General features: G+C 34.7%; 1 long non-coding RNA gene across 1 annotated transcript; it reads left to right on the forward strand.

Moving 5' to 3' along the window:
* The first annotated feature begins 24,055 nt into the window (after positions 1-24,055).
* On the forward strand, positions 24,056-107,047 carry LOC123649880. Its single transcript, XR_006739173.1, has 8 exons — positions 24,056-24,177; positions 37,972-38,132; positions 39,735-39,846; positions 48,224-48,399; positions 88,829-88,890; positions 90,647-90,721; positions 104,021-104,126; positions 106,769-107,047. It is a non-coding gene; the product is annotated as an uncharacterized LOC123649880 (long non-coding RNA).
* Positions 107,048-144,179: the final 37,132 nt, after the last annotated feature.

Genomic DNA, 144,179 nt, shown 5'->3' on the forward strand with positions numbered 1-144,179 from the left:
AGAGGAATGGAATAAATTGCCTCCTTCACTGAGGACCTAAGGAATTATGATGTTTATGTCAGTACTTACCATGTATCACTAGGGTAAATATAAATTATTATAGCCTTATTTAAAATTCAGAAAGTTATTATTCTATCAAAATTTAAAAATGATACTAACATTTAACAGAAGAGTACCATTTCAGTGTGATTATTCCAAAGAGAAAAACATTATTGCAAAGATGTGTTAATTGGGAATATATTTTAGTAGGGGGAAAACTGGAAAAAAGTAAATGCCAATCACAATGTGAGTGATAAATACATTTCCTACTGCAAAATGTTCAGTAGCTATTCAAAAGAGCAAGGGACTTCCAGTTCCAGCAAAATGATGAACTAAGCTAGCACCAAACACTCTCACAGTAAACACACCTAGAAATACTGGAAAATGTATAATTCCTTCTCTACTTTTTAAAAATATTCATGGCTTAATGTACAAGAAAGAAAGAAATGCCCAGGTGTCAAATACAAAGTAAAAGCTCAAAGCAAAAGCAGTGAACAGGTGAGCTGATATTACAGCAACCTTGGAGATTAAGTTGAACCTTGTAATAGCTAAAGGTTTAGGTTAGGTTTTAACACCACACAAGGATAGGAGAAAAGGCTCTGCAACTACAAGTCCAATGAAAGAAAGACAAAAATCACTCTATCCATTGACTCAGAGAGATTACCAGAAAGTGATATATTTATACATGGACACCAACACAACAATTTCTATGGGGAGAAAATTCAACTATATCCTATGTGAGAATTTCATGGAGTAGAAAACTAATTTATGCTTAAAATGAATTTATAATTAAAATTATTAAATACCCAGAGAAACAAACCACTGTAAATGAGAGAAAGAAGATGCAAAGAACAGAAGACTTGACACACCCAAGAACTTAAGTTAACAACAACAAAAGCAACAGCAACATGAACAAAACTATAAAATAAAGATATTTAAACAACAAAAGATGGAATTTTTTTGAGCTGTTAAAAAGAAAAAAAAATATGAAGAATAAAAAACAATGAGATTTTAAACAACAGAGAACACTCCTATAAAAAAAAAAAAAACCTTTAAGTACAAACAGGAAATGTAAACTACAAGTAAATACAAAAATCAATGAACCCAAAGACAGAAAATTACATAAAATGCGGCATAGTTTATCAAATGGACTGAATATAAAAAAAGACATATTGAGAGATTTGAGACATCCAGGGAATAGATCCAATATACTTGAAAAACATGAGTTAAATCTATAACTCTTATCTTGGAGGGTTTTTCAAGATGTATTGGTAAACAAGAAGAAAGTAATTGAATATAATATATCCCATTTTGGTAAAATAAACAGCACCAAAGGTAAAAATAAACTGTGTGTGTGTAATACTATGTGATCATGGCAGGACTTATTGAAGAATACCTACTAGATTGCTAAAGCCACTGGATCAGAATGAGAACAGGAGAAAGGAAGAGAATAGAAGAGGAGGAAGGCAAAAAAAGAATAAAGTGTTATATATTTAAAGTAAAATTATTTTTAAATGTCTTTTATAAGCCTACTTATAAACAAGTATAAATGCGTATGCATTATGCCCATAAAATACATGAAGGGAAGATAATCCAAATAACAATGTCAGTTATCTCCAGGTGAATTCATGTCATTGTTATTTTCTCTCTTCAAAGCTTATATATAACTTTTTATTTTTTAAGGGAACATATATTCTTTGTATAATTAGGAAAAAAGCTATTTTCAATGTGGAAAATAACTTTTCTATCCTCATCTTTAACTTTAGTTCAACCATACCGAAGGCCATGAAATTTGTAATGTGGCGAGGGAAAAGGGCAATTGGACATATTTCTGTATTCAGGTTTGCTGCTGTGGGGCTCATGTAACAACCTTCATCCTAGTGTTTCAGTGTCTTCTCACTTGCTATTTAGCAGCAGCTCTTGTTAGCACTGAGGATGAACATCACCACATTGTGCTTGCTGCTCTCATTGCTTTGCATATAGTCTTACCCAAATGAAAAGGAGAATAAGTGATGACAACTCCCTACAAAAATATGCAATTTCAATTTTGAAATTATTCTAAATTTCAGAACTTTACATATCCCCTTTTCTGGTATTCTACATAGTTAAGAAAGCTAATCTCAGTATTTATCAGGTGACATCTATTATTTAAAATATTTTATTATCTAATTATTTTATATTTAATTTGATTAAAGCAAGATGAATTAATAAAGCAAATTTTGAAATATCACGATATTCAACTTTTGCAATTGTCTTTTTAAAGTAACACCCAAAGAAACGGTTTTCTGCAAACATACTCATCTGTCTTCAAAACCGATATACTTCTGTACTAAGTAGAATGAAATAAAATAGGCAGTCTTAAGGCAACAATCAATTCTAGAGTGTGAGTTTTGTAAAACCTCTCTCTTTATTGACTTTGACATTATTAGAAATTTTATACAATGATAAAATGTTATCTAAATCCTCAAATGATGTCTAAATCCTCAAACAAGATGTACATGGCATTTTAGTCCCCTCTGCCAGACCTCCAACATCAAAACGCAGACATATACACACACACACACACACACACACACACACACACACACACTCACACACTCACACACACTCACACAATTTTCTTCAGGCTTCACAATGAATAGTTGTAAAAAGCACTACTTTGTAAAGGGATCAGCATATTAAAGGTCAAGGTCTTCCCGTGTGTGTGTGTGTGTGTGTGTGTGTGTGTGTGTGTGTGTGTGTGTGTGTATCAAATACTGTGCCTGGAACTGTCTAGGAGAAACAAGGAAACATCTATCTCATGCCTTTGTGTATGCAATTAGCTTTTTTGTTCTTTCATTGTGAGGATGATTACCATGATTCTTAGGGAGTTGTGAGTGTCATTATTTGGATTTAATGCCAAAGTTAGACTTTTAGTGTCATTATTAATGAATCTGCATTCAATATTTTAATACTATTGAGAAAGATAATTAGTCACAGCTGAATCAAGCAGATACCAGCTGGAGATCTACTTCATTAACAGGATGCCAGCAGAACTTGTAAGGTTGTCTGAATGGAACTCTCCTACTATTCATATGAACATCTATTGAATCAATGCTTTTATTTAAGTATATGAGTCTGACTCAACTCTCTTAGAAGCTCAGCCAAATTCACGTTTGCTTCTGCAGATTAAAGAGCTACTTTGATTAAAAGAAACTTCCTTGCAATTATAAATTTTCTAAACTTACTTTTTTACTGATAAAATTTCCTCATCTGAGCAATTTTGCCAAAGTGTAGCTTCAGAAGTTATATAGACACAAGTGACTGAATGTAAAAACTATATAACATTGCAAAAAATTCTGAATACTTAGCAGCTTTTGATGATCATTTGCTTTGGTGTGCTTTACTATATAGAGGCTAACTTTGATATTCTTCTCCATATTTCAAGTCTTTTAAAGAACTCCTGTTCTCAAGAGTGACTACCATCACTATGTAAATTATGTTACATCCTTTTAAAACAATCCAACACATTGCACAAACAACCAAATGGAATAGAGGTGACTAAAGTATCTGGGTAAAGTATTAATAGCATTTACAATAGCTGCAAAAAATCAAATGATGAGGAATAAATTTAATGAAAGAGAGGTGGGAGATTTGTGCAGAGAAAATTATAAAATGTTACTGAAAGAAATTTTAGAAGTCCTAAATAAACAGAAACATATAAATATTTATATATTGAAAAACTCATTATTAAGATATCAATTCACCCCAAATTGATCTATTTATTCAAGACAATGCCAGTGTAAATTCTAGTAACATGTTTGCATAAATTAACAAGGAAATTTGTGTGAAAGTAAAAAAGAATAGCAAAACAAACCTGAACGAGAACAAAGTTGGAGAACATATAATACTCCATATGTCACCTGATTATCATAAAGTTTCAATTTGTTGGGCTAATGTCACATATTTTTTAGAATAGTTCTACACTTACAGAAAAATTAAACAGATCATACAAAGTGTTCCCATACATCTCATGCCCAATTTCTCATATTATTGACATCTTACATTAGTATAGTATGCTTGTTTCAATTAATGAGCGAATACCTAAAGACTAGGTTTTTTTATTGTTTATGAAGTAAGGACTGATCTGCTTTTAGTTACACTATCATTAAAAAAAAAAAAAAGGAAGAAACCCTCTCACTGCTTCTTTACCAGCTTAAACCCAAGATCCTCATGTCATTTTGTTCAATTTTAACCAAAAGCCTACAAATCTGATAGCTCTAGACAAGGCTTTGGAGAACCTGTCTCCATCTTTACAACTGTGTGTGTTACTGTGTCACTTTGTCAAAGTCAACCAAAACTTGAATCACATATAGAAAAATCCATTACCAAGTTGATATCCATTATAAAATATCAAGCCTCCTCAGTTACTGTCAAATAAGTTATCTGATAAGCATTGTTTTATTTTTTTCATACATTCTTTCTGGACCTGTACATAGTATCTATCCAGTAAATATTTGTTGAATGAATAAATAAATATAACATGGCTGATATAAATCCACTCTCTTATCCATTTAAAATTTATCTAAATATTTTAAAAATACACTATTTATTTTGAAACTTTAGTTTTAAACCTCATAAAGTAACACTAACTTCTGTAATAATTATAATTTGCATGTTTGATAAACAGTGGAAATACTTTTGTATTATTTAGAAACTAAATATATAATTAAGCCAATTTCCAGAGGATTAATTAACATTAGCCAGTTCATGGTAACTAAGTTACCATATGTATTAATATATTATATTTGCCTAGAAAGAAAAATAAGTGCATTGAACATTATTTCATTTTTTTGTGTGTGCTTTAATTTTCTGCTTCAGGTCAGGAAATTATTCAAAATTTCATAGTTAGATAAAATAGCTTAAATGATTTTAATTATTGAAAGATTTTGGACACATTGTGAATGTTCTTACTCCGTGTGAAATTTTGAAAACATAGAAATAGAATATGTTGCTGTTCATTACTGTTCAGTAATTCCAAATATATGCTATTTATAATGGCTTTGAAAAATAAGAAGATAACTTTCTAAAATAACTTTCATTCAACTTATATATTTTAAATATCTTCTGAAAGATACAGTCTAGGTGATACAAGTTCAACAGTAAACAGGAAAATGTTTTTGCTATTATGGTGCTTATATATCATTTAGACAGAATAAAGAACTTACCTAGCCCTTTTCATTTATATGTCTTCCGTACATGCTTGTTTTATTTGTTCAAGATTTCCAAAATGAAAATTTTGCTAGATTTTATAATGAATTATAACTGTAATAGATTTTAATTGAATTTTCTTAATTAAGAGCTGATTACTCTTTATATTTCATTTATGAGACCTGTGATTAATAAGGATTAACAAATGTAATTGATTTATAATTCAGCTCATGTACATTTTCATAATTCTGCTGGTATGATATCTATACACATTAATTTTATAAAGAAATATGCATAAAAAAGATTACTTTGATATTAAACTCATTTTCACAAAGACTAACAGTACATGTAGTATCAGTTCATTGTGATTTCAAATTATTTCTGACTCATTAAAGAGTCAAGAGGAATTTCTTTCTTAAATAGTTTGGCTTATTTTATCCCTTGTATTTTGAGATATTGTATTTTTATTCAGCTTTAATTTTTATTTACATTCAGCCACATAAATAGAGTCTTCATTAAATATTATGATACCCATATTGTAATACCTCAAATCATTTTATTTCTAACTCATTCCCAGTGAATTTTGCTCAGAGTAAGGAAGTGGTTTGTAATATGAAGAAATATCTGCTCAAGTGACAACAGCATAGTGATATATGTATGACTCCAAAACTAAAAATTATTAATAGTTGCTTTACCAATGTTTGTTCCTATTACACTAGAGTGCATTATGAAGTCTTGTTTGCTTATAGTTTCTCCCATTTTTGTTTTATTCATTTTATCTTTTAAGCCAAATAGCAGTAAGTACCATTACTGATTCAAAATTAAAGTGGCAATGCCTTCTCCAGCTACACTACTTGTACAAAATGCATTATGGACAGTATAGGGTACTACATTAATGCAACACGCAATTTACAGTAAAGACTAAAAATGTCTCTAAACATACTCCTTTTCTTTCTTTCTTTTTTTTTTCTGACAACAGATTCCAAACCATCAAGAGTAGCTAAAGGAAGGTATAAACAAATGATCCTTAGGGAGCAACACAGAAGGCATAAAATGTTATTACTCAAAACATTCATCATCATTTGACAGAGTGAACATATAGTTTCTTCAATTACCAACAATTTCTAACCTGGAGATATAGCCGAAAAATGCCAAAATCCATTTCATTCAAACCTCCAAGTTCCATGCCAGATTAGTTATATGGAGAAGATGCCGGGATCATTTCTTAAAAAGGAAAAAGAAAGTTAAATTCAGCTTTCCTTCAGTTAGTAATATTTTTATGTTAATTTCAAAATTATAATTTTGATAATGGATTATAGGTCTATTACAAATAAATTTCTCATTTAACTTAGAAGTGGAAACATTAAAATCTTTGAAATAGGTTTGTAAATCACCTATTTTAGAGTATGCAAGTTTACTAAGAAATATAAAAACAAGACTCTGAAAGAAAAATGAAAAGGTCATCTGAGCTGAAAAATAAGTCTGAAAATTCTGATCTGCTCAATAGTTATTTGAAGCATGTGACATCAAGATAAAGTTAAACTGTGCTAGAGAGAACAACGAAAGGAAAAAGTCATTATCTTTATGTATATAGAGAGTTTTGGTTTGGTTTGGTTTTTCTTTTTGTTTTGCTAAAATACTTATCTCCTAGTATTTTGTTGCTATCCTCCTATGATGCTGATTATAGGTAAAATATTTTTTCAAACATATAGAATTTGACTGCCACTTTCTCATCTTTTTCACTTAAAAGCATTTAGATTGAAGTTTGGGCAGTTTGAAAATGTCACTTTTAACTCAGCTTTAAGAAAGTTACTTAGTGAGGGATATATTTACTTGCATTATCACTGTGAATAAAAACTCTTAAGAAAATATTTATATTTTCTGTCACCCAAATACAACAAAAATAGACTTTAATACAATTTAAACACAATTATGTGTTTGTCTATGGATGTAGCCATTTGCTACTTCAAAGTATTCCATTATTAAAGATCATAAATTTTGGTTTAGAAGATCTACTTCTTAATTAAAAAAACAAAAATACAATTTTTACAGTGTATTATTGCTTACTTTTTTCTTTACCTGATATACAAGTAGAGTGATAATTAATACATGATCAAGATCATTATATAATACCCATGTAAATGGTGCCCATATTAATAATTACATATATTCACCATGTTATATATGTAGTTTTGAGACATGTGATTCTACATAATTGAGTCTTAAATGGAAACTGAGCTCACTAAATATTTTTGTCACTTTTTTGTTTTGTTTTGTTTTGTTTTGTTTTGTTTTACATTGACAAGTCTTACTTCATGTTGGAGCCCATAAAAATAGACTCACTATCACAGACATTCTGGTGAAACATTTTACTCTGCTGGTAGAAACAGGAATTTAAGTTTGCTAAGCTATAAAAAGGGCAAAGCTTATAAAAATTTCATTCCATATAGATGTGTATGTATCACAAAGTCAAAGACCCGCTTCCTCTTGATTTATAGCTACAAAATACTTGTAGCAGTATTTTATAAAATATAATGGCTTCCAAATATACTTAGAACATATTCTTTTCCTATGGATATATTTCTTTTCAATGGTGCCAATTATAGTCAGCAAAATAAGACATGCTCTACAACTGGCTTGGGAGAAAGCCATCATTCTGTTTCAGTGACAAATAGCTAAGCAAAATGGCTAAAGTCTTCCCACTTTAGCAATTCCTTCATCCAGATTGACATGGAACTAGTTTTGTGCCTCCCATATAATATGCTATTATATCCAAACTTTGAGGAGATAGAAGAGATAATCTAATAAGAACATATTATTCAAATAAAAACAATGAATACAGTTAATTCTATATGTTAGAAACATACCATAATAACTATATTAATAGACTTTTGTTGTCATTTTCAAATGGTATGCCTGCATTTTGAACTGGTGATGGGGTTAAGAACACACTACCCCAAAATGTGACACATTGGCATATTGAATATTTTAAGCTGAAGGAATTTGAGACATGGCAAGCGCAGGAAGGACTCTCCAGCTTTCTCCTTAAGCAGGTCATAAGATTCTCATGTGAGAGGTTCCTCCCTATATCTGGAAGAAAGGAGCATCCTTATCTCTGAAGATGAAGAGACAAGGAGAAGAATCTGAAGGAACAAGCTTTGCTAAATTTCCCCGTTTATTACTTTTAGCTCATACTTCTCTTATCCTATCACATTTTTCCATGACTTCACTCTTCACCAAACCTAGTACTAAATTACTCAGGTTTAACCTCTTCTGAGCCTTATGAAAACTCTCATGTCAGGTAGAACAATATATTAAATAGATTTGCATGCTTTTCCCTTGTTAATCTATCTTTTGTTACAGGGGCCCCAGCCAAGCACCTAGAAGAATAGAAAGAAAAGATTTTTTTCCTCTACTACAACTGGCTTAAGCAAAAACATTTTAATTATAATGAGGCTACAGTATCTTCATAACCCAAGACTAATAAGGAAGCTATGCCTCTACAAGGACCCAACACAAAAGGCAAAAACGTGGCTACTCTTTCTCCCTTCTACACCTCCTCTCTGTAAACCTGTTCTGCTTCTCTCTTCTTACCCCTCTCTCCTTGCAGGCCAGCCATCTCTGCTCCAATAAAATCACCCCCATCTCTTGGCAGACTTGAACTAATCTAAGTTCCAGACCTGAACTGGATCAATCAGTCCGAGACTTTGGAAAGTGAGACCCAGAAAGACAAAATTTGGGGGAACAAGACAATGTGTGATATGTAAAGTTGGGGAGATTTTCAGGTTCTAATATTCTCATTCAAAAGATATTTCTGATTCTCATCTTACTTAACTACTACTTCATTATTTAAAAACCTCTGTCCTTTAAAAAATAGTTGAACATAAATAGAATTTGTTTAAAGTGCTATATATCTATCTTAGCTTTCATGAACATTTAAATTAAGATTTTCAATAAAGCAGAAGATATAGGAGGCATTTTTAATTATCCTAATTGTTATATGTACTTTTATTTTGCAAATATGTAAAGAAATATAAAACTACTGAAGTCATGTGGTAAAATGGCACTCAAGCATATTTTAAAAAATGCACTTCCAATCCAAGACATAGTCAAGACTTGCAGAACATATCAGAAAAAAGAACAATTGCCTGCTGCTGCCCCAGTAATATATTGACAGAGTATATACACTTTTTCTTATTCTTCTCACAAACTACAGCTAAAACCCTGGGGATTGTATGTAAAACAAGCATAACTAGACTCTGAAAGATAGAAAGAAGAAGGAAGAAAAGCTAGAGAGTGCAAGATATGAGGAACAGCACCATAGTGAAGTCCCTGAGTTTCTTCTTGTCTTAAATAACCCAAATGGGGTATTGGAAAAGCTGCCAATCCAGAAATACCAATGCGTGCTATGGAGACAAAAGTGGCTCCATCTTGGATGGTAATCTGCCATGTTGGCTTCTGATTAACCCCAGTCCCATGAATGTCTCCTGATTTCTACTTTATTTACTGTCCCTAGTGTAAGAACATGTACTCTGCTTTGGATCAAAGCAGTCTTATAACACAAATTATAGGCTAAGACATACACAGCATTCTTGCCTGTTCTGGAGGACTGCCTTTAATTGACCTACACATTTTACATACATTCTTTCCCAGGTAAATAAATCCTGGGTCTGGGAAATAACAATCTAGAGATCCACCTGTCTTGCTGCCATTTAAGACCATGCTTCTGCATGTAAGTTCCCCAATAAATTGCCTTCTACTAACATATACAGCTTTTATTATTTTGAGATATGTTCCTTCTATGCCTAGTTTGTTAAGACTTTCAGTAATATCATGAAGTGGTGTTGCATTTTATCAAGTAATTTTTCTGCATGTATTCATATGATCACATGTTTGTGTGTTTGGTTTTTTTTTAATTCTGTTTATGTGGTGAACTACATTTATTGATTTGCATAGGTTGAACCATCCTTGCATCCCTGGGCTGGAACCCACTTGATCATGGTAAATTATTTTTTTGATGTGTAGTTGGATTCTCTTTGTAAGTATTTTATTGAGGATTTTTCCCTTTATGTTCATAAGGGGTTTTGATCTGTAGTTTTCATTTTTTGGTGTGTCCTTCCTGGCTTTGGTATGAGGGTGATATTGGCTTCATAGGATGACTTAGGGAGGATTCTCCTTGTCTCGGTGTTATGGAACCATTTCAGTAGGATAGGTGTCAGTTCTTCTTTGTAGGTCTGGTAGAATTTGGCTGTGAATCCATCTGGCCCTGGCATTTTTGTGTTGCGAGATTTTTACTTAGTGATTCAATCTCGCTACTTGATATTGCTCTTTTCAGGATTTTAATTTCTTCCTGATTCAAACATGGGAGGTTGTATATTTGCAAAAATTTGATCCATTTCCTCTAAATTTTCTAGTTTGTTGCATAGAGGTGTTTGTAGTAGTCTTAGATGATCTTTTGTTTTGAAACTTAATTGTCATGTAACAGTATTAAGAGGTGGTACTTTTAAGAGGTGATTAGGCCATGAAGTCTCAGCCCACTTGAATGGTTTAAACCTATTATTCTGGGAGTATGTCCCCACACTTACAAAAGGACAAGCTTGGCCCCCCTTTCTCTCTCTCATCCCTCTTTGCCTTTTTGTGATGGGATGACAAAGCAAGAAGTCTTTCACAAGATACTGGTACCTTGATATTGGACTTCCAAGCATCCAGAACTGTGAGCCAATCAATTTCTGCTCAATATAAATTACCTAGTCTTTGATATTCTGTTATAGCAACACAAAACAGACAAGACAGCCACTAATACAAGTGCAGACGATTTGGAGAGAAATGTTAGTTTAAAGTTTTTATCTATATATACCCAGATATCTCCTCCCAAGTCCTAGAGTTTCACCTCTTCTTTATCAGTACCCTGACTGTAGTATATATAACTTTCCTAGACTCGAATGCCATCTCTTAAACTATGCTATTTTTAAAATTAGTTCCCAGATCTAGTCTTCAGCATAATAATTAAGACCGGCTTCAGAAGATCAAGGTCTCTTTTACACCAGCAAGGCTAACCTATAACTCTCACACTTTGCTTTAAATTGGTGATTAATTATCCATGGCTTTTCATTTTCTGTCTACATAGATACATTGATGGTGCTTACCAATAGCCCCCCAACAATAACCACTCAATTCCACAGCACTTATAATTTATATTTCTTATATTAATATTTTTCAAATGTCAGAGACAATGCATAAGATAATGAATCAGCTTTTCCCTGTTCTACATGTCAGAAATCATCAATGCTCTACCTGTTACCAGTGATGGGGTCCTCATTACATTTTGAGTGGTGAATGATCCATGTCCAGGATCCTATAGTTAAAGAGTCTGTTTCCTAGGACCATTCTTGTTTCTCACTGTCTATACCTGGTGTGATAAGCAACATAATGCCCTCCAAAAGAGATCCAGATCCTAATCCTTAGAACCTTTGAATATGTTGTATTGCGTAGCAAAGGGGAAATAAGGTTGCAGATGAATTAAAATCACTAATCAGCTGACCTTAAAATAGGAAAATTACCCTGGATTATCCAGGTGGGCCCAATGTAATCACAAGGGGTTTTAAACATTGCAGGGGGAGGAAAAAGAAAAAGTCAGAGTGATGCAATGTGAGAAAGACTTTAGTCACCATTGCTGATGTTGAAGATGGAGGCCATGAACCAAGGAATGTGGGTGACCTGTAGAAGCTGGGAATGGCAAGGAAACACATTCTCCCCTGGAGCCACCAGAAAGAAATGCAAACCTACCAACACTTTGATTTGGGTCAAACTCTGTATCGGTTTTCTGGCATACAGAACCATAAGATAATAAATTTGTGTCATTTAAGCAACTTTTTGAAGTAATTTGTTACACCAGCAATAGGAAACTATTATTGTTAGCTGGCTTAGAAGTAACCTATAATATGGGGATCCACCAACATGTGAGTTATTAGGGTAGTGATCTCTGGAGAAACTTGCAAGGGAGTGAGGGAATCAGGAAAAGGCAATAGGAGAAGCTAGGTGCTTTCAGAGGTAAGGTCTCAGTTTGATCCCATGGGGAGCTTGGCAGAGTAAATTGTGCCAGTTTTGTTTTTTTTTTTCTCAGCGGCAAGGGGTAGGTTAAGCTGTTATATTACTGCATCTGTTAATCATTGGCTATAGCATTCTTCCGTGTAACGGGAGCAGGGTAAAACCTCCAGGAAACTTTCATCAAAGGCAATATTCTGCAAAGCCTTCTATAGAGCACTCCACTATTCATACATGTAGAAGGATGCAGGTGTGATTTCCTATCAGCCAATACTCACTGCACCTGGGAATTGAATGCACAGGCCCATTGCAATTTCACGGTTACAATTTCTGATATAGAATTTTGATTCTTCAAACATTTCAGTGGGTGACCTTGGTAAACCATTATGTCTCACTTTCTTAATCTGATAATATATATCAATCTCACTGGTGCATTATGAGGCTCAGACACACTCATTCACCACTGATATTTTCTTTCATATGAGTCAGTCAAGTGTTTGTAAATTTGCTATGGCTGAGAAAACATCAACGTAGTCTCCAAATTTCATTTCCTTTACCTCCCGAGTGACTATTTAAAGTTCCAAGCCTCCCCTGTAGTTTTATGAGGCCATTTGACTGTTCTCTCAGTGGAAATGGGGCCAACTTAATGTATTTCACTTCTCATTCAAACACCTAAAATCCTTCATGAACTCTTATTTTACTTCAGTAGCCAGCAAAAAACAAAACCCCACATATATATACTTAATAATATATATTTAATAATATATACATTAAAATATATTTTAAGCGGAGGCTGCAATGTCCTAGGGCAGCAGTCCCCAACCTTTTTGGCACCAAGGACCGTTTTCATGGAAGACAATTTTTCCACAGACTGGGGGTGGAGTGGTTTCAGGATGATTCAAGTGCATTATATTTATTATGTACTTTATTTCTATTATTATTACATTGTAATATATAATGAAATAATTATACAACTCACCATAATGCAGAATTAGTGGGAGCCCTGAGGTTGTTTTTCTGCAACTAATGCTGCTACTGATCTGACAGGAGGCCGAGCTCAGGTGGTGTTGCGAGCAACGGGCAGTGGCTGTAAACACAGATGAAGCTTCATTTGCTCACCTGCCGCTCACCTCCTGCTGCGTGGCTGGATTCCTAACAGTCTGGACCAGTACCCACCCGTCTGTGGGCTGGGAGTTGGGGACCACAGCTTTAGAGTAATCACACCATATCAGTGACATGCATCCAGATGTAAAGGTTGTTTATTTGCCTCCAAACACAACTGTATTCATTCAACCAATGGACCAAGGCGTAATGGCTGCGTTTAAAGCATATAATTTATGCCAAACATTTATGCATACTGCTGAAGCAACTGAATGTGGCCAAATGCTCTGAGAGCTTTGGAAAGGTTTTAACTTTTTAAATGCTCTCCACAACATCAGTGCAGCATGAGAAGTCACACAGCAGTACATGAACAGCATTTAGAAAGAAATTGTGAAGATACGTGAACACATTTAAAGGCTTTAACAAAAATTCTGTTGTTGATGAAATAAATAGCAATGTATTTGTGATTAGGCAATGGCTATAATTGGACCTTGATGAAGAGGACATTCACAAGTTTGTTGAAATTTAGGCTTAAAAGCTTTCCAATGAGGAGCTGACTGAACTGGAAGGAGAAAGAAGTAGAGAAGTTGAGGCACAGGAAGAAGTCATACCCAAGCCACCAAGAAATTTCACAATGAGGAAACTGGCTGAATCATTAGATACTATCAGCAGTGGCATAGGGATTTTAGAGGAAATGGATGTCAATTAGGAGAGATTCTCAAGAGCTAACAGGCAGATTCAGGGTGTTCTTGCTTGCTATAGAAAAATATAGCAAGAAATATAATGAAAAGAAGAAACAAACTGTACATTCAATACTTGGTATCTTTCTGAAGAACACTGTGCCTGCTAAACCATCAACAAATGTGGATGCCCCAGTGCTTCCTACTAGCTATTCTCAAGTCTCATGGGAAGACAGAAAATTTGATGACCCTAGCTGTAGCATTCCCATCATCAGCAATTAATTTTAGTTCAATGCTTCCAACGTTCTTCAGGACCAGTGTGCTTTCAGCTTTGTACCTTAATAGGTTAATGGTGAGTACCCATACAACCATTCTGCTTTTCAAATACAGTACAGTATTCAATAAATTATATGAGATATTCAACACTTTATTAAAAAATAGGCTTTGTGTTACATGATTTGCCCAACTGTAGACTCAGGTAAGTGTTCTGAACACATTTAGGGTAGGCTAGGTTAAGCTATGGTGTTTGTGAGGTTAGGTCTATTAAATACACTTAAATGCATTTCCACTTATGATATTTTCAACTTACAATTGGTTTATCAGGACATAACCCTTTTGTAAGTTGAGGAATATCTATCTGTACTTACGAGTAGGAAAAAAATCAGAGAAGAGAGAAGTCAAATTGGGTGAATAATTGTGAAGAACACATGTGTTTAGCTGTCCTGAAAGCACCTTTAGGCCAATCTAACAGACCAAATGTTGTAAATGTTTCCAAGATGTGTTTTTTATATAAGTTATTGAAGAAAATCACTCACTAGCAAAAAAGGAAAAAAGTAGTAATATTAATTTTATTACATTGCCAACTTCTGTGGAAGAAGAAAATTTGAAAATAAAAAAACAGACATTAGTAAAATTCAGTTATAAGGCAACATGCATTTTTCAATGTAATATTTTTAAATTATCCTTATCTTGGAGGAATAGGAGCTACTACTACCACCTGAACACCTGATAATTGAAAACAAGATCCTGTCAGAATGTTTTAAATAATTAACAAAGACATGGAAAAAATCCCAAGTAGACAGAACCATTATTGTCACAAGTCAGTTATTTTTATATCTTTGCTAATTACTTCTGAATGCTATCTGATCAATCAAGAAATTTTCATGAAAAAAAGAGTTACCATTTTTGGAGAAGTATTTATATGTGCAGCCTTCATACAGCATACTAGGTATTCTATTAGAAGTATTATGGTAAAATAAACTAAGCCAAATAAAGAACCAGATTTTCTAAGCAATAAAACAATGAGAAGAATGGTAGAGCATTTTTTCCTCCTTATTAAGACAAAATAGTTATTTTTAGAGATAATTATGCTAATTATGAATTCCATTTTTAAGTGTTGTTTGGCTAGAGCAAGAAAATTTCACAAATATACATTAAGGTCTATACTTCTTCCAAAGACCATCAGTTCTAAAACTTGGCACTTTATACTGTTCAGACAGTTTTAGATGAAGTGTAACAGCAGTAATTGTGTTTCTCTGAATCAACTTCATGGCAAATGGTGCATGAACCAATACATGATGAAATTTGTGCACCATTTATCTCTTTGCATGATCCACAATAAATTCAAATGCATAATTACATTATCCAAGCCTGTCAAGAGGATAGAATAACTAGAGCATGTTGCCCTAGAGAAAGGCAGAGAAAAATGGAAAAAGTACAGTTCAGTGTGTATAGCAAGGTGCTGATCTTGAATTGGAGCTTGAAAAAGAAGACATGGTCCTAGGGAAAAATATTTCTCCAGAAAGGACTGATAGCTTTATACATAAAAAATGTACTTAGGTCTTCTTAAATCTGTAAGTCTTTAGAAGGTATTCTACTGGAGACATTTTGTCTATGCTTAGGAGGCAGGAGAATAACTGAAAAATGCAGTTTACCCATTGGCAATGAGTGATTAGCATTCCTAAAACTTTGCTGAAGGCAATGACTTCTATGCTGATTTTTGAAGGAAGAGTAAGTCATTCAGGTGAAGTGATGGGTATAACGGTTCAATAAAGGAACAAGAAATGTAGTAAATCAAGGTTCTTACTATACTCTTATTCACCAAGCCAGAAAATGGGATCTTTGTCTCTTTGTGTCTCTAAATGTTTCAAAATCTCAAATGCAAGCTCCTGTTTTTACTGCTGGAACATAAGATCTGGGCTTAAAATCCTTTATATATCAAGTACACTGCCTGAGACAGAGTGGATGATCAATAAATATTTATTAAGAAATTACAGAAATAAATAGATGACAAGGGCTGCTCAATTGTATATATTGACATCATTTTCTGCATTGTCTATTGTAGTCAATTCCTAACTATAGTTACTGTCTCCTATCTCATTTATCGCTTCTAAATTATACATGAGAGTAGGGTAGTCTTCTATTTACAACACTTCAATGATTAAGATTCAATAACTCTGAAATGCTAGGACAATGTAACTTTGAATAACTATTTTGAAAAGTAATTTGGCATCATGGAGTAAGAGCTTGTTCCCAGTAATTCCATGCCTTGAAATCTGTCCTGAAAAGGAAATTAAAAAAAAGGATTTATGCTCAGAAATTGTTAGGCACAATCTAATTTATAATAACTGGAATTCATACAACGTAAATATATGAATATTATGGCTTCTTTACTGGATAGTATTTTCAATGTATTGATTACAAATAATTTGGAAATACTGTATAATAACTTAGGAATGTCATATCAGTCTAGGAAAATAAGAATTCAGAACATTAAATAATTTTGATAGTTATATATTCAAACATATACATAGTTTATAAAATAATTTAATGTATAGACTGTGGGGATGTGTGTGCATAGAAAACTAAACTGTTAAGAATGTTCACTTTTGAGGGGAGAAATTTGGGAAAGTGGGTAGATGTTTGATTCTTTCCATATTTAGAACTGTTTGGCTTATGTTAAATAATATGTATTACTTCTGTAATTAGAACCATTTTTACATGACTTATTCATATATTCTAGATTTAAGTCTTTTGTCAAAATATTGATTATGAAACTTTAATTTTTTATTTTTAATTTTTTATGAGTATACAATAATTGTATATATTTATAGGGTACATGTGATGTTTTGAGTCAGGAATACAATGGTGTAATAATCAAATCAGGGTAATTGGGGTATCCATCATTTCAAGCATTTATCATTTCTTTGTGTTAGGAACATTCTAATTCTACTCTTAGTTATTGAATCTTTTAGCCAATTCTTTGGCTTCACTATACATTTTTTCTATGGTATCTTTCCATAAAGAAATGTTTTTTATTATTAAGTCCATTTTATCATTGTTTGTCTTTAGTGTTTATGACTTTCTGAAACATTCTAAGAAATCTTTGCCTACACCATGTTATAGTTATGTTTTCTTCTAAAGTTTAAAATACATGATGTGAGGTAGGGGAAGATCAAGGTTCAACTTTTTTTCCATAGACATTTCCTTATGGATGTGTTATTCCAGCACCATTTGTTTAAAATATAATCCTTTCCCATTGAATTGCTTTGGCATTTTTGTTGAAAATCAATTGACCATAAAAGTATGAGTCTAGGTCCAAATTTGCTATTCAGGTACATTGACCTATCTGTCCAGATAATGCAATAATGCAAATACGAAATGGTCTTGTCTTAGCTTTATGTAAGTACATACATTTTATAGTTATTAATGACTCAATTAATTATTCAGAGAAACTACTCAGTAAATTGCAGTGTTTAAAAGAATCAGATTTTTATGGCCTAACAGAAGACATGTAATAGTAAACTTATAAATACCCCTAGAAAAGAATGTATATTATACATATTAAGTAATATACTAATGTACTATATTTGTCAATTAGATCAATTGGTTATAATTTTGGTAAGATCTTCTGTATTCTTACTCATTTTTGTCTAATATTTCCATCATTTACTGAAAAAAGGGTGTTGAAATCTCTAATTCAGGTAGTAGTTTGTCTTTTTAAAATTTCTCCTTTTGTTATGTTAGTTTTTACTTCATGTATTCTAATGCCCTATTATTAGTCACACTTATTTGTAATTGTTACCTTTGTGTTTCATTGACCCTTTTATTTTTATGAATTCTCTCTCTTTATCTCTTATAAAACTCATATTAAAGTGTATTTTGTTTGGCACTAAAATAGTCATTCCAAGTTTTTTTATTATTAGTGAATTAACGATCTTTTCATCCTTTTACTTTCAACTAATTTGTCTTTTATTTAAGGTATGCTTCTTGTAGACAGTTCATAGTTATTCCTTTTTTTCTCTACCAAATTCCTAGAATGTTTAGATTAGCATATTTATGTTATGTTTATTTAATGTAAAGATTAATAACTTTTTAAAGATCTGGCAATATTTTTTATTGGCTACCTGTCTCATTGTTTTTTGTTTGTTTGTTGTTCTTTTCTTTCAGCTGTGTGTATCATTTTGTGCTAATTAAATATATTTTATTTATGTCCTGGTGACTCATATATTGCCTCTCAGCTGTACTCTTCTCACAATATTTTTTTTGGTGGTTTCCTTAGAGACAAAATATGCACCTCTAATTTATCATAATCTACTTAGAGTTAATATGATAGTACTTCATTTAAAATATAAGAATCTTCCAATAGTATAATTTTATTTGTTTATTATATGCTATTTTTATATATTAGATTTACTATGAAGCTAATGAGGCTTAAGTTTCAAGCCTACTTTTTTGTATGGCCCCCTTCCAAGATGATGGAATATACCTTAGAAGTTGTCCATATGGTTATATATTTTTGTGTATTTTAAAATGTACTTTTTCTTAAATTGTAAAAGCTTCAGGTCTTATAAATCCTGTATTCGATTCTGCTATTCTTCCAACATTTTTTCAAAGGACATTATTCCAAGATTCCCTCACCATCCTGATCAATGTTCTCTGAAGCCATTTCAGTTTGTCAGTATCTCAGAACTAATTACAGTTATGGTAGTTTACACTATGTCTACCTAGATTAGATGGAGCTATGTTTCCTAGAATCTCCTTTCCTGTATCTCACCAGATTGGATTTAGCAAAAAGGGATAATTTGCTCAAGATTTGGAAAGAGAATTAAAGCAGCAATCATTGCTCTTTTCAGGTCATCATGTTAGAAACAGAATTGCCCCTGCACGTAGCAGCTAGGTTTGGCTCTCCTTCAGTTAATTTTCAGCAATTTTCTCACCTTCTGGCCTGATTAGCCAAAATTGATCCCAGGTCAACATCAAATGCAAAGTCAGCAGAGCTCAATAAACTTCTTTCACCAGCTTTCCTTCATCGTCACCCTGTGCAGCTGGTATGCCTGGCTTCAGGAAAGATGGTTAGTGATTGTTTTAACCTCCAGATCAGCAGTCTGAACCTTTATTTCCCCAGCTCATCTCCTAATTTTGTGAGTCTTATTTCTCTAATAGATTCCTATTCCGTAAGGTCCATAGTAGTTCTCGTTGTCTGGTTTTACCCTAACTGCTATAGGAAGCAATTGGTATCTGGAAGTGGGATGATGTCTTAATAAAAACATAAAATATGTGACATTAGCTATAGAGTCAGATGATAGTCACAAGCTGGAAGGACCCTGAGGAGACTGTTAGGGAAGGCTGGAAAGACAAGACGGAAATTGTTGTTGAAAACTAGACAAAAAGGTCTTCCACATTAAATAGTGGGAGAAATTTTGGTAGCAGTCACCTGTAGTGATAGGAAAAATATGAAATACATCTAAGAAACCAGTGGATTTGCTAAGGATAGTTCCAGACAGAATACTGAAAGTGGCAACTGGTTTCTTTTAGCTGTATATAATGATGTTAGAAGGTAAGAATAGGAATGAACTAATTTTTTAGGGAGTTTTTAAGCAGAACATAGAGGAAATATTACCAACCCAAGACCCAAAGAGTAGGAAAATGAAACTGTTTCTCATTTCTAGCTTCTCCAAGCAGCAATATACTCTGAAAGTCTTAGGACAAAGATAAATTCAAAATGTATCTCTGAGTCAAGATATAAATTATACAGGTGTAAGATCCTTTTAAGTCCTCAGAAATACGCAAGGATGTTCCTTTACAACTTCTAAGTGGGACAACATGGCTTATAATAATCTTAAGACTATGCATCTTAGATCATCTTTGCTAAATACAAGGACTTCTATAAATTCCACAGCATTTTGACTCTTAGATCAAGAGAGAGACAATCTTGTCTCAAGGAGATTTGAAGGTGTGGTATTTTCTCTAGTGGAGTGCATTATAATTTGAAGCAAGAAAGCCCAGAGAAATGTAAAGAAATTATACCAGTTTAAAGCAAAAGAAACAAAACCAGTTCAAAACGAAAAGGAGACTCTGGACCTTTAACCATCTACCGAGCAGAAGGTTAAAAAAGCTACTCAGTTGCAAAACCACAACATTTCTTATATAAATGATAAGCGGATTCCAAGAATAGAGCTAAGAGCTCAGATGGGGGAACCAACAGCCATAGTGAAACTGCCTACATGTAACCCTATTTTATTTCAGAACTGCTACAAACCAGTAAGTGCTCTGTGCTCCACAACTCCCACCCCAAGTTTTGTAACTGGAGACTGGAGTGTTTATTGCACTTCTGTCCTTATCTCACTATTTTAGGTTGAGAAGGTGGGATGCAGGTAACTTCAGTTCATAATGTCCAAATAGAGAGAAGTCACATGTGATGAGCTTCATATGCAACTGGACCTGATTACATTGAGGAACCCCTGAACTTTATGCCTGAAATGACGTCTAATAGATTGTGTTTGGGAGGCATTGGTAGAGGGAGGTTTGTGTATTTTGCATGTGGGAAATACTTATTAAGAGCCAGAGGAGAGAGTGTTTGTTAGTCTCCAAAGATAGCCCTTAATGAACCATGCCTGCTGGTAATCATGCCCAGATGTAGTCTCTTCCCGCAACTAATCTAGGCTGGCCCTGTAAATCTTTTTAACCAATAGAATAATAAAATATGCTATTTAAATCATAATTGAATTATCTAATTCAATTTAAATATTCTTTCCTTTTCCACATCTTATGTCTGACCAGAAATTACATAGACTTACAGGGAGAAAGGAGGCATGGTTTTTTCTTTTGCTTTTATTTTCCATCTCCTCCTTATTATCCTGCTTTTGAGATTAAAGTTTAGATAAGACCATATGTTAGCTAGTTCTAGAGGCATTAGCTAGTTAGTTTTAACTAAATAACTCTTTTTAGTTTTCTTTTAAATCTCTCTCCAGCTCTAGTTTGAGGTGATAATTGCTGTACCAAATTTGGTCAGTTCTCAACATGTTTTTAGGGATGCACCTACCACCACACTTTAAAATTTGATTTTCACTGGCTTTGGTACTTCAGCCAAAATTATAAAGTGATGGACAGTACAGCCCTTTATATTACTTTTAGGATTTTAACTCCTCATGAGTTTTGGTGAAAAATAGAGCCCACCTCTTTATAAAGGTGAATGATATGAATAGCTTTTTACTTTGCCAACATTCTTCATAGATCAGATGGTTTGCTCAATCACATATATTCATTGCATGTTTTGAATCAGAGTATGCCATAAAAGAGCAATGGAAAACTTGGTTCTGGCATTTATTTATCAGGGACAGCTATGGCAGAAGGGCCAAATGAGAAGTACACTGACTGTTGCCTGCAGGGTCAGCAGTATACAGAATCTGGAGTCTGCTACATCATGGTGGTGGCAGCAATGTCCTTACAAGTTTGGCAAGGTATTTTTGGCTGTGATTCCCTTTGTTACTCTCTTTGCTATTGATTGCTTTTGAACTTGGATCTCCTGCCTACATGGCAATTCTGTAATCTGAAATACGCCATTCGATGCATTTATTTTTGCTTAACTCAGTCAGTTTCTCTTGTATATAACTAAATCCCCTGATCAAAATAAGAATCATGTCTGTCTTGCCTGGAATTATAGAATTTCTTGTATTACATTTAATATTCACTTGTTCATACATTCTCTTAGCTGGTTAAAGGAATGTTTATTAATGCAAATATTCTCAAGTTTATCTCAAACCTGACTTTGAGAAAAACTCCTTTTCAAAGTTATGTAGTAGAAAATTATCTCCTAAAATAGATCTGTGGAATAATGTCAATGCGACTAGTCAAAAGTCAGGAACTAGAAAACAAATATTGGGATTGTCTGTCTTTAGGAACACCCGAGAACCACTGGTTTTCCATCTGTGCAAAACTGCAAGCTGCAAATCCACAAGGCAAGAAATCTTTTCTATGTACTGCTGGTACTATAGGTATTCAAATAGTATACCTGAACTGCGATGAAAGGCAAATAATGAAACAGCTACATTTACTGTGTACCTACTATAAGCCAAGTGCTGTGCTAAATTTTGATAAAAATTCTTTGTGTTTTTCAAAACGGATTGCAATTAGTTAAGTCCACTGGAGATGAAGAAACTACAATTACAAAAACTATTTTGCACCATACTTCACAGGTAGGATATGCTGAAAGTTAAAAGTATACCCTATGTTCTGATAACTAAATTTAGTACTTTTTCGTAGCATCAGTCTGTTTTCCAATTTATTTTAAAATAAAATCTTTCTGATAAAAGGAACTGTAAGAGACTAGGGTAAACGTTACTTTGGATTTGGAGTCAGACTCCTGAGTTCTACTTTCCAATTCTGTAGTCAATGACACTTTGACCTTGAGCAGGTCACAGATCAGTGACTTTCAAACTGTCTTTAATACCCAAATCCTTTCTTCACAAAGGAAGCAATCAATGAATTATATCCTGAAAGTAGAACCTAAACCATTGAACTCCTGTTAGGTCATCTCTGAATAATGAACACCAGATTTAGGAAAATTTCATATACAAAAATAGCTGGTCTACAATCCTCTACATCCTCCTCCTACTGTTCTCCCTCAGTAGATAGTCCAGATACCAGGATCTTATATTTCCTGATGATGAGTCCTGGCAGGGGTTTACACAGTCTGATACACTTATTCCTTTCTTTGGTCTTTCATGGCTAACCCATCTGTCTCCAGCAATGTTTCATGGATGGACACACATACTCTTCAATCTTTCCTTCTTTCCCCCATCCCATCCTGGCATTCTCAACTTGTTCAGTTTCTCTGTTTATTTTGTGACTCTAATTATAGCCGCTTAAAGCAGACTTAATGCAACTCCACATAGGCAAAGGAAAGCTGTGCATTTTGAAGTGACATAAGAGACAGACAATGCCTTTCACCTCCCAGAGCTTTTTAAAATTCCCACAAACTTCTTCAGAACTTGTATGAAAGTATTTTCCATCATCCTGATTAAACTTATTTCTCCGCAAACTCTGACATTCATGAAAATTAAATTTTTTAACTTTGTGGTTGTTTTTCTATTTTGTACTACACAGCAGTAATTTAATAATTTTTCATTCCTAATCTAAATGCTATTTCAACTGTACTTAATGATAAGAAGGCATTTATTAGAAGCCAAGAAACTAATCACTTTATGTAACAATGTCTATTTGAATGCATTCCAGATTCCTAACAACTGTCTGACAAAACAAAATTCAGTAATGCAGTCTATCTGTATTCAAGAAAATATTCAGTGACTTAAACATCACATAAGCAAATTCCTCAATTCTCCTGACCCTTGTGTAAACAAATCACTCAAATTCTACAAGTCTCAATTTTTTTCGCCTGTAAATCAAAGTAATTGCAATAGCCTAGAAGTTGTTTAGGTCCCTTCTGTTGGAAGAAAATACCACACGTGTGTCTTTCCCATCCACATAAAACATTTAACTGAAAAAAACCTAACATATAAATTCTATAAACAATTGATTAAATATATGAGTACTATAAATACTGCATCTTTTGTAATTGGCTCCATGAACAAAAATGCCTTTTTGCAGTTCTCTTATGTTTGAAGTTCCCAGGCCAGTAAGATCTGCTGACTGGAACTTTGTAACTTTCTGTTTCACTGATCCATCTCCTTTTGAATTTTTTTTTTTCTCCAGAAATGGTGGAACCTCCTTGCAGCCATGAAATAACTACAAGAAGTTACACCACCTGTTTGTTCAGATAAGACAACACAAGCGGCACCCTACCACAGATCTAGCCTTTGCCATGTGACAGAAAACATGCTAGGTAATTACTGTTTAGAGGCCATGTTATAGGATCCAGTGGAATTCTTCTTGGTTGTCTTCCCGTCCCTTAACTTGTCTGGCCAAGAAAACACTATGAGCATTGACTTGAATCAGGTTTCCAAGAAGCAGAGCCTGATAAGTGATTTATTGAGGGGATGTCCTTGGGGGAAACCCACAAGAGAGTAAGGGATAAAGAATAGGGCAAGGGAAGGAATATAGCAAATATGTGGTTTCAGGAGAATTTTTAACCTCAGACTGATGCCAAGCATAGCTCCGGAGCATTAGTTGCATCCTGCCTGGAGATAAGAAGGCTAGAGTGTTATATTCCAGCATCAGTCAGTCATTGTCTTTATATCATGAAGGGAGCAGGTACAAGACCTAAGCTTTTAGACAATTCCAAGAAAGATGGCTCACTCCAGCTAAAGGGCTAGTCTCCCAAAAAGGATGAAGGTGCGAAATGTTGGTAGCTAAAATACACAGCAGCTGAGACATGGGCATACCATCCCAATGCAGAGAATCTAGATGTGGGACCAACACCATCTATAAGTTATAATAGACAGAGCCACTGATGGAACCCCAAGAGAAGAACCGTAAGATATTATATGAAACAATCATATTCATGGAAGTTTTCTCCTATAATTTATTGAATTTAGGGGGTAAGATTTGGCCAATTGACCCAGAAAAATGAGGACTAATGGCAAAAATGTCAAAGACAACAAAAAACCAAAATGACTGAATAATTATGTAGCTAATAATGTGCTAAATATTTTACATATATTAACTAACTTAATATTTCAATTTTCCTGTAAGGTCTTCTTACTTTCACAGATGAGGAAATTGGAAGTTATCAGGGTTAAATAGCTCAACCATGATCACATAACTCATAACTCAGATCTACCTCTATTGTACTCTTAAGATCTTGATTTCTATGCTTTGCTACTTGTTTGTGCTTTAGTTTCTCCATTTACAACAGGAGTCACACAATAATTACATTACATCTTCGGGATAATCTGTCTAGACGAAAGGTATTGGTATTATGGGAATATCTTAAGTAACTTCATTAAAAGACAGTTTCTGGTATCTTGCCTAAAATATTAAAATTATCAAGGACTAGGATCCCAGGAAAATGATCTAAGTATCATAGAGAATTCTAATACTCAATGATGTTTGCAAATTGACTAACTAGATTAAAGAATTCATTTTAGTACACCAACAGCATTGGCTTTGGAATAAACAGAGCTTACCTACCACAGTCAGTGAACCATTTATGAACAGGACTTAACTTCTTTGTATTCAGGTGATGTGTTTCGTATTGCAGCCTAGCAATTGTCCCAGCGTCGGGGATTTTCAAGCCAAAGAAGTGGAGTGTTTTTGAGGTCATGCTCACAAGATGAAAACTGCTTTCTTACACTTAAAAAAAAAAAAGCCAACAAATATAGAGGAGACACAGTAAGAGAAGTCTAGGTAATCAAGAGAAATACAAGAAAAGCAAATTAAGTACAGAGAAGGCAACACTGAGCATTTCTCAGGGTATATTGGACAAAATAAAATGTTAAGCTCTTTTCCATGAGCAGAGATATGCAAGTCATGCAAAGGATGTTGTTTAAGGCTTCATAGTTAATTCTGATTCAGATGAAGGAATATTTAGAATTAATACCGAAAGCCTTAAGATAATGTAAGCAACTCAACATGTAAAGAAGCAGCTATGCGTAAAGGAAGCAATATTCTGAATATAACATAGAATGAAGAGATCAAAAGCCATCCATCAGCCATTCCTCACTGGTTTTCACTAAGATTTGAAATTGAACCAGGAATAAACTGTTCATTAATTTTAGCTTGATGCGTATATCAATTAGAATTAACTAGTTCAGTAAACTGTTTAAGGTTCTCTTTATAGATTCTTTGTTCAACAATTAATAATTAGTATTTTTATCATTAAAATATTAGATTAAAGGATCCTTTTAAGCACTTTAAAAATAGATGTCAAAACTATAATATCTCAAAGGGTAATTATAATCAAGGTTTTTGTGCCTAAAATGGATATTCCTATGGCCAAAGAAATGTGAGCAGAAAGTGTAACATACTACTTCTAGATGGGAGAATTAAGAACCAGAACACAAATCAATGATCTTTCTTTTCTCTATCTTGGTGACTTGCAACATTTCAGATGCTGATTGTTTCATCAATCTTCTTCCCAGAATAAGGAAAACAGAGATGAGGGCCTCCATTCTGCCAATGCCAGTGATGGGCGTGTAGTGTGAGCAAGAAATTAGTATTTGTTTTTATTTAGTCCCCAAGATTTAGAGGTTACTTGTAACTGCAGAATAGTTTAGCCATTCTGACTCATACAATTGCAGACTGGCATCTCTCATATCTTTGCTTAAAATATGTGGTACTACTACAAATGGCCTGTTTTATATCTCAGGTTTAATTTAACAGTAATTGCAATAAATTCAATACACCTATTGAAATAAAAATATTCAAAAAGAACCAAACTTTCTCTGCATTTTATAATTCCCTAGTGATTAGATAGTTCCTCAGGAAACCCAAGGAGCAGCATCATGAAGAAAGCAGCTGTCGGTCTTCTATCTCAGTAGGAGTTGTGCATGAGTCACACCGTGGAACTTAGCCTCATTAATGGCAAAAACCACTAGTTGCAACACCTTAGAAAAGAAAGGGTGAGCCCTTCAGGCTGTAATCAACAGGTAGTGGCAGAAGAAGTTCTTATGTGATCTTATAAAATACAAATTACTCTTTTTTTGGCAGCAGTCCTTTGCTGTGATCTGTTCAAAACAGTGTACATTGGGAGAGGAACAAAAATATCAGGAAAAACATTTTACCTCAGAGAATAGCACATTGAAAAATGTTTATTTAAATAAATTATATATACACTAACATATATAATTAAATATATCAAATATGACTATTTAAATAAATGGTTATAAGAACACTTGAAAATCACAGACTCCATTCTTAAGCATTGATTTAATTCCAAAATTATATATAATAATGCTGGTATGGTAGGGTAATGACAGCAGCAATTTCCCACTTTTTTTCCTTCCCAAAATTTTTTAGGTAACAGATTAAAATCCATAGAAGCTACCTTCAACATTTTTTTAAAGTTCTTATATTAGTCACAGTCTCCAGAGAAACAGAACAAATAAGAACCAATAGGAAGTATGTGTATTATTATAAGAAATTGGCTTACACAATTGTTGCGGTCTGAATGTATTCCCCAACATTCATACATTGAAACTCAATCACCAATGTATTAAGAGGTGGGCCTTTAGGAGGTGATTAGGTCATGAGGGCAGTGCTTACTTGGATGGGATTAAGGCCTTTATAAAAGTGCTTGAGGGAGTAGGTTCTCTCTCTTCTGCTCTTTCCCTATGCAAGGACATCGTATTTATTCCCTTTTGTCCCTTTCACCCCTTCTTTCATATAAGGATGCAGCAAAATGGCCCTCACCAGACACTGAATGTTGGCACCTTGATCTTGGACTTCCCAGCCTCCAGAACAGTGACAAATAAATTTCTTTTGTTTATAAATTACCCAGTCTCAGTTATGTTGTTGTAGCCACACAGACTAAGACTGGAATTATGGAGGCTGACACATCCCAAGATCTTGAGTTGGCAAGCTAGAGACCCAGGAGGGTCTGTGGTGTAGTTTTAGTCCAAATGACAACAAACTCAAGACCCAAGATGATCTGAAGACAGGGGGGTGGAAAAGATCCCCCGGCTCAAAGGCAGTCAGGCAAAGGCGGTTTCCTCTTATTTGAGGGATGGTCAACATTTTGTTTTCTCCTGACCTTCAAATGATTGAATGAGGCCCACTCATATTATGGAGAAAATCTGCTTGACTCAGCCTAATGATCCAACTGGTAATCTCATCCAGACATACTGTCAAGAACATACCCAGAATAGTGTTTGACCAAATTTGTGGGTACCCCATGGCCCAATTAAGTGGAAACATAAAATTAACCATCCTAGTTCCTATCCTTTATTTGACTCTTTCAGTTTATTTTAGAACCCTAGGATGTGTTTACAGTGAGTTTTATCATAATAGGATCAATAAGTAATGTACTCATTTTATAATTCTTACCTCAATCAAGTTATGTAGGCCTTAGAATTCCCATAAAATAGTCATGAATTACAGCATATAACGTATTTAACATAGCATCTGGCACACAATAGACGTTCTCTCCTCCATTCCAACACAGAGCGTATTACATATTAATAATAATGTCACATCTCAGATTTTTTGTTAATGAAATAGCACACTATTGTAACTTTGGACATAAGTTATAAATGTTTATGATGTGACAGAACTGTTAAGTTCATCTGTGTGGATGTTCCCTGGTCCCCTGGTTCTCAGTGTCAAGAATGAGGACTGTTACTGAGTGGTGCCAATGGCGGAGTGATCACAATCAGAGCAATTTTATACAAACAGTTTATCACATAGAAGAAAGAATCAAAGTAAAGAAGGAAGCTACATAGAGTGAAAATACTTTGCATAGAGAGTGGAATGGGTCAGTCTCCACAAGTGGAGAAAAACACTGATGTCTGAGCACATGCCGCCCTTTATAAGCTCACTAGTTTGTTCCGCCTTTCTCCTGGCAGGATTGGTTGTCGTTTCCAATTGTATATTAAATTTAATTAATCTATTCAAATCAATCATTTCCATTGTGCAAAAGAGGAAACTGAAGCCCAGAGAAATTAAGTAGCTTGATCAAAACCACACAGCTAGTAAGTGACACAATCTAAGATGAATCTAAATTTCATGCACTAAATCATATAGCTTCAGGAACAGAAGAGAAGGCTCAGGCATAATGGAAAGAGAATAGTCCATGAGATGATAAACCAATGTCAAATAAATTGCCTGGCTGGGGAACATACATCAGAATAATCTTATCTAAAAACCAGATCATCTAAACTAGGACTAACTCAACTGTATACTTCTTTTAAGTTTAGATATATTTTTATTAAGTCTGAAAACCTCAAAACTTAGGTGTGGGAATTCACTTTTTCCTTGGTCCTTCTATTTTCATATCTGAAAATGAGTTAGTCTGATATGCTGATTATTGAATGTCTTCCTAAGTTTTGGAATTTAGAATAAGAATCTTGCAAAAAAAGTCATTACCCTAAATTAATATTTTTGAGTTAATGGATAATCTTGCTGGGAAATGTGGAATTATAATGACTTAGTATGCAAAAGATTCATTGCCCTAAATTCAGAAATCGGTTTTTTAAGGAAGCATGAAACAAATATGTTCTTCTTTCTTAATATAACTATGTATCAGATAATAAATGATTACAAGGTTGCAATAAAAAGCTAATATTTTCCACATGCACCTGTATTGTGACAGTGTTTATCATAATTACCCTTAATGATTTCAGAGCCAATAAATATGAGTTGAAATTTAGTTAGCAATTATGCTATTCCATTTCACTTAATTTGGCTATTTCAAGCCAAATTTAAAATAATCACTGTTAGACACAGTAGCATTTTATTTGAATCTTCTAGAGCTGTGATCCCCAATCCCCTATCCATGGACCGAGACCAGGCCACAGAGCTTCGCCCTCCTCTCCCCTCTGCCCCTGAAACTTAGGAATTGGGGGGGAGTGGCGCACAGTAGGATGTGAGAGCCAGACTAGTGAGGGAAGCCTGAAGCTTTATCTGCACAGCTGCTCCCCATCGCTCACATCACCGCCTGAGCTCCGCCCAGCAGAGGCCCCTGTCCGTAAAAAATTCTTTTCCATGAAATTGGTCCCTGGTGCCAAAAAGGTTGGGACTGATGTTCCAGAGAATTGCAATGAGTTGGTTACTTCAGGAAATCAGAAATAAACTGTTCTTTGTCATCTAGGTGAGGTACTTATTTTGCCAGAGCAGGAGCAATTGGACCAGTGATGTAGAATTACATAACTGAAAATGATTAGGTTTATGTCAGTCAACTCCTAAGGACATCTGGGTGTTAGAAAAACTCAGTGTTACAGATATTAATTCCAAGATGATAATTAAAAATTCTAAAAGATTTGTTTGAAAGAATCATTTTTAAAAGACACTTATTCCATATCAAATTGAAGGGAAGTTTTAATAAACAGAAGTCTATTTATAGTTAATAAAGTTAAAGAATGCTTCTCTCCTCCCATTGTTTATTTCATGTTCTTTCATGATTCCTCCATGGCAATGCAAAGTTGTTAACTTAAGAAAATGCTTATGAAAAAAATTGATTTGAATTTCAGCTTTGTATCTGATTTGAAAAAGTCACTTTTTAATATGTTATGAAATTCATGTTGCTTGTATCACTGAATTAAATTATATTGCACTAATTTTCAATGTCCTTCAACATATACCATATGATTTCAAAAGTTAAACTTTTCCGGGCAAAACCCACTATGTTTTATGTTGATCAGGTACATTAATGGTTATTAAAAAGCAAAGAATTTTTTCATTCTACTTTAACTGACTGATCTAAGTATAATTTTCAGTAGAATGGCTCAGCATATGAAATAAAAGTTTTCACAGAATGTGAGGAATATATAATACTTCAACTATCCACTTATACCAAACTTCCATTTCTTGGTGACTAGGAACTTAGACCAGGAGAATAGAAATAAGGAGCCCACAGTGTCACAGAGAGGTAATGGCAGAGCTGGGACTCAAAATTAAGTTTCTGCACTCCAAACCCCACTTTCATTTCCACTGTACTGTACTTCTCCAAAATATATGGCTGTTAGCAAAATTTGGATAAGAATAACATAGCAAAATTTCTAATTCCAATATTACTGGGTCAGTATAGTTGTGAAAACAGAATATGTTTATTGATATTGACTACTTGGCCTATCAAACTATGTATTATGCCAGTAGAGTAGACCCCTTAGTCTACTTCACACCTTAATTTTTACCATTATTTCAATACAGCTAGAATTGACCTCACACAAACAGGGAGGAAAATAAATGGAAGACATTGCTGGTAGCCATGGCAACTATACTATAGAATCTCTCCTGAATTTCAATAGTGGACTCACAAGCAAATATTTGAACACTGGACATCCACCTTAAGCTTATCTTTCATTCACTGGGGTCAGACATTTCTAGAGCATTTGTTAAACTGCTTTGAAGATGGAGTCTTCTGAGAAATCACTAAGGCTCAGGAAAGAACACACCTTGTTTGACTAAATAAGCAAGTTTTTGTCATCAGAGAAGAGAGTCAATTCTGAGTACAGCTTTGTTTTGGGCACTATTATTTTTCTTTCAAAATAGAATAGCTCCTACTAGATTCAGGCCTATAAAGCATAGGGAATCTCTAAATAAAAATTGAAAGAGCCGATTCACTAAATATTCTGTAAAACGTTAAAGAAGCCATAAGATAGTGTTCATGGTTTTTGACTAATTACTAGGTAAAGTGACAGGAGGCTAGAATTCACTTTGCAATAGAACACTATAGAGTTTATAATCCTAAGGAACATACTGCCTCAGATTGTGATACGACATTGCCATCCAGTGAGTAAAGCAGCAGTGAGTGACTGTTAGGCAGGAGATAATGGAAAGTTGCTATTTCTCAGCAGAAATGTTTGTGAAGATGTGAGAATGCTTGGAAAATACTACAGAATATTTCCCAGAAATACAAAAGATATGGAGACAATCCTATGGTGGACAGAAGTCTTGCATGAAGACATATGAGTGTCAGATGAATTAAATTATTACTAATACTATGATGCCTTAATATTCATATGCTGGAGAGGTCAGAGGAAACTCAAGTTGCATACATAAGCATCACATATACAAAATTTTTTATGTCTTGTAATAGCTACTGAAGAGACTCTTGATGAATCTGACATTGGGTATCTCCATCCAAATCGTGGTACCTTATTCAAGCAAGTGCATATACAAATGAAACAGCAGAAAGGAAGAGAGGTAAATGAGGAAACTTCTTTGGAATCTAAAAAAATTTTAACCCTCGTCCTGGAACTGAAAGCCCATTACGTTGCCATATGGGAGACAAGCTAACCCCACTGTATTCATGAATATGAATTCTGCCATCACGTTAAACTTCACAGTGGCAATAACAACAGTTTATAAAAATGAGATATGTGTAATGCAGAGATCTTTTACCCTCCAAAAAAATTCTTTTCATAAATTGATGCCTTAGGTGATACTTTGGCTTTTCAACCAGACACTTTGGTTTGAAGTCCCAGTAATGAAACCTGGTGAATAATAAACATAATGCTATGTCTTTCTCAAATCTTACAAGCAATATTGCATGAAAGAAGCAATGTATAACAGAAGATAACTGATTTAAATATGTTTTGCTTTTATATAGTTTTTAAAAAGCAAAACCAAGCTATGTTTTTTTAGATTGCATATCTATCAAAACTACAAAGCAAAGCAAATTCAATATAGTGATTAGCTCTATAGTAGAGGAGAGGGTACTTACTGTGAGTAGAGGGCTTATGGGATGTCAGAAAGGTTATTTTTCTTGACCACTATAATTATTTGTTAAAATGTAAATTCATTTTATGTCCTATTCTGTATATGAGCTTTATTTCATAGTTTTAAAAAGTTTAACAATAGTCTTTTTTCATTTTCTCTAGCATAATAAAATATTTTTGGTTCTGACAGAGACAGCACCCTACAAATCTGAGACAATAGATCTCACAAGATGCCCAAACCGAGTAGCATCCTCAGCAAAGTTTGTCCATTTTCCTGTTCATTGCTTTTGTGTTAGTACAATAATATGGGGAATTAGTATTTTATAAAATTACCTCTTCACTGTACCCAGATGGACCTGGGTGCTTTTCTTCTCCCTTTTTATCATTGCTCTCTTAGACTCCCTGACTACAACAAATGCAAGCTCTATGAAATTTCTTACTCCCATAATTGCACTCTAACAGGAGAGAATTCTCTTTGTACCTTGTTCAAAGCCTAAATCCAAACTCCCCAACCCTGTGTCTAATTCCTTCAGATCATGTTCTCAGCTAGGTTTTATTTAGTTCCTTTAACTAACCAATCTGCATACAGGGGTCCTGTGTGCCAATATATTCTTTCAGTAACTTTCCTAAGTAGCCTGAATTTTAACAGCAATGAATAAACAGTATTACTACATATGGCAAAAACAGAACGAAACAAAAACTCTCATGTAAATCAAACTATTAACTTACATTTAAATATTAGAGCTTCAGTGAACAAAAGAGTGAAAAAAGAAAGTCTTCCACAAAAGAAAAATAAATAAACAGAAACAAATCACTATTCTTGACACACTAACTTGTAGAGTCTGTCCAGGAAAGAAAATAAAAGATAATTGCTCAGAATAATTGGCCATTAAATTTTCACTGCTAGCAAATTTCAGTCCAATCATTCTGGGAGAAAAATAAATGTATAAAATGATAAGTCTTTGACATGCAAAATATTTTTATTACCCTTTTCAAAAGACTTTAAGCAATTGAAGAAATTTCAGTAAAAATAACAGGAGAGGTAATAGCCTGGTCTCTTTGGAAATGCTTGTCAAAGGACTCCTGATATTTTCTGAGAGGCCAGAATTACAGAATCAACAAATCCTTTCTGCTTACCAAAACCAAGAAGAACATGTTAGCCTTAAAAGCTAGTTTTAGGGCCACAGAGTAAATCTTTGGTATTTACTAAATAATGTTTACAAACTTAGGAACTAAGAAAGTATCCAAGATCCAAAGAGAAAAGTTAAACTCTCAAGGATAACTACTATAGCTAGTTATTATTATGTCAGCATAACTAGTAATTATTATGAATTAATATAACATGAAAAAGGCAAAATTGGGTCCAAATAAAGAGAGGAATTGAACAGATGTAAAAGAGACAAGAATCAGTTAAAGCTAAAGCCATTGAGCTGATGGCCTGACTGTCTGAAGCCAGTCCATGGCAGCTGGAAATCTGGCTTGTACTTGTCCATAAGGGCTAAAGGTGCTCCCTAGGGCACACTTGCTCACTAGTTAAATCCAGGAAGCAAGAAGTATTCCTTTTCCTGGAAGGATACTAAAACCAATTCTCTGCTTTGAACTATAACCAGGGGCCCATGGAAGATAAGGACTCAGCTTTATGAACAGAACTAAGTCAAGCTACCAACTTGATTTGTGACTGGATCTGCAATATCTGCAATATCATCTAAAACTACCATTTAAAAAAAAATGCCTTTGAAAGATTTGATTCTGAACTGGGACTTGGAGAGAACATCAAAAGCCTTATAGGAAAAGGAGGGAGGAAGAGAGGGAGATTTAGAGAAAGAAGGAAATGATAGAACAAGAGAAAATATCCTCATGTATAATGAGGCTTCAAAAATAAAATTCCAAAAACCACGAAGGTATCTAGTATTAAGAAACTTTTTTAAATATTAAAGCTAAAGCTGTAGTCAAAAATGGCAAGATGGGCACAGTTATATTTTTAATTTAAAGATTATATTATTAAAATTTTTAATTATTAAAAATAAATTTAAGTTATTTTTTAAAGTGACAAGATGGAGGTGGACATGAAACAGATTTTTCCCTGAAAGTTAAAGCTTGATATCTAAATTGTGTGTGTGGTGATTTAAAAAGTAGTAAATTACTTTTCATAACATAACAAAAATTTACAGTTATGTATGTAGGATTTTAAAGCATAAATACTGAGTATCATATTCTATAGTTTATAATGAGGAATGTAGAAAGCAGAAGGAAATATATAGAAAAAAATCCAAGAAAATTCAGAAAATAAGAAAAAGGTCAAAAAAAAAAAAAAAGGAGGGAGTGGTAAATAGAAAGCATAAATCAGAATATGACAAGAACTCTGAAAATAAAAGAAATAATGACAAATGTAACAATTCAGTCACTTACTGAAGAAAACATTCTCAGATTGGACAAACATAAAATTTGCCTAAAGATTGCTTACAACAGAGAGTAGTAAACAAAAACAAAGAAAATTTCCAAAATAAATAAAATACATCAGTGGAAATACCAACAAATCAATATCTATCCATCCATCAAACAGTAATAAATTAATGAAATCTGATGAAGCAAAAAATTTTTTGGATAAAATGGAGCTTAAGGCAAAATATTAGAATTTCTGAGGAATAATATTAATCTCTGTTCTTTATCTTTGACTGACTTGTTTAACTTTAAGGTGTTGTCTTCAAGCTCTGAGATTCTTTCTTCTGCCTGGTCTAGTCTGTTCTTTAAACTGTCCACTGTGTTTTGCATTTCTTTGAATGAATTTTTCATTTCCCAAAGTTCTATTTGATTGTTTTAATAAATTGATTTCTTTAGTGAATTTTTCATTCATATCCTGTATTGTTTTTGTAGTTTCTTTATGATGGTTTTCCATTTCTCTTGTATTTCACTGAGCTTCCTTATAATGCATTTTTGGAATTCTTTATCTATTATTTCAATATTTTCATTTTGGTTGGTATCCATGGGTAAAGAGTCATTGTTTCCTTTTGAGGATGTTCTTTCACAGTGATTCTTCACACTTCCAGAGTTCTTTCATTGATGTCTTCTCATCTGGCCTCTCAATTGAGTTCTGGGGGTAGTAGGGCTGGTTTATGGACCTCTCCCTGGGTCCCCAAAGATAGATCTCTGACCATATTAGGGAAAAGAGTACTGGTGCCAAGTTGCTTATGGAGTGTTTAAGCAGGTTTGATGATCCTCTCAGGTTGCCTCTGTCCTGCTGTTTTCACCTCTTTCCAGCAGTGTAAATTATATTGGGTCCTACAGGTTAATTTCTGAGATGGTGCATGGTACTTTTGAGTATGAATCAGCCACATGCACCCTGTTTGCCTGAGTTGGAAGACTCTATGATGAGCTATAGAGTTGTTCCCCCTATCATTGGTTGATGTTTGTGTTATAAAGTCAGTTCCCAAGAATCTTTTTGTACCTATAGTAGGAGTACAGACTTAAACCTAAGACATGCAACAACAAGAATTCTAGAAAAAAAATGTTAGAAAAACTCTTCTAGATATTAGCCAGGGTAAAGAATTTATGAAGAAGACCCCAAAGCAATCACAGCAACAACAAAAATTAATAAATGGGACTGATTAAATTAAAAAGCTTCTGCACAGCCAAAGAAACTATCATTAGAATGAATAGACAACCTACAGAATGGTAGAAAATATGTGCATGCTATATATCTGATAAAGGACTAATAACCAGATTCTACAAAGAACTCAAGCAAATCAGCAAGAAAAAAATCGAACAACCACATTAAAAGATGAGCAAAGGACATGAACAGAAAGAAGGTAGACCTAACAGCCAATAAACACATGAAAAAATGCTCAACAGCACTAATCATCAGGGAAATGTAAATGAAAACCCCAGTGAGATACCACCTTACCCCTGTCAAAATGGCTTTTATTAAAAAGTCCAAAAACAGTGGATGCTGGTATGGATGCGGAGAGAAGGAACACTTATATACTGCTTGTGGGACTGCCAACTAGTAAACATCTATAGAAAATAATGTGGAGATTCCTCCAAGAACTGAAAATAGACTTGCCATTTGATCCAACAATCCCACTGGGTATTCACCCATACCAAAAAATGTCATGTTATCAAAAAGACACTTGAGCTCAAATGTTTATTGCAGCACAATTCACAATCACAAAGATGTGAAATCAATCCAAGTGCCCATCAGTTCATGAGTGGATTAATAAAATGTGGTATATGTATACCATGGAGTACTGTTCAGACATTGAAAGGAATGAATTAATACCTTTTGCAACAATTTGGATGGAACTGGAGACCATCATCCTTAGCAAACTATTGCAAGAATGGGAAAACAAACACCACATATACTCACTATTAAATTGAAACTAACTGATCAGCACTCATATGCACAGATAGAAGTAAAATACAGTGGAAGTCAAGCTGGTGGGGGGCAGAGGGGATGGGTGAAATCATACCTAACTGGTATAATGTACACTATCTGAGTGATAGGCACACTTATAACTTTGACTCAAGCAGTGCAAAAGCAATCCATTTAACCAAAACATTTGTACCCCTGTAATATTCTGAAATAAAAATAATAAGTAAGTAAATGAGTAAATAAATAATACAATGAACCCCCATATAGTCATTACCCAGCTATCAGAAAGTAAAAAAAAGGATCCAATGAATTTGTATTTATTCTATCCCAAGCTAGATTGTTCTGAAATAAATTGTAGAAATCATAACATTTTGTGTCTGAGTATTTATGTGCTTACTTTTATACAAAAGGCTTCTTTTAAAAATCATAACTGCAGTAATATTTTAAAACTAAAAACATAATGCAGTTATTAATAAAATCAGATATTGTGTTAGAATTTAAATTTCCCCAATTGTGCTCCAAGAAGATTTACTCATCAGTATTTGGCTGATAAATCTTATAAAGCTTTAGCATATATGTTTCTATCCCTCTTTTTCTTTTTGTCTAATTTATTTTTTTAAAGTTACTGCATAATTTTCTCTGCAGTGTTTCTACATTCTGGACTTTGCTAATTATATCCCTGTGGGACATCACTTTATATATTCTTCCATCATTGCATTTTCTCTAATCTGGTAGGTAGATTTACAGACTTGTTCTGTTTGTTTCAGGCCTACTTTTTGTTATGATTTGCATCATTCACATGTGTATAAATCAGGACGTACATATTATCTGATTGTTTCACTTTTGTGTGATATCAGTGACTATTAATGATCATTGTCTAGTTTCATTATTTGATTATATCTTTCAAAAATGTTTCTATTCTAATTCTATTTGTGCTAGTTTTATTCCAGTTGCAGACAAAAGCAATGAATAATTGCATGTACATCTTCTGTAGGGCACTGCTCAGACTATTCCAGCGTGGTTCATCAGGAAGGCAAGAGCCTATTGCAGTCCCTGCTCACCTACCCCTGTCAGCACAAAATTCCTCACCACCTCCTCAAGACCTTATTTTAGTCTATCCAGCATAGCTTCAGCCAGTCTGTCAATCAATCATTGGTATGTATTAACCACTTAATATAATTCAAGCTTTCTTCTAGGTTCTGAGGATACAGTAAGGAAGGGCAGAAACAAAGTGCCTGACCTTATGTACCTCATATCCTATTAGGGAATAACTGAAAAATATGAAAGTAAACCATTTTTGATTTTGTTAAAGCATGATAAAAGATGTTGAATTATTCATCAGCAGGAGAATGTGTTTTATAATAAGTGGTCCTGTCCTCACAATTATGTTCTTGGACCTTGACCCAATCTCCAGAAGTCCATCTGAAATATCATAGACTCAAAATGGAAAATCTGATCTTTGGATAGCATGAAACTAAATTTTAAAAAAGAAATGAGTTTGGGTATAGAATTCAAAGAGGAAAGGTAGGTAAATGTGTTTTCCATACCTAATTCTACAATATCTTATATTCATCCATCATGCTTATGATTTTAAAAGTAGCAGTGTTCAACACCTTTTAAAAGTTATGGAGTCCTAACAAACATAATTGGATGGTAGATAAATCATGATTTAATTCATTCAACTCTACTAGAACTAGTTTTACCAGCAAATTATGCAAAATACTTGAGTATGCTCTTTACAAATATAGTATATATTTGTCCTTGATTGTCACTCAGAACCACCCAGCAATCCATAGAAATTCATACTCTGAAAGATAGAAGAAAGGCAAAATGGGAAAATAAGCAGGAGTTGAGGTGGAGATTTTGGAGTCTATCTGTTCAGAAACAAAATGTGATAAGAATTGTCTGAAAAATAATTGGGAAAATTTCTCCTCTAACTCAATTGCTTTTAAGCTCCGTAAGTATCCCATCAAAAAATATTGGTCTTTTTCCCTGCTTGGAAGACAAAATTGTTCAGTTAAATGTGTTATGACTTACCATGTCAAAAATATCTTCTCTTTTATTAATTAGTCTATGCAGTGTCAGGAGTAAGAGCATAAAAGTCCTGAATTCAAATTCTTTATGAACCACTTAACTGTTCTGTAACTTTAGACCAATTATTTTGTCATTCTAAGAATGTTTCATCCTGTATAAAATAGGCATGACACTTAAACCTAACTCCTCAGTTCTTTGTGAACATTAGCTGTCAAGTAGCCACTATAATAGCCAGCTCATGGCTATTATAAACATGCAATAAATGATAGTTATTGGTTTAGCATCCCAGAATTAGCTTTTCTTCCCCTATTTAAAAGACCAGATCAGCGGCCCACAAAAAGAGTATCTAGACATATTTAATCTAGTTATATTTCTTTAAGTGAAATGTTATGTCACATAACATACCCATTTAAGGAAAATATTATCATAAAAAGTCAAGGTAACTTTATTGGAAGTACCTAAGGTTTACACACAAATTGGGATTTAGAGTGGCTAAGAATTGATAAGGACTGGGGACTCTATATATTTTATTGTTTTATTAGAGGAAGTGATGCTATTTAGTTCCCATTTAATTAATAATATATATTTTATTGCAATATGTTGTATTGACAAAAGTATGTAAGCTTGTTTTCTACCTTTTGCCTTGACACATTATAATAGAATATGCTCAAGTCTCATGAAAAATTTGAACTCCAAATTAACACTTCTCTTTTACCTCATCAGAAGGAGCTGCAAGTTCTTTAGTATGGTCAAGAATCTACTGAAGAGGAAACAGATCTCTAAGATGGAGAGAAAACATTCAAGAGTTTCAGCAAAGGTCATGCCTGCTTGAGAGGTGAGAAGTATTTGCTGCTTCAATAAGTCAGATTAAATTCACCCGACTAAAAGAAGAGAATGAGCTTTGAAAAATGTTACATGCTTCCTTGCTGCTTTCTTTTTGACCATATCATTCCAAGTGTGAAGTTTAACAACTGGAGCTCCAGACACTTCATAAGCATTCAGCACAATTGTCAGAACTCGGAAAGATGTTATAAGACTTCCTTGGGTGAGTGAGAAATTCTTGTTTGCACCACACCAATACTGATCCTGCAATGAATAAACTAATCTAGAGAATAGAGGCTGTGACTCTGAAAAAAGTGACATATTGGGAAAATCGATTTGGTTCTTTTGGAGGTATACAGAACCTTTGCATAGCATACTTGTTTTGCCTAAGATACATGCAGGAAAGTGGGCATTACTACCTCTAATCGCAAATGATACCTTTGAGATGCAGAAGTATAACATGCTTTGCACAACTTTGTGCAAAGTAAGGGAGTTCCTGGAATATAATTTTCAATCTTTATTCCCCTAGTATTTACTACTTTAATACCTATTATCTGTGGTAAAATGCTCTTATATTCAGGGACTTATTATTTTCTTTTTCTTTTTTTTTGAGACAGAGTCTCACTCTGTTGCCCTGGCTAGACTGCCGTGGCGTCAGCCCAGCTCACAGCAACCTCAAACTCCTGGGCTTAAGCAATCCTTCTGCCTCAGCCTCCCAAGTAGCTGGGACTACAGGCATGCACCACCATGCCTGGCTAATTTTTCTATATATACTTTTAGTTGTCCAGATAATTTCTTTCTATTTTTAGTGGAGACGGGGTCTCACTCTTACTCAGGCTGGTCTCGAACTCCTGACCTTGAGCGATCCTCCTGCCTTGGCCTCCCAGAGTGCTAGGATTACAGGTGTGAGCCACCGTGCCCAACTTATTATTTTCTTATAAAAGGAAATAAAAAGTCAATTAACCAGCTAACCATTAGTCAGTGGATTGTTTTTCTTTTTTTCCCTAAGATTTAGGAACAGCATTGATCCCTGATGTAATGACTAAGCCATGATTAGGAACATTTTCTACAGTAAGTAATTTGGGTATATGCATTTGGACTTTTTTCCTTGAAGGCCCCCAAACATTCCTGAATGTTTTCTAAGGAGAAGGATAAAGAATAAATCTCTCTTCTGCATCCAAAAAAGTTAACAAGAGAAATATAGTACTTGGTCTGTATCTATTTCACGTAATATACACTCCAATAGCTAATTGGCTGATTTCAATCCAGGAACCCAGCCATAATCCCCATTAAATTGCATGTGAGCACAGTTATATATTCTATAACATACACATACACTTTGGTTGCCATACACATCCAGTCGTGGACCCTGTCTTGTGGTTAGAGCCTTGTGTTTTTTATATAGAACCACATCATTTCAGAAAATGTGAAAAACAGGAAAGTGACAAACTCAAGGCTTAATTTTAGAGTACATTTTGCCTGCATTGCATCATTATTATTACATACATGTCTTCTTCCACCCACTTTGGGACCTCCTGAGAATTTAATACCTTTATATTACCCTTTGCTTATCAGTAGATTTCTCTGTGTGGACCTCCTTAGGCTTGCCTGACTCTGCAGCATCCCATGCTCCAAAATTACGTCTCCTTTTTCCCTTTTCACAAACTCCCATTCCTCACTTGGATTTCAGTTGAGTTGTTTGGAAAGCAAAGAATTCATGATTTGATCCCTTCCCTCTTGCCCAATTTCTTTTAACCCTCTCAAAGACATTTTAATCCTAATTATAAGAATTTATAATTCAATTATATAACATACTTTTAAAAAATAGTGGTTTTTGAACTATATTTTAAGTCTCAGCAATTTTTATTCAAAAAAATCTTATACAGAAATCCAATATGCAAAATAGATAAAAGCAAAGCTGATTGCTGATATGAGGGTGACGATATTTTAAAAAACTTCTCAGAAGTCTTAGGGATTGTTCCCCAGAGCACAACCTCTTCTGCCAAAACAATGACTAACATTAGCCATATCATAGGGAGAAGAAAAAAGTAGGTAAGTATGTTATTTACTTTCTTCCATCCGGAAAATGAGCTAAGATCTGCATAGTTACCTATTCTTACCCACCATAAATGACCTTAATATTCACAAATCTTCCTCAGAAGAAGGAATTAGGAAGAGACAACTACTAATTCTCTTTGCATCTAGTAACAACTTTTTTTAAAGCTTTAATGCCTGGAGTATCTCTATATAATTTTTGACCTATCACATAGAGAAGTAAAGTGCTGGAGTGTACAAGGGCACTCTCCTATATGAAATCTGTTCAGAATCCAGCTATATTTAGAATTATTACAAAGGTGATGGGTAAAGTAAATCAATTAGATTACAAATAAATATGAGGAACGTATTTGAAAGTCTTCTTTTAAAATCACCTTCCAAGAGACATTTGTTTTGGGAAATGATGGCTTCAGTCATGTCAAATAGCTTTCTTTTCTTTTTTTTTTTTAAGTTGTGGAATAGACAGAACTCATACATAATCTAAGATGATGAATAAGGGAGATGCAATAATATTGGTATATTTTTAAGCCAAAAAAAATTTAACCAATAAAATGAACAGATGGTCAATTATATGCTCTAGTTCCAAATAATACAAAATATAATATTTTTAAAGAACAGATAAGATAATAAATAATAATAAAGTATTTTAATGTGTGCCACACCCTGACTTATGTAATTTTTATAAATTAATTCTCATGAATCTCCCTAAAATTTTATGTAAAATAACATTAATACTTCCAATTAGATATGTGTAAACTGAGAAACAAAGAGGTTTAGTAACTTGGTATGGTATCTAGCCTTCCAAGATAGCCTCAATAAACCATGCTTTCTTTAGGTCCTTGTATGGTTACTTACCACATTGATTCTGAGCTCACACTGTGACTCACTTTAATATAATACAACAGTAGACACTGAGATAGCCAATAGACACTCAAGAAGGCCTGATGGCTTTTGCTTTTGCATTTTGGGGAGCCCTGGTCCATGCTGTGACTCATTCAGCTACATTACTGGAGATGTTATAATACATGAAAAAAAAAAAAAACATGTGAAAGGCCCTTTTGAGGGACAGAAGCCCACCTGGCTCCATGAACAAGCTGAGGCTGGATTTTAAGCCATCCCACCAAGGTCCCAGATGAAAGCAAAGCCACCTTTAATGACTCTTTCCCAGCTGCCATCTTACTAAACCTACATGAGACACCAAAAATACAACCAAGAAAAGAACCACACAGCTGAGCTATAGTTAAAACAGAGTCATGAAAAATAATAGAATGCTTGTTGTTTTAAGCCAATAAGATTTGGGGCCATTCATTACACAGAAAAGTATCACCAAAACATGTATTTATGGTTACATAGCTAGTGAACAGGGATTTGACATGGCAACATGGGTTAAGATCCTATGCTTTTAATTGGTAGAATACCCTGTCTCATGACTACACACATACATACACACACACGCCCACACACACACTGAAGCAGGCTTATACAGTGCTATTAATAAATAGATCACTGAATTTAGATGCAAGATGCTTATAATAGAGGAGTGCCAAAACGATCCCCAGCAACTGAATTTTCTCCAGCATTTGAGTTTTTTAAAATCACAATTTATAGATGTCAAATATTTCCATACTTTATACAACTTGTCATTTCCAATTGGATGTTTAATAGCACAGTCAATAAAGTCTTAATTAATTTTATCCCAACCCTGAAAATATGCTTTTTAAAAAATTCTTCCTCATCTTAGTAACAATGGTAGTTACTCAGGACAATAATTTATAGTTATTCTTGAATTCTCTCTTTCTCTGAAACAGATAATTCAGTCTGTTAACAAATATTATTGGTTTAACATTTATAATATTTTGTAGAACTCTCTGTACTTCTATATCACTGAACTAAGCCAGCAAACTCTCCTGCCTGGATTGATTCAATACCATTGTAACTGGCTTTTCATTTCTCCCTCTGTCAGTCCAATCTCAATACAACAGGCAGAGTGATGCTTTTAAAACATAAGAAAATTCCACTTTCAATATGGGAGTAAAAGCTCTCTATAAACTAACATCACATGAAATAACAACTGTAATTTCTGAGGATACCTGAGTATTCTGGAAAGTAACTTTTTTTTTTAATCTGGCTGGATAAGTGAACCTAGGCAATGATGGCTGGTTGACAGAGAGTATGGGGGAATCCTAGAGGGGATAAAGCCAGGGAGAAGTGAACTCTGTATATGAATATTCCTCAAGTTTGTAGTTAATCCCTGAGCCACACGTTTGTGAAACACTTAAGGGGATGCAGCAAAGGATTAAAACATTAAACTTAGGTTTGAAGGAAGTTCATAGCAACAAGAAAGACAGAGCTTCCTTCAGAGTAAAATCAATTTACCTACTTAAACAAAAACAGCAGCATTTTTCAGAAGACTATAACAAAATGCAGAATCTTCACAACATAATATCCACCGTATTCAGGTTATAATTCAAAATAACCAGACATACAGAAAGAAAATGTAACCTATTTTTCAAAGAAAAAGGCAATCAACAAATGCCAACCAGATAACTCAGATGTTGGAATCATAAAATAAGCCCTTTAAAACAGCTATTATAAATAATATACCCATGTTTAATAAGGTAAAGGAAAATGTATTCAAAATAAATAAAAAATATAAAACTTCTTCATAAGAATAAAATTATAAAAAGACTAAGAAGACAATTTTAGAATTGAAAAATAAAATATTGAAACAAAACATTTATCAGATGAACTAGTAACATACGGAAATGACAGATGAAAGTCATTGAACGTGAAGACAGGTCAACAGATTTTATAAAGAATAATAATAAAAAAATATTTTAAAATAGTTAGCAGAGCCTTAGAAACCTGTGGTATAATATCAAATGGTTTAATGCGTGGATAATTAATTAGAGTCCCAGGAGAAGTCCCTCTTCTTCTCCTCTCCAGTCACACTGCCATAATACTGTTGATTGAATATCTCGTGATTGCTTAAGGTAATTTTTGGCCCTTTTCCCCCTGCCTCAAATTTATTTCTACTAGATATGAAATTCATTTTCTCTTATCTCTTTCAAGTCTCTTCTCAAATATCATTCTATTTAAAATTACAATGTACTTGCCTCATCTTTTCTCCCTTTCCCCTACTCTGCTTTAATTTTCTCCACAGCATTTATAATCTGAACTATTATAGATTTTTCCTTAGTTTTTTTTTTCTTTTTTTCGTAGTAGAATGTACTGGGGATGATGTCTAGAATTTGTCTGTTTTGTTACCTCAGAAGGTAAACTTAATAAATATTTGTTAAATACATAAATGAATGAATGAGCAAATGAATGATGACAACATCTGGACACAGCTAGGTCTACCTCCTGCTACCCTAATCTTTCTGGAACACAAGAATATTTTGTAGCCTGGGCTCAAGAACTGAGGGAATTTACTGCACATCTCCACAAAACAGCTTCCTGCTCTGCCCAGTTGCTTATTTCCTCTGGCTGACCAAGAAATACATTTAGAATTTTGCCTTCTTCAGTCCTTCACCTTCATTAGGCATCTTTGCTACTCATTTGATTAATTTGGACTCACCGGGTAATTGTAGTCCACAGAATTCTGCTTTGTTAGGCTAGGCTTGAGGTGATGATCAATCCATGTTTGAAAAAGTACTTATCTAGTTTCAGCCTTCCCTGAAGAAACCCACAAACCAGTCATTTAATCTTTGGGAACCATGATAGAATAGATAAAATAAAATTACCTGAAACACCAAGAGGTGCATACATTTTTTTTATGCTCTCTGCCAACTTTTTTCCCCTGAATGTTTACATACTGTGAGACCCAGTAATTATTGTGCTGGTATATAACCATGCGTCTGTAGATCAATGACTGAGTGTGTTGATAATCACCACTCTCCCTTTTCTTTGTCTCAAAGGAAGGCTCTGACACAAAAGAACAGAATGAAATGGTGAGTGTGTCCTTAGGACCCAATAAAAGTGATATTAAAGTCTAATCTGCCTCCTTCATGATTCTTCTGGCCCATGGAAGAATGAAAAATAACCTCTTGGTCAGAACACAATGCTGTCAAAGATAGAGAATATATCTTCTTAAGGAGAATATTTTATCACTATGAGCTGCCATTGCACTGTCTCTTAAAAATTGATGTTTGTCCTTACATCAAGAAAAGTATTATTTCAGTAGGTTATTTTAATGCATTAATAGTAAAAGATTAGTAGGCCTATTGCTCCCACTGGTGGGAGTATTGAAATGGTTATTTGATTAAAAGAAATGTGTTGTTTTGGCTCATGGGATGGGCATAGGAGCTCAGTTTTTCCTGTCCCATTTCTAATCCCCCTACACCCTTATAACTGAAACTCAGGACGGATATTATCAGTGTTGGGCATTTCTTGAGATTGTAGCCTAAACTCAGGCCATTGCACAGATCCTGGAAGAATCTTCTAGAGGGTAGTTGGCTCATTAAGAGCATATCAAAGGGCTTGAAGAAAGGGCTGATTAATAGGTATGTTCCAAATTGAGAGCAAAAATGTCAGGGTAGGAATGAGTGAAAATTTTCCTGAGGACTCTGTCTGAGATCAAAGAAAGACCACGTTAGCCAAAACTTTAACTTTTAACTTCCTACACTGTACTTCCCTTCTAAAATTGCTCTAATCCTTCAGCAGAGAAATATGTATATTCAAAGTGAAACAAAGCCATACTTTGGCCAAACACTGGATGACGCACAAGGGTGAAAATCTATATTCAGCCAAAGCCAGGAATCATAGAATAAACATTTGAGACATGGCAATGAATCTAAAATGTATCCAAATACTGTGCAGCAGAATTACAATTTTGTTCTTCAAAAATGCTATGGCAACATTTTAAAAGTTTAGTATTAGAGGCAAAAAGAAAAATATTTCACGGCATTATCACTTTCTAATTTCTCCTGCAGATGCCATACGGAACACTCACAATATTAAAAAGATGTTCACTTTCCACTGAGGTTGGTGGAGGTACAAGCTAAGTTTTAGCACAATCTCTATACATTCCTTGATTGTGGTGATGTTGCCATTAAGTTTTTATGCTAGCTTTCTCCTTGAATGCAGCTGACCAAGATAAAGATCAAAATACAGTTATCTCCTCTTTAACACTATTGATGTGCTCAATAGTGATGTTGCAATTTCATTGAAGCAATTTCACATGCTTTAAGAAAGTGCTTTCTGAGTATTTTCAGAAATGTAATTTTCCTCACTATTTTATGTTTTTTCCATTTTGCATGCACTTGCTGTTTCATTCAATCACTTGAGGAAATTTTGTCTTAAAACTCAGATCAAAAAATGTTACTTTGGAGGTATATGAATTTTCAATTGCAACTCAGTTTTGCTTGCATGAATGCCAATTTTAACATTTTTCAAGAACAGAATAAAGGCATCATGAAGGAAATACCTGCACTCTCAAAATTTCCAGGTGGTTACACTTCAGTAGGTTTCAGTAAATGAACTATTAATATATTCTCTAAAGCATTCAGTGGTTCTTAGTGTATATATTGGTATTGTGATATCTTTCGGAATATCTACATTGCTAATTCTATCTGCAAAGTATGGGAATAGTTTTCTTGAATTTTGAACATCTTATATAATTACATGAGGTGGAAGTTCCAAAATTTCTGGTACAGCATGCAGTTTGCCTATGGCTGAAGAATAAAAATGAAAGAGGCATTCTTCTCTCTTTGCTATGCCCAGTAATCATGTAACACATGCAATTCTATGACTGCTTTCTGAACATACATGAATACAAAATATATGAATAAAATATGCTACAACTCCTCTATCATTCATATCCTCACCACATCTGTTGCATTATTGATGACATAGTAGAATGCTGAAGTAGGGATACAGTTTTATTCAGCTTTCCAAAGGTCAAGGCATAACGCAAGTGCTAAATAGCAGGAGTTTTGTTTCGTTTTGCTTTTTTTTTCATAATATACCTTACTAGTGTATACCTGTGCAGACTGGGATTTTAGTCTTGTGGAAACGAAAGGGATTGAAATGCAAAAAGAAGAAAGCTTGTGCACCCCATCTTCTGCACTATAGCAGAAGGTGGTCATTCACCTAATGAATGTAGAGTGGCTCAGATTTCAAGATAGTGGCCATTCCCATTGGGGGGTGATCATGTCTATGTCTATAGCAGCATGCACAACATTGGGAGATAACTGTAGCATTTCTACCTATCTTGTGCTATTGTTTTAAGTATACTTTTGCAACAAACAGTCTTAGAAGATAGAGGTAGTATTTCATTTGGGTCAGAGAGCAGATTCATTTCCTGACTAGACTAATAAAAGTAATGTCTTCTTCAGGGACAAAAATTGAGAATGTTTGCCAGCAGCCCATTATGAGACTGGAAGTTTCCTAAGCTTGATGTTCTTCAGCTATAACATAGATCGACCTTCACCAGGGCCTGCCTTCGTATCACCTATATGGGACTTTGGGGGCAAGGGGAGCTGGTGCAAAGTGCACAATGCCTGCTGTGCAGGTGAGTAATAAATTGTATAACACACACCATTCATTGTTTCTTTCTCAACAGAATGTATAGTAAGTGTGGTGAGTAAACATGCAAGTTATGCTCTTGTTTAGGGGTTGCTTGAATACTTGACATACTGGATAGACATTCCAGGGAATAAATACATGGGCAACAAAGAATCCATGAACAAATTTTCTGGTTGTATCCACAGGCTGAAGGAAGCCGTTTCACTACTGGGAGAGAAAAAGGAAGCCCAGCATCTGGGTTTACTTTACCATACTTTAGTATAAGTTGCCTGAAATTACTTGTTCTACCTGTTGTTTAAGGACATTTAATCACAATGTGACAATTAAAAAGAAAAATAGTATCAATACTAATGCCAATGGATTTTTGTTAAAACCTTTTTATATTGGCATAGGAAAGAAAAATAACTAGGCCAGGTTAATTTAAAAACAAGGTTTTAAAGCTGTTTATTACAGTAATATGGCCAGGATTAAAAATGTTCAACAGTAAAATGTTTGTTCCTTTGTTTAACTTGATGGCTATCACAAATAAACAGGGCTTCAAGCTCTACACAGACGAATAATGAAAGACTAAAGTATTTACCCAACTAAGCAATTTAGATAGGAAATAAAGGCTTATATTTTAAATGCAATACTTGTTTTAGACATTTTGCTTTCATGCTTTTGGAGAAAGTAAGACATTTATGTGCTATTATGGCTCTTTATGTTACTGTGTTATAGTATACATTTTCTTTAATAATAGTACATTTTCTTTAATAATAGCTCTAGAAGTCACATGTACTGTTTTTCTCCTAAATTTTTGCAAATTCCTTTAAGACACCATAAGCATGTCTGGATACTTTTGACCACAGAATCTACTAACTATACATAAAATAGGAGCTAAAATTGAGTGCACTTAAATGTAACTCCTACTTGGTATTTACGGAATCCTTATACTGTACAAGTATTATTAATATAGATATATATTTTCTTAATTATTATACAAATAGATTCATGTTTATGTTAGATAATTTAGTAAACATTGATATGTAAAATAAAGAAAACTAAATATCACCCATAAACCCAAACCAAAATTAATCACTGTTAACATTTAGGGTATATCTCTGCAATTATTTTGTTCATATATATACATAATTTATTATATAATGATACATTATTTTAAATTTCATAATTTTTCATAAAGTATACAATCTATTTCTATATTTCTACTTCATTAATGTCTTTGAAAATCATTTTAATTGTTATATAAGTATGTTGTAACATAATTAACAGTGGAATTATACATAAATGTAACATATGTTGATGAAGGATATAATAATGATCTAGGTCAAGTTCATCCTGAATCTATTTGGTCATTTTCTTCCTTTTTACTGGAAGCTCAATTTACTTTCCCTTTAGTGGCAGGAACTTCTAATCATCTACCAAAATCTGTTCTCCCTTTCTTCCTGAACTCGCAGCAGAAAACTCAGTACAGTGATTGACAGTCGGTAGCACCTACCACACCTCCTCATTTGCTCCTCCTGTCCTCAGTCTAGAACCCAGAAATTGCAGCAATCCAGCGTTGAACACACAGATGACCAAAACTTCCCTGATAAGACCAATGCCTTACAAAGAAACCTCATTTTCTGAATAACTCAGTGGAACAGAACTCTACTCACAAATCCATATTGTCACTTCAGGACTGTCATAAAAGAGAGAAATACATTACTTTGTCATATAGGTAGCAAAATAGAAATCTGGAGATTTAACTCTCATCTCTTTGATGCCAAAGCTAATACTCACAGTATTATCTTTCCATTCATTTCTCCTTTAAAAATTTATGAAGCATTTACTACTATGTAACTGACTTTCTAGAAGTTGTTGCTTAAGTGATGAACAAGAGAGACATGAATCTGAAAAGTATGATCATATCCGAAAAGTATACTATAAAGAAATAAATACATACATAAAATAAGGAAACTACCATAAACTAATAAGTTCTATGTAGACAATAAAGTAGGATGATATGAAGAGAGAGAGTAGAGACCACTGCATGCAGGTGAGTCAGGGAAATTCTTTCTGTGAAATGGGCATTTTAAGCAGACTTGGGAATGACAAGGTGCCCATCATCTGAAAACCAGGGGGAAGAATTTCAGTGCAAAGTATGAACTTGGTCTGAACAAGAGACCCCCAAAAAGGAGAGTATGGCTATATCATAGTAGGGTAAAGAGGGAGATGGCAGAAGCCACAGTAAGAAGTTTGGATTTAATTCTAAATGCAACGTGAAATCCTTGATGCTTTTAAGTAGGAAAGTAAAACTTTGGCTACTGTATAGAAAATAACTTACAGGGAGAAAACTAGAGGTAGAGCCCATGAGAAGCAATTAAAATAGTCCAGCAGGGAGAGATGACAGTATCTGAAATAAGGTGTTAGTGGAGGAAAGAGAATAAAGTAGACAGATTTGGAACGTGTTAGTAGGCTCAAAAATGCTTTTTTTTTTTTTTTTTTTTTACTAAATGCCTATTAAATGATATCCTACAAATCACTATAGGATAAAACATTTGTCATTCATGAAACATATTCTAGCGAGTTGCAGATAGCTGTGTTGGTCCTATTATAAATTCCTTAAGGAAATTACTCCTACATGTGTCTGAGGATTACACCTAATAGGAATATAAACTTTTTAAGTGAACGTAAGTAGTGAGGTCCTATGCAAATAAATTCCTCATTAGACCATTAGAATCATCATTAGATCATTTCCTGAGAGCATCAGTGAAGATAAGTCATTGGTGTAAATAAAATGAAAGAGAAATAAAACTTTAAGATACCACCTCTTGTATTTTCCTGGATAGAGCTGGAACCCATTCTACTAAGTGAAGTATCCCAAGAACGGAAAAATAAGTGCCACGTGTACTCACCATCAAATTGGTTTCACTGATCATCACTTAAGAGCACATTTAGGAATAACATTAATCAGGTGTCAGGCAGATGTGTGTAGAGGGGATGGGTGTATACGTACATAATGAGTGTGGTACGCACCGTCTGGGGGATGGACATGCTTGAAGCTCTGACTTGGGGCGGGTGGGAGGGAGGCAGGGCCAAGGGCAAAATATAGGTAACCTAAACTTTTGTACCCCCATAATATGCTGAAATAAAAAAAAACAATAAAAAGAGCAACACACACACAAAAGATTCTTATTACGACAGGAGAAAGAGAATTCTTCTTAAAGTCTGCAAGATGACATCCATCTTATTAATATGCTTTCATGATGCCTACCCACATTTTGTTGTATTATTTTAATTTTAAGTATGGGATTTAAAAACAAAGCTATGCGTCTTTAAAATTGCATACAGAAGTGCATTTTTGTATGCACTAATATATGAGTGCTCTGTAAATCCCATTAAATAAAACAAGCAAAGTACCATTATAGAACACTTGCTTCTTGTCTCTGAATGTTGAAAGGTTTTATTTTCCTTTACAGTCTTTCAATAAGGTTTAAGTAAATTGACTCCCAAATGAACGCATACATTTTCAGTATATCTATCGTTTATTACATTAGGGAATCAAATAGTTTCATAAATTGCAGAAAAATACATGTCAAGGTCTGGGATGTAATTTTACCTTACTTAGAAAGTAATAAACTAGTGTATTACTATTTCATAGATGCTGGTAGAAGACATGAGACTCCTGAGACAGAGACAAAGGTCTTTATTCCTCACAGCACAGCAAGAAGCACAAGCATAATATGTGCATTGTTTCCATTGACCCTGAAGTCCCATAGGAGTGATTAAAGGAGCCCAGGTTGGTGCTGCATATGCAGTGGGCTGTCTGCACCATATTTCCTTCCTTTTTATTGCTGAGTATTATTCATTATATGAATATACCAAACCTAGGAAACACTGAAATTGGGGGACTCATTGCTTTCAAAGTAAGTGTTAAGAAAGTCTGCTCTTTGTATCAGAGGAAGGCATTATCTTAACTCTCATGGTTGCTTGCTTCAAGCACAATTCTGAGAAATTATCCGGATAAAAATTGGTCAGGGACTTGCACTCTTGGCATAGTCAGCAAGAATATGTTTCAGGACCTAACTGTACAACCATAATTAAAATTCTGAGGATTCAGCCTAATAGAAATATGAATAAACTTTTTAAATGAGTATAATTAGTGAGGTCTAAAAGAATCACAATTTAAATTATAAGATTCCTAATTCTTTTTATTACTACCATGATTAATGAAATAGTGACAATAGTTTCTTTGCACCGTAGCCTAATTCCCCTTGAAGTTTCTACCTTCTTGCTCTTAAATTTACTTTCATTGAAATGTCCTTCAAATTTTTCCCATTTATTCTGCTTACCTTGTGATGTCTTTAGTCATTAATCTTATAGACTATCTGGGTTATAGTATCCCCACTTGCATCCCTGAATAACAAAGGTATGAAAGTATGCTTTATTTTGTTATCCAGGTCTTCAGTTTATAAAGATATATCCAATACAATTTTGATTTTTATTGATGTTTCTATTTATCTCATTGCTTCTGAAAGCTTATGCTGTTTGGGGGTATGGCATTTGAGAGATTTGAACTATAAAATATATATATTTTTTTTTTTTGAGACAGAGTCTCACTCTGTTGCCCGGGCTAAAGTGAGTGCCGTGGCGTCAGCCTAGCTCACAGCAACCTCAGACTCCTGGGCTCAAGCGATCCTACTGCCTCAGCCTCCCAAGTAGCTGGGACTACAGGCATGCGCCACCATGCCCGGCTAATTTTTCTATATATATTTTTAGCTGTCTGTATAATTTCTTTCTATTTTTAGTAGAGACGAGGTCTCACTCTTGCTCAGGCTGGTCTCGAACTCCTGAGCTCAAACGATCCGCCCGCCTCAGCCTCCCAGAGGGCTAGGATTACAGGCGTGAGCCACCAAGCCCGGCCAAAATATTTTAATATTTATTTTGCTTTGGTTTTGGTTTGACTGTTTCATATGGCTGTAGGAAAGAAAATTGTAAAATGACCAGAATAACTTACAAGAAGTAGAACTCTACTGTAGGGATTTGGCACTAATCAATGGAGAGAATACATAAGAAGACTGGTGCCCCAAACCCTGCCCCTTAAATCATGGCTACGATTTATTATGCTGCAAATGAAAAGGGAGAGAGAGCCCTGACTCAAAGCCAGGTGAACTCTGTTCATCTATATTAGGATATAATCTGTCTTGTATTTCCCTTTAACCTTCTTCTTCAACACATCTATCCTACGTCATCTGCATATTCTAATCTTTCCTAACACTTAATTTCTCACCTCAGCTAACATAGCAGCCCCTTAAGTTATTTAAAAGACCCAAATTTGCCTGTGTAATATTTTACCCCTTCCATGGTTCCCTTCCCTCTTATCATTAAGAGTTGATCACTCAGCCTTTACTTAAGCGCTTTCAATAAAAGACCACCATTATATTAAATATAGTAAGCTGTCATTCATTTTTTACATAATTAAATTTGGGCTGAAAATTGAATTAATCTGCCTCTCTAAAATTTTACTTTTATTAAGTTAAATCTTTTTTTAATTTTGAAATAATTGTATATTTGCATGCACTTTACAAAATAATACACAGAGATTCTATATACCCTGTACCCAGTTTCTACCTATGGTAACATCTTGCAAAATTATCTCACAGTATCATGGCGCCCTCAGGTTGCCCTTTTATAAGGACACACAAGTCCCTCCCACACTCATCCCCTATTACCCTTAGCAGCCAATCATCTGTTTTCTGTAATTATAATTTTGTCATTTCAAGAATTTATATAAAGGGAATCATAGTGTGTAACCTTTTGGGACTGGCTTTATTCATTCAGCATAAATCTCTGGATATTTATCCAGATAGTTCTATGTATAATAGTTTGTTCCCTTTTATTACTATTACATAGTACTTTTAGTACTGCTTCATAGTATGGATGTTTGAGGTTTATTTTAATCATTCACCTGTTGAAAGATTTCTGGGTTTCTTCCAGCTTGGGAACTATTATGAGTAATGGCTTCTATGAACATTTCTATACAGGATTTTGGGTGAACATATGTTTTCATTTCTCTGGGATAAATGCCCAGGGGTGTAATTGCTGGGTAATATGGCAGTTACATGTTTAAATTTTTAAGAAAAGAGCAAGCTGTTTCCCAGAGTGGCTGTACCATTTTATATTCCTAACAGCAATGTATGAGCGATCCAGCACCCTTATCTGCATTTGGTATTGTCACTACATTTTATGTTAGCCATTGTAATAGGTATGTAGTGGTATCCCATTTTAGTTTAAATATACATTTCCTTAACAGCTAATTATGTTGAATATATTTTCATATGCTTATTTTCCAATTGTATATCCTCTGGGGTGAAATATGAAATGTCTTTTGCCAATGTTCTAATAGGATTGAAAATTTTTTTTTACTCTTAACTTTTGAGAGTTTTCTATGTATTCTAGGTATGAGTCCTTAGCTGAATACGTGATTTTCAAATATTTTTTCTCAGTTTGTAGCTTGTATTTTTAAGTGCTTAACAAAGTTTTTCTCAGAGCAAAGATTTTTAATTTTGATTAAGTCCAATTGATCGTTATCTTTTTTGTAGATCAGGCTTTGATGTCAAAATTTCTTTTATCAGTCTGGCTTTTGGCTACAACGGCTTTGCCTAACCCTTGATCCTGAAAATTTTCCCCTATTTTTTGAAGTTTTATACTTCCATGTTTAGTTTTAAGTAAGTGCTTCATTTTGAAATAATTTTTGTATAAGATGTGAGTCTTAGGTTGAAATTTATTTTTTTGTCTATTAATGTCCAATTGCTCCAGTACCTTTTGTTGAAAGGGTACAATTTTTCCTTCGAATTGCTTTTTTATCTTTGCCAAAAATCAGTTGAGCATATTTGTGTGGGTTTATTTTAGGGTTCTATATTCTGTTTATTGATCTATATGTGTATTTCTCTACGAATGATACACAGTCTTGATCACTGTAGTTATAAAATAAATCCAAATATAATGTAGACTGATTCCTCCTCACTTTACTCTTCTTTTTAAAAATTGTTTAACTACCTTATCTCCTCTGCCTTTTCATATTAGAATAATTGATTTATGCTGACATTTTAGAATAATCTTGTCTATATCTACAAAAAGTCTTGTTGAGATTTTAATATAATAGAAATATCATTTAAACCTGTATATCCAACGTTTTATGGAATCACTTTGATTCTGACTTGGCCTAATAATCTACTCCAGAACCATTCCTGGCTGGCAGATTGATTTTGGCTTGAATAGCCAAAGCACAAGCATGCAAACACATACACACAGAGGAATTATAGTCATACCTACATATTAGTACAGTACCTTAGTACAAGAACCTTAGATCATTGACTGCCACTAACATTGACATTTAAAAACTGAGATATGAGCATCTTTTTCCTTTTTCTGAGAGAATACCTATACTCATAAACTCAAAGTTAGCATCTAATATAAACAAATAGAACTCATTTGCAAAGAAAAATAAAAACTTATTTGCCTTTTAAACCCACTTATTGTCTGGTTGAAAGATGTGGTGGAAGGCCTGAAGAGCATCTTTGCTGGATAATTCATTTGTGGTTACACTCACATATCCACATATCTGGGGGCAGTCATGCTTTTTCCTTCATACTGAGAAACAGCAACACTGACAAAGGCCAAAGCCAAGGACACAATCAGGGCACAATGCCAAGAAGTTTTGAGTTTTTAGTTTGTGTAGATAATGCTCTAGTCCCAAGCATGCCATTTTAAAAATTTATTTATTCATTTTTTGCATCTCCTTCTTGTACATTGTACTTCTCTTTAGTAGTCTCTTTGGCTCCACTTTTCCTTTCTTTTCTTTTTCCTTTCCTTTCCTTTCTTTTCTTTTCTTTTTTTGAGACAGAATCTTGCCACGTCACCCTGGCTGGAGTGCAATGGCGTCAGCCTAGCTCACAGCAACCTCAAATGATGCTCTTGCCTCAGCCTCCTGAGTAGCTGGGGCTACAGGCACACACCACCATGAATGGCCAATTTTTTTCTTTCTATTTTCAGTACAGATGGAGTCTCACTTGCTCAGGCTGATCTCGAACTCCTGAGCTCAAGGAGTCCTCCCGCCTCGCCTCCCAGAGAGCTAGGATTACAGGTGTGAGCCACTGTGCCTGTCAGGCTCCACTTTTTAGTTTCTGTTTTAAATACAGAAATGGTGGTATTCAGAATCTTTGCCACAGATTATCATTTAACTATCTTAAACTTGAAGAGACAGACAGTGAATATTCAGAGGGCTAGACATAAGAAATGACTATGAAATAAAAAATTTTCCTTTAGGTCAAGGCCATGACACATGCTTCCGTTGTCACTGGATCTCTCACCCTTTCCTTTTTTGAATCTTACCTCCCCATCCCCATTTAGTAACTATGGTAGGAATTTACTTTGAGCACACCAGACAAAATCAAAAGACAAACTCTGGATCATGATTGAAGGCATGTGACTTTTTGAAAAATTTACTCATGGCCTTGACTTACATGAGAATAATCTACTTAGGTAGATTAGTGAAAGTGAAAATATTTATTAGTCAATTAAAACTAAGGCAGGCCGGGTATGGTGGCTCACACCTGTAATCCTGGCACTTTGGGAGGCGAGGCGGGTGGATAGTTTGAGCTCAGGAGTTTGAGACCAGCCTGAGCAAGAGCGAGACCCGGTCTCTACTAAAAATACAAAGAAATTAGCCAAACAACTAAAAATAGAAAAAATTAGCCGGGCATGGTGCCGCATGCCTGTAGTCCCAGCTACTTGGGAGGCTGAGGCAGGAGGATCACTTGAGCCCAGGAGTTTGAGGTTGCTGTGAGCTAGGCTGATGCCACAGCACTCTAGCCTGGGCAACAGAGTGAGACTCTGTCTCAAAAAATAAATAAATAAATAAAACAGTAAAAATAAAACTAAGGCAAATAAAACTAAAGTAGTCCCCTGTTATTGGCAGTTTCTCTTTCTGCACTTTCAAGTTTCATGGTTTCAGTTACCCATGGTCAGCCATGGTCCGAAAATATTAAATGGGAAATTCCAGAAATAAACAGTTCATAAGTTTTAAATTGTAAGCTGTTCTGAGTAGCATGATGAAATCTCGTGCTGGTCCACTTCATCACACGTGGAATCACTGCTTTGTCCAGCATATACACGCTATATAAACTCCCTACCTGTTAATCACTTAGAAGCTTTCTGCATTATCAGATCAAAAAAATATATAATATCCGTAGGATCTGGAACTATCTGTGGTTTTAGGCATCCATTGGAGATCTTGTAATGTATTCTCCAAGGATAAGGGGGACTGCTGTATTATTGTTACATCTCATAAACACCAACGGTTCTTAAAGATGAGACTCTTTTAAGTTAGAGTAGATATGCTGTCTTTTTCCTTTAGTCAATAAAAATTTATTAGATGCATGCCACGTAGGAGGAACACAATTACACAATGCTAAACACAATGCATATATTATATCTAATGATCACAACAACACTGCAAAGCAAGTTATCCTCATTTTAGATGTTTTATTTAAATTGAAGTCAGAAAATTTAAGCAATCTTCCCGTCACACACAGCGTAGAAGGCAGAGCTAGGATTTAGAATCTGCGTCTATTAGCATATAGCATGCAATGAACATTCAGTCCAAAAGCACACATGGGAATCCACTTTGTGTAGGACACTGTACCAGAAATAGTGAAGGAAATTCAGTCGCTGCTTACAAGGAAAGAATTTGCCAGTAGACTAGATAAAACACAAATTATAAATGTGTAAATGTAATGCTAAAGGCAGTACAATGGAGCTTTGAGGAGCAAGCTCAGAATGGAGAATCCAGACAAGGTCTACATCTCAGGGTGTTCTTTCTCCCGCACCAGCTCACCACCAAGACCAAGTGAAGAAGAACAAACATAGCTGCCATTTCTCATACCTCCTACTCCAGTCTCTCCTCCTCCTCCTCTTTAAGAAAATTACAAAAACGGTGTGAAATCGCATTAGCACTGAGTATCCTCCCAGCCACTATAAATCTGCATTCCACCCTTTGTTAGAATGGTACCTGAGTTCCAGAGAGAAAGACATTCAGGATTTTGGAAGTTATTTCATAGGGATAAGAATAAGTTTCATTTGTCAAAAAGGGTTCTATAAGAAAGCCAAAGTATAAAAAGGAATAAAGCGATTTTAAATTAATAGTACTCACTGCCCCAAGAAAGCAAATGTGCAAGTGTGATAATAATATGAGAAGATAGGTCTTATGAAATGGTTTGACATGAATAAGAATCAGTAGACACTGCACATAACATGGGCCTTGGGGATCTTGCTGAAGGATCAATGTATTTTGATGGATATAGCTTTGGTTTATATCAATTTTTTAAAATCTTAGATGCCAAGAAGTTTTTATTTTCATGCAGTTTGTTCCTGTGCTAATCTAAAATGTTACAAAAAGGCTAGAGGCATGAAATCAATCACTTGACACTTATATTCTAGACAGATTTGAAAAAATAAGCACTATGCGCTTTTGACTGCCTCTAAGATGGGAAAACTGTTTATTGGTCTCGTAAATGAAGAGAGAACATTCACACAGGTGGGAGAACTTGGTGCACTGTAGCCATGTTGCCTGGAACTTGCTCTAATACGTGATGCATCACATCATCAAGGCAAGGGGACGTTATTTGTCATGTTTAGTTTTACAATAAAGAAAAGAAAATGTAAAAGAGACACTTTGATACCTATTGTCATAGTATGATTACAATATTTTTTTGTTCATAAAATGTGGTGTCTATATATGTATAGGGCCTACAATGGCCTTCTGACCACTCAGAGACTGAGATTCCTTTGGCTCCTCAAGAACAAGGTTCCCCCCACCCCTAGTGCTTTATCCATGAAATTCTTTTTACCTGGAAGTTCCTTTCTACCTGGAAGTTTCTTCATACACACTCTAGCCTCCCTTACTTTGCTGACTCCTACTTACCCTTCAATTCCCAGTCTAGATGCGACTTCCACTAGGAAGTCTCCCCTGACCTGCCTGATATCGGTTGAGTGGCTTCCTATGTCCTTCCTTAGCATGCAATGCACCCCTTCCTGTTTATTAACACTGAACAAGTGATTGTCCAGCTATTGGTCTCCCCATACTGAAGGTGTATTCCAGAACATGATAAGCATCTATTTTTCTCTTGCTCATCACTATGTCTCTGGAGTCTGATCCAGCCCCTGACACTTTTTTTGTTTTTTCTTTGATACAGAGTCTTACTCAGTCACCCCAGGAATAGTGCAGTGGCATCATCATAGCTCACTGAAACCTCAAATTCCTGGGCTCAAGTGATCCTCCTACCTCAGCTCCCAAGCCACAATGCCCGGCTAATTTTTCTATTTTTAGTAGAGACAGGGCTGAAGCCCTGGTCTCAAGCTCCTGAGCTCAAGTGATCCTCCTGCCTCAGCCTCCGAGAGTGCTAAGATTACAGGCATGAGCCATCACACCTGGCCAGCCCCTGACACTTAAAATAGGCTCTTCAATAAACATTTATTGAATGAAAATGCAATGCTTCTGCCTAGAATAAGTTCATATTCAATTATAGGTTTTTATCTTCACCTAATTCTGAATTCCAGTGTTTGGAGTAAATTGTTTTATGAAGATAATAATAACATATTTGCTTTTTTTAAAAAATTTACTTTCCAGGTAGCTGATCCTACCAAATTTATTGTAAAAAGCTTTGCAACCAATTATGTGTAAGGGCCCAGTCCATGTCTCTTGGATTGATCTATTTTTTTTTTTATTTCTCTCCTCAAGATGCCCTACCTTATGGAAAATATTACTTTTTTGGTTTGAAAAGAATCTATTTTCAATATAATTTTCTTTATGCAAATCTCCCAAATCACCACAATGATGATAATGCCTGTAAATTGGTTTTTGAAAGTCTTTCCCTATTATTATGGCTTGTTACTAAGATTATTAAATTGCCTCATTGAATTCATTTAATCTGCATTTGAAAAGACTAACTGAGCTCAAAGAGAAAATGAGAAAATTAGGATACATGTCTTCTCTGTAAATTTTGAGTTCCAGGATCAGGATCTCCACAAATTAAAAATATCAGCATCCTTGCAGGAAGCAATACCATAAGGAAAAATGCTATATGATATAAGGGAAGAATAGTTAGGTACGTGGGTCAAAATCCAGTTGTAATCTGGAATCCACGTATCCTAGGGCAAATTGCTTAAACACAGTTTCCTCATCTGTAAAATTGAAATAATAGCACCCACTTTAGAAGGTTTGGCATAGGTTAATAATAACATGTAACAGTCACTTAGAATAATGTTCACAATCTTGTTAAGAACTCAGTAAGAGCTAAAATATATGACTGATGCAGATTTTGAGTTATGTTTCACATTATATTAATGATATATGCCTGAAAAATGTTTCCTATGTGACAATGTTCTTTATTGAAAAATCATTTTGTAACACTGTCCTTCATTATAATTAGAAACTTTTATCTATGGGAAGTAAATTCCTTATAGATTTAAAAAATGTGAAAACTTTTAAAAAATCAAATGTTTTAAGGAGGAAAAATGTGACAATTTTAAAATACAATAAAGTTACTCATGGATTTGGATTTTGAGTTAAAAAAATATAATAAAGATGTTCAAGACCATAAATGATATAAAGGAGATAGGATTGTTTTTATTTTTAGCACAGTAGCTTAAGGGTACAAAATAAAACACTGACAATTTATCTATGGAGAATCCACTTGACTGAAACATCCATCATCCCATGATCCCAATAGACTATACTAAATGATTAGACAACAATTCAGAGTCAGAACTGTCTTTATATATGGTCAGTATTCTTTAAATGAAGCTATGATAAGAAGATTTGATTTTTCAAAAATAAATCATTATACTCATTCAGAATGCCTTGCTACGACTTTCTGGCCCTAGTTTCTTGTTCTTTCACATCATAGATTTGGTCTGGGTAATATCCATGTGTCCTTTCAACATTTCCTGATTCGTTTACCTGATACCAAAGAGTATGACAGGGTTGGCCAGCACACTTTGCTCCACAGCTAAACATTGTATAAAACCTAAAATAAAGCTCATATCCTAAAGCAAGTCTTCCTTGCCTTTCGGGAGATTCTATAGCATTAATGAAGCTAACGAAGCTATGGCACCTTTGACCAAATCTATCTAATAACTCAGGAGAACTAGGTGCCCCAAGTTAAGAAAACCTGCATTAGAGAGCTACATCCAACAATGCTTTGTGAGTTCCTGGTGCCCACCCATATTTCCCTGAGATAAGTAAGACACTAGAAAGTTTAGCCACATACCTCTAACAATTAGCCCTGGTGACTTACAAACAAAAAAACTGCCATAAAACTTTGAGGTTTCCTGAGAATATTTGTTCCTTTTGTCTCAATCAAATCTTTATTTGGTACTTGTTTCCGTTCTCAGGTTTAAAGTATTTCTTCTTAATTGAGAAGAAATAAGTTAGAAGTGTAAAACCTACCAAAATGGCTATGTGTGAGAAAAACAATGCTTCGGATTTTTTTGACTGCCAGTTTCTCTTATCTATAAATTAAGATGATAACACATGCTATGCCTGATCACAAGCTAACTGTGAAAATCAAATGAGACCATAAATTTAATTATTGTTATTATTAAAAGTTTTTTGATCCTATACTATATGTCAAACCCTTTTCTAAAGAGCATATATACATAAATTCATCTAATCCTCAGACAAACTCAATGACAAGGTCAAAGAGCTGCTAGGCACCCAGCCAGGATACAAACTAAGGCTGTCTGATGGCAGAGTAAAGACTCTCAGTGCTTCAGTAATCTCCGTCTGTTAAAAGCCACACTTGAAAGTTCTTGTAAATAATAACTAAGGAGTTATTCTTGTGTACACTCTCATGAGGTATCTGTGATCCACATAGAAGGGTAAAGGTTGAGAATTTTGTTAATATCCCCACTGATGTAAAAGACTGGCATTTCTGTGGTTATGGTGGGAGGAAAGGTAATGAATGTGGCAGGTCTGATTGACTTGGTTTTCTTATCTCTGTAGCCATGGTGACAACTCTTGGTCAGACTCTGAAAACTAAGCTATTGGAATGTTTTCACAGATTTGGGGTATTGATGTTGTTCTATTAATAGATACGTGAAGTAGTGAGTCAAGCTGAACCAATTCATCAGCATGGTTAAGGTAAACCTAAAGATTCATCCTCGGCATGTGGTGCCTTATTTGGAGTCTGCACCATGGCTGGTCACATGATAGTCAGTTCCCCTTAGAAAAAGTGGACAGTAAGCTTTTCTGGACAGTAGCATTTTCTATAAATCCTGGGAGTTCACAGTTAAAGAGAAAACTGGGTCTGTGTGTTCCTACAGAGGGAAGACAAAAAAGACTATGACTTATTAACTTCTCTAGCCTTCCTTCACCCATGTGTTTCTTTTTCCTGCTGTTGCTGAACTATATCCATTACTTTAATAAATGTTAGCCATAACCGAAGCATATTATGTTGAGCCATGTGAATCTTTCCAGTGAACCACTAAAGTGATAGGTGGTCATGGGGCTGCCAATGTATATGGTAACAAGTAACACAACGAATGATTTTAAACCTGTTTAATCAACCCATTGTAGTTCTATAGCCATGGTACACGTAAAGACCAAAACTTTTTAAGCCTGACTGACCAAGGACAACTAGCTTCATTAAACACAGCCTGACACTTTAGGAGCCAATCGGTGGACTGTGGACTCCCTTCACTGTTCATTATTTTACAGCTGATATAAACCCACTCTACCTTCAGTAACCAATACACATGATGTTTCCACAACAGTGGTTCCTGCAAAGTCTGCCTCTGTTACCAACACAATCCCCAAATCAACTCTTTTCCCTAATCTTATTTTAACACTCTGCTTTACTAGATTAGAATATCCCAACAGCATGATTCTCTCTTACTTACATAAACAATGAATTTGCTTTCAGATGTTTACTGGTTATGTTATCTTACATTGAGGTCATTGTTTTTTTCTATGAGAAACTATAAAGTGATATTGAGCAACGGACTTGGATTTACATCCCAGCTCCGCCACTTACCAGCTATGTGTCTTTGGTTCAGTTACTTAACCTCTTTGAGCCTGTTTCTTCAGTTTAAAATGTAAATGATAATATCTATCTTTGGGGGTTGTATAAGATTAGAAAAATCTATATTAGTTGTCTAGAAATCAGGCAACCTCTACAGCTTAATTTATTTTATACCAAGAAAGTCAATGTTATTTAAGCAATTATTATGCTTTTTTTTCCTATCTATGTGAAATATAGAAAATATATATATTAATATATAGCATGGATAATGTCAATGAAGAATTTGACATATGAACAAGATTTTATATCTTTTAAAGAATAATACCATTTGCGTTTGAATTATTTCATAGTTTATCATATTCTTAAAGGGAATCCGAAATACGTAGAAAATAAATATTCTTGCTAATGGGTAAATGCTTAACTCTACACACTTTCCATATTATCCAGTTGAAAGAAATATTAGAAACTTTGGAGTCATATACTTTGTTATTTGGTTGAGAAACACAAGTCTCAGACAGATTATGTAATTTCTCCAAAGTCACAAAGTACTAAATTGGCAGAGCAGGGCTGACTCATGGCTTAGTGCCACTTCCCCCATGCTATTTAGCCTTCAATGGTTTTTCCAGGATTATAAACTTAATACTTTTCTGGAGTAATTGTTTCCTTTAGAAATAATACTTCATGTTTTGATAGGTTTACAAAAAAATTGCCTGCATAATTGGCTTCTTTTTTCAATTTAAGCTGCAATTTAAGCTAAAACTGATTTTTTTTTAATACCGGTGAGCTCACTTTACCAAAATATCAGAAAAATGCCCTCATCAATCCCTACAAACAAAAGTCAAAGCCTACAAATAATACACCTTTTCCAACTTAAGACACATCTGAAAGTACGTATTTACCTAGCAAACCAAGATTTTTTATTACTAAGTAAGCAAGGAATAGATGTGCATGCTTTCCACTACTATGCATTTCTTAAATGCAGCTTGAACGAAGAACAGGTCTCAAACAACCTTACAAAATAACTTTATAAGCTCAGCATTATTTACATATTTAACAACATTAAATAAAAGGAAAAATAATCTAATTGTAATTTATTTGGGATGTCATTAAGGCTGTCTTGATCTAAAAAAAAATCTTCAAATTACTGTGCCCTCTAAAGTCCTTCCAATGTTCTTCCAAGGTGCAATTAGCTCAGAAGCAATAGCATAATTCAGGAGGTTACTGATAGGACATGCTCAAACGTCTTCCTGAAAGGCAGCCAGGCTTTGAAAGGACAATAGAAGTGGATTTTTTTTTTTACATCAAATTTGACTTGGAGGGAGAAGGTACAGTGAAAATAGTACAGTCTTTGTAGTTGTACAGACTGGGTTTCAAATTTTTTTTAAATCACCCATTTATAACAAATATGACCTTAAGTCAGTTGCTAAATTTCTCTATATCTCAGTGCCCTCATGTGTGTAAACATAGTGAGACCTATTAGTTGAATAATTAGGATTAAATGAGTTAATAAGTAAAGTCATGTACCATTACTTAAAATGGAATAGCATTTTATTATGGAGGTAGTTACTGTTGATGACAATGATGACAGTAGTGATGATGACAGTAGTGATGAAAGGATGGTGATGATACAGATGGTGATGATGATGATTCATTGCTTTCCCACAGAGGCACACAACTATTTCATTTTCCTCAGAGTGGACAATACATATCTACAAACTCAAAAGGACATTGCTTATAGACTCCTGGGCTAACTTTTCTGTGGGCCCATAGTCCATAAAGAGGTAGAGCCACCTGTCATGCTAGGGATGATGGTAAAAATTAGCAGATATTACTTTAAATTTGTAATAACCCAGAGTGCATTTTACCTCTGAATTTAGGGAAACAATAAGGTAAACTCCCATTTCCAGCATAAAAATAACCTTTCTTCACAAATGATAGTGCACATTATACCCATAGTCTACATTTTAGCAAAGTTTTCATACTTGTGTCTGGGAGTGGCCAAAAGCTTTCAACAAAGTCTGCCTCTCTGGAGGCAGAAGGAACTTTGCTCAAAATATTCACCAAGAGTTAGAGATTCACCTGTGTTAAATAAGAGGGTTAAAAAATAGATCTATTGAAAGGCATAGTGTAAGGAGGTATAGCTCATAGTTAATAAAAAGGTACTCTCTCCTCCTCCTCTTTTACCTTTTCCATATTTTAAGTTAAAAGAATATAGAATTGTATTGCTGATTTATATACTGTCCTTTTTTCTCTCCCTCTGGATTTTTGGAGTTTTTTAATCTTATATACTCCTAATAAGAGTCTCATGAAAGTACTCAGAATAAGAGTCTAAATCTGATAATGTAATCAGAAACTTGACTCTCAGAACCTCAGTTTTCTTGTTAGCAAAAATACTATAATACAAAAAATTCCATGTTGCACAATGGCTTGTGCATAATAGGTTCTTAAGAAATGCTTATTGTTATTATTATTACCAATAACATTGTTGTGATGATTAAAGAACATAATAGTTTTCAAAGTATCTAGAAATGCTGACTGAAATGGGGACAGAATAACTTACTTGTTTGTTAAGAAAGGTTGAAGAAACTATCTCTTGGAGCAGTATCATGGCCAATTTGCCTGACTGCAATCATTAAGAAACCTGTTCAACAGAAAATAGGAGTAAAATAAATGTTGCTTGAGCAAGATATTATAAACTGATTTTACATTTGACCACCTTACTAAGGAGTTGTGTGGAATGAATTAATGTAAACAGTTTCCATATAAACAGATACAAAACTCTTTAATGTGAAAACTGGAATTCATAATATGAATTTTATTGTAGTTGAAAACAAGTGTTATCTTTTTGCTCTCCCAGGCATAGAATTTCATAAACCGTTATTTCATCATGTTGGTCCATGGAGAAATAATCCAGTATCCTAAAATTTTAATAAAGCCATCTTATTTAGAATAAATTTTCCCTTAAAATCACTATGGAAGAAAGATTCTTACATGTATATGCAGAACTTTATTATACAATTTTTTATTTCCTTCTAAAAAGAAACAAACAAAAAACCATAAATGAATAGCTGCAGGCAGTAAGTTATTTCTCTCTGGATTCTCTTGGCCTCTTAAAAGTGCATCTTGTGGGATTGTGAGTAGTTTGAGAACAGGGAGTGTCTTCATTTGTTTTGTGTTGCCATAAGGAAATACCAGAGTCAAGGTAATTTATAAAGAAAAAAGGTTTATTTGGCTCATGGTACTTTTAATATTTTCTCTTTCTCACTGGCATGCATCAATTTGATTATGATATGACTTGGAATGATTTTCTTTTCGTGTTTATTTTGTTGTGAACACTTGATTGTTTAATATTGCCCCTCAGATTATCTATGGTCTCTTCATTTTTTTTCAGTCTTTTTCCCTCTGTACCTCATTTTCATTAATGTCTTCTATTTCTATATCTTCCAGTTCAATGATCTATCCTTTTGCAGTTTCTAATCTAATGTTTATCTGACCCAGTTTTTTTTTTCTTTTTTCCTTTAGGATATATCTAGACATTCTATTTAAGTTTTTTTTGCTATCCTTATTTGTTCTCTTTATCCACTTATACTTTTCCTCTATCTTCTCAAAAATAGGGAGCATGTTTATAATAGCTGTTTTTAATATCTGTGTCTGCTAATTCCACACTCCTTGTCACTTCTGGATCTATTTCTCCTGATTAATTATTCTCCCTATCATGCGTTAAACATTCCTGCTTTTCTTGAACATTCAGCAATTTTTACTAGATGGCTGCTATTGTGAATTATGTCTGGTTATGTGCTAGATTTTGATGTCTTTTTAAAAATGGTATTATACTTTGTGCTGACATATGTTAAATTACTTATAATTGGTTGGATCCTTTTGAGACTTATTTTTAAGCTTGTTAGGATGCATTCAGAGTAGCCTTTTAGGAGTTAGTATAGCCATACTGTTAAGATAATATATTTCTGAGGACTCAACCTGATGCCAAGTATATTTCTACTCTGGCTGGTAAGAATACAAACATGTTCGACCCCTACATGAGCTCCAGAAATTTCTTAGCCAATTGCTTCTGCTGTTTCTTTCCTTGATCTGGAGCCATTTCCTTTTGTGCTTATGCAGATGACCCTAAAGATATCCAGAGTGCCCATTCTCCTCTCTCTCTCTCTGTCTCTCTCTCTCAAACTCCTTCTCTTGCACTCTGCCCTACACATGTTAGTCATGTTGGCCTCCCCAAACTCAATTTGTGTCTCTTCACGACTCTGCTTGGGTTCCTCCTCCTCATGTTGTGACCTGGAAATTGCCCTCAGGCCTTAAGCTAAAGCAGTCACAAATCTCTCCTGATTTTGTCTGGCCTCAATCAAACATCATACTCCTGCAGTTCTCATTGTTCAATGTCTGAAAATTAGTACTTTATATATTTTCCTTAGTTCACTATTTGCATAACGTGGCACTGTATGTCTGGACCCTGTGCTTCAGAGTGGCCAAAAGCATTTGAAAACAGAATTATATAGAAATTTTTGAATTATTTGCAAGCTTTAAGGTTTTCTCCAGATATCTCTCCATATCAATACCATTACTATGGGCGATTTAAATGGAAGAGATCAAGGTTTCCCAATAATTTTCTTTTGATTTTATGTGTACCATTCTTTGCAGTTCCTGCTTTAAAAAAACAGTTCCTCATAATAAAACATCAGGCTGCTAATATAATCTGATGTGATTATTTCTGCCATCCTGTATTATTTTGGATGGAGTATCACTTTTTTTGTACACCACTACCTTCCACTTTGTGAGTGTGAATCACAATTGCCCCCTTGACAATCTATGAGACAGTTATTACAAGTTAAATTTTAACTTACCCCCTGCTCCCCTTACTCTTCTATGACACTTAAATGACAGTTTTACCCAAACAATTTTTGTGAAAAGTTATTTCTACTTAGAATAAGTAACTAACTTTGTACTGCATTGTCAGATAATTTGCTACTGGTAGTTTATTTTAGTGAAATAGATCAGAGGCTCAATTTTTCAGGTTCTGTAATCCTTTAGCATTCAGTTCTGTTCAGGAAAGTTGACTTCATGCTTTATATAGATACAAAGACATTTACCTCTTAATTCCTGTCTCTTTTATTTGAGCTAGAATGTATAAACTGTGCTCTGGTATCTTCTCATTAAATAGTCGTTTGCAAGTGGATTTGTAAAGATAAAATTACTATTCTATGAGTTTGTGCTATGAATAAGTATTACATTTCTTACATGTTCATTTATTTCACTTATTTTTTACTTATTTTCTTCCAAACTATTTGGATCATAAATGGATATGAATATAAGATTTTTTCTATTTAAGCTCATTCTACTAAGATTTTGTTGATCAGTGCAGAAACCAAAGGTTTGTGATGTTCATCCTTTCTTACATGTTCTGGTAGCAGTTATGACCAATATTTTCTCAATTCTAAAGGCAATTACAGATTACAGAAAAATGATAGAAGGTAACTCAATACATCAGAAACACTGAGCTCCTCGAAGGCAAAAAAACATTTTATCCAATTCTGTCTATCCAGTGCCTGGAACACAGTTGGCCCTCAGTAAAAGTCCACGGAATTATTTCTGATAAATGATGCCTTAAATCAGAGTTTCACACACCAGCATTTATAGATGTTTTGTACCAGATAATCTATTGCGGTAAGGGACTGTCCCGTGCTTTGTAAGATGTTGAGTAGCATCCCTGATCTCTAAATGGTACCTCCTCTACACCCGATCTTGAGAATAAAAAATGTCTCCAGATTTGTTAACAGTATTTGTTGTATTTTAGTTGTAGAAAAAAGTTAAGGATCCAGGTCTGCTGGTTTACAATCTGGTACTATTCCCACCACCACACACTTTTTACACTCCCTGTCCTATATAATTTGTAGCAACAAGAATAGAAAAAACAAAAGCTACTATCTGTCAAGCTCTTACTATATTCTAGGCAATTTGTTATGTAATTTGTGTATATTTTCTCATTTAATCTCTAAAGCAACTGTAGGGGAAACGTAAAATTATCATCTTCATTTTATAAATTAAGAGATTGAATAAACTGTCCAATGTCATCAATCTATTAAATGTTACTTAACTAACATTTAGAGATCTTTAGTGTTACCCTGTACACGGATGTCTATTGCATAATCATTGCCATATTTTCCTGATACACGTATTTATTCTCTAATCAACTTTAGTCTTGAATACGTGGCATGTCCACTACCAGAAAATATCCTTATTTCTTTTCCAGAAGAGTTCTGGTTCTATCAGTAAGTAACACAGCCTTATGCATCCAAATTCCTTTAAGACTCTCCCAAATGTAAAGAAGAGAGTTAAAATTTATGGAAACTCTCTCCGTTAAGAGATTTTTTAATGAACCATTGACCCACGTTTCCAAGCACAGAAATTTAGTTCAGTGTCACATAAGATGTTCATGATTCTAACAGGCAGACATGACCTGTTTCATAAAGTGGTGATTCACATTTTATTTTGCTTGACTTAAACACAAACAAGTTCCTCAGAAGTCATAATAATGAATACAGCAATATCCAATAATGCTAGATTCATTTTCTTGGGAATGCCATTTTGCATTCATTTAAAAATCAAATAACACAGGTCATGGAATGGTCAGATTAGGGAGAATGAAATAACTTCTTTGTTTGTGGGGGATACACTGCCAAATCACAGCTGTGATGCTGGAGGTGATTCACAAAGAGTTACTCTGAAAATTAAGAAAATGATCTGGTGGCTTAGACGTAAAAATTAGAAAAGATGATAGTCTGATCCTTGCTGTTGGTATTGACTCCCTTCCCTTAATAAAAGCTGTTTATCATGTTCTGCCTGGTAATCTCATGAACAATTCATTTACACACCACCTTTTCATGTATCAACCAAGTCATGGACACATTGGTTGCTTGTGTAATTTGTATTTTTACAGTTGCTAAAAGGGTGTGCTAAAAGTTTTAGAATTTCAAATAAAATTTAATTTACATGAACTACATTTAAACTGCTATGATGACTTTAGTAATTACCCATAATATACTGTAACCAGGAAAGTGGCTGGAGATTTGGACCTTAGAGGCCAATCTCTTCCCCAGCGCCAGGACGCCTTCCACATAATTTCTGTTTAAAGATTTCCAGCCACCTGAAGGTTTCCAGCTCATTTAGTTGTTGAAAGGCTCTAATGGTTAGAAAAATCTCCATTAGCAATTTTTCCTTTTGATAGGAATCAGCTTTGACTTTTATTTGTTGATCTTAAACAGCACACACAGCATGCCACGTGCCTGTTCCCAGAGGATAGATTGCATACATGTAGCTTGGAAGAACATGAATATCTGCAGTTCTCCTCTGTGAGGCTCATTTGTTCAAAAGTCACATACACTCCATTTTTTTGTTTGTTTCTGTAAAAGAATAGGGAGGAACTTTATGTCTGTGTTCCAAATGGACTAGATTTTAGAGCTCTTTGCAACTCTGGGATTGTATGAATCTGTGAATTTTGCTAACTGTTTTCTTCCAATGCATAAAAAAGATTGTCAGCAATGGAGCTGTAACCATTCTTCAGAGACAAAGAAAGTGAGGCATGAAAATGTCACAGCATAGCCAAATTATTATACATAGCAATTGTGGAGTCAGGAACATAACTCTAAGTGAGGCAAGAAAGAGACCATACTCAAGGTCGGTAGGGAAAAACACTGTGTTCGGGGTTTTTTTTTTTTTTTATTCTTTTCTTCTTTCACGTTCTCCTGCAAAATTTCAGCCCAAGGAAAAGTTCCTGCCTCTTCTGTACTGAATTACATCAGAAACATTTGGCTCATCCTGTCCAAATGCAACAACGACAAATATTATAATTATTTCCAACTCTTGTAAGGTAGTAGAAGGAAAAAAAAAAGGATAAAACTTAAGTTTTTATCTTCACATTCCTCTTGTTATAACAAGAGACTCCCATTTCTTTGCACATTTTGAACAGCAAATAACCCTTGCTGGAATATTTCAAGGGGAAGGAGTCAATTCTTTTCTCTTGTCATCCTCTCAGTACTAAACAAGGCACATATTTCCATTCTCTAAGGGTACAATCTGACATCTCTTTACTTAGAACCAGGGCAGCATTAAACCCAAAATTTATTTCCTGGATATTAATGACAACTGCATTAAATTGATTGTACAAAATTAAACTTTCTCCTGCTGTTATTGCTGATATGAGAAAACCGTGTTAGTTTAATAGAGTGAGTTCTGCTGTTAACAAAAAAAAGAGCATCTCAGAAAACCAAATGTTTTTTATCTAATAAACCTATTCTGGTACCTAAGAGAGCTCCCATCACTCAACACCATGGAGATGATTAGATATAATACTTGGCACTTTGGGGCTCCCTTGTTACCCAGAGATGGTAATTAAAAAAACTAGATTTTTATTGGAAAACTAGATTCTTCATTGGAAAGCCACATCAAGTCTAAATTTAATAAAACATTTTAATACATCCAAACTATAAAAATCGGCTTTGACAAGTGCATTTCTTAATCTGAATTTTTTAATAGTAAGGGAACATTCAAGGAATATTAAGTAGTACAGCCCAGAAACTATCTGCTTAGAAGCTGTCAGTATTCCTCAAAGGTAAAGATGTCCTGAACATAAGATGTGCTTCAAAATGACAGATTAAACTAATATGCATTTAAAGGTAGACTGTTTTATATTTGGATGGGAAAATACATTTTACCCTGAGGAGAAAACAATATAGCTTTTATTGTTTGAAAAAAAAAAAAACTTTTTTTTTTTTTAGAGCATCAATGGAAAAGGCCTTATTTTAAATGTAATTCTCCCTTGATTTGTATAAGACTTGTCAGTTCTTTTTTTTTAGAATTTCTGAATTCATTTCCTCTTATCCATTCTGACTACCTTAGCTCAGGAGCTATCATCTCTTTCTTGAATTACTGCAATAACTCATATGTCTCCAAGCACCCTTCTCTCTCTTTCTCTCTCTCTGGTTTAGCACCTATGTCTTTCACACTTCTATCTAATTTACATGAAACTTCTTTCTAAAGTACACAACTGCTTAAATTCCTTTATATTTCCCAAGGATTACAGTACTCCTCTTGTAGCACAAGGGCCTTTGTGAGCTAGCCTAGCCTACCTCCCAGCCCTGCATGTTTTGTCAATCTCTTCGGGCCTTCTCTTCCCTTAACAAACCAATCTGTTTTCAGTTCTTCAGAAGCATCATGATCTATCAAGCCACTTTGCTTTGCCTAGGGTGTTCTCAAATCCCATTCCTCCAATGACAGGACTCACTCAGGTCAACTTTTCCAGAGTGATCTCTCTCTCTCTCTCTCTCATATATGTATATACTGTTTTATCATATAACATTGATTAATGAGTTAATAAATGGGAAAATGATACTACAGATAGTAAATGTAGACTAAAATGAGAAAGTCTGCATGTCCAGTGTCTTCTGTAGCAGGGCTTAGGTTTGAATGTGCAGTTTTTTAAGAGAAAACAAGAGGTCTCAGACCGAGGCTTCCATTTGGCTGATTTTGAGGGAGAGCTCTTTCAAACTACTTGGTATCAGGATTATTTGAAACAGCCACATATGTGTGTACACCACTGTGATGAGCTAAAGTCACTCCCTTGCTCTGGGTCATGTCTTCCTTGAAAGTAAAGAAAAGAGGGTTGTCCTCAGAAGTGCCACCCAGATCCTCTCTCAGAGTCACCTGACACCAAAGACAGTTTTTGGAGAGTCCCATAGTAGTGCCTTATGTCTATTGCAATGACTTACTTAGGAAAACTACTACTGAAAATCTCTCAGCCTGAATATTTGCATCTACAAGACTGTGAGTGTATGAAAGTACTATGTACCTCACCCCATTGTTGGGAGGTGTAAAAATCAGTCCTAGTTGGGATGCCTTTATCACAGGCATAGGGTAAGTCCTCAATCATTGGCAACTACTATCATTATTAAAATGAACTCGAATTTCTTGATATATGAAGCAGACAGTGGATGAGTTGAAAGACATGGGAAGAGGAGAGAGAGAGAGAACCAACATTGTCCCTTGACCAAAAATGCTGCCAGTGCAAAGTTGAGGCCTGGTTAAGAGGAAAGTTAGTTACTTAGAAACACAGTTATGTCCACTGCCAGAAAAATACAGCACATGGAAAGAACAGCACAAAAACCTTCAGGAGTGATTGCAAAGCATACACTGTCCCCTGGCCTAACCCTCCTCTACTCACAGCCAGTCACAACCACGCCTTTCTCATGACTCAGGGTCAGATTTGCCACAAGGCTCAATATTGAGAATGAGAAATAGCTCTCCAAATCACGCGAAAGGAGAGATGAGGGCACACTGAGACGGTTTCAATGCTGTCCTTATCCTCTTTGGGAGAAAATGGGATGATCGCTATTTTGTCCCAATGTACAAATTCTTATCAGAATATTTCACAAAGTAAAGTGTAAAAATTGTGATTAAGCCTACTGTGTCAGTATTTCCTTTTAAGGATCATGCTTTTGGTGTCAAATTCAAGAATGTTTTGAATAGCTGTAGATGCTGAAGATTTTTCTCCTATTATTTTTGTTAAAGTTTTATAGTTTTAGGTTTTATATTTAAGTCTGTAATTTTTAATATAATTTTTGTATAAGATGTGAAACTTAAGTGAGAGTGAGGCTTTCCTTTTTTTTTTTTTTTTTGCCTATGGATGTCCAATTGTCCATTAAATTACTTTTATGGTTTGTCAAAAATCAATCAGTTGGCCATATTTGTGGGCATCTACTTTGGAGTTTTCTACTTTGTTCAATTGATCTATGAGTCTATCCCAGTGCCAGCACCACACAGACTTAATTACTGTAGCTATAAAGTCTTGAAATCAAGTAGACATGTGCCCCCCACTTTATTCTCCTCTTCAAAATCATTTTAGATATTCTAGTTTCTTTACATTTTCAAGTAAATTTTAGAATAATCTTGTCTATGTCTACAAAATCTTACAGGAATTTTGATAGGAATTATACTAAACCTGCATATAAATTTATAGCGAATTAAGATCGCCACTATATTGAATCTTCCAAATTTTGAAGGCCATATTTTATCCATTTATTTAGACTTTCTTTGATTTCTTTCATTAGCATTTTGGATTCTTTTGCATACAGGTCATGTACATATTTTGTTAAATATAAACTTAAGTTTTTTTAAATTTTTTTCCATGATTATATAAGGTGTTGCATTTTTAATTTCAGTATTACATGTTTATTGCTAGCATATAGAAACAAATTGATTTGTGTATGTTTATCTTGGATCTTGTGACCATGTTAATCTCATTTATTTATTCTAGGAGTTTGTCTCTTTGTTTTTCTCTTTTTAGATTCTGTAAAATTATCTGCATAGACAATCATGTCATCTGTACATCCAGTTTTCCTTCTTCCTTCCCAAAATGAATACTCTTATTTCCTTTCCGGATCTTAATTGCACTAGCTGAGATATCTAGAACGATGTTAAAGAGAAGTGGTAACACCAGACATACTTTTCTTGTTCTCAGTCTTAATGAAAGAGCATCCAGTTTCTCACAATTAAGTATGATGTTATCTATGGGTTTTTATAGCTGCTTTTAATCATGTTGAGGAAGTTACTTTTTTTTGTAGTTTGGGGGGACATTTTATCATGAATGAGTGTTGGATTTGCCAAATTATTTTTCTGAATCAATTGGTATGACCATATAATTTTTTCTTCTTTAGTTTGTTGATGTGGTGGGTTGCAAGGACTATTTTGACTATTGAACAAGTATCACATGCCTGCAATAAATCTCACTTCATTCATGAGGTATGATTCTTTTTATACATTGTTGGATTCAATTTACTAATATTTTGTTAAACATTTTTTGCATCTATAAAAGATATTTTTCTGTAGTTTTCATCTCTTTTTCTGGTTTTGGTATTAGGGTAATGCTGGTCTTATCGGATGAGTTAGGGAGTATTCCTTCAGCTCCTATCTTACTGAAGAGATTGTGAAAAATTGGTAGCATTTATCCTGTAAGTGTTTGATAAAATTCACCACTGATATCATCTGAAGAAGGTACTTCTATTTTGTAAGGATATGAATTACTGATTAAAGTTATTTAATAGATATAGGCCTATTCAGATTATATCTCTCCTTGCCTGAGTTTTTTGGTCTGAGGTCCCTTTTCTTTTCTTTGAGATGTCTCTCATTAATGAACATTCTCCGTATTGCAACAGCCTGAATAAAATCATCTCCTTAATTGTACCATTCATGCCATCTTTCTTAGTTCCAAGAGAAGTTCACAGTGGTTTAAACACACACCATGTGTATTTATACTACTCTGCCTGGATGGAGGTAGGTGCTGACTTTGCTTCAGGGGGCAGCAATATTAGGCTCTGGTCAGTGGTCAGTTGTTTACGTATCCCTATTAGCTCCTTCAATCTGTATTTTTTAGACACTGATAGAAACAGTTTTATTATTTGTGGATGTTATTTATTTCCTCTTGTTCTTTATTTTATTAACCTTTTTCATAGCATCTATGTACTATATTGAGGGAAAAAAATCAAAATATTATTATAAAATCCAGTGTGTCTAATGTTCTTTGTTTTACTTGGGGTGAGATAGAAGAAAAAGCAAAGTGGCTAGGCAATAGTTGTACCAGTTTTGCTACATTCATGTCTGTAAGTTGTGTAGTCCAACTACCAAGAAGGCTGACTCAGATCTGTTATTTGTAAGAAAATAATTGAAATGACAAGTTAGAGATGGGTGCAATAACTGCTTGTTTTATAAACTGGCCTATTAAACTGAACTGAGATCTTCTTGCATAAGAGGCATAATTTCAGGTCATAATAGTCTCCAATGTCCTTTTAGGAAAAGAATACAATGGCCTCCTTTTAAAAATGTCTTCCCTGGTCTTTCTTCTATGGCAAGAATAAATTTCCTGGGACATTCTGTGCACAGCCTGTTATTAATTTGTCTTGAAGCTTCTATTCATTAATATGCCCATAGGAATTGTATTTATTGCTCTCAGACAAGAATATTAGTATTATAACATGCTGCTTCTAATCAAATCACATTGTTTTCTTCTGATAATTAGTAGCTTTGGGCACCAGAGAAAACCAACAGTAGTTATAGTAACTCTCTTAGCTATAAACAGCTCTTTTAATTATGTGTTGGGCAGGCAAGACTTGAGGTTGGCCCTGATTTGAAATTGACATATAACTATGAACAAACCATGCCCAGCAGGGAGAATCCAAAATCAGAGCCTGATTCCGAGGCCACCTTGTTGTAGTATAATAGAATCCAGAATAAAGTAAGAGAGGATGGATGATTCACAATCTCAGCAGTAAAGAATGAGATGTGAAAGATGAGAGTCACAGGAGGCCATCATTTCAAATAAGAATAATTTTAATGTGATCTTGGGATAAATAATTAAGTCAGAATTAGCTAGATGTACATATTAAAAAAAGATTATTTGACATGGGCACAAATATCATTAACAGCTACCCATGACACAGAATACAAATAAAGATAATTTGCAAACCATATAAGTTGTTTTATTAAAGATCATGCAATTGCATAAATCATTACCAAATTACAACACAGCTGTATGACATACTGGGCACTCAGAATTTAAAATTTTAATTTAAAAACCACACTACATCTATCTGCTTTCACATAATTTTTTACTCCAGGGCACTACAATCTACTGTAGAAAAAATAAAGACCTAATAATTCATCCTGCTACCAGAATCACTAAACATGTCAACTACAGGTAATAAATAAAAAATATATAAATACATAAGAAAAAGAAAAATAATAAAAATATTTTCATTCTGATGTTAAATAAAAACCAATAAACAATCAAAAACGATAAAAATGTCAACAATAACAAAAAATAGGGTCACCCTAACTATTCTTGGTTCTAAAATAACAAAATCTTAAATGTGTCCCATAAATCTGACTCCCACAGAGACAAGTTGTGATTCTGTTGTTTGCTGATGTCTAAAGACATCATTTGAAATAATCATTTGAAATAATCTTTGCATTGATAGTGAATCTGTGGGTTTCTAAAGAACAACAGAACCATTAACATGTAAAAAGAAAATCAAACTGCAGATACACTGATCTTTTTATCACCCAGGTTCTAAGTTAAGCAGGTGGGCTGGGTCTTGCAGGAAAAGAGGAACAAGGACCTAAAAGCGAGAATGCAGGACCTCTGACTGAGGAGGCCTGGGCTGGCTATGGGTAATCTGCAGGAGTGATTAGAGAAAAGAGGAGAAGCAAACTCCTTTCTTCCTCCCCATACTTCCAAACTGCTTTACCCTGAGGACTGGAAATAGGGAAGGCAGACAGTGTTCTATTTAGGGACACTATTTGGACGAGTGGGCTACTATTAGCCTGATCCTTCCCTTAAATTCTCCTAAGTCTGTTCATACTTGAAGAACACACATACAGAGAGAACTGTAGCATATGTCTGAATTCTTTCATGCCATGCCAAGATTGGGTTCAAAACACTATTAGAGAGGCCAAGAGAACATTTACTCCAACTCATTTACTTTATTTTATTTATTTTTTTTTTTTGGGACAGAGTCTCGCTCTGTTGCCCGGGCTAGAGTGAGTGCCGTGGTGTCAGCCTAGCTCACAGCAACCTCAGACTCCTGGGCTTAAGCGATCCTACTGCCTCAGCCTCCCGAGTAGCTGGGACTACAGGCATGAGCCACCATGCCCGGCTAATTTTTTTGTATATATATTTTTAGTTGGCCAGATAATTTCTTTCTATTTTTAGTAGAGACGGGGTCTCACTCTTGCTCAGGCTGGTCTCGAACTCCTGACCTCGAGCGATCCACCCGCCTCGGCCTCCCAGAACTAGGATTACAGGCGTGAGCCACCGCGCCCAGCCCATTTACTTTATATACACATGCAAAATGAAGGTATCAGATCTATTGAATCCTTGTCCCTTAAATCTGAATTTTAACAATTTCTTCGTGTAAGTGATCTACACTAAAATTTTTAAAACTGCTATCATAGCACTATTTTCCTGTATTCTGAAAAATATGCAATCTTACTTGTAATATAGATTTGCCCTTGAGGTAGAAAATGTATTTTAATACAATAGTAGGCAGCTAGATACCTGGGCTAGCTTATTAATATATAAGTCATTTTAATAAATCTTTGTCCACACTTTCAGATGCATCAACTTGTTTATTTCTCTACCAGTACAGAAATAGTGAAAACAAAGAAGCAAAAAAAGAATGTAATACACTTCCTATATAAACATGCAGAATTTGCAGGCCTCCTGAAATACCCCTTTTAATGATGACATTAGAAGAATAGATTGTACAATGTAAAACATAAGTAGTATAATAAAGATTATAAATATTTTGGGAGAATTTTGTGAATAACTTTTCCTAAATGCAAAAAATGTATGACTAAGGTTCATTAATAAAGAACAGGAAAGATAGTGATGAAATAAAGAAAAGAAATACTATGGTTTAGTGAACTACTTCACTTCTGGAATCCTGCAGAACTCAATTAAAATTCAACTGCAATTGTGAATGACCTCCTTTCCTAATGTGCTTCCAGTAAATATTTATTTCTACCATACCTAATATAGTCATTGAAAGGGAAACCTTAAATTTGAAAAATTTCTTCTGTGTATCAATTTATCATTATTATAACACACATATGCTATTACTTGTTAAATGTGGAAGTCTTTGAAAATAAACATTTATAAAATAATTACTAGAACAATTATGGTAAATGACTCATTAGGAAATCTTACAGTACTATCAGCACAGTCATTTTTGAGAAATTTCTAAGAAAATTAATTTTATATTTGTGCTAAGATATAATGAAATTAAAAAGTTACATTATAATACAAAATAACCCATTATAATGAAAACTTATTACAAAATATCTGCCTCATCAACTTCAGCCCTGACATAACAAGTTATTTCTTATGGTCATTAAAAACACAAAACTACATCAGGCAAAATTAGATTATCTTTATTGATTTTTGTCAATAAATTCAATTTTGGAAGCCTAACTCCTTTTCAGTTAGAAATAACTTCATAGTGATCATTCACTCATTTGGAAATGGAAACATGGCTAATAAGGACTGATCCAAATAGATGTTTACTATTAATACAACCAATAATTATTGTGATTTATTGCAATTTATTAGAAGTTTTTAATGACTGAAAACTTTTTATATATGGGGAAGTTACTTCTCACAGAATGACACATACACTCTCTCTTTCACTGTTTCTCTCCCTCTCTCTCTAGCTTTTACTCTCTCTCTCTTGTTCTCACTCTTGCTTTCTCCATCAATAGGAAGTGAAAAGGCAAAGAAAAGTTGAAATCACATTGTTACACAATTTTCCTGCTAGGATTTCCTAACAGTGAGAGCTCTGTTCCATTGAATTATCTAATGATATCTATAACTCTCTCAGGCGTACATTGCTTGTTGGTTGGCATTCCATTTTAAAGAGATGTCCTTTCTCCATATTTGTATTTTGTCTTTTATTGTATACACAATGGACTTGTGTATTTCTATTTTATTCAGTGTACTGTATCTTGGTATTGTCATCATTTGTTTCGATGCTCAAATCCTACCAGATTTAGCTAATGTGAGCCATTTCAAGTGGGCTTCCTCCTCTATGCCATTCTCATATGTATATTCCCATCATTTTTTGAGTATGTCCTTAATTTTTAATACAACATCCAGGTTCATCTTGTACTTTCCCTGACCAAGCCCTGAAATCAACCATTTCTCTAAGAAAACCTGATTCCATTTAGTAGAAAGTGGTATTTGGAGACCAAGACTTAGGAACTCATTATGCTTCATATTCTTCAACTACAAACTGAAAATGTCCTGAACAAGTCTATATTCTTTAGAAAAGTTTAAAAACATAAAAAAAATGAAGTGAAAATGACTACACCTGTCCACCATCCCCCAATTGTTTTTCTGCTTCCTTTCTCTTACACTCCATACCAATCAAATTATTCATGTGACAGCCAGCGGTATCTTTTTAAAATGGATGTTGGATCACCTCTTTAACCTTTTTACACTCTGTAAGTGTTTCATTTTGCACTTCAAATTAAAAGGGAAACATAAAGAAAAAAGGAAGGAGGGAAAAAAGGGAGGAAGTGAAGGAGGAAAGGAAGGAAAAGAAGGAAGAAACTGTGCTACATGACCCTACATGATGTGTCCTATCCCAGCCTCTTTCACTCTCATCCGATATCATCCCCCATCAGGCTGTGGGATCCAGCCACTCTGACCTTCCTTCTTTTTTTCAAATACTCTAAATTCATTCCTGCTCCCACAGTCTGTGCCCTTGCTGCTCCCTCTGTCTGCAGTGGTCTCCCCCAGATGTCCTGGAGGACAGCCTTTCTTATCATTCAGAATTCATAGTGAAGGAGCTCTTTTCTTAGCCTCAAAAGAAAAGATAAAACATTTTGTAAATACCCTGGATTGGAATTAAGCTCTGAGACCTAACTGTCTCTTCCAAAATGTCAAAGCCTTTAACAAGATGCTCTTCTGCTGTACACACAGGCCTCCTAAGAAACTCCCTGTCCCCACACCTCCAGTTCTTACATCGCCACACTTCCCCCCCCCACCTCCTGTAGCAGGCCTGAGGAGAAGCCTCCATATAATAATAAAAAAGAAGTTCAAAGTTTTGACTGTAAAACAGGCATGAACATTTTGTTTACCAACTAGAGAATGTTGTGTTATTTTTAAGTGACTAGAATTTAATAGAGTGGAGGAAGAAATAGCCCAACAGAAGGAATTTTTTACGTCTCTAGAAGATATAAAATAAATTGCTTTGTGCGTATATCCCTTGATGTGTCATGCCTATGCAAAGTGGCAGTTATATATTCACTAAAGGACTATTAACTATTTTTTTTAGATTTTTATTTATTTATTTTCTTTCTTTTAAATTTCAGAATATTATGGGAGTACAAACATTTTGGTTACATATATTGCCTTTGCATTGCCCAAGCCAGAGCTACAAGCATGCCCATCCCCAAGACAGTGCACTCATAACTATTTTTTAATTACGCTTTTCCCTTTAATAGCACTTTGCACATAGGAGAAACTTATTCATTCACTTGTTAAAGCATTTGCTGAACAACTCCTATATGCCAGCCTATATCATCTTAGAGTTGACAATATCATGGCTCCTATCCTCAAAAAAATGCAAAAGCTTAAATGGTTTAGTTAACAAGAAAAACGGTGAGAATCTAGGCATGAAGTACTTTGCACAGTGTGTTATGAGCCAAGTGCCACTGGACACAGAGGAAGATGGGAGCACTGGAGTGGAAGAGTCAATTAAGCTGATCAAGAAATATTTTTTAGTTTTATACTATCCATATTATTAAATTGCTGTTACCTTATGGAAAGTATTTGAATTTAAAGGGAGCAACTATTATGGATAAAATCTTCACAGTGCAGATTAAGGAAAATCTCCTGGACAACTTTAAGGAGTCAAGTGAAATTCTGGAAGGCAGCTGTTCCCTTCCAAAGCAGAGGCAAAATTACCATTAGGAGATTGTCTATGGTGTATTATTTCAGGAGTGCCCAGGTGGGGTCAATTTTAGTGCATCTTATAATACCTCTCCCACTCAATTTACTGTTGTCTGAAATGCCATATGGAGCAATCTATTCCTTTATCCATCCTAAAGGAATGGATAACTTGAAAATACCTTTGAAGAGGAAGTAGATTTTTATTAGTTTGGCATGGAGGAATTTTACTATTTCCTGAGGAGAAGCTTTAATAGAAAAGTGGAGGGAAGTGTGTGACTTCCCTGGGTTACAAAATTACTAAAATGGCACCCTTGAGTGTGATAGGAAACAGAGAGAGGAGATGAGGAACATTGGTTGGACACAGATTCTCTTGTTGGTTATTTTGCTCTTTTCTGGTAATTTCTTTCTTTATTTCTTTGAACTTACCCCAACATTAATGATCTACCCATCTTTCCTCTGCATTTCTGAATTCCTAAGCCTCTCCTCAAGAAAACAAATTCAAAATTCTGTTTAAGATCCGAGAAACTCCTGTAACAATCTCAGTTTTTCTGTTAAGATTAGTCACGGGGAGGTAAGAAACAAAATGATTCACAGATGACACAGGCCAAATAAACCCAATGTGTATTGGCTAACTCTGCTTGGAAGTACACTTGTGAGCATTCTCCCATAATATAGTAGTGAACATTTGGGGCCCAGAAAAGATGCTTTACGTACAACATGTGTTATATCACCATCGTGCCTCGGACACAATTTATATCTAGTCTTGTAAGTCCCTGGGAGTTGTTAAGGGGCCAAAAGATTTCTATTTACATAAAAAAATTCTTTAGTGCCAGAGAATTTGCAACAATCCTCCTAAATCCACCTCCAAGAGGCTGATATCTAAGCCCTCGTCATAGGCAAACAATGCATGAATGTATTAATTTACTCAAAAAATATTCCCGCTGTGCCAGGAAACATGCTCAACTATGGGGATAAAGTGATAAATGAAATACAGTCTCAATTTTTGGAGATCGCAAAACATTCTTATTAAAACGGTTGGATAGGCCTTCTATTTTTTTCAAACACGGCACTATTGACTTAATGGAAAGGAATTAACTCAGTTTACCAAGCAGTCTATAAAGTGTAAAACAGTCCTTCCCAAAATCCCAACAGAAGAAATGATCACCAATGTGATTTCTTTTAAACAAGTTCCTATGTAAAGTCCTCTGGTAGCAGCAGTGTCTGTGAATCATGAAAGAAGGCCTTGGCATTCAAGTCCAGGCCAGGCTTTTGCACACATTTTAAACTCAAACTCCAAGAGTTGATCAGACCTGATGAAGAATACAGCCATGGTACAGCTCTGGCTCCCAGGAAAAGTCTAATCAGAATGGGTGCTTGCTCACATTCTCAAATTCTCAAGCAATTTTTTTTTTTTTTTTAAAGATAGGGTCTCATTCACCTGGTCTAGAGTGCAGTGTCTTCATCATAGCTCACAGCAACCTCAGACTCCTGGGCTGAAGCGATCCTCCTGCCTCAGCCTCCCAAGTAGCTGGTAATACAGGTGTGTGCCACCATGCCCAGCTAATTTTTTTTTTTTTTATTTCAGCTCATCATGGGGGTACATAAGTTCAGGTTATATACATTGTCCATGTCCCGCCCATCCCCCTGAGTCAGAGCCTCAAGCGTGTCCATTCTCCAGACAGTGCGCCTGGCTCTCACCATGTAGTCATACCTCCATCCCCTCCCCCCCCACCTCCCCGAGTCAGCACCTTCAAGCATGACCATTCCCCAGACGGTGTGCAATGCACTCATCATGTAGGCATACATCCATCCCCTCCCCCCACCCCCCATCTCAGTCTGATATCCAATTGGTATCCTTGCCTGATGTGCTTTTAGGTGATGATCAGGGAAACCAGTTTTCTGGTGAGTACATGTGATGCTTGTTTTTCCATTCTTTGGATACTTCACTTAATATAATGGGTTCCAGCTCTCTCCAGGAGAACCAAAGAGATGTCGTATCATCGTTATTTCTTATAGCTGAGTAGTACTCCATGGTATACATATACCACAGTTTACTAATCCATTCGTGTCAAGCAATTATTCATCAGTAGCTCCAAATAAAATAATTAATGTAGATGCCAGGGAACTGTATTTTGCCAAATTACCCAAGCTGAAAGGTTGAATCCCCTCAGTCCACATTGTAAGAAGAATTGTTTTAATATTTTTTTAGTTGTATGATTAAGGAAATCGTTGAGTAACCTATATTAATTAAGCCAGACTAGGCATGTTATAGGAAATAAAATTGCTAGTTAAGAAAGAGGCAGATCTAGAAAGGCTTTGAAATTCAGGATAGGTGGTTTGAAGTTGATTCTCTAAGCAGTGGTGACTAGAGAGGCCTTCTGAACAAACAAGAGACTTGGCCAACTTGGAATTTTGGAAAATGTAAACTGTTGACAATGTGCAGAGTGAAGAAGACTGTGCAAGGAGTCTAGATTGGGTTTTTTCCTTCACAAAAAGTAGGTGGCATAAAAAGGGGAAAGAAAGCAAAGGTAGACTGTATATTGCCTTTCAAATAAAAAAATAAATCATATTTGGATTTCTATATTATTAGAAACAAGAAAAAATGAAATAAATATATTTTCTTTTGGGTAATCTCCTTCCTTTTGTATTCACCATGTTCTTTTTAAAGTTCCAGATAGAAGCTTATATAAATGGATTTTAGCATAAAATATCGCTGGATGAAATGGCAACTGGAACACTATGGGGATAAAAAGTCTACTTTTCATTATATGTGTTTAGTATTTTAATTGTTTTAAGGTATTACCTACTTAAGGAAAAAATATATTAAAATCAAAAATGAAATAACTTTTGGTCACATAAAGAAGCAATTAACAAATAATAGATATATGCTTATTCAAAAGTAAGAATAATAATTATCACAAGAGTTTTATATTCATTAAGTTCCTGCTATATGCCTGGTACTGCTTTAAGCTCTTTCATATATAATATCATGACCAATTCAATGGATTTAGTATCATTAATCTCTGGAAGTGCAAGGGTAGCATTATTAGTAGTACTTCCAAGTTATTGATGAGTTATAGAGAGGTTTACTAACGTGTCTATGAGATTACCCAGTTTATTACTAGCAGAATTAAGAAATGAATTGAGACCATGTAACTACATATATGTACATATTTCTATCATTTAAGAAAATAAAATCAGAAAGCAAGGCTGTGTATGATCACGATTGGCTCTGCCAGCCACAATATTTGGGGCAGATGTTTCTGCAAAGAAAATGCCTTATGTCTGTTTCCATGTTTGATAATTCTAACTTCAGGGTTCAATGACTGACCACACCTGACCAGCCTGTTGATGTCCAAGGCATTCAACAGACCACAGGGATGAAGCCATTTTTTGTTTCAAAAGAAAGAAGAATAGACATTAAATAATAAAAACCTCTGTCACATAAACACTTTGGAAATAGTAAATCTTCCCCAATATCCAAACTAAATATTAGGACCCAGAAGGAAATAAAGAATCAGTGAGTCTTTTACTAATTCTTTCAAAATCCAGAGATTTCTTAAAGATCAGTCTACTTTGCACCTGCCAAATAAATTATTGAATTTATAAATCTGACGCGAAGCCAGAGCTACTGATCAGTGAAATTGGTTGCAAGTGGCCGGAAGATCTGCACTGCTGAGATCCCCAGCAAATGGCAACACCACTCACAGCGTGTGGGATTGCAGGATCCTGCTGTGAAAACATTACAAAGTGGCCTGCACTTTACTGCCTGGCCTAGGTGATAAGTCATTTTTGGAGTCTTACGATGCTTCTGAATGATCCTGGGCCCATGGTTCCCCAATTTAATAAGATTAGAGTTTGGAAGGAGTGTTGGCCCGAACTGGCCTTTGTCAAGGTGGTGTTCCATCAAAACCCACTCTACAGAAAACAACCATTACATTTTTTCGGTTGTCCTTTGACAACCGTCTAATATCCCAATTTTACATTTATCTGGAAACTCTAAATGAAAGTAAATGTCACATTTATGTGAAATTGCCTAATCCTAAAAGAATGAATTACTCTGATATTTGGCAGGAGTTGGTGAAGCACTGAATGCATTGAGTCGATCCTTAGCAAATTGTAGCCTAGGGTGTACCGTAGCAATCTTAAGACCCTAAAAGGCTTTATGATTCATTTTTAATTATTTTCAAATCAAGAGAAATAAAGGTATATATTTTGGTGAAGAAAGCCAAGGTATCTGTGAGTTCACTTATTGCAAACCGTGAGTTTTCATTGATAAGTGGAACTAAAAGCTGGCTTGCTTGTGAACTACTGAGTTATGAATGGTTACTAAAAGCTATATATTATAAGAACTTGCCAAATAATCTAATCCATTAACCTAATGTTAAGTCTTGGCAACATTTAACAGCATAGCAAAGTTTCTGCTATGCACATGAAATTCTTAAAATTTTAGGAAGATTTTTTATTAATACATTTTGAGTGTTTTCTTAATGCTTTCATTGCTTTTATTTTTAATTTAGTTATAAATTACTATCAGTTTAATATCATTACCTTCAATTTGGTTTGCAGCAGGTGTTTTGGTAAATTATACAATATATGGCCATTTATATTTGTGTCAATGGTATTTTTGATGTATAATTTTCCAACTCTACTTGCATAAAATATATTCCATAAAAAAACATGCAAAACACCATATACTTGCAGATAAAGCAGAGCTATTTATAATACTCCAGAGTATGTTTGACAGTGTGAACAATTACTCACTTCTACAGAACCTCCTGGGTAAAACTGGAGAGGGATCATGCCTGAAATGTGAGTAGGGGTGGAGTGGACATTATAGTGTGAATGAATAAGAGTGACATATCCCAGGGATTTCTATGGAACACAGAAATTGGTAGATGTTGATGTGCATGGGAGAGAGAAGTTGGTATGAATTCCTTTAAAAACAAACTTTATAGGTAAAATAATTTGTCTCCCTCAACTTCTTCCTCAGTATTAAAAAATGGAAGGGGGCAAGAGACATTGATAAAACAACTATTAGTTGGGAAATGCAAAGTGCATCAAACTCAAAAATTCTAATTGAAGAATTCATAATTTTGGGTTTTTTCTTTTTTATATACCTCATATACCTTTTAGTGAAGAAATATTAAATACAGAGTTTTCACGCATTCCAAATCATGACAGTTCATTCCAGCAACTTTGGTACATTTGCCATATATGTGTCTTTTGATTGATCCTGAGTGCTACCAGCTCAATTGCAAACTTGACCAATCGCTGAGCCACAGCAACTAATCCCACTATTCACAAACTAGGTTCTTTGAAAAGAGAGCTTTAAAGCTTGTGCTTCTGGCAGCCACCCTCATTGCAGAATACAAGATTTTGAAGTGAAATAGCCAATGACAAACTCCTTAGAGAGTCTGTGATGCCTTGAAATCAGGTATTTCTTGGTCTAAATCCCAGCTCTGCCACTGAGCTTCCACGGAACCTCTTTTGATCTCAGTTATTTCTTAAGTACAATGGAATAAGACCTGCATAGAAAGATTCCTTATAAAAACAGATCATAAGCTAACATATATTAAGTGATAAAATGTTTTATACTATATACATATGTATATAACCATATGAATACAAAATATATACATACATAGACATATATGCATAGGAAAACTATCTGTGAATAGTGGAATTATAGCTGATTACTTATCTTTTTTAAACTTTTCTATCATCTTTTTTAAACCTATTATTTTTTAAATCAGTGAAATAAAAATATTTTCATTTCCCAAACAAATTTATTTCAGGAGTCCCTGAATTACTATTTTTACATTAACTTCTTTCAATATTTACTGCTGATGTAGTCTATTTAACTGAAAATTTCAAAATAGGAATATACAACTTTCTGAAGTATGTAAATGACGCAGCAACAGTGTCCATTTTCCTTAGTGCATGTTTGCAAGGACATACCAAATTATGGAAAACTGAAATTTGTTCAGTGTTCATTTTCTTCCTTGCGTGGTATCACCAGCAGTTACAGTCTAATTGGCCTAGAATGAGAACATCTTAGATGAGATTCTGCGCAGGCAATTGACATGAAAGCACTCTCTGCTGAGAAGCTAGACTGTTGCTCAATTCTTCAAATATAACAAATTATAGTTCTCTTAAAAATAATGTAATTTGGGAGACACTAGTATCTCTTGTGAGCTAATTAGTCATCAGTCAGTGGTAATTATATGGGCATGGTTCCTAAGTAGATAGCAGGGAGAGAGGTGCTGGGGATTCTGCTTTTAACAGCATCCATACCATTCCATTTCCCTTAATGGCCATTCTGAAACTTCTACAGAAGCAGAAAGTGGTTAATAACCAGTCATTTCCCCTTTTCCTAGAGAATTTTAATGAAGACCAGTGCTTTACTGATATGTTAAGAAGCTTTCATCTCATACTATACCATATTCATCAGTTTCACATGAAACAGAGGAAGTGAGCCAATGAAGATTTGACCATATTTCAAATAAATATTTTCCACTACCCAGGCAATTCTTAGGATTTAATGTCCAGTCAGTAATTTATATGGAGAAATAGAATCTACTCTCAGTAATATAATGACAGTGGTAGATTATCAACTACATGATCCTGCTGGATCAGGAAACTAGACAGGAACTAGCAGTCTGAGAAGGTTCAATCCCTCACACCAAAATATCTGTACTTGAACTCTGCGGAGGAAGTAACTTAGATTTAGCGTGCTGATTTGACTTAACTTTTTTTTCTCTTTTTATTGTATGAAAAAAAAAATCCTCTCCTCTTTTTTTTTTTTTGCATTATGTTTCATTTTGTTTTGTTTTTCCAAGGTCCTTCAACAGTGATCTGGCTAATTAAGAAAGCTTGGTGACAGCAATAGGGCCTCTAATGGGTAAGTAGCCACAAAGAAGTTGACAGTGTATCTGCCGCAATAAGCAAAACTCTAAAAAAGGATGTCCTTGCCTTGGATTGACTATAATTACTCTGGAGCACCAGTGGTGCAACAGCTGATAGGCATGTATAATTACAGCAAAAGGAAAAAAAGTAATTGGTCGCTTCCCGTAATCTATTATAGTCTGTTTTCCATTGCCTTATACCATCTTAGCAAAATGGTCTTCTGAATATTTGAAGATCTCAGCTCAAATTAATCAAATTATTATGAGTTTGAAATTAACAGTGCATGCTAGCCTAACTTAAAACTCTGACTTTTGAATTGATGTCTCTGGCAAGCAATATAATCAACCAAAATTTGCAGGGTGTGCAGGTGTTGTACGCATACATACAGATTTACAAGCACAAAAGCTTTAAAGAACTAATCTGTGGTCATAAACTCATTGAGATGCCCCCTTTTAAAATACAAAATAATATATTAAAGTGCCATATGCAACTGGATATATTTTCCAGACATTCCTGACAGGATAATCTAAAGAGCAGTTATTAAAAAAATAATATTATAGAAAAAGCTGTATCTTAGTAAATGTTTGGACAGAAAGAAAAATATACAGGATGTTTTATTCAAATGAAATCCTAGTGTAATAAATTCAACTTTAATTATCTATAATAAAATTCTCAAATAAATATAGACAGAAAGGGAAATTCTTAACCTGATAAAAAGAATATCAGAAAATCTACATCAAAGAACACACCAAATAGTGAAATACTGATGGCATTACCTTTACAATCAGGAGGAAGACATTACCAGTAACTATTCAGATTTGGACAAACTCAGAGATTTTAGCTAGTGAATCAGGATAAGACAAAAAGTGAAAGAAAATATTTAAAAATTGGAGAGGGAAAAAATAGGTTTGAATGACATGATTACATTGAAAAAAAAAAGCCAAGAGAGTTTGCAAATGATTAAAAATAAAAAAAGAGTTCAGCAAGATTGCTGGACCCAAAAATCAATACTCAAAATCAATTGCATTTCTGTTTACAAACCAAAGATAACATTTAAAACAGAAAAGGAGAAAGGAAGGAAGTAAGGAAAGAAGGAAGGAACTGTAAGGTACCTAGAAATAAATGTAATGAAAGATTTACCAAGTATTTATAGAGAAAAGTATAAAATATTAGTGAGGGCCTTAAAAAATCCTATACACATTGAGAGAGATATACATGTTTATGTACCAGGAGACTCAATATCTTAATAATGTAACTTATCATCATATGAATCCACAAAGTCAATGCAATTCTAGTCAAAATCTCAACAGGATTCTTTACAGAACTTGATATATTGCTTTTAAAATTTATGTATTAGGAGCCAATTATAGGCAAGAAGCAAATATTGCAGAACAAGCTGCGTTCTTACCCTGTCACATTTGAGGACTTCTTAAAAAGTAGTAATAGTAATGTGCAAAATTTGCCCAATAGTACAATGGAATAAAATATAGAGTGAATAAACAAACATACACATATGTTAAATGTGATATATTTGTGACATCACAAATCAGTAATCTTAGGAAATGAATAATCTTAGGAAATTTTTACATGGTGGACATTACTAGTTCTTTCTCCCTTTGTGCAGGGAAATTGAAGATTTCACTTCCAAGTTGCCTTGATGTTAATTAAGCCATGTGGATACTTATTCTCAATGGGTCATAAGTGGAAGTGATGCAAAGAGTGTGTGCTTTCTGTGCTCTTTTCCCCTGCAGCACTAGTGAAGGAGGTTGAATGTCCCAGATGGTCCAGCTATGAGATGTCAGAGCTAACACAACCTAAGTCTTTGAGTGAGTGACTTGTGGGCCCCACTCCACAATGTTGGATGATACCATGAATAAAAAGTAAACTTGCCTTGTATTGTCACTAAAAATTGGGGAACTATTTGTTATATTATAAAACTAGCCCATCCTGAAGGATACAATTATTAATGTAAAAAACAAAATAGACACTATCTCAGACCATGGAAAAACAGTTCTAAGTAGACTCAAGTCTTAAATATAGAAAAGCAAAACATCAAAAAATAAGAAGATAAACAATAATATCATTATGACCTCAGAACATAGAAGGATTTGTTAAACAATACACAAAAATAAAGAAAAATTTATAAATTTGGGAACATCTATATTAAACATGGCTCTATGACAAGTTATGCCATAAATTAAGCATGCATGCTCACACACACACATTCTCCATTAATTAATTTATAAGAAATAACAATCCAGTAGAAATAATTGATCAAAGATATGAACAAGCAGAGAAGATGAAAGATAAATTAATTTTAAAAATGCTCACTAATAGGGAAGTGTAATTAAGCAAGTAATGAAATACTCTATCGTATCCATCAGATTGGCAAAAATTAAGATGCATAACATTTTGACATGTTGTTGAGGAACTGGAGCAACAGAAAGTACAATTATATGGTTGGATATCAATTGTAACCATTTTAGAGTGCAGTTTTCAAATATTTAATAATTAGAATATCCACATGAACTTAAATTTAAAAAAATTATACTCCTAGATATACACCTTAGAGATTTTTCCATATTTGCAAAAAATAATTACTACAGCACTATTTGTAATAAAGAAAAGTAGGAAACACCTAAAGTCACGCTTTCCTCTTCCCTTTCTATCATACCTAACTTCTTTCACTCCACTCTGAATCCAGGCAGTTCTACCTTCAAAACCTGACATTTTATCTCCATCTCCACTCCCACCAGTCCCATGCAAGTGCCCATTAACCTTCACCTAGATGTTTGCAATAACCTTCACTCTGGCCCCTCTGCAGGATCTCCTCTTAGAAGCCAGTGTCTTCCTTTTAAAAACATATGTCAGATAATGTTGCTCTTGCATTCAAACCCTCCAAAGACTTCCCAGTCACTAAGAGTAAATTCTGTAGTCCTAACCATAGTCTATAGCATACCAAAAATTTGAACTCCCTTCCCCAATATCTCACTAGCCTCAGCTTTTTCTGCCACTGAGCTCTAGGTACACACACAATGCTTTTCCTCATGCATATATATCTGTAGGTCTTATTAACAATAGACACCATACTTCTCAGGGACACCTTTTCTTAATGATCCTTTATAAAATGGCCAGCATGTTACATCTTCTTAAGGTGCTTTAGTTTTCTTCATAGCACTAATCACTATCTGACATATTACAAATTTGTTGCTTTCTTTTCTGTATTACCCCATTAGATTTCAGGCCTCATGTGTGCAGGGACACTGTATGTTTTATTGGCAACTATATCCCTGAGCCCCAAGAAGAACGGCAGGTCCCTGAATAACTTCTTTTCATTCAGAATTGTAACATCAATGAGGAAAAAAACAATCAATTCCCAGCAGGGGCCACTGTCTGCATGGAGTTTTCTCATTCTCTCAATGTTTGTACTGGGGTTTTCTCCGGGTACTTTGGTTCCTACTACATCCCAAAGATGTGTATGTTAAGTTCATTGGTGTGTCTAAATTGTCCCAGTCTGAGTGAGTGTGTGTGTGTGTGTGTGAGTGTGCCCTGTGATGGAATGGCAGCCTGTCCGGGGTGGTTCCTGCCTTGCTTACCAAGCAAGCTGCTGGGGTAGGTTAGGGGAACCTGAGACCTTAAAATAATTATCTTACTTGTTTTCATTACTTTTTCTTAAATGTACTTATAGTTCACATTTATTTCAATGTTTAATATTAGAAGTGTCTTGATCTTTATTTAGAAGTTTGGTGATGTTTTTGTGACCAGAAATATGCCTTAGGAACTTAACTCTTGTTTCTATCAATTAGCCTATTATAAAATTAGTTTTGTTTTATATCGCTTCACTTACTGCCACAGTTTCCAAAAACCTATAAATGACATTCAGTGAGGACTTGCTATACCTGGGCCGTAATCAGTGCTTGATCAATATGTGTTTAATGAATGGATAAAAGGGTACACCAGTGCATATAAACATATGCATAGTTTTGAAGAATAAAAGAAGACCTCTAAAAAGGATCTCCAACAGGGTACTTCTACTCAATTGTTCTTTATAATTTAGAATCTCAGTTGCAAGGAACCTCATGGGCCCAGCATTAACCCAGGATTAGCCCAAGGTAGTTAACCTATTTGGTTCCATAAGCCAGGTCATGAGGCAGGGATTTCTAAGAGGAAGAAAACAAGAGATCTAAACCAAAAAGATAAGTTATGTACTAGTGTTTACAAACAAAAGAAATACTGGATCTAGGACTTGGAGTTAGGAGTTTGAATATGATGCAAATGAATATACCAGCCAACATGTTCCCAGCTAGCGGGAAGGTTTGATTCACAGGCAAAAAGCAGGGATTTGCTGATTAAAGCTTGTGGGCTGGAGCTGGAGTTGGAGGTGCATGAAGCAGATTCAAGATTAAGGTTTGAGCTTTCTTAATCACAAAACAGTGATATGTGTATGGGAGCTCTCTGCTCCTGATTTAAGGTTTCAATAGTTATACATACATTCTGCAGTTGAGAAAAAGGAATCACTCACCCAGTTTGTGCACTCTCACTTTAAATCTTTCTTTTAATTCAATATTGTGTCATTCTATCAGGTGTGGTTTTTGAGAGGTGTTGTCCTGGTTCTTTGGCTCCTTGCTTGGAAGAATTGCAAGCAGGGCCAGTGCGATAGAGTGCTGACAGTGATGACACGAAGCACTTCCACACAAACAGCTTTTATTGCAAAGCAAAAGCAAGTTCCAGAGAGAACAGGTCTGTCCCAGTGAGTGGAGACAACCTGAGTTTAAATACAGAGCATAGAAAGTATAGTACTCTGTCAAGGTCAGTAGAGAGGGAACTGTTCTAATAAGGAACAGCATCATTCCCAGGCTTAAGGTCTGTCCTTTATGCTAATCCCTAATAATATGTTAAGCTGGTGGTGGAATATTCATGTCTGTTTGGGGAAGTGGCTGGAGATTCCTGGAATCATGTGCCCTCCCATTTTCTGTCCTTGTATATCTGGCTCTGGAACTGTCATGGTGCCAGGGGGTGTGACTTTTTATTATGTTAATGAGGGAAAGGTTACCTTTGGTCATAAGCTTCTGGCTTCAGCATATGCTCCTAGTTGGGAAAAGTCCCTAACCTCAAGTTCTTGCTGTTGTGGTTTCTTTCCTCTGTTTTTGCTGATCACGTCCCTTGACCACATCCCCCTATCACGTGCCCTGCCACCTGCATATCTAACCACCTGCCCTGCCACCTGCATACCCCTCGTCCCTACCTAACAATTCCAATTGTTTATTATCATTTTTATCATTTTTAGTAATTAATGCGGTCATTTTCAGCTGATTGGGCACCAGAATCACCTATGCAGTTTTCTGAAAATAAAGATGGTAAGGCCAGTCGTTGGGGGAATCTGACTTAGGTTTGGGGCAGACCACAAGTGGAAGTTTGGTTGCTGTATTTGTGTTTTAGTTCTAGGGTCAATCCAATGCTCAATCTAGTTGGAGAACCGTTGACCTAATTTATGCAAAGCACAAGACCCCTCACTGTTTTCTGCTTTGAAATCACACTAAGAATATGTGATTATTGCTGGATGCTGGGAGTATAGTTGGCTACTTTTTTTCTTAATGCCTACCTGTATTTTCTAAATGTCACCTGAGGAACATACGGAATTTTTATAACAAAGTAAAACACATGTTATTTTTTTAAAAAATGGGTTTAATTTTTTTCGTCTTACTCTGCTTAGTCTGTATCCAAACGAAGAAATTATTATCCAATATCCCTGAGTAATTGTACGTGGGCATTATTGTATAAGACAGCTATTGGCATTTCTAACCTCCATTTTAAGACTTCTTTTTGTTTGTCTTGTGCTTGTCTTTTAAGGGAAAGCTTCGTTTATAGGAGCTCCTGTAATGTTTTAAAAGTTTAATCAAAGATAACTCTCTTTAAAAAGGAGGTTGTCATAATATCTTCCTTAAACACTGGCCTTTCCCAATGCCAAAAACCACCAGAGCTAACCCCTGTGACAGTTACTAGCTACAAAAGTTCATTGCTAAAATGAAAATGTCTCTCCTGGCTGGGCTAAGGACAGACCTTACTAGCACCTGTATACAATCATGAAATAGTGAGTCGCTTTTTCTCTGTTCAGGTGAGATGCCTGCAACATCATCATGATGTCTGCTTAGTATTCTGACATTGGTTTTGTGCCTGGAAATTGAAATTCCTTTGGAGCTGGAGCTAGGCAAAGAATTTGCAGGCGGTCCTCACTACCATAGCAAGTAGAGTTCAAAATCACGTGTAGCATCTCTGTTGCAGCATTAATATCTAATTCAGATCGGCAGCTTGGTGGACATCTAAGGAGAGTTGAGAAATGAAACTTTCCAAGAGGGACTGAATGCAAATCTTGCCACACTCGCATGTAAGCATCAGCGCGGTGCAGCCCAGCAGTGGTATAATTACGCTGCACTTGGGGGACTCAGTGTTCCAGGGCTCCCTTGGACCCCTGTGTCCACGCATATGAATTGATCTCGGTGAAGCAATTTCCCATCCCAAATCTTCAATTTTCTATTCATCTCGAGTGGATTCATTTGGCTAGCTGTGCTTGGCTCATTCTGGAAACAGTCACTGTAGGGGAAATTATTTGTGTTTGGGAATGAAGAGATACAGAGCAGCAGGTGCAGAAAGACAACAACACGCTGGGAACACAAACACTCCTCCCTAGATCTATTCATTACACACAGTGCAACTGCAGTGAAGGTGATGCTGAGGAGAGAGGGTGCACACTTCTTCAGCTCATAAAACTTTGATGCTAAGGAGGCCAAACACAGGAAGCAAAGGAATGATAATAAAAGGAGTTACTATAAGGTATAATGTTGGATCTAATTACAATATTAATCTCAACTAGAGACAAAACTGTGTGAAATCCTAGATGACTATTCTAAAATGTCTTATCTGCCTATCACATATACATATATACACAATATCAAATATATATATGTTTGTGTGTGTATATATATAATCTATCCCTAATTAGATTTTAACTTCCTTAAAAAGTCAAACCTTATATATTTTATGTGCACCCTATATTATCTATCATAGCTGTTTACACGTACTAGCATTCAGTACATTAGAGAAGGAAATTAACATTTGTTCTGTACCTTGTGAATGCCCCCTTTTCATAAATTACTATGTTTAATGTACTTCTCATAAAAATATTTTTGCAGATTTTATATTTTGTATTTTGCAGAGGAGGACACATGCTCATGGCGTTTTAGTGGCCTGCCCAAGGTCTCAGAGCTAGTCACTGGCAAGGCCGACAGTCAGCTATACCACCCAGTGTGACAAATACTTATCCTCTTCTCTTTTCTACTTTTAAGGGCTCATGTGATTACAGTAGACCTGCTTAAGTAGTCCAGAATAAGATTTCTATTTTTAATTCAACCAATTAGTAACATCAAGAGTTATTTTTGCTCTGTAAGGCAATATATTCGTGATAGTGGTGTTTTATCATAATCCCGTTCACAAGGATTCGGGTGTGTTATCTTCTTGGGGGCCAACGTTCTGCCCACCACCACTGCTGAGAGATGTAAGCCCCCAACCACCACAACGTTCTTAAATTGCAACTGCTACATTTGTCCATTTATCATCAAAATTGGGAAAGAAAGTCCCAAGAAGCACTCTGGTAATCAACTGTGTGCCAAACATGTTTTTCCCTGTCCTTTTTGTATCACAGCACACAATATGAACAGGGTCAGTAACCGCTGCCAGGATGGTGACATTTCCTTGTTTGCTGGTCTCCTAGCACAAATAGGCTAACATAACTGGGAAACAGCCAGAGCATAAAGTTTAATGAGACACTTGCCACATTCCCTTGTAGAAGCATTCTCACTCAGGGGACAAGAGTCTGTAGGCAGGCACAGCGCAGAGTTGCACATCTGGGAAGCACAAATTCCCCCGTGGGTCACTAGAAGCAGTGGTAAACAAGGTCACTCCTAAGCTTCCTAATAATTTACGTTATCACCCAGAATCTTTTGAGAACTGGATCACAAAGGACTCCCAAATAATCACACTAATGTTCAGTATAACTAATTTCCCTAACAACCTGGAAGGATTTTACTAAGTTTCCAAGAGACATCTGTGGACAATAATGCAGTTACTCAATTTAGCTAATCTCTCTACATTTCCTGAGAATACCCTATTCACTGATGGTGTTTTTAATTGTACTTAAGGTGTATTACTCACCCGGCATGGCCTTTGTGAGAAAAGTAGAAAAGCACCCAAACTTAAAACCTACCAACCCTCTACTTTCTCTGTCTAGACACAATGTCAAACTTGACCTGAAATGTTGAGTTTGATGACTTCTTGTTTTGCAATTTTAAATGGGACAATTTCAATTTCTGACATTCTTGTTAAAAAAAGGAAGAAAGAAAAGCACACAGTTTTTAGTTATATAATTATAAAATAGTGTTTTTACCTAAGTCAGCACTGAGAAAATATCAGTCATTAATATCTGCTATTGTGTAGTGTTTGTTAGAATCACCTAATTCGAGGTAGTGTCATGGCTGTAGCCCTGTTTTGATCATATTTTAAAAATTCTTGTACACTTTATACAATACTATTCAGTTTTGTCTATTGACAGTAAGTACATTTATAAAGTAGAGATCTGGAAAATAATAATACCTGCTTTGGATTCACCAGTATGACAGAAAGAAATTGCACATATCAATAATATAACAGTAGTGGAGTTTTTAATGAGAACATAACTCATTAATAACTTTTTAGAAGCAATTTAGTGCAAACATATTATTGATAACTGAGAGATTTTATGCCGTTAAGGTCAAATAACCAATAACAACAATAATTAAGACACCAGATTAGAGGCCAAAACAAAACAGGAAATTCTCCATTTTTCATGTTAATTACTTATCTTACTATGAAAAGAGATTATATCATCTTTCCATCCACCCAAGGGGAAAGTATAAGATTAGATTATCAATTGATTTTCTTTACTGATTTATGTTTGGTTTTAAATTTTCACAGGGGCTTAAAGCATTTTGTTGCTATTCTTGTTGTTTACTTGTTCTTAGTAGCCTCTTAAATACAGAATAGGGGTGTTACGGAGGTACAAAAAGGTAGTAGATTTCTTCTAAGAAACTTGGCATTTCATAGAGGATCATCTAATGCAACATTTTTACCTTTCCCCAAAACACATGAGATAGACGCATAACTTGACTGCATGCTTAATTTCTAGCCCATTAGTTTTAGCCTCCAACCATTTTTTCTTTTTTAGTCAAGTGAGCATATCTGAATGCAAAATATGCAAGTGAAATTATTAAAGTACTAACCTTTAATTCACTCTATTTAAAAAATACATATTTACCAGATTTTACTATTTTAAATCTCATTTGTAATAAATTAGTTGCGATAACTCACAGTCAATCTCAACGCATCAGAGTGTTACTAATCATATGCAACACAGTTTAGCAAAGTTCCTGGTGTAGTTGTAAGGAGGAAAAGAACTATAATACATTAATACATCTCCATTGCTCACATCAGAACTGACATTTTGCCCTCTGAATCCAGTTTAAGTAATTTTATGCAAGGATGGCTGAAGACTGAAACTTCCTTAAGCTATTCTGTTCATAACTCTGACATTGAAGGCTTATCAAGTGATTAATTCAGGCTGCTGTACAAACTGAATAACTGCTCACTATGCCAGGGTTAGGATGAGACAATAGATCTTGGGCGGGAAAGGGAGAGCATCAGCACTTTGATGTTGTCATTAAGAGACTCAGATTTATTCCTAAATCCTCCTTGGATAGAAAGACTAATGGTGAATTTATAAAGGAGCCTGCAAGCATTCTTGAAGTGAGTGATTTCTCTGCATATCGAACCATAGTTTCATATAAGTCTCCAAACCAGCCAAGATAAAATGTCAAAAATATGAACATGAGTAATTTATATGTGCAAGTGATGTCATTGCCTGTAAAGATGTCATTCTACTTAAGATGACCTTCCAACCAGATGATTTTCTTGACCTGGATTTTTTTCATTTTTTCACTTTAATAGCCCCATTTGCTTCCTACCTGTCAAAATGCTGATTTGGTTTTCATTCATATGTGCCAGAAAATAAATCTGAAAACAATATTTGCTACTTTTTAACCATCATCAATAAAGTTATAAGAAACTTCTGCTTTTGACAGTAAAAAGCTTCTATTAACTCCTAGAATGAAACTGTCGTGTCACACAAGGCCACTAAATATCTAAAGACCTTGAACAGGGCCAAGACTCTTGCAAAGGAACTAGCTCTGGAATTTGGGTTGCAGAACTGAACTAAGGCTAGTTACTCTACTTAAGGCACCTTAAGAAGAGGAGCAGGTTCTTAGAGGGTGCTGAGGACCCAGCCAAAGACACTGAGATCAGCCTGCTGGCCAACTGCAATGGTATTGACACAAAAAAATTAAGGGCCAGAAGCCAAATCGGAAGTAAAGACAGAAGGGTAATAGGGTTGGGGGCTGAGCAAGGAAGGTTGTAGGCAATTGATTTTAATTGCCTACATTTTATTAATGAAAATAAAAGGAACTGAGCTTAGGGAATAAATGAAACTGGCTTAAAGGTATGAGGAGGTCAGGCAAAAATCCTAAAGATATTATTAATATTAATATTTTTCTTAGGATACACACTGAACTTGTATATAAAATAATATGTGTGATTCAAGGGCTGTAAAAACATTTATCTTCCTAAAACCATCTCTCTATCTATTTATTTTTTCATCAGAAATATTCCTAATACTTCTATGTGTCATTGTGATATTGTAGAAGCTCTGCTGTTCCTGTAGTTCCTGAAATGAGCAGTGTAACATAACTATAAGATCTCACACCCTAGACCATAGCTGATTGGTCCAGTACTACACATTTTATCCAAAACCAGGCAATCCATTGTCTAATCAGCAATCAATAAAAGTATCTTTCTCAAAAAAATTAGATATATCTCAACTGTACTCAGTGATTAAAAGGTGCATGAATTGAAAGGCTATGTAGGACTAAGATCTCCATGCATTTGGATAACTAAGTAGAAGAAGTCAATCTCCATATACAGAGAATGGAACAAAAGTAAGAGGGGGAGCTCCTAAAACAAGTGAAAGAGACATAGGTTGTTTGTCTGCCTTGGTAACCAATAGCTTATAAGATCTCAGCTATAATTTGTATTAAACTTAACTGTATGTACTTTGTTTAGTGATGTCTCCCTATCCTTACATTCTGTCCATTTCTCTTTATTTGAGCCAGCCAGAGAGGACTTCAATCTCTTGCACCAAAAAGGCTGTGATTATATGTAAAACTTTCTTTCTTTTAATAAGTGAAAAATAAAATATGGAGGTTTTTTTGAAGTTGCCTTGTTCTGTGATATTTCCTTATTTAATTATATGTGTGTAGAGCTTTGTTTTGTTTTGTTTCAGGGTATAAAAAGCACTTCTTGGATAGTTTTTAAAATTTTTCCATGGTTATAGAAATGTTTCCAGATATAACAGGCAAAATCAAGATTTATATATGGGTTTATTATATTTAAGTAATTTTGGGACCATGAGAAATTTCACTGAGTTTCACATTACTTTCTATGTTTCTAATTTTCAAAAAGTACATATGCTTATTAAATAAACTGTAATTATATAGGAATACTTAAGGGAAAAATAAATACCACCTATTATCCTGACATTCAAGATACCTACTATTAATATTTGCTGTATTTATTTACTCACTTTCTTACTTGTTTTTGATGTGTAGAGTATTCATTGACTGAATGACTGTTTCCAAAGTCAAAGATATAAACATTTTGTGACTTTTCATATAGATTGACAAATTGCCTTCTTGAAAAATTTGTACAAATTTATAATCCTGCCAGCAGGCTTAAGAGTATTCGTTTCATTGCAACTTTGCCAAAATTGCATATTATTTTTTATCATTCTTATTTGTATTTTTTTATCATCTTGTTATATATTTGAAAGATGAAGTTAGTGATGTCGATATTAGCCTTGAATTCATTGGCAATTTGCCTTTATTTGGTTAATATATAATTTTTTGTGATCGTTGAGTTTTTTCTATTGAAGAAAAAACTTTTTATTATTAAGTTATAAGACCCCTTGTAAATGTTGTATAACAACCACTTACCATTTATTGAAAATATGTATTCTATTTTGGAACTTTTATTTTACAGATTAAAAATTTTTAGCTAGAAAAATATATTTATATCTACATTTGTAACTTCTATTGCTTTTATTCCTAGGCTCTCCTTCCCTAATAGAAAACTACTCACCTATAATTTTTTCCTGTGTCTGTTCATTTGTATATTTCCCCCTATTTAACTCTTTAATATATCAGCAATTTATTTTAATGGTCATTACTGGCCCGTTACTATTTGTTGAAAACAAAATTCCTTTCTGTACTGATTTGAATAAATCAGTGATATAATTACTGATGACAGTAACTGAACTAAGTCCCCACAGCCTGCTGTTGTCCTCTGTCAGGTAGAGTCTATCTCAAATGCTTGTAATATCTCCTTCTGAGGACTATCACAACTGTGAATTATTTTATTAAGGTCTCTCTTAATTGGTTTTTTGTTGTCATGCTCCCATAGAGTGTGCAATCTATTATAAAAGACAATATCAATCTCATCAAAAAACCTATATCAATCATCTCGCAGAGTGTCTAGTAGATAGGAGGGACTTAGTATGTATTTATTGGATTATTCTGTAATAAGAAATCATTAACATGTACAGCAAATTATAATCAACTATGTTCCAAAAATGGAAAGTAATTGTAATAAATTTTTGGTAGGTCCAAACTTTCTAGCCAATAAAAATGACTTATTGGAAAGATATATAATGTTATAAAAATTTATAATTTAGTGAGTGAACATGTAAGTTATGAAAATACATATATAGAAATATAATAACATCTCATCTTTATTAGATAACAATATATCCCAGAGAGTTATGTGTTAAAATGATGTTATTTATGTCTAGACTATGGAAAAACAAATTATTTTATTTATATTTTTCTTAATGATCTCTATTTTCTGAATGCTCACAGGGAATACATATCACTTTAACAAATTGTTGTTTTAAAGAAAAATATAATTTAAATTTTGATAAAGCAGGAATATTTCTGCTAAGTCCCTGGTTTACCTGATACTATTCCAAGCACCAATGAAAATTGAAAAAAGCTATTTTCCCAAAAAATAAATGTCAAAGACATTTATTTAAAAAAAAGTTTCCAAGTTTTGTTGTTTCTTTGTTTACTTTCTGAAGCAGTCTAACCATTTACTAGACAATCAACGACCGTCTGGGAAAAGGATTATTTAGGTAATCACTGTAATAGTCTCCAGCTCTGGGAACAAATAGGTTTTTATTTTTACTCATTCATTTCCCCCAATGACAGTTTTTGTGATAAAACAACTTAAACACAATAAGGAAGATGATCTGTTCTTTCTTATATGTGTATCTACCCACCTATTTTTTTCTTCACACTGTTAAGGAGTTTGGATGCCCTTAACTTAAATAGCTGATCTTTTTAATCTCTATTTGTCTGTCTACTCCTTTACAATGTGTTTAAGTATACAGGAGATAAAACAGAAGTTATCAAATTCCAAGAATAGAATCATAGAATATTGCAGTTAGAAGGAATCTTAGAAATCCTGTTAGCCAACACCTCATTTTGTATATGAGAGCACTGAGAACCAGAGCGTGGAATGCTAGCAAGAGCCTACCATACTACTTACTTCACAGATTTGTTACAATCACTAGCTACTACGGGCAGAAAAAATTATTCTTCATAAATTCCACAGATATTAGAAAAGTAAGTCAGTTACTAAGATTTTTTTCAAGATGATTTTGGCAACATCATGGTATCCTTGTGACACAGAAAGCAGAGACACCACCACCATTCCGCAGCTGGAAACTAGATCACCCCAGGGATGCAATGCACTCTGGCATTAACAGATCTAATCACAGCTCCTCGGAAGACTGGGTAGCCCTCTGGAGTTAACATGATGGCTTCCAGGACAATCATTTATTCATTCATGTTCCTTGAGCACCTTCCCTGAAGGAGGTGCCATGAGGCCCTAAGGCAATGCCAGAAGGTGAACCAGACAGACAGGTCTCTGCTGGTATGGAGTTTACAGCAGAGATTTGGGAGATGCAGCAGCAGCATAATCCAAGAAACTAATGAACAAATAATTATAAAAAGCTGATTTATTTTTCCATCATGGTTTAAGAAATGCCATCTGTTCATACATTTCAAACCAAAACCTCAGAAAGTCAAGTTTATTGTCATGCTTAATGCTCATTCTGTTTTCTACCAAAGAAATACTTTTGTTGAAATTTACCAACTAATTTGCAATAGTCCCTGTAGTCACTCAAGTAGTTTTTCAGTCTCCAATTTATACATAGAGCCAGAGAATTATCATAGAAATGGAATCATTTGGTGAAAACTAAACATGTTTTCTCTTTGAAAGGAATTTCACAAGAACAAAAAGTTATTCTGAGAGCTAATGTGAATATTAACAATTAGATTATGACTAGTTCTCAGACTCTTTTCTTTGTTACTTAGGATAAACGGTTGTCCCAGTCTCTCCTTTCCAACGAAAAAGAAAGAAAGAAAGAAACAAAGAAAGAAACAAAGACAGAAAGAAAGAAATTTAATTAGAAGTCTCAAAAAAGTCATTAGCTCCCTTAAGGATACCTAGTCATTATGTCCTAGAAAATGGAATAAATGAAAATTTCCAAAAAGATAATTCATCAATAATTCTGTTTGATGTCCATTTCCATTTTTTTGGCCATATTACAAAGTCTTGAGTTGATCCACACTAAGGTAAATCTTTTTTTATATTATTTCAGCATATTATGGGGGTACAAAAGTTTAGGTTATGTATATTGCCCATGCCCCCCCCACCCCAGCCAGAGCTTCAAGCGTGTCCATTCCCCAGGCAGTGTGCATCACACTCATTATGTAGGTATATAACCATCCCCTCCCAGCCCCACATCTGCCTGACACCCAATTAGTGTTATTCCCAAATGTGCACTTAGGTGATGATCAGGGAAACCAATTTGCTGGTGAGTACATGTGGTGCTTATTTTTCCATTCTTGGAATACTTCACTTAGCAGAATGGGTTCCAGCTCTATCCAGGAGAACATAAGAGAGGGCAGCCGCCATCTTCTGTGGCCATAGCACCCTGAATGCGACCAATCTCGTCTGATCTCGGAAGCTAAGGTAAATCTTAAATAGCATTGATAAAATAATTTTACAAGAAGATGTATAATTATATGAAATCCTCAATCAAATAAATTGACAGAGTCACAGCCAAAAGCAGAATCCTATGTGCAACTGATCTTTTGTATTTAGCAGCTGATAAGGCAGCATCTTGCAGTTAGTGAAATTGTTGGTTTCATCCTGAGGCTTATACAATAATAAAGCTGTTTATACTGATTAACACACTAATGAATGACATCTCCATTTCTAAGCATCTGTTTGATACCTGAAATATTTGCCTTACCTCATAAGCCCTAAACTCTATCAACAGGCACCACCTCATTTAGCTATGTTTCCTGCTACTATTATTAATTAGAGGAGCTACAACCAACTTTTAGGGGAATAACTAGCAAGCAGTAGGCACTCTTCACTCAAAATGTACTGTGGTAATAAAGCTCTTAGGAAGAATGCAATTAGAAAAATGTAACTTGCTTATAAACTGGTAAACAATGAAATTTCAATGAAAGAGTAAAGTGTGCATCTCTGCACCTCTGATTCAGCTGGCAAGACACCGGAGTAAAATGGGATCCATAGTTTATTTATTTATTTATATTAAAACAAAACAAATAAAACAACAACAACAAAATTCTAAGTATAAATCCAGAAAAGCAAAAGATAAGGCAACAGATGTCCTGTTTGATAACTGGAAAATTCCACTGAGATTTGGAATATGCCTTTGCATCTAGCCTTTGTCAAAAATATCAGAGGCTCCTTCACTGATGGACAGGCTATTAAATACTCCAATCTACGGTCTCCATTAAAATGGGATTAGTGTCTGTTTCAAAGAAATTCATAGGATTGTGGGGCTTGGGAGGAGGGAGAGGAAGAGAAGAAATCCTATTTTTACATGTCATCCAAATATGAAGATAACATCAGAAAACTTTCCTAGAGAAGAAGTAATGGAATTATTTTCATGGTGTATGAACATCATTGCCACTGCTGGTCTGTCATAATATTCTTTAAGGGAATTTTGATCTCAGTGCTTTAGATTTTAACTCTTGGTTGATAGTCTATAAAACATCAACATGAATTAAACATGGAAAGATCACACAATCCTGAATACTACAAGGAGAAGTAGTCAGGTTTAACTTTGTATGTGTACAATTAAAATAAAATAACACCAGAAAATCTTTTCAGAAACAAAGAAAGTCTAATAAATAGCTTTATAGAAGAATATGCAGAAATGTGATAAAATAAATGATTGATGTACCTCCTGCAATTGATTTTCTAAATTAATACAAAGAATACAAAAAACAGCTCCAGAACTAGTGCCTTACCATTTATTCATTGAACATTTACATGTAACATACTGGGAGCTGAAGGAAAAACAAAACACTAGATAAGTCAAAGATGTGCCTTCCCATCTTCATTGGAACTTACATCCTAGATCAGGCAGGGGGGGTGGGGGGTGGGGGGTGGCAATGGTGAAAGGTGATAGATAAGTAAATAGATATATATAAAGATGAGACCCTTATCCTCTGGGGGCTCACAATCAAGTTGGGGGAAAAGACATGAAAATAAATAGTCACACCAATGAGAGAAGATAGGGATGGTCGATCTTTTGTCATTTATTACACTGTCTTCACTTGATGAACCCTGGTTTCCATATAGGCCAGATCAATGCCATCAGGTCACATTTTATTGGTGATGCTGTTCATGAATGAGCAGAAGAAAATAAATGAGGTGGTGTGAAACCCTTAGGAAGTTGAAATACTCTAGAAATCTCCCTAGACAAGACTAAGGGTCAAAAAGAATCTATTTTTATGGGAAGATATACGTATATGTAGCAAATGAAACGTACACAAAAAAACCCTGCAGCAACCTTGATTTCTTATCTGATTGATTGTTGCTCTCGTGTTCTTTCCTGGAATTATTCTCAATAAGCAGAGAAGAGGAGCCTGCAGCCAGTACTAACTTATCTATCTCATGCTTTCCCCAATCAATGTGAATTGAGGAAACTTCCAATGCTCTGTTTTAACCAGTGCTACCATTTGGTCCATAAATATTTTTAAAACTTAAAAAAAATATATTTCCTTTGAGGTTTGAAATTCCAACTCAATGTTCTCCTTTGGGGTTTAGAGTTTGAAAGGCTGGATTCCTATTCAAATGTGTTACTTGCAATCTAAGCCATTAATCACACAGTCACCATCCATAGCTTCTGTGGTGATGCAACTAAGGTCAGTAGTTTCTGACCATATGATACAAAATCCCAGGGATCCCAAGTACATGATTCAGAGGTCATGCGGGGAGGCCAGGGGAAAACAGAGGCAACTCATACTTTTATATAACTTATAGCCTGGCCTTCAGTATAAGATGCTCTGCTTTGAAAGAACTTTAAAAGCCATTGATACAGGCACCATAAAAGCATCCATGTAGGAAACACACAAAATGGTGTCAGTAATGTAGCAACCACTTTAAGTTAAAAAGCTATTATTTTTAAAAGCTGTTTCCTAGCACTGTCCCCTAGCTCAAACTGACTCTGAAGCATCCTTAAACAAAAATTCATTCAGAGGTCACTGATTCTTACTAAATGTTAAGCTCCTTAGGTTGGATGTGTTTCCTATATTTTGACGGCTGATAGATTGAATATCTTCTTTTCACAGGTCCTTTTTCTTGGCCATAATGGCTGGTAAAGAAGTCATCTTGTGCCATGGTCATACACCTAACTCTCCTTCAGGACTATACCAGGCAGCCATAATCTATAGGTCTGGAGAGAGAAATGAATGATGGTACCAATGTAGCTCCTACCAAGTATCCTAATCATTTCCCTGAAACTTAAGAAATGATCCAGAAACACTCAACAAGAATTCATTTCCATGTAAAATGGAAAATTGAGATGATCACCCAGGCAAAACAATTTTGGCCATAGATGAACCTTTTTATCCTTGCCTTCTCCCACCCTGGCCATTTCTTTTGTGTCAATTTATAATAAATTCCTATCTGTTTTCTTTTTTTTTCTCCTTCCTTCTACCCTTCTCTGATGTCTTCTGCCTTTCTGTTCCATTTGTCTTTTTGTATACTATTCTTCTCAATCATTAGTCATACACGTAGAAAAGGCATATGCATCAAAGTTAGCAAAACATGGATTCAAACTGTGTCTTATCATTTCACAGCTGTGTGCTCATCAGGAACTTATCTGATTTTGTCTCTCCCTCTCTAAAATGAAGATAATATCTATATAAGAAGTTATGGAAGGTAAATTATGATAATACTTTTAAATACCTTGCTATTATTTGTGTTACAGTAAATGTTCAATAAATGGTACTTACCATTATTACTTTCATCATTAAGCACAACTACTTGTGTTTCCCAAGTATTCTCCTTTCTTCTCTACATTGTACTATTTGAAACTCTACTGTTTCTTACAATTTTATATTCTCTATATATGATGATGATAAAGAGAAGAAAAATAAGAAGAGGTGGAATAGTAGGAGAAGGAGAAGGAAGAAAAAGAGACCAGAAAAAGAAGGTAGTGAGTATGGTAGCTCTAAAGGAGGTATCTTGCATTAATTCTGTTGTCACTGTATTGAAAAATAGAGGAATATTGCTATGAATTGGTTGGATTACTGGATAATGGTACAAGTAGGTAGATCTTGATAAAAGATTAATTTAAGAAGAGAGATTACCATGGTATCTTCAAATATACTTTTTTACTAGAAGCTAATGAAATAAAAACACTTCTGGGATTTTGCTCCCTTCTGGAAGAAGTCCTTCACATTTTTTTTTTAAAACTCAAAGTAGACAAGCGTATTTGTACATAATCTTGTATAAACTCACATACAAGATTATGAAGTCCAAGAAAGAACTAAGAGCAATGTTCAGATTAAAGGAAAGGGGAAAACAAAATCAATTATTTAGTAGAAATCTGTTGAAGGGCTCCTCTGCTTGAAGAAATAATTAATAGATTTAAGTAATTCCAGAGAATTCACTATCAAAAAAGGCTTAAAATTCTGCTGAAGCATAAAATTTCAGATATGGCTATGAATTTATTCTGGCCACGTTCTAGCTATAATGTACATCACATTGCTATAAGAAAGTGCAAAAGAGATGCTCTGGTTTGAATGTGTCTCCCAAATTTCATGTGCTGGAACCTTAATCTTCAATGTGGCAGGGCTAAATACATTTAAGAGGTTATCGGATCATGAGGCCTCTGCATTCATACAAGGATTAATGTACTCATGAATTAATAGATTAATGGCTAATTGATTAATGGGATGTCGTGGGAATGGAACTGGTGGCTGTACAAGAAAAGGTAGAAAGATCTGAGCAAGTATGTAAGTACATTTCCATGCTCAGCCCTCTCATCATGTGATGCCCTGTGTTATTTCAGAATGTTATAGAGTTCCCACCAGCAAAAAGGCTCTTACCAGATGCAACCCCTCGACCTTGGACTTACCAGACTCCATGCTGTAAGAAATAACTTTCTTTTCTTTATAAATTATCCAGTTTCTGGTATCCTGTTATAAGCAATAGGAGAAAAAAAAAACAAAAACAGAACTAAAACTGTTAGAGCCAGTTTCCCTCGGCCCCAGGAACAGAAAGACAGAGTCACTAAGGCTGCAAAGGCAAAGGAGTTTTATTTACTAGCTTGAGCTAGGGTCCAAGTCCCAGAGCACCAACGCAGTGGTCTCTGTACGAACCAGGACCCCGCCCTGGGGTAAAAACAAAGCTTTTATACTTTTTCTTTGCTGGAGTCTGTTGCTAGTTATTTCTGATAAGAGATTCTTTCCCAAGAGATTCCTTCCCAGGAGATTTCTTCCTCAAGGACATTTGCCCTGCACAGCTGGCCTCTTTATCGTAACCAAGCAATAAGCAAGCAAGCTTTGTGTACGGAAGCGGAATTTGGCTGTTAGCTAAGAGCAAAAACCAGTTACCATCAAACAAACTAAAATATTGTTTTAGTCCTACTCTACAAAACCAGTGGTATTCCTAAACAGGATCACCACTCAATTCAACAATGAAGAGTCAGGAATGTAGAGGGGCAAAGAAGAGAAGGAAAGAATGGAATAGAGATTTGCATGCAAAAAAAGAACAGTAAAAGGAAGACAGAGCACTCAGGAAAGTCTAATGATTGGTGCAGTCACCATAGCAGACTTTATAATTTTTAAAAAATACAATGTGTTTTGTTGTAAGGGGCAATGGGTTTGCCCCTTATGGAAAGGAGAAAATTTGTGTTAGATATGGATTTTCTCCTTCCAGGATATGAGAGTAATTTTGTCGCAGTGAAACTCACGGTGAGAGATTAATCCTAAATAAGTTTAAGGTCACAGGTCCTGCACTTAGAAAACTAGCATAGATTAACCCAAACCTTGAAAAAGCTGATTTGTTCTTTTTCTTTAGTTCTCCCTTATTTCCTTTATATTTAATTTTATCCCAGATAAATCTTTATTATGGTCTATGGTTCATAAAAACAACGCCCAAGATTGAAATTGGTACTGAAATTGGTGGTTGTTGCAGTGGGAGTAGTGGGTGCTGCAAGCCTCATGCATCCTGTTTATTATCTTGGAAAATAAAACATATAAGCAGGTTAGATCTGGGTGAATTCAATTTGAGAGGTGTTTAATGCTGCTTAAAAAAAAAATTAGCTCAGGCTACAGTTATTGAAGAGAATCAGATATCCAGCTAGCCACTACTGCCTGGGACCATGTCAACTAAGAAAAAACTGAAAAAGTGAGCTAATTTTGTGTTTATTTTGAAATTTTTATTTCTCTGTACTATCAATAGGATAGGATATTCTTTACATTATGATTTTAATTTCTATCAGGAAATAGGTATTACCTTATTAAATGGATTCATATTGTACAAATTTAGAGTATATTTTGTATTACAAATTATATATAATACATTGATTATTACCTATATACTATAATATGTAATATATAAATCATGCATTATGAAATTGTTATTTAAAATGCAGGCTCCAAAAAGTAAGATGTAGGTTGAAATCAGAGATTCAATATTGTTATATCTAAACTGGCAACTTAAACTTTCTGAGCTTTAATTTCCCCACCTCTACTATTGGGATAATGAAACATAGAGTTGGTTCTTTGAAAAAATAAACAAAATTGATAAACCTTTAGCTAGACTAAAGAAAAAAAGAGAACACTCAAATAAATAAAATCAGAGATGAAACAGGATACATTACAATTGATACGACAGAAATACAAAGGATCAAAAGAGACTAGTATGAATAACCATATGCCAACAAATTTGAAATGACAGAAGCAATAAATAAATTCCTGTATACATACAACCTACTAAGATTAAATTATGAAAAAATAAGAAATCTGCATAGCCCAATAGCAAGTGAAGAAATTGAATCAGTAAAAAAAAGTCTTCCATCAAACTAAAGCTCAGGACCTGATGGCTTCACTGCTGAATTCTATCAAACACTTAAAGAGGAAATAATACCAATTCTCCTCAAACTTTTCCAGATTCATCCCAAATTCATTTTACAAGGCCAGCATTACCCTGATTTCAAAACCAGAGAAGTGTACACACACATACATACACAAAAATACAGACAAATATCCTTGGTGAACATAGATGCAAATATTTTCAATAAGATACTAGCAAATAGAATTCAACAGCACACTAAGATCATTCACTATAATCAAATGGGCTTCACACTAGGGATGCAAGGATGTTCAACATATGCACATCAGTAAATGTGATACACCCATTGACAAAAAGAGAGATAAAATCTGTATGATCATTTCAATCAATATAGCAAAAAAATTTTAACAAAATTCAACATCGCTTCATGATGAAAACTCTCAACAAATCAAGTATAGAAGGTATGTACCTCGGCAAAATAAAGGTCGTATACGATAGACCCACAGTTAACATTATTCTTAATGAGAAAAAGCTTTCAGCTTTTCTGATCAGGAAACAAGATGAGGATGCCCACTTTCACCACTTCAATTTGACATAGTACAAGTCCCAGCCAGAGCAATTAGGCAACAACCAAAAAATTAAATAAATAAAAGGCATCCAAGTTGGATAGGCTGAAGTCAAATTATCCCTGTTTGCTGATGACATGGTCTTATATATAGAAAACCCTAAAGAGTACCGAAACATTTTTAGAACTAGTAAACAAATTCAATAAAGCTGCAGGATACAAAATCAACAAGCCAAAATTGGTAGCATTTCTATATGCTAATAGTGAACTATTTGAAAAAGAAATTTAAAAATTTCATTTACAACAGCTACAAAAACCAAGATACCTAGAAATAAACTTAACCAAGGAGGTGAAAGATCTCTATACTGAAAACTATAAAACATTCATTAAAAAATTGAAGAGAACACAAATAAATGGAAAGATATCCTGTGTTCATGAATTGGAAGACTTAATATTGTAAAAATGGCTATACTACAGATTCACTGCAATCTGTATCACAATATCAATGACATACTTCATAGAAATAAAAAAGCAATCCTAAAATTTGTTTGGAACCTCAAAAGACCACAAATAGGCAAAGCAATCCTGAACAACAGCAACAATAACAATAGCAAAACAAAGCTATATATTCAAAATATATTACAAAGCTATAATAACCAAAACAGCATAGTATTGCCAAAAGTAGACACATAGATCAATGGAACAGAATAGAGAGCCCAGAAATAAATTGAAGCATCTACACCCAACTGATTTGCAACAAATGTACCAAGAATCCCCATTGGCAATAAGACAATCTCTCTAATAAATGGTACAGGGAAAATTAGACATGCACATGCAGAAGAATGAGACTAGACTTCTATACAAAAATCAACTCAGAATGAAATAAAGGCTTAACTGTAATACAGTGGCAACCATTGGGGTTAGGGAGACTCTGGCCAGAGTTTAGAGATCTAGGGCTTGAGCAAGAGAGGGGCTCCCACAGTCAGAACTGAGAAATGGGTGCAGTGCAGGCTCCAGCTATAGGTGCTGGAACGAGACTCCCCACACCAGGACCAGAGTAGGAGGAGAGTTGCTGAAGAGTCATGATGCTGAGCTGGATGGAGACTTCTATGGCCCAGGGAAGATTTACAGACAAGAAAAAAAAAATCGTTGAATAACTAAATACCCAGTGAGTTGCCACAGTTGAGTCAGGGGAGTGAGCTCCTCTGGGTCAAGGGTATGAGAGGAAAGCATGTCCCACTCCTGATCACTAGGCTGTGGCACTGAGACCACCTCCCCCCTGTGCCGAGACCTTGAAGCAACAGCATTTTGCCCCAGGCATTTTGCTAGGGGCCTGAGGACCGCTCTGCCCCCACTGTCAAGGCTAGTGCTTGCACCCACCACTGGGGGTCAGGCTTTCCCAGTCTAGCGCTGCCCAGTTTCATTCCACCCCACTTTGAGACGCAGAACCAGACCTAGGCTTCTGAGTGTTCCACAGCCCCACGCATGGCCTGGGACACGCAGGCACTTCTCCCAGTTAACAAAGGTCAAACATAAACCCTACTGCTACCACTGCAGCTGGCTCTTAACTGCAAGCACCATCTACTGGACTGGAGGTTGGCCCACACAGCCCATTACAATATCTGCTGTCACAAGTACACAGCACTCAGGAATGATAAAAGCTTCTCATGGTTTCTGCTACAGCCATTGCCTATAGCACTCCAGCTACTCAGGAGGTCCATGAGCTCACTGACCTGCCTGCTATACTGCTACTACAACAGGCATTTCAGAAAGCTACCACACTAAGGCTATTTGTAATCAAGGAAATCACAAGGAGTCTTCACCACTAAACATACCCGGAAGCAAAGCCAAATGTCCCTACCCAACATACATCATAGTCACATCTTCAAAAAAAGTCTATCCAGTGCAAGTACATTCAAAAATAAGAAGAAGCAACGATTTATTCAGATGGACAGAAATCAGCATAAAGATACGGGAAGTATGAAAAGGCAAGATATTATGACATTCTAAAAGGAACACCACAATTCTCTAACAATAGATCCTAACAAACAAGAAATCCTCAAAATTCCAGATAGAAAATTCAAAATATTGATTTTAACAAAGCTCAATGAGATGGAAGAGAAATCTGAGAGGCAATACAAAGAAATCAGAAAATCAACTCAAGATATGAAAAAAAAAAATACCCAGGAGTTAAAAAAAAAAAACCCACTTAAAAAAAAAACACTCAACAGAAGTAGAATTTCTGGAAATGAAAGATTCATTGAAGAAATTATGAAATACATTTGAAAGCTTCATCAGCAAACTAGATGAAGCAGAATAAAGAATATCAGAACATGAACATAGGTCTTTTGAGTTAATTTAGTCAAACAAAAATAAACAGATTAAAAAAGAATCAACAAGTCCTTTGAGACATATAGGACTATATAAAAGAAACAAAACTTATGAATTATCAGTATTCCAGATGGGGAAGAAAAATTCAAAAGTTTAGAATATCTGTTTAAGAAAATAATTGATGAAAACTTCCCAAGTCTAGGAAAAGATGCAGACATCAGGGTACAGGAAACAAAATGATCTCCAGGCAAATTCACTGGAAAAAAATTCACTATATCATGTTGTCATCAGACTGTCTAAAGTCAATGTGAAGGAAACAATTTTAAAATCAGCAAGAGAAAAGAATCTATCAAGTTACCCATAAAGGAAACACCACCAGACTAACACTGGACCTCTCAACAGAAACCTTGCCAGCCAGAGAGAATATGGGATTTTGAAAGTGCTGAAAGAAAAAAAAAAAATTCCAGTGAAGAATTTTGTGTCCAGCTATATTAAAATTCATAAACAAAGGAGAAATAAAGCATATGTTATACAAGTAAATTCTAAGAAAATTCATCACCACTAGACTGGCCCTACAAACATATTCAGAAGAGCTCTAAAAATAGGAAAAAAAGGATGGATATTAGCCATCATAAGAAACACAAAACAGTGTAAAACTCACAGGTCATATAAAACAGTCACACAAAGTAGGAAGAGAAAGAGAGCAAATAGCAACACGACAGAATTCCACTAAACTACAAAGACAAACAGAGAAAAAGCCCTGTCTCCTAGTCTCCTACTCTAACACATTTGCTTTACACAGAAGGAAACTGAGATCCAGAAAGATTAAACGTCATATTCAGGGTCTATAGAACTACCTAATAGTGAATCTAGGCTACTAAATTCAGTCAACTGGATCCCAGGGCTTATGCTCCTAAATTGTACACTACATTTATTCAAAATAAAGCAGTTGAACAAAATTCATGTCAAAAAATACATTTGAATTACCTTGTCCTTTATGTGTAATGTGTCCTTAAGGTTAGCCTCAAAAAGACTCTGGGACATCCAGAAACATTTATAGAAGCCACAAGGAACTAAAATGCCCATTCACAAGTCTCCAGTGAAGACACGGGCTAAGTCAGTTGCTCCTTCAACATGGGACAGGCCTTCTCTGAAGTTCTCCTGACCTCACTGTCTCATTCCACCCTAAAGGAAGGGAGGTCACTATGGATTAGACCACGTCTCTGGATTTGCATCTGTTCAAAGAAGTTGAATATCATGCTCATAAATACCTTCTTAGATTAAAAATTCCATCATTTTTGTCTTTCTTTGGCTGCAGGAAAATAAATGGAAATAATTCTCAATCTCATTTCAGTAGGGTCAAAAGGAAGTGAAAGAATTATTGCAAATTGGAGAAATCAAATCATCTCATTTCTAAATCTGGCAGCTGCTACCCAGGTCTAATCAATTCTTTTTATGCAGACAAACAAGGAAAGTTTCTCAATTCTTTTAATTTTTCAGAAGCCAGAATATGAAAGTTTGCAGGACATACTTGAACTTGTAAGTGTTGGGAATGACCAGTAACTTTAAAAATGAACATACAATGAGAGGGCCAACCCAGTTTAACAGACCTGTATCTACAGAATTTTGACACAGGGAATCCCAATTCACAAATGCTAAATATAATTAATAAGATAATTAAAATGATAAGATACATATAATCTCATTCACTTCCAAACCAAATTACAGATTAATTCTAAGAACCTATTTGTGCTATTATTTAATGAAGACTGAAGAGAAAGAGATCTCTTCAATATATCCCAAAGTTTTCAAGTTCTCAGTCAAAAGTTAGTGATTTTCTCCTTTTCAAAGTACATGTTGGCCTCATCACTACAGCTCAAAAAAAACAAACTGATGTAATTACATAAATAATTCACAAAAAGCAGGGCACTCATACACCATTCCGGACACTTACTGGAATTTTTATTTTAAATTAGGCAAATTAATGTATTGGTAAACCAGATAAAGACTGTTCACACTTATCAGGCAAAACCATAGATACAATATGCAAATACCTCAGCATTTTTTAAAATCATGCATGGCATTTCAGTTTGTTTATCTTTGAAAGCACCTTTCAGTTAGCAGAGGAGTCTAACTATGAAGGCTCAAAGCAAAGAAAAACTCTTTATCCAATAAATTATTATGTAATCTCCACATTATCTTATTTATTTATAACTGAGTTGTCACTGAAAAAAATTAAAAACAGAAGAGAAGTCTATTTTTTTCCTTGACTAAAGTAAAGGTTGGATTTTAGATTCAAAACATTATATATACACCTTGTATGTATATCACCCCTCATGCACACTACTTTAATAGCCAATGACTATGGACCCCCTAATAACTTTAAACATTTGGTTATTATATTTTACCAACAAGGACAGAGCTCGGCATGATAAAATTAAAGAAGCCAGTCTCTCAAATTAGCATGTTGTGATTCTTATAACATCCAGTGAGCATTTGAGCAATGTTTTCTTTTCAGTGAGGATGGAAGATATCCTGAATCTTGTTTCCTGTGAGTGTAGGAAATAAAAGAATTCAACATAAAATGTAAAACAAAATGAAACAAAAGAAAATGTTGCCAAATCTCCATGTCTAAGCTACAGCTTCAATAGAATATTTTTGCCCTAATAAGTTATATATGGCATTTTTCCCTAATAAATAATTGCTAAGTATCTGTACTAAAAAGTCTAGTTCGGGAAATGTAAGGGTTTTTAAATTATGTTTTCTGATTTTTATATAACTTTCAAATCATTGAATACCAAAGAATGATAGAAGAACCTTTAGAGTTTATTTCTTCAAACAGGTACCCTGCAGAAGTGTACTATACAGAACTTAAAAGACTCTAATTGCCATAAATACATGTTGATCTGCCTTGCATAAAGACTTCACTGTACATCTTATTAATTATTATTCTTATTGTGCAGAGCCACAATCATCCACAAGGAACTAGATGAAGATCATGGTAAACATTGGAAAGTAAAACAAGGCTGTTTTTCAAATATGATTTTGAAATTGATTAACCAGATAGACAACCAGAGAATGCCAAAACTCACTAGCAAGGAAGTGACTTTGTGTAGTGCCTTCCTGGAGTACAATAAAGGATGCATTGCTAGAGACTTTTACAAAAAAATGTTTTTGTGCAATTTAATGAAATAGCAGGGGATGGGTAGCTAATTCAGAGCTGATAGGAAAGACGTTTTCCCCCAAATGGAAAATGTACTCTGTGTATGTTTCAATAGTTGAGATCAGCAAGGCCTGGCTGGCTATAAAATGACAACACGTGCACTTAAAGTTACATTTAATTGGAGGGCTTTTATGTTTCCCGTCACAGAATGACAAGTTCAATTGATTTTTTTTCATTGAACTGACTAGTTGTTGGACACAATGGCCTTAAATTGACTGGTAATTCAACCTGTACCAGCATAATACTAAAATAGCAGATCAACTCAGATGGGGAAAAAAAAATAACAAGCAGATTGGGTTCACACAAATTTACCTGATTGATAGAATTTTTAACCTTTTAACCCACCATTTCTGTGTCAGAGATAAACAACCTCAGCTCAGCAGCAATTCTGTCAAATCCCAAAACCTCCACACGAAGAGGACACCTGACCTGGTCCTCCATCACTGAATTTCAGTTTCTCCATTTTTGCCTCTGGGAAATTAATACTATTAAATTTGCATTTGCCTCCTCTATACTAAGCAGGGAGTTTGGCCAGCCCAAGGCAAAATAGCGAAACAAATCTGCTTTGGGGATGCTCCAAATCCTCTCGTTGGAGGCTTTCTACTTCTTGATAAAATTTCTAAAACACTCTATTTCCCTCAGTTCTCTGGATATTGTGTGAATTTCTGTGTAATACTGAACTTAAAACAGTCCTCCTAACCAAGTTCCCCTCAGTACTTTACTGATGGCTTTTGATAATGTAGTAAATTATTTGAGGATTATAAAGCTAAAAATTGTTAATGGGTTACATTCCCTGTAAATGTTGAATTTTAGCTAGGAGACTTTGGCACAGAATAGTCACTGGTGTGGAGACTCAAACCTCTCTCAAGGTGAGGGAGGCAAAGGACTTGGAAACCCGGGGTTCTTTCAGTGCTCCTGGAACCGCAGGTTTAAGCAGTTAGTTACTACATGTGAGGCCGATTCTGAAACTCCTGCTTACATTATGCTTGCAAAATTACAAAGATCACTCCCAGGGTAGAATTCTGCAGCTTTTCAAGTTTAAGAGGCTCGTGCCTGTTGCCCATCTCCAGGGATTCTGACTCACTATATCTGGGCTGAACCCAGGCACTTGAAATTTTTTAAAAGCCACATAGGTATGTTTGAGGCACAGTCAAGGTTCAGTGCCATGTCACTAGATTCTGCTCATGAGATGTGATTAGGTCATTTTGTGATTAGATTCTGGGCATGAGATGATTACCCAGAAGCTTGAAAACTTTATGCCAAGCTAAAGAACTCAGTCACAAAAGACCACATATTTTATGGCTCCATTATATGAATTGTCCAGAATTGGCAAATCTACAGAGACAGGAAGTAAACTAGTGGTTGCCAAGACTGGAGGGGAAGGGGCGTGGGGAATAGGGTGGTAATAGCTAAATGGTATAGGGTTTCTTTTTGAGGTAACAAAAATATCCTAAAATTGATTGTAGTAGTGGTTATGCATATCTGTAAATATACTAAAAACTATTGACTGGTACATTTCAAATGGGTGAATTGTAAAGTGTATTAATCATATTTTAATAAAGCTTTTAAAGAAAATGTATATGATATGCATGAAGTATATCTCCACAATGTGAGAAGTGTTTATCACTCTGTTTCACTCTTTCAGGGCCTGAAGACTTATAAATGCTGTCATGTTTTAAATTCAGTTTTAATTTTTTCTTCTAACACTCACTCATTGATACATTAGTGGTTGAAACCCTGTGGAGACTCTGTTCTATCACTGAAGTGAATTGACAGTCCTCAAAAAAGCCAAGTCATCAATAATGTAAAAGAAAGTTCCCAGTGGATGGCAGAGTCGATGTTTCTATTGATGACAATATGCTCTCCAGTTTTTATGTGTATGGATGATTATTTAAGAAAGCATATAATTTCTGTCAGGGAAAAGTTGCTCTCCTCGCTACTCACTGTATCTTAAGAAGAGTACTCTGTCACCCACTGTTCAAAGCCAACCTAAAAATCTGATAGCCTTTAGAGGAAAGTGGCTACTTTCACTCAGGCAAATTTAAGCTTAACTTTCTGTAGCCATGGTCAATTCAGCAATGCTTAAGGCAACCAAGGGATTAATGTGAAAGGCATGAGCTCTAAATGTGTTTTAAAGAAGAGTTTTAATAAATGTTTTTGAATGAATAAATTTAAGATAAAGGGGCATAAAAATTCATATTTATTTTGGCAATTATTATAATTAAGTGATTTGGGTTAAAGAGCATATTTTGAGGTGCTCCTCCTATTTCCTGGTTTAAACAATCTTAAAATGGATGGTATGAGCTAAAAACTTGTAAATAAATGAATGATAATGTTATACATACTTATTGAGATCTGTATATTTATTGAGACTTATGAATGTATTATACCCAATAAATCTTTAGGTGCTAAATCAAAACAAGTGTTAAACTTTTTGTCAACCCTATGTTTGCCTTTATGAGGCTTAGTTTTCATACGCTTATTTCCCATGGATGGAAAATTAATCAAATCTCTTATTTTCTGTATAAGGAAATAAAGGCCGGAGATGTGAAGTGACTTGCCCAGTGTCACACAGCCAAGAAATGGTAATGCTGGGACCAGCGTTCTAAGATACAAGCCTCACCTGGAGGAATAGGTCTAATTTAGACCCTATGACACCATTCATAGTCTGATGGACTTACAAGGACATCAAAGTCAAATACCATGATCCAAGGAAACAGTGGCAAGACTGCCATGTTGCCTATTACCCTATTTGGCCTCATAAACCAAAAATAGTACTTTCCTTTGTGCCCACCCTCATGTTTCAACAATTCACTCATTCACCAATTATTTACTAACTACTATTGGTCAAGCACTGTGCCAGGCACTAAGGAAACAAAATAAATAAGCTTACTTCTTGTCTTCAGAGTGATTGAGGCTCAACCTCACCAGTTATCAAGAACCACACCAGTTATTGCAAGTCCTTGATCATCAAACTAACAAACATTTGTAAAACAAACCATATTGTCAAGACAGTGAGCCAAGCAGTCTTTATACGCTGGTAGTTTATAAATGAGCATAATTTGTCAACACTTAGCCATTACTATGTGAAAGAGCTTTTTAAAATTTTAATAGATATGACTCATTTAATCCTCGCTATAATATGAGATAATATTCTCATTTTTCAGCCGAGGGAAACAAGACAGAGATGAGAGATGACTTATCTAAGGCACCAAAGAGGTCATTGTGCTGCCTCTTGCAACTTTATCATCTCCCCTGCTTGTCTGTTTGTTCATTCTCAGCCCAGTAGGAACAACGACAAAAACAACCAAAGCCTTAATGTTGTAACATCAACCTTGTAACAGAAATGAAAAATTTCTCTTTTGGACATCTACCCCAAAAAACAAAAGACATTCTATAAAAAAGACATCTGCACTCGAATGTTTATAGCAGCACAATTCACACTTGCAAAGATGTGGAAACAACCCAAGTGCCCATCAATCCATGAGTGGATTAATAAAATGTGGTATGTTTATACCATGGAGTACTACTCAGCTATAAGAAACAACGGTGATCAAGCACCTGTTGTATTATCCTGAATAGAGCTGGAACCCATTCTACTAAGTGAAGTATCCCAAGAATGAAAAAACAAGCACCACATGTACTCACCATCAAATTGGTATTAACTGATCAACACTTAAGTACACATATGGTAGTAACATTCATCCGATGTCGGGCAGATGGGAGGGGGCAGGAAGGGAGGGGTATATACATACATACACACGTAATAGGTGCTAATAGGTGTGGTGCTCACCATCTAGGGGATGGATACGCCTGAAGCTCTGACTGAGGGGGGGAGGACGTGCGGGACAAGGGCAATATACATAACCTAAACATTTTTACCCCCATAATATGCTGAAATAAAAAAATAAAGAAAGAAAGAAAAAATTCTCTTCCACTGTTAAATGAGCAGACTGTGGTCCTCCTGTTGGGTGTGTAGAGAAGCACCTGTAGGGCCAGTTGCTGGTCTCAGTACCTACTTGAGGTAATCGTGTGGCCCATAGACCAACCTGGCTTTATTTGCAACAGAGCAAATTCTGCATTTTAATTTTTACCTGGCTACTAAGCCTTTGGGCTAAATCTTGTAATTCTCATGTACTTTGCTTGTTTTCTCTTTCTCCACCTTTTCTATCTTTTCCATGGCCTCCTCTCTTAACACACACACACACACACACACACACAGACACACACACACACACACACATTCTCTCTTACTCACAAACATAAGCACTGTGTGGCTGGTTATCTTTACCCTGTAGAAACACATACTTCATGGATGCTTTGTCTCAATATGCCTCAGTGAGGATTTTGTATGGGTTATTGTAAAAAAAAAAATCAATGTCAGCTATTCCAAAATGATTGTTAAAGAACATTCAACCCACTCTTTCATGTTAGCATCATTTATACAAACTCCATTTACACTGCAGATAGAAACAAAAAGATACATTTTTTTCCACTTTTTAAAAACTGCTCAGGTGTTTTAAATAGAACCAGTTTTTATCGAACCAGGTAAAGTAATAATGGAGAAGTGCATCTTCCAAAACTGTTTAGCGCGTCTTCCAAAACTGTTTAGCCCCAGTCTTTTAACAACTCCCCTTTGCCCCCATGGAGTTTCAGAGTACTCTCCTGGAGTAGCAAAGAAAACAATGAATAAAGAATTTCATACGGAGAAACAACAATGATGCCAAAGCATAAACCTTTCTGTGTTTTAAACTAGAATCTATCTTTAACCAGCATTTAGCTTCATAAGATCAACTATCTCAAGTTTGACTTTGCCAAATTGGAACTGATAATAATACATGGGGTAGTTGGTTTGCTTTTTTCTTGGTTATAAAAAAACAAAAGAAAAAAATCAAGAGCATTGTCAAGCATATGTAGAGAAGATTTTCTTAGAAAAATTTTAAAAAATTGTTCAAGCATTCTTTTGGATTTTTGGAAAGATTGATCTTCATTTAAGAAGCAAACACTGTTGTCTCATTATATATTCTTGTTTTTTTTCTTTAATAGAAGATGACAAAAATATAGACACACACATCAAAAGGGTTTCTGCAGCCATGGTGGATTTGTTATCTTCCATTCCTATTCTTATTTACTGGTAGGTTCCATCTGAATGTATATATGACTCTAACATAGATAAAGTTTACTGACCTGCATGACATGGTCTGGGACTGTGGAACATCAGGCTACAGTCAGTCCTACACAGTTCTAAAACGTCTTCAGTTTCATTTCTTAAAATATTCATTTACTCACAGGTAATGTGACAGTAATATTCTTTAAACTTGTGTTCTCAGATACAAGCAAGCAATTATTCCATTTAATCTATTTGTTAAAAACAGCCATATAGGAAATTTTGAATTAAGTACACATATGAAAGAATTTAATCAATTTTTTTCTAAATATCCTCCTATTTAAAATTTTCTTATACTTTGCATTAATCAAGTTAATCTTAATTTGTGACATGGGGCAATGACTGCTGAATTTTGTATGACATTACCTGCTAAGCCTCTATAAGATGCTTTGCAATAATGAGATGTATTACAACGAGTTCTTCTGCATTTCTTTTGATTAAGAATAATTATATACCATTCATCCTAAGTTAATATTTTAAAGTAAATTTAACTGTAAAGGATAATATATAAAAAACACATATATTTGTGTATATACATATATATGTGAATATAAATTACATCTATTTAGAATCACAAAGGATTTGATTCTGATATTTTCTCATATACCTCCCATTAAAAACATTGATATTTTTGGCAAGGTGTGTTTCAAGCAAAGAATGGTTCCAGTATCTAAAAGTGTTCATTTTACATATAGGTAAGGGGAAGGAAACACATTAACTGAAAAAAGTACACTGTCCCCTACAAGGATATTGATTTGACCATATGGATGTGACTTCGCTATTATACTTTACTAGCAGGAATTGCTGGTTTGGCCCTTAGGGTCAATTTTCCACTATAATTTTAAACATTTGAAAGTCACGTTTTTTCACCAAGTTGCAAAATTATTCCTTTCTTGCATCAAAAATTGATTCCTCTGAGTGTTTTCCATTTCAGCACAAATAATTCATTGCTGGATGTCTTTATGAGACAGTGGGAAATGTGCTTACCTCTTCAATATCCTTTTAATAAAAAATAGACTGGAATCCACTAGGAACATTTAGTCACATCAGGAGGGAGGGAAATTTGACTAAGTTGTTATTTTCTTATGAAAGTGTTGAGATGGAGAATTTTCTAAATGAGTTCTGATTGTTGTTAAATCTCTCACCCTAGAAAGAATGCCAATATTTGACTGAGGTGACAAAGGAAAGTTATCTTATATTTATACTTTCTTTGCATGATCTGGGTAGAAAAACATACAAAATAAAGAGGAAATTCATATTCTGTAAGCTCAAAAAACTTGATTGTGACCAATGCAGTAGTGTCATGTGCAGAGAGATTCTAGCTTACTACTTATTGAAGAAGAAGTCATCGTCCTCATCATTACTAAAGATCTTCCATTCTATGCTTGTTATAGAATTATTTTAGAGCAACAATTTAAAAATTAGGAAATACATGCTATAAGGTTTTTATAAAAAATTATTTATTTAAGGTAGGCCTTGAAGATCACCTTTATGTCCACTCATCCCATCATTACACAGATGAGGAAACAAAGTACAAGGAGAGTGTATCAGTTAAGTTTCAGCCATAGAAACAGAAGCTGCTTTTCTGGGAGCCCATGTCTTCCTCTTGCTCATTCCTTCAGCAGCCATTTGCAGATTCCCCGCTATGAGCCAGGCACAGTGCTCAGCCCAGGGCACTGTCATGACAACATCTGCTCTTGGAATTGCCAATCAGTCGGGAGACCTGCTGTAAACCCGTAAGGGCTTCAAGGAGAAGCATGGGCTGCTGTGAAAAGAAGGAGGTGGCCAAACTTCATCTGAAGGATCAGAAAAGGCTTCTCAGAAGTGACATCTTGGCAGATGAGGCTCAAGGGGTGAGCAGGAATTGGCCAGGTGACTGTCTTGTCAGTCCCATGTGTCCAGTCCCTGTATTTCCCAGGATCTAGAGGACACCCCCAATTGGGTGCCTCATCCTAGCTCTCATTTCTCAGGAGGTACTGTATTTCCCCTTGTCACTCCCCAGTCTACGCCCCATAAGGAAAAGTAAGTCCTTGTCTCACATTGTCTTGGTTCTTTTGTGAACAGCGCTCACAGTCACATTATCTGAGATCAGCATTCTGACTCCACACTAACCAAGCTTTGCAAGCAATTTCTTTTCTGAGCCCCATATTCCTCGCATGTAAATAGGATAGTGCATGCCTGTCTGACTGCTTCACAGGGAGAACCATAAATGAAATAGTATTGTTATTGTTGCTACATTTTAAAGGAGAATTAAAGAGGAAAAATATCAACTTCTGTTCAGCAATTTTCCCTCAAATTACCCCCTTCCACGTTTGTACTTAAACATAATCTTCTTCTTCATCATCATCATCAAAGGTAACATATGTTGTTTGGTAATAAGGTGAATGTGCATAGAGACGCTGTAGAAATAGCCAATCATTTAATCATCTCAACAATTCTATGATATTAATACTATTATATTACAAATTTATCAATGAAAAAATGAGGTAGAAAGAGATTAAATACCTTGCTAAAGGTCAAGAGCAGTTGTTCCTGTGAACATACCATGGCTGACCTCCCTTTATTTACCAACTTTCTGCTTCTAGATACCTCCCCTCCTTTTGCCCTTGGTATTGTTTTCTGTAGTTTGCATGAAAAGCCAGAAGGAAGCCTGGTCCTTCCTTTTTTTAATAGCACCACAATAGTGCTGTCTTTTACACACTACAATCATAGAAAATTTCAAGCCACTTCTTGAACAGGCAGTCACACAGAGTTACAGAATGTGACAGTGCTCCACCATATAGTCTCTGCTAGAAAACTAATTCCATTGAATTTTAGAGAAGAAGCAGGTAAAATGAAAGCCTCCTGCCAAAAGTGTTAGATGTCCTTTTAAACAACCTCAACCTCTATTTACAGACAACAGCATGCGCATCCATCAAACCTGATGACTCATTGCCTCTATTCCAGTATCTGGATTAGTTTCAGAGAAGCAAATAGAGAAAATATGATACTATCAGAGAACTCTGTGTCTTTCTGTTTCCCTGCAATGTTTTGGCTACTGGTTATCACAACCCAAGCACAAGATAACAATGAGATGCCTGCTTGTTTTCTCAGTTAAAACTCATGGAAGACTTTCATTGGAAAAGACACGAAATTGAAAGTCCTATAGAGTATATGCCCAAGGCACCCTCAAGAAGTCCCATTTTCAAAAGAAACCTGAATCTGTTTACCATTTGGGGGCTCACCTAAGAATATTTTATATGTAATGAAATAACAGAAGAAGCAAGATTATGAAACAATAAGCCAAAAAACAAAAATATATTCATTCAAATAAAGCATTTGCCTCAGAAAGCTAAATGCTTATTGATATAATGTCAAACCATTTGCTGAACAGCCCTAGTGCCTCTCCTGCAGGATGGAGCTGGAGGAGCTGAAGGGCTATAAGGTCACTAGCCTGTGCTGGTGCTAGGATAGAAATTCCCCAAGTTACTGCCATCAGGGCTTTGAACACTTCCTTTTCCCCAAAAACGCTATTTCTTATAAATAGGTAACTTCTACTGCCAAAGTGTTAGCCTGATATTTTCTGCTCCTTCCCAACTCTTAATAAATATATCAAGTACCACGTAAGTGATCTACCTCTCCAGGAGTACTTTCCATGGTACATCTAGCTGTGTCAAATCACCTCTCTCTATTGGACAGTAAGAGACCTAGGAGCACTGGTTGTCTGAGGTAGAAATAATATTGGGTTTTGTGCAGGAAATGAGGGTGGGTATAACAGTGAATTGGATAAAGCAGGGCATTCTGCTGACATTTTGTTTGGAAGTTTTCTCTAGTAAACTTTGATTTGACCCTTATTTGTCATGCTTTCTTGATTGCGCAAACTCAGGCAATATACTAATTTCTCAGATGTAAATTGGAATAATAATGTCTTTCATGTAAGTTCATATAAGTATTAAATAAGGAAATTCATGTAAAGCACTTAACACTATGGCTGGGCCAAAGCATGTAGTCAACTAATATTACAGTTACGTGTGTAAAGTATTTGGCAAAAAACCTAGGTACATTGTAGGCACTTTAAAGTATGTGTGTGTGTATATATATATATATTTTTTCCCCTCACTTCCACAACTACTCCCCCATACCTTTTAGTCCTTTTAATTAATTACCAAGCCTGACTCCATTGCATTTTGACTATTTTCAAAAATCACATCATATTTCATAGAATAAAATTTATCAGTTATAAATATAATATGAAAATGGCACTGACTGTGAAAATAATTCCAGAATAGCATATCTCAACATATATTAAACAATGGCGACATATTATTTATTTATTTATTTATTTATTTTGGATACAGAATCTCACTCTTCTGCCCTGGCTAGAGTGCCATGGCATCAGCCCAGCTTGCAGCAACCTCAAACTCCTGGGCTCAAGCAATCCTTCTGCCTCAGCCTCCCAAGTAGCTGGGACTATAAGCATGAGCCACCATGTCTGGATAATTTTTTCTATATATTTTTAGTTGTCCAGCTAATTTCTTTCTATTTTTAGTAGAGACAGGGTCTCACTCTTGCTCAGGCTGGTCTTGAACTCCTGACAGCAAGCAATCCTCCTGCCTCAGCCTCCCAGAGTGCTAGGATTACAGGTGTGAGCCACCGGGCCCAGCTGAGACACATCTATTGAGGATGTTAAAAACAACAGACATTTTGTTGTATGAGTTCTTGCTGTTTGAATAAAATTAGTGAAATGTCAGATAATGGTCAATCACACCTGGAATTTTACCTCAACTGATTTCTGCAAACATCTGTTAAGCAACTCCTCTCCTCACAAGTGGGCTCTTTAGGGAGTGCAAACTTAATAAGATCAACCCGTACATCCCCAAATTCATGGGGTTGTTATAAAAATTAAAGTAAAAAATATATATTAATTGTGAATAGCTCAATAAATAGGGAAAATATTACTCAGGAATTTCTTGATGACAAATCCAACTAACTTAAAAGTGGTAGAGAGGGGAATAGGAAGAAACATAATGCTTCAAGGAAATGAAGTCAAGGAGTATTTAGCTTCCAACCTGGCTAGAGCCAAAGGCTTAACATCAAGCAACTACAATTTCTTCCTTTCTCTATGCCATTTCTGTTTCAGGTGGGTTTCCTCTCTGATAAAGTGTTGACTTCTGTATCAATATGCTTTGATATTAGCTATTATCCAGGTCCAGATTCACACCTTCATACTTCAGCAATTTTCAAGGAAACAGGGATTTTCTTTCTCAAAGGTTTCAGCAAAAGACTGGTAAATCTGAACCACTATTCTAATTTAGAATGTGTGAGCGTCCATAAAACAATCACTCTGGCTTAGGGGATGGAATATTCTGATTGATCAGGACAGAGTCATATGTTCATCCAAAAACTTTAGAAATAAAGTCAGTCTTATTAAAAACATTTGGATTTAAAATAGTATAATTAGGGTAGAATTTTATAAAGAATAGGAAAAGCAGGATGAGAAATTAAAAAAAAAGACACATACTACAGGATGCATTAGTTAAGATTGTTACAAAGTGGCAAAAGAATAACTGAAAATAACAGCATTTTAAACACCATAAGAGTTTATTTCATTCTTAGTCCATACTGAGAGATAGGTAGCCCCCAACTGACACAATAGTATTAATATAACAAATTCAGGCTCATGTGTCTTGTTGGTCCAGCATGGGGTTTATTCCAATGAGTATAATATTGTCCAAGATAGTTGCTGGAGCTCCAGCCATTACATCACATTCTATCATCTAACAGGTAGAAGGAAATATGAACTCATAGAAGAAGGCCCTCTCCCTTAGAGATACATCCTGGCATGTGCACATACAGTCTCTAGTTGTATCCCATTGGCCAGAGCTAAGTCACATGGCCACATTTAACTGTAAAAGAGGCTGAGAAACATGTAGTCTTTATTCCGGGCAGCTAAAAAGTGGGGTTTATATCATTGTGGAAAAAAGAAAGAATGGAGATTCGGTGGCAATTAGATGCCTTCACCAAAAACGTGGAAGTAAATAAATATAATGGGTGATAAATGCTATAGAGACACAAAGAAAATAAGTTTGGGTTTTATCTTTCTGGAAAGCTATAAAACTCTAAAATTAAACCAGCTTCCTGATAACTCTGCCAAATCAGGGAAATGTTCATACTTCTATACACTAAGATAATTTTAAATAATGATAAAAATAAAATTATGGCAGCCAGATGCTTCATGCATATCACGAACGTATCATCTTTGAACATCCATCAGCGGCAATCTTCTGAGAATAGTAATGATACAATTTCTTAGCCTTAGGATTTCAGCATTTTAATCTCCCAATAATTTCACAAGTAGTAACAAGCAGTTTACATGACTATTTAAGAATGAAATTAAGGAAATGATGCCCCCCCATTTCATTATTAAGAAATGGAAGTCAAGTGATTTAGTAAATCTGTAGTAAAAAGCAGAATCAAAATCAAAATCAAGGCAATGATCTTTAATATTCTGCATAGACTAGGACAAACAGGGGTCACTAGGCATTTTTTTTTTTTTGTAAGAACCAGGTAGTATATACTTTAGCCATTGAGGGCAATGCACAGGTTCTGCCAAATCTACTCAATTTTGTTATTGCAGCCCACAAACAGACAAAGACAATAAATACATAAACAAATGCGTCTGGTTGTGCTCCAATAAAACTTTATTTAAAAACACTAAAATTTTAAGTTAATATAAAGTGTGTCATTAAATTCTCTTTTTTAAAATTTCAGCTTATTATGGGTGTACAAAAGTTTAGGTTATGTATATTGCCCATGCCTCACCCCCCTCCCCCCCCCCCCAGTCAGAGCTTCAGGCATGTCCATTCCCCAGACAGTGCACATCGCACTCATCATGTAGGTATACACCCATCCCCTCCCCCCTCCCCCCACATCTGCCCGACACCCAATTGGTGTTATTCCCAAATATGCACTTAGGTGATGATCAGGGAAACCAATTTGATGGTGAGTACATGTGGTGCTTATTTTTCCATTCTCGGGATACTTCACTTAGTAGAATGGGTTCCAACTCTTTCCAGGAGAACAAAAGAGATTCTATATCACCGTTATTTCTTATAGCTGAGTAATACTCCAATATTTTTTACAACTTTAAACAATGTAAAAACCTATTAGCTCCTAGGCCACAGAAAATACAGGTAGTATTTGGCTGACTCATGCTACTTCACAGTAAAATACATACTCTTGTCTTGAATTTAGGATTCTCAGCATTATGGATCCGGTATTGCTATGGTTTAAATGTTTGTATTCCCTCTAAAATTCATGTTGAAACTTAATCCCCAATGAAACAATTTTAAGAGGTGGCGTCTTTAGGTGGTGACTGCTCTCATGGTTGGGATTAGTGCCTCATCAACGGGCTGGAGGGAATCAGGCACTTTGGCCTTCTGTCCCTTTCATCATTTGAAGACACAGCACTGGTCCCCTCCAGAGGATGCCACAAGGTGCCCTTGGAAGCAGAGACTGGTTCCTCACCAGACACTGACATGCTAGGACCTTGATCTTGCACTTCTAGCCTCTAAAACTGTGAGAAAATACATTTTTGTTCTTTAAAATTTAGTAATATAGTAAAACCATATTATTAATCTTGAATGCTCTCCCACTTTCTCACCTATGTCTGGTGATATGCTATTTCGTCCAGCTGAAACTTACTAAGGACATTATACTCTGTTGAAATTTATCCTTTCTCTTGCAATTGCAAAAACACTTCCAAGGAATGAGAACAAATAACTAAAACTAAAGCCTCTATATCAAAATGAGAATGAACTTACTCCAAAACCCAAAATACATGAAGAAATGTAATGGTGAAAAAAGTAGCCATGAAAATCAACTTAAAATGATATTTCACAAAGACCAAAATAAGTATTTTTGGAATGGGTAGATATAAATTAAGAGCATTGTTTAAAAAAAAAAAAAAACACTGAATTTATAAATCTAAAATGCTTTCTCAGAGGCTGATAGATGAAGTAGATGATAAATAAGCAGTAGAGATAATTAAAACCTGAACAATTCAATAAATTATCTTGATCTATTAATATGAACAAAACTAAATCAAAATGCAGGTAATAAGAGAATAAATTTCAATAAAGCTGTCTTCAAATGTGTGATAAAAATTTTTCTTCAATTTTAAAAGTCTGATGAGAAGTTATTTTTTAAAATAAAGAGCTTGAGGATTTCATCCCTTTTTAATATATGGAATGCAGTAAGCATTAAGATAAAGACCATATTTCATAAACTTAAAATCGTCAAGTTGGCACATTACTTTTAATACAATAGACATCTAAAAATAAAGCACCATTTTAAATCTTTCTAAATACCAAATATAAAAAATCTTAATTCTAGAAAGATCTCCAGTTTTTTAAAAAAATAATTCCAATTCTTACTGTATGATTAGGATTAAAGCAAACATATATATAAATATAGCACTATACAATTGCTTTTCATAAATATAAATATATAATACATATATAAAAAGCCCAATTTATCTTTTCATTTCCAGGGCTAAAAATAACATTTTATTCTTTATTTCATATATATATTCATATATGTACATTTATTTCATGTATATCTCAATACAGGAACTCAAAAATTTGATTTTAGTATTTTAAAGGTGTCTAATGATTAATTTCTGGTTCTTAATATAACTGGTTGTTGAGGAACTCAGAGTACTTGAAAACCTATAATTTCAATAAAAGAAAACATTCAGGCAAAATAACAATCCACATAAAAATAACTTATGATTTAATTGTGGTACCTATGATATAAAATTATTTTGAATAACAATAAAGTAGAAGGTTAGTTTTAGACATGGTCTAAACTCTATATAAGTAATAGTTATCATAAAAATATAATGCTTTTGATAATACAGTATTAGATTAAATACCTCATCATTTATCAGAATTCTGAAAAACACTACTCAGAAATACATATTTATATGTATTGCATAACCAAATGAAAACGCATAAAAATAAAGTGAAAAAATTCTTAAAGTTACTTAAAGGAGATATAAGAAAAAATTTTCATTGCTTCATGTTGTTGAATCAATCTGAGGTCATGCAAACATAAATTACAGAGTTTACCACTTTTACAAAGTGATAAATATACATTTCATTTTTTCTACAAATGAAATATTTTCTTGCAAATTACTTTCTGCTGCCAACAATAGTTGTCATAATTTCAGAGTTTTGTTATTCTTGTTGCAATTCCTCCTCCTCCTCTTCCTCTTTCTTCCCTTCTTCTTTCTTGTCCTTCCTTCCCACCCCTTGCCCTTCTCCCTTCTTCTTTTTATATGTGATTCAATTAAATTACATTATCTTATGCAGCATACTCTATATGTGTATATATGATGTGTAAAAAATATATATTCTTTTGAAAATAAAAAGGGAAATTATGCTTTTGAATGCAATGATTCTAAATCATTTAGCCAAGTAATACTTCTGATATGTTGATCTCAACTTTACATTAAATTATGAATATAAACATAATTTATTTCTGAAGTATATTTTAATAGCTTTGTATACACTCAAAGGCAATAGTAAAATATCGACTTATGTCTTCAGTATTTTGATAATGCATTAGCTTAGGTTGAAAGATTTATTGATAAATTGGCTAAAGAAAGCTAACTTAACCTTTAAATACTGAATAATGGTTTTTATTTTGCTTAGGATACAGATAGTTAATCCATGCAGCATGATTTTCCCTGATTAATCCCAAAATTCCCTTAATCTTCATCATTTTTTAATAGACTATGAATTAATTTGACAGAATAAGATTAGAAAATGTTAAACGTTTACTAAAGTGTCGAGAAAAGTAAAATGGAGGATAAAAATGTCAAGTTTTTACATAGCATTTCAAATGTACCTATATTAATTCTGGCTCTTCAATGTTTTTGACCCATCCTTTTAAAAATGAATGCAATAAACAATTCAATTGCTTAAATGTCTAAAATGCAATTGTGTAAAAATAAATGGATGTTTCTTGTCATCAACATATCCCTGATCTTTTCTGTTGCTAAGAAACACATGAGCCAAATCTATAATTTCTATATCTATTTCTGCATTCTCTTAGTACCCAGTGGTGAAGTAGTAGAAAATGCTTTGCAATTGGGAAGATATGTTTCCATTTCAATCCTCCTGTGGCATGCTTTTCCACACATTGTCTTGCTCTGTATTTTCAGCTTTCAGTGCAATCTATGATGCCTTTTAAAAAATGCCCTTTTCATCCTAAGCATACAGTGTTCACAAGTCTTGTTTAGAAGATAACTTTATATTTCTATTCTCTGTGAAACTTAGGATGTCAAAGTTATTATTGGATTCCTAAACTCATGTGTCTGACAGTTGTATTTTAAATAAAACTTCCCTGCTAAAATTTTGTCATTCCATTTTGTAGTGTTTGACTAGGATGAACCTCCACAAACAGTAAAAAACTTAGGTAAAAGTTAAGCCGTACTTAGTTTTTCAAACCACTCCAGAATATTTCTGTCTTCAAATTATTGGTAGCAGCATCATCTTTTCTAAAGAAGATGCTATTATTAAAAAAAAAAAAAATGACAACTCCTATGACAAAGTTCAAAGATAATAATAAAATTAGGAAGCAGCTTTAACTTGGGAAGTAAACAATTTTATTTCTTTTTACCATAATCCATTATTTAAAATTAAAGAGCTAATTCTATTTTAACACAGAGATTTGAATTTCAACTTTTTGACAAATTTGCTCCTAGTAGGATACATGTGAATAATATGTATGTAAAGTGGAATGTTTACTAAGACAAAAAAGAATCCTCTATATAGAGACATGTACTTTAATTTTCTCTCTTTCTCTCTTCATATATGTGTGTATGTGTGTGTGTGAACAAATATGAACCTGAGAGAGCCAGTCCTTCAAGATAGATTCCAAGTGGCTAACTGGACATAAATTTTAAATATAGCCAAGGAGCAATTTGCTGAGTAGAGGTCACACACATACTTTGAGTTCCTGGAAAACCCACAACTCTGTTTAACGTTGGGACTTTCAGAGCTCACCTGGACCAACCAATCAGGGCTCGGTTGAATCAATCAATCAGAACTCAGCTGTGTCAACCAATAGGAACTAAGTGAATTTGAATCTTTCATTTGCATAAACAACCTTGGCAGGAACTTTTGCTATAAACCTAAACCATCCCTTCATTCTCTGGAAAGAATCTTTGGTTTTCACCAGAGGCTGGGTCTTCCCTGCTTGCAAACTTTAAATGGGAACAAAGTCTCCTTCCTCCAAATTATTTTTTCAGAGAACTTTTATTTTTCCTTTCAAGGAACCTATGTGATGCCAATATTGGTTTAATGTCTAATGGTTTTATGTTTGCTAGAATCACACTTACGAGCCAATCTGAAGATCACAGACAAATTTTGAACATGTTTAATAGTGTCAAAGGCCCATTACCAGAATGCAAAATTGAAAGTTAAACTCAGTTTTTATCTTTATATTCTCTGTGATTTATATATTGTGTAAAATTGTGACTTGATGTGAAAAAGCAATTTACAGAATGGGAAGACATTTACAAAGTATATATCTGAGAAAGGACTCAGGTCCAGATATGATATATAGATATTGCATAAAAGAAATTTCAAAAATATCAAAAAATTCCTACAAATAAATAAGAGATATAAAACTGAATGGAAAAATAAACAAAGTATTGCAATGGCTCTTCCCAAAAAAGCATATCCGAACAGCCAATGAAGACATGAAAAAACTGTCCTGTTCCATTACTTTGTGGTAATGGAAAATTAAATTGAATGTATTATACAGCTGGATACCCACATAGATGGTGAAAATAAAAAAGATTGACAGTTAACAAATTAACAAATTTTGTTAATGATACAGAGGAACTGGAATTCCCATACGTTACCAATTAGTCTGTAGAATAACACAAACACCATGAAAAACTGCTTGCTAGTTTCTTCTGAAAAATTAAATATGTGCACATCTTATAATCCACCAAGTTCACTCCTGTGTGTGTGTGTGTGCACGCGCGCGTGTGCGCACATATACCAAACAATAAATATCCATTAACAAGTACTGGTACAAACAAATTATGGCGTATTCATTCAATGGGTCATATACAACAATAAGAAGAACATCGTATTGATACACACAAAAATATAGATGAATTTCATTAGTTTGAGTGAAAAAAATCCACAAACAACAAAGAAAATATTATATGATTCCATTTATAGGAAGCTATTAGATGATGAGAGAATTCAAAATAGTACATACTTCTGGGAGGATGACTGGCAGAGAGTATGAGGGCGCCATCTGAAATAATGGATATGTTATATATTGGTGGTAGTTTTATGATATCTACATATATAAAAAGTCATTTAGTTTTATTTACTAAGATCTATGCATTTTGTAGTATGCAAAATACACCTTAATAAAATCATCTTCTGGGATTACTAAAAATAATTCCATCAGCAATAAATGTAATCTTAAATGTCATCGTGGTTGGGATTATTTTGTTGATCTTATGGTTTTTGTTTGTCTTTAACAGTGGGCTTTACTTGCTTTTGCACATAAATCAATCTCTAAGAGCCCTTAGAGTATCATTACCTCTTCCACACCTCTTGGGAAATATTATGTGCATTAACATAACCTAATACCTATTTAAGTCAATATGCATGCCTCCATTAACTGTAGCTCCATCAGTTTTTTCAAAGCTGTTGATTCCTTGTTAACAAAAGGAACATATCATGGGAAAATGTCTCCGCCAAGCATCTCAAGCAGCGCTTCTGTGTACTAAAAGAACTATCATCTTTCATTCCTTCACCGTTTTCTGTGCAAGGCTATGGACATAAAATGATTTGGTGCCTGACTGCAAGGGGTTCAAGATCCGATTTTCAGCTTCCGGTGACCCAGTAGGCTTCTGGTCCTTTTTGCATCCTGACTAGGCTTGTTCTTCCAGCTAAGGGTCACCAGCAAGCCACTCCCATCTAATCCCCTCTGGGCACCAAGCCCCGTGATTGCCTTGGCCACGCTGCGTGGCCTCCATCCACTCACCGCGCAGCGTTGAGAACTGGCGGAGACAGCAGAGAGGAGGAAATGGAGATGAGATATAAAAACTATAAATTTGGGGTGGGATAAAAAACTATACATTTTGGGTGAGATTGATGTAAACTTTGATGTTGGAACCCCAATTTACGGGATATCGGGGAAACCAGAACAACTTGCAGGCAGAGGGGCGGGCAGAGGACTTTCACCAACAGTGATGAAATCACCCCACCTCACCCTCTACACCCAAGTCAGGAGAGGAGGCTTGTTGCTCCTTGGGAGCAACGGGCAGCCTCTGGTCTCTGAGCCCAGCGTCACTGGCTCACTGGCGTGGTAGCCCTGCTGCGGGTTGACGCCCTAGGTGCGCATATGAAATGCACTCCTTGCTGGAGAGGCTGGTGGGGAGCTGGTGCAAAGAGAACAGACAAAAATAGCACCAGGAACAAGACATCAATCAGGGCAACACTGCCTTTCAGAAACCTTCATTCATTCATTCATATATGGCAAGTCAAAAATAGGTTATTTGTACTATATTAGCTGTAATTAACAGTTGGTTTGCTGCTCTCATTCTACTCTTTAGGTGCATTTTCCAGAACTGGCTATTGTTACCTACTAAAAACTACCAGATACTAGAAAATGTTTACACCATCCACAATCCTAGCAAGGAGGAAGACTTGCCACAAAACCCGCATGATTTTGTGAGCAATGGGCCCCGAATCTGACTCAACATTTTCTGGAAAGCAACTCGAAGAGGAATATATGATCACTTAAGATCGATCTGTCTGTAAAATGAAGCTAAATCAAAAAAAAGAGAAGACTCATGCATAGAGGGGACACTAAAGGGTGAATGGTCACCCACAGCAGCCTCTCAGTGGACACAGAATTTGTAGATAATCTCCACCTTGCATTAGCCATTCCCCCCAAGCCCCCCTAAAATGGATACAAAGACAAGAAGCATCAGCCCTTTTATCACCAGCTGTAGTGCAAGATGAAATATTTAGAATTACCATTATCACCAGCTGTAGTGCAAGATGAAATATTTAGAATTACCATTACATTGTACTATGTCAGTTTTGCTTTTTACATTGTCCAGAAAAAAAATGATATCCTAATTTTACTGTGAAATATTTCTATTTTCAATTTCTAATAAGTGAGAAAAATGAAATCCATATCATAGGTCTAAGCTTATTTTCACACTACAGGCAGTGTTCTACCATCTATAGTTATGTCTAGGTTGAAAATATTAAACATTTTATTCATTTTGGACTCTTTTACTATGAAGGTAGATGATCAGAAGTTTTCCTTTCATAGCCTCTACTGCAAAGAGTGCCCAAAACAACAATATCCTCATTCAATTCTTTTTTTTTTAATTTCTTATATTCTTAGAAAATATCTCATTACATTTATGGGTGATAATGACTGTCTAGCCTATTATCTTCTTCCATAATTTACAATATCTGAGATAAATTAGAAATAATATTTCTGAAACTTTCTGATTTGGGAAAAAAGTAAGATATTGTTTCTATAAATGTAACAAATCCAAAAGATGAAATTTAGAAGTAAAAAAATCTGTTTTCTTGTTATTAATGTATCATCTTTTATAGAAATTCATCTGCTCAGCAGTTTTGTCTTTTACACAAAGGGAGAACTCTTACTTATATCCTGAATTTATCTGAGTTGATCCTTAGGGAGAGGAGAGTGATAAGCCGTATTAGTCTTATTCCTTTATAGAAAGAAAGAGAGAGAGAAAGGCGGGGAAGGATGCAAACACCAGACATTTTGTAGTTTGGGATAAAACTATTTGACATAGGAAAAATTGAAACATTAACCCTGTAATTTTAAAAAGTATGTAAAAATTTTCCTATTCCTTAAACAAATAATTGCTAGAAAATTGGAGCAACTTTGGAATGAGTTAGAGACTCAAGGGATCTCTAAATAATATAGGTCATTCTTTTTAAATCAACTCAGATACATTATATCAAAATTAATTGTACTATAGGACATAATATTTGTTTTCAAATTTCCATATATTTTTGAGATTTTCAACATGATACACCATTTACTTTGGTAATGTTTTATAGAATGAAATTTTTTGAATGTTACTTTAATTTCTCAGTATATCAGCAAAACTGATATGTTAGGATTTGAGGGCATTTTCTCTTTTGTAAGTAGGATCAGGCCCTTCTCAAGGTAGAGCTTATTTGTTAAGATTCCAAAATTAGCTGTTTGCCATTGTAGGACTATCTCAAAATCATCTGTTATACTTTACAGTTACCTAATAAGTATTCAAGAAAGAGAATTATTTCGATTTGCTGTTAGTCTAATTTTTATAGACTTAAATGGAGTTCAAAAAAAGGCAGTATGAATAATGGTGGAGTCAAAACCAGAATGTTCCTGTGTAGTCGGGTGAATTAAAGTCTAGATATCAATTACTTTTCCCTCTTTCTCCTGCTCCATCTGAGGAGTTCTCCACAGTGCATTTTATATGTATAGGAATATGTTCTAAATTCTTTTATTTTCAAATATTTCTTTTCATTCTGAGCCTAATTCAAGTAACTTTGAGAAAAACTTTACCCAGTTACTTTGTATTACATGCATCTATGCCTTTTTAATTTCAATAGTATTAGTCTGAAGCCATGTGATTCAAGATAGAGAATACCATACTACCTTTATGCATTAATTTATTCTTTTACATAACAAACTTTTTTGAGTACTAATCTCTGTTCTTTAAAATGAGTGTACTTGTCTCACAGGGGATTAGGAAATGGATAATTCAGTGAGAGGAAGTGCTGATTCTTGAATTCTAAATTCCAAATGAACCTTCCAAGATAGTTTTCTAGTCCTGATAAACTATGAACTTGATGGTTGCTGTGGTTTGAATGTGTTCCCCAGGACAGCATATATTGGAAACTTAATTCCCAGTGCAACAATGTTGGGAGGTGGGAATGAGAGATGAATAAGCCATGATGGTGGAGTGAATGGATTAATGCTATTATCCTGGGAGTGGGTTTGTTCCTTATTTCTAGGGTGGGTACCTTATAAAAGGAAGGGTTTGGCCCCTTTTTTTCTCTCTTTCACTCTCTTGCCTTCTACCATGAGATGATGCATTTAGAAGGCCCTCACCAGATACCAGCATCTAGATCTCAGACTTTCCAGCCTCCAGAATTATGGACCAATAAATTTCTGTTCATTATAAATTACCCAGTCTCAGGTATTCTGTTATAGCATCACAAAATGACTAAGACAATAGTCAAATACCAATTCACAAATATCTACTATCTACCTAATACTGTGCTTAATATAGATAATTAAAAAATAAATTGTCTATTTGTGAACATTCCAATGCTCTTGGTATGGAGAAAAATTTAAATACATGGAATACAAAAAATAACAGAAGGTATAATTTTAGGATCTTAAAATATTTTGTTCCAGAGTTTAAGCCAAAAGTTAGAGGGTTTTTTATTAATCCTATGTGAAACATCAATATGGCAAGAGATCACAGAATGAAAAACTCAGTAGAAGAGTCAGCTCTGGTACTTTAAAGGTCAAATCATTTGCCTATTTTTTACTTTTGTTCCCTTGCTTTTGAGGTCTGATCCAAAAAATCCAGTGTCATGAAGCATTTTCCCTAGGTTATCTTCCAGTAGTTTCATAGTTTGGGGTCTTACTTTAAGTCTTTAATCCATTTTGGGTTGATTTTTGTATATAGTAAAAAATAAGGGCCTAGTTTCATTCTTCTACATGTGTATATCCAAATTTCCCAGCACAATTTATTGAAGAGATTCCTTTCTGCAATGAGTGTTCCAGCACCTTTGTCAAAAATTACATTCATTTTTCATATCCATTGTTCAACAGATGAGCTATAAAATTGAATCAATATTAATGTTAGAATACAATAGGAATTCTACTTAAAAGTTTGCTAGGCTGGAGGAAAAGCTTTAAACTTTCTTATTTTTCCATCTTGGTAATTGAGAGACACTGATAAAAGATCTTCTATTTGTCTTCTTTCTCTCTCCCTAAGCTCTTCTCTGATACATGAAATTTGGTTCAAAGCAAAACTGTAAATAAATACAGTGAAGCCCTTCAGATACACTTAAGATATATTATGTTGAAGAATACGGACTTGGGCTGCAATTTAATTGCTATGCCAATCATGATCAGAAACACAATTCTTCTAAAATGGAACTCTTAAAGACCAGATAGGGTTTAATTGATCAATTTTGTGTGGTTCAACCACTTGAAGAAAATGAAGTTAAACCATCTGATTAAACATGGAAGATTAAGTGTTGAAGTTTCTTAATGACACAACTTAATATTTTATTTATCAAAATATTAAAATTATAAATGCAAATCAAATATGGCCAAATGCTTTGGAACTCCTTTTAATAAAAAATAAGATCATTTAAAATAAGAATTTAAAATTACCTACAAAATGATAAAAATATAGGAAAGACATAGACAAATAGAAAATGAAAAAACAAACAGAAGAGGGAGAATATAGATTAGTTTTAATTAGATCTTAGCCTGGTTTTTTATTATTTTTTTTAAATTCAGGATATAGAGTGGTACAAACATTTTGGCTACATCTAATGCCTTTGCCTCACTTGTTAATAGTCCCAATGGTACAGAACATATAATTATTTAAAATAAAGAATACAGAGGTAAACATTTATTTGAAATATATAATAATTAATGAGATTACAAATGCATGTCATCTGTCTGGTCTGCTAATGGACTCAAGTCTAAGAGAGTAAATAACAAGCTATTAGTATATATAGATATATAGCAGTATATATATATGATTGTATATGTATACATAATCATAGTTCAGATCAGTGTATTTGTCCCTTAAGAAAAGACTAAAGGATAAATTAACTTTTATGAAATTTTAAAATAAGAACAGAATTTTTATGTGCTAATTAATGCATAGCTTTATTATTGTTAGTATCAAGCTATGCACTGTTCCAAAAGCATATATTAATTCCAGAATTACCACTTACCCTCCTGACTCCACTCTTCCTGACCCGGTATCACCTTATACCATGATTTTTCCTAACAAACATATCATTTAATACTTCTCAGAAATCAAACTACTGATAGTGTGACAAAAGTGGAGTTATATAACATTATTTTAGTGAAAGGAGGCCAGAGTAGTATATATTACATGATTCCCAAACTATTAATAGCTTACATGGTAAAATTAGAACAGTGGTTGCGTCTGGGGAGGGGAGGTACACTGTAAAGTGGCATACAGGCACTTTTTAGAGTGAAAGAAATGTTTTTCATCTTGTTTGGCCTGGTGATTATCCCAGTTCATACATTTGTTGTAACTGCTTGCTCAAGTTGTATGCTTAAAAATATTTGCAAACACCTATTCTATGTAAATTATACCTCAATAAATAAAATAAATAGATATTGAAGAAGAAGGAGACATGAGACAAAAATCATACTAAATATTGTTGATCTAGGATTACTAGATTCAAAGCAGTATCTGTAGATGGGCTTCAACTCCTTAAATGGAATGCAAAATATTTTATCTTGTGGAGAAGAAATGTGCCTTTTCCCCAAAATGAACAAAGTTATCATCAGATTATCAAAAATGTCTCTGAATCTCCAATAAATATAAAACCTTTGGTTCACCCCTTAAATTTACAAATGAAGAGTAATATTCTCAAGGACACATGATTTATTAGCTTGTGTTCTAACAATCCTATTTTCCTATTTAGTGCTATTTCCTGCAGTACCAAACTAATTAATCTTATGTGCAAAACTCTAAAAACCAGTACCAATGATGTTTCAACTTTATGTGTTAGGAAAAAAAGATATGTTACAAATTGTTTTTTAAACTCAAACAAAATGGTTGCCTGAATTAAAATCTACACTCTGAAAAAAATAAAGTGGAATGGATAGAAACAATATTGCTAACAGAGTAACCTTAAAAGTTATTTTATTTCTAGTATATGGAAACACAACTGTGTATGTGTTGATTTTGTATTCTTTTTCTTTACTGAATTTATTAGTTTTAAGAACTTTGTTGAATCGTTAGAATTTACTATGTATAGAAACATATAATCTGAAAACAGATAATTTTACTTTTTCCTTTTCAGTTTGGATGCCTTTTAATTTCCTTTTCTTGCCTACCTGCTCTGAGTAAGACTTTCTCTAGTATGTTGAATAGGAACGGTGACAGTGGCATCATTGTCTTGTTCCTGATCTTTGAGGAAGCACTTTCAGTTTTTCACCATTAGGTATGTTGTAAACCCCATGGGCTTGTCATAGATGGTCTTTATTATGTTGAAGAACATTCCTTCTGTACTTAGTTTTTTAAGCATGATAAAACATGGAATGGTGTTGAATTTCATCAAATGATTTTTCTGCATCTGTTGAGAGGATTATGTGATTTTTTATTCTTTATTTTATTAATGTGACATATCATAATAATTGGTGATTAAGGGAACAATTCCATTTGCAATAGCATCAAAAAGAATAAAATATGTAAGAATAAACTTAACCAAGGATGTGAAAGACTTGTCCATAGAAAACCACAATATGTTGAAGAAAGAAATTAAAGTATACACAAATAAATGAAAATACATACTGTTCTAATGGAATGGAAGACTTAATAATATTGAAATATTCATACTACCCAAAAGGAATATACAGATTCAACGCTATTCCCATCAAAATCCTAATAGAATTTCTTTCAGAAATGGAAAAAACAATCCTAAAATTCATATGAAACAACAAAACACCCAGAACAGCTAAAGTGAACTTGTGAAAGAACGAAGCTGTAGGCATCACAATTCCTGATATCAAAATACAGTACAAAGCTATAGTAGTTAGAGCCACATGAGACTAGTGTAACAACAGACGTTAAGGACCAATGGAAAAGACTAGAAAGGCCAGAAATAAACCCCACACATTGATGGATGAATGGATACAGAAAAAGTATTACACACATACAGTAGAATATTATTCAGCCTAGAAAAAGAAGGAAATCCTACCATCTGTGAAATGTCAGTCACAGATGGACAAATACTGTATGATTCCACTTATATGGTATATCTAAAATACTTAAAACTTACAGAAGCAGAAAATAGAATGGTGATTGGTGTTATATGAGAGGAGGAGAATATGGAGAGTTGTTCACTGGGTATAAATTATACTCATACAAGACAAATAAGTTCTAGATATATGCTGTATAGTATAGTGCCTAGTTAACAATACAGTGTTGTGCACTTAAGAGGTTTTTAAGAGGGTAGATTTCATGTTAAACATTCTTATTCCAGGAAAAACAAAAACCACAAAGATAAAAGAGACACAAGGAAACTTTTGGATGTGATGGATATGTTTATTTCCTTGATTGTGGTAAGAGTATCACTGGTGTATGAATATGTCCAAACTCACCAAATTGTATACATTAAATGTGGGCAGGTCTTTTGTATATCAATTATACCCGAAATCTGTAAAAAATGTTAAGAGTTTAAATGTTGTGATTTAAATTGAATTGAGTAGGAATATTAAAATATATATGTATTTAGGAATCTGATATCCATGATAATGACAATTATGTTTTGTCTCTGGGAGGGTAGTCAGGATTAAGACAATCTGTCCTTCAAAATTCTGATACAAATGGAAACACTCACAGAATATAACCTGCAGTTGAGAGTAATTATGCCAGGTTCAGAGCTTCTAACATCTCAATCAAAGCAGGAGCTATTTCTCACCAGCATATTTCCAAGACAACTTAATAAATCAAAACATCTAATGAAAACATTTCATGGAGAGAACAGACAAGCAAGCCAGTCAGACTGAAATACTTTTACTGTTTATCTATGCTATAAACACTAAACCTAAGAAGGATTTCTAGCTCTTGTGGATGAGTTCACAATAGTATCACAATTTATGTTAGGTAAACATCAGAGCAATTGCTTGAGTTAGCAACTGGTTTATCATAGGATCAACTTGTCTTTTCATTTTCTTCTAAAGAATATATATGTTATTTGCTGAACTCATTTTTCCCCTATGGTTTTTTTTTCCCCAAAATGTTTTATATTCTCTGAAAGGAGAGTTGTACGGAGGTCTGTGCAGCAAAATTATCTCATATATACTCTATACTTTAAATTTATAGCAATACTAGAAAAATGGAGGAAGAAAAGGAAACCAGAAAGACATTGCAGACCTTCAAAATAAGGATAAATATTCCTATGAACCACAAACAGAAGAGAAATACAAGGTATTGAACAAGGGTAAAGATGGGTGTTGACAGAAATTCAGTTGCTCTTGGTTAACACAGACTAAAGTGTTTCACTTAAAATAAGGGATTAGAACTAGGATTAATAATAGAATGTAGGGGCTGCTCATGAAAGGAGGCTTAAAAGAGAACTGCTGCGAAGAGTTACCTGAGACATCTATGTGTACCAAACAGTGGGCCTGAGGAGGTTAGTTACAAAGACACAGTTTCTTGAGCTGGAGCTGAACCGATTATCACAATGGATTAGTAGCAGGGTTTATGAAATCCTCAGCATGATCACAAACCAGGGAAACCTCACTGTTATTATGAGAGCATGCTTTAGGCTGGAGTGGATGAAAACAATCCAGAAAAACTTTAAATAAGGAAAGCTAAGCCCAGGAGGAGGAAGAAAACAAAAACAAACACAAAAAGGGAATCTCTAAGTCCAAATTCTAAGTCAAAGTATGACATCCAATTCCATAAAAAGGACTCGATAAAATGAACAGTAAGCATTAATTAACTCAAATGAAATTAATTTTATAAAATAGATGTAGAACAATTTATAATATTCATTCGTTTAAAAGAATCGTTATGTAACTGAGGCTTTTTACTCTTTGACTATCATCTTCCCATTCCCCACTGTGTACACTATGAATATTAATATATACAACTATAATTTGTCCAAATATAATAAACATCATTGTATATTTATAAAATTTAAAAATTAATAAAAAACTATTATGTTAATAAAATATCAATAGAAATTAAATTAGAGTAGATACATAAAGATTATAGTAGAATACTGGGATAAAGCAAAATATAGACCCAGAAATTAATAACACTGTACATACCTGTACTAAGATGAGCTGAAGAGAGTCACTTGGAAAGTAACAATAAAAAATACATGTAGAGTGTAGTTCATTTACATTTTTCTGTAAACTGCTACTTGTAATTTTTGCCCATTTTGTTTTGTTTTATGTTTCTCTCCTTGTGAGGGGTACCAATTCTCTTTCTTTTTTCTTTTGTAAATATTTATACAAAAAATAGCTTGTCTTTTAACTTAGTTTGTATATTTTGCTAAAGATTTTTTATAACCAAGTCCTAAG

This window comes from Lemur catta, chromosome 14, assembly GCF_020740605.2.
Source record: "Lemur catta isolate mLemCat1 chromosome 14, mLemCat1.pri, whole genome shotgun sequence".
NCBI lineage: Eukaryota > Metazoa > Chordata > Mammalia > Primates > Lemuridae > Lemur > Lemur catta.